Below are 144179 nucleotides of genomic sequence, written 5' to 3'. Positions count from 1 at the left end.
TCCCTTCAGGAACTTCAATGGGCAGAGAATGCCAGCACTGGTGGAACCATACTGTGCAGGGTGCCGAGTACACAGCCTAACCGGGGAGACAGCCTGCTGACAGCCAGAGGCAACAGTCGTCACAATAGTGGCAAGGACGGGGGATGTGGGACCCCCTGAAGAGGTGCATAACCCAGCATGAGAGGGGTCATGGAAGGCTACCCAGAAGGGACAACCAAACTGAGACCCGGAGGGTAGGTGAGAGTTAGCTAGAGTGGGGGAAGGGTGATCCAGGCAGAATGTGCAAAGGTCCAGAGGGAGTTGGAGTACCTCACACTGGTTCAGTGTGTGTGTGGTGGGGGGAGCATGGAGAGCTGGGGGATATGTGACAGGGGAGATAGGGGCCCGATCATGCAGAGCCTTGAATGCTGCACTTAGGAGTTTGGAATCTATTCCAAAAACAAAAGAGAGTCACTGAAGCAGGGGAGAAACATGAGCAAGATGTGTATTAGAAAGAAAACTCTGGTTTTGCTTTGGAAAGTGGATTGAAGAACAGTATATTGGAGCAAGGGATCAATTAAGAACATTCCAGTAATCCAGGCAAGAAATTTTGTGAGACAGGGGAGAGGAATCAGGGATCACACACATGCACATGTATCTGGCTTGAATGGCCACGTAGACGGTGTTGCCATTTATTTAGGTAGAGAATAATGAAAGGGTTTTCAAATCAAATTACTCTTCATATCCCTACACCATCACCCCCTTCTCCTCCTCTCCCCACTTCTAGACGATGGAGACAAGGATAGCAAAGGCTTCCTATCTTCATTCTGTAAGAGTCTAAACAAAAAGAATCTTCCACTGTCAACACTGATGACTTCTCAGTCCCCAGGTGACTGTATGAGGTAAGGAGGCATAGAGAGGAGGGTGGGGCAATGGGATATAGAGAAAAATCAATTGATGGGATAAGTAGCTATTTCGATGGCAGTGAGAAACAGTTACAGTCCCCCCCCTTTTATCTTGCTGACTCAGGTCGTGACATGCCCATTCTCCTGTAGCATCCAGCCTCTCCAGGCCAAAGCCTTCCTGGGATGGTAAACGGTGGCCATGGCTATTTCACCGTGCTCAGAGCTTAGAAGGCCTATTTCACTTCACAGGAGAGAGCCATACAAAGAGCCATTGAAGAAAGGAAACCTGATAGGTGAGACCTTGAGCCTGTTGGATTCCTTCTGAGCAGGTGACCCCTTTCTTTTTGGTTATAGGCCAAAGGGCTCCCAGCATTTAGGATTAAGAGATTACCTTTCGAAAAAGAAAGCAAAATAGATAGTGTTAATTAATTTTTATTTGCGGGCTCCACCTTTTCCTGCTCTCTATTCCCCTTTTGTCTAAGCCCAGGCAAAACCTGTGGGAGAAGCCCCGCCTGTAGGCAGAGTTGGCTCCCACGAGCCTCCAGCCACAGCTCTTCCCCCACCAGCTCTTACTCAACAGCCAGGCAGGTGGATCAAGAGTCCAGCTTGTGCTTTCCTTTCTGGGCTCCCAGGGCTTTTCAAAGGATCCCTTTGTCAATGTCAGCCTCTTCCCAGGGGCCTGCTGGTGGGAGACCAGGAGGCTGGGCCCAAATGAGTTGGGGGCTTCCGCGAGGGGAGCCAGATGGTGGGACTCATTGGTGGCCTCTGGGGTAACTGTGGCATCTGTTTTCCAGGGTGAGAATGGTCTAGCAATTCCAACGTCTTCTAGGAACTTCACCTCCTGAAGGAAACCCTCCAGATTGTTCCCTTTTCTGCTCTGGTTATATCTTCTCTGGGCATTCTCCAAGGCTGCCATGCATGTAATACTCCTCAGGAATCTCAGAGACCATTGAATGGACAAAAAGAGGCACAAGTTTGTGTCAGGGACAATTTCAGAGCCAGCACCCATTCAAAACCCTGTGCTCTTTCTACTGCACCAAGCTCTGGGGTCCTCACCATGTTCTGGAATCTGTTACTGTAGCTTCAAGGGCCCAGCAGAGAGACCAAGTCCAATCTCAGGCCTTGCGCCACCCCTGACCCTCCCAGTGCTCAGTGCTCACTCATGGCCTGCAGCTGCTCAAACACAAAGGGCTCTGTCTTTCTGGAAGCCTGGGACATCTCAGGAGACTTTAAACCATTGCTCCAGGTCACAGCACTCTCCTTTCCAAGCAGGCAATGTCGTGAACTTCTGTCAGGTGACATCCAGGCTAGTGTACAAAGCAACCAGCCCCAAGGAAGGAGCAGGTCATGGCACTTACACACAGCTTGCATTATGTTCTCCACCATGGTGAGTTCTCACCGCCAGGTGTAACAGCTGGTGCGGGAGAGGCAGCAGGAAGGAGAGTTCAGAGAGTGGAATTTGAAGTCAGACAGCTCAACTGGCTTCAAATCCTGGCATTGTCATTGATTCATGGCTAGTCTTGGAAAAGTTTGCTTGTTCCTCTAAACCATACTTTCTTCAAGTGTGAAATGGGCTCATAATACCTGCCTCAGAAGGTTGTCATGAAGATTAAATGAAGTGATGTACTTGTAAAATACTTAATCCATGGTGCGTCTTCTTCAGTAATTGGGAACTGGTAGAATTAAAGGGTTCTGTGCTAAAAGGACTCTTGCCCAGGGTCAAGTCTGCACTCTGCCTCTCCGTGGCTCTCCAAGTTGACCTTGGGCAAGTCACTTAACCTCTTTAGGACTCAGTTTGATCTTCAATACAAGGATTGCACTGATGTTGTCCAAGTTCCCTCCAAGCTCTAACATTCTTTATGTCTGTGTGTCTCTCTGTCTCATCTCCATGTCTGACTCCTCAACTCACTTGTAATTCTCTCAAGGGCCAGGGCCATTTCTCTTATTCTCTTATAATCCTGGAGCCCAGGACAAAATCAAGGCTTGATGGATACATGTGTGTCTGTTTTCCAGTAGCAAAAACTCTAGTGTTGGGAGCATGGGTCATCTTTCTTGGTGCCTTGGGGACCCACAGTGCAAGGGAGCTGCCTCTACTGCCCCAATCTTAGACTCATCAGAGATGCCCAGGTGAGGCCAAGTCAGCCTTTGGAGAAAGGCTGACTTGTTGCTGGCAGGCCCAATATCAACTGATAAGGCTCAAATCCAACCAGAATGAAAGAATACAGGTTCATGCTATGCCAGGGTGCAGGAAGCTCCAATCCCTTCTTTTGTTTTTTAGATATAGCTAAGCATGACTGGTCTTTGAACAGCTTTACTTTACCAGCTGGGGGAATCAAACAGCTAAATGCTCATTCCATGCTCTTTTCAATTCTTTTTCAAAGCAAACAAAAAGCAGGAAGTATTACAAATTCACATTCATTGGAAGTATAATTCCTTCTTCTTTGTAACTTTTCCAGCCCTTGGTGTTTTAGTTAGACTATTGTGTTGGCTTGAGTGGAAAGATTTATCTTAAGTCTAATTGCTACAACCACCTCTTCTTTGGAAGGACAGGTTTTGGAACAGAATCCAGTAGATTATAACAGGAACCAGCAGGGGGTTTGAGTCGGGGAATGAGGACAATCCAAGGCTCAAAAGGGTCACCAAACAGCATGAGACTGGAGCATGGACATCTCTGGGCACTAACTGCAGGACACTGTGTGTGGGTACACCACGGAGAGAGCTTGGATATTTTCCACCATTGCTGGATAACATGAACATCTGATCTGTCACTAAGCCTAGCTTGTTCCACCTCTAAAATACATCTAGACTCCATTCCTCACTCTTCATCCCTCCCATCCCTCACTGCCTTGGTGAACTATACATATTTTGTAAAATGATCTATAAAATGCTAAACATATATTCCATAATTTCAGTATTTTAAAATATTTAACACATGAAAAGTGCCAGGTAAGTAATGGCATACATTAACTATCAGTTCTTTGCACCATTCCTCACTTTCCTTTTTTCTCTCTTCAGTTTTCCCCAAGCATTCTCTATGTAGATCTCTATTACAGCAGGTACTTTCCTACCTTAAAATCATGTATTTATATATTTATCTTCCCATTTAGACTATAAACTCCATTTTTTAATTATTGTAAATTTCAAGGGTATGGACAAGTTGATAGTATAATGATCCTCCAAGCACTCATTTTGCTGGACTTCAACAATTATCAACACATGACCAACCTTGTTTCATCTGTAATCCCACCCACTCCCTTACACCTTCCCCTAGATTATTTTGAAGCAAATCTCAGGTATCATATCATTTCATCTACATTATCACACCTCAATAATCAAAATAATTTCTTAATACCATCAAATGTCCAGTGCCACATTATGTTACAATTTTTGTGTTTTTTTTGTTAGTTGTTTGTATTTTCAGTAAATTTGCCTGACTCAAGATCCAAATAACATTCATATGTCTTTTAAATCTCATTTAAGCTACAAGATTCCCTTTTTATTTTTACCTTGCAATATCTGTTGCTTTTGATGAAAATTTCACTCATATGGTATTATTTAACATGTTTCTCTTTTTCTGTATTACCTGTAAATATATAGTTAGTTCTTAGAGGCTTGAACAAGTTTAGGTTCGATTTTTTTTTTTTTTTTTTTTTTTTTTTTTTTTTTTTTTTTGCAAAACTGTTTCAAGGTATCATCTTCCTTTGTGAAGTATATCATTTCTGTTTTTCTTTCTGTGATATAAGCAGCCACTGGTGAGACATTCAATTGGGATGCCATTCTAATTCTATCATTCCTTCAACATTTATTAGTCCTAATAATTCTATGAAGAGAATCTTTCCCTTGTTGACTCTTAAGTTATTTTTAGGCACAATTCATATAAGAAAGGCTAGATAAACACTTGATGCTTTACTTTATTTGCCAGTTTTCCAAAGATTGATTTGGCTCATTATTCACAAATGCATCCATGAAGTTTTTGTGTTTATTTCATTATGAACTCACATATGTGATGTGTTTCAGTCTATTACAGCCAAATTGTCCCATCTGTGATTACTAGGAGCTTCTTCAAGGTGGCTCCTGGGTACTTGTGACAGAATTAGTACTTGACAGCATTCTGGCTTTCTGGTGTGATAAAATATCCCTGTGTCATCTTGTACATATATTTCCCCATTGCTGGGCAAGCCATTTCTCCAAGAAGACCTGGTTGCTTTTAGTTGGAAATAGTATATAGAGAGGACAATATGGACACTAGGGTGCCCATTAATAATGGGCTGGTCATTATTTGTAGGTGCTTTTGTGCATAGTTTTGGGAAATATTTTTTAAGATAAAATATATAGCAAATTCATACTCATAGTTTCAATCCAAATTTAGATTAGACTTTCTTGTTCATCTATGATTGATTATCTTGAATCAGAACAATTTGTTTCACTGAAAACAACTATAAAAATTGTGTTTAATAAGGAATAAGAAAGCTTTTTATGGCATTGGAGTCAACCATAACTCAAGGGACCAACGTTTCCAACCAAAGGGGCCACATTGGTGTGAATCAGACTTTCTCCAACAATGTTTTCCCTCAGGCACTTGCCAAGAAGAAAACAGATTTGGTTTTCATATAGGACACTGGACTTGTGTCAATGTTTCTCCATTCATTTGCTTATCTAAAACAACAAAGAAATAGAAGATATAAAGAACCAAATGGAAATTTTAGAAATAAAAACTACAATAACTGAAATTAAAAGCTCAATAGAGGGTTCAGCGGCAGAATGAAGGATAAAGAGAATAGAATAGTGAACTGGAAAACATAAAAATAGAAATTACCCAATTTGAACAATGAAGAGAAAATAGACTGAGCTTCAGGGATGATAACCAAATATCTAATATCCATGTCATCAGAGTCCAGGAAGGACAGGAAAAGGAGAGGGGGGGCTGAAAAAATGCTTGAAGAAATAATAACTGAAAACTTTCCAAATTTCACAAGAAACATACACTTGCACATTCAAGAAGCAAAGAAAACCAAAAACAGGATAAACCCAAAGATATTTATTCTAAGACATATTGTAATTAAACTTCTGAACACTAAAAACATATAAAAAAGTTGCAGGCAGTGAGAGAGATAGGACACTTTACCTATGGGGGAAAACAATTCAAATAACAGTGATTTATCATCAGAAACCATGGAAGCCAGAAGGAAGGGCACAATATTTTTCTAGCCTTGAAGGAAAATAACTATCAATCCAGACTCCTATATCCAAAGTGAATATCTTTCAGGAGTGAAGGTGAAATCAAGAAATTATCAGATGATGGAAAATTAAAAGAATTTGTTGCCAGCAGAACTACCCTAAAAGAATAACTAAAGAAAGTTCTCCAAAAAGAAAGGTAATGCTAAAAGCAAGAACCCTGAAACATCAGGAAGGAAGAAAGAACATGGTAAGCAAAAATAAGAGTAAATGCAATACCTTTTTTCATATTCTTTTGAATTTTTAAAAATGTTTTATGGTTAATACACAAATTATTGATACTTAAAACAACTTTGTTGAAGCTCAAAGGCATTTTATTGAGTGAAATAATCCTTGGTTGAAGCTCAAAGGCATTTTATTGAGTAAAATAAGCCAACTTCAAAATTTTGAAGACTGTATGATTTCAATTAGATGACATTTTTGAAAAGACAAAAGTATAGTGACAGAGAATTGACCGGTTGTTGCTTGGGGGTAGGGGTAGGAGAAGGATGTGACTATTCTGTATTCTGATTGTGGTGGTGGTTACATGAACCTATACATGTGTTACAATTCCTAGAACTGTGTGCACAAAAAAATCACGTTTACAATACATTAATTTTAAAATAAAATTTTAAAAGAGAAACAAAATGGGAAGACTTATACTACCTGACTTCAAGACTTACTATAAAGTTATAATAATTAAAACTTTTTTGTCATAAGGATAAACCAATAGATCAATAAAACATTATAGATAACCCTGGATATAAGCCCACATTTATACGGTCATTTTAATTTCAAAAAATTTGTGAAAGTAATTAAGTGGGGAAAGTGAAATCCTTTCAACAAATGATGCTGGGACAACTGGTTATAGGGGAAAAATGAATCTGTACTCCAACTACATATCATACACAATAATTAATTCCAAATAAATCATAGACATAAACATAAAAAGCTAAAACTATAAAGCTTATAGAAGAAAATGTAAGAGAATATCTTTGTGGCCAAAGGGTAGGTAAAGATTTCTTAAACAAAACTCAAAAAGTAATAACCACAAAAGAAATATTTGATAAATTGGACTTCACCAAAATGTAAAACCTCTACTCAACAAAAGACACCATTTTGAAAATAAATAAGCAAGCCACAGACTAGTTGAAAATATTTTCAAGGGATACATACCTGATGAAATAATTTAACCCAGAAACTCTGTGCCAGTTTGGATATATTATACCCCCCCAAAGCCATATTCTTTAATGCAATCTTGTGGGGGCAGATTTATTAATCTTTCTGATTAGTGTGTGACCTCTTCATTGAATGTTTCCATGGAAATTTGACACCACCCATTCAAGGTAGGTCTTGATTAGTTCACTGGAGTATTTAAAAGAGAAGCTAAGAGCTGACACAGCCACAGATGATGGCTGATGCTTAGAGTTGCTTGGAAGTGTGGACAAAAGGATGCTTGGAGATGCTAAGCTAAGAGAAACCCAGAAACATTTTGGAGAAATCCATTTTGAAACACAACCTGGGAGCAAAGGAACAGCAGACACCAGCCACATGCCTTCCAATCTAACAGAGTTGTTCCGGATGCCATCGGCCATCCTTTGGTAAAGGTATCCCCTTGTTGATGCCTCAGTTTGGACACTTTTATGGCCTTAGGACTGTAAATTTGTAACCAAATAAACTCTCTTTATAAAAGTCAATCCTTTTCTGGTATTTTGCATAATAGCAGTATAGCAAACTGGAACAGATTTTGGTACCAGAGAAGTGGGGTGCTATTGAGTTTGCAAATACCAAATATGTTGGAACAGCTTTTTAAGTGGATAAGGGGATGATTGTGGAAGAATTGTGAGGAGCTTGATAGAAAAGGCCTAGATGGCTTTGAAGAGACTGTGGAAATATGGACTAAAGATACCTCTGATAAGGCCTTAAACAGAAATGATGAATGTATTGTTACAAACTGGAAGAAAGGCAATCCTTGTTTTAAAGTAGCAGTGAATTTGGCAAAATTAAGTCCTGGTGTTGGATGGAAGGCAGAATTTGAAAGTGGTGAGCTGGGATACTTAGCTGAAGTGATTATGAAACTAAATGTCAAAAATGCAGCCTGGCTTCTCCTTGCAGCTTATAGTAAAATGCAAGAGGAAAGAGATAAGCTGAGACTTGAACTCTTGGGTACAAAGAAACCAAAAATTGATGGTCTGGAAAATTGTGGGCCTCCAGAAAGTGAGACCCCAGAGGATAGTGTGCCACATGAGGATTTAATGAACCTGGAATCAGCCAGCCATTTCAGTACAAGCCAGGATTGGAGATAGAGTTATCCAAAAAGGATTTGTGGCAGGTCCTATTTTCTGATGCTTTTAACCTTGTATGCTGCTGCATGCCAAGTCAACAAAGTTTTTGTCAGGTCTTTATAGACAGAACCACATCCAGTCTGGACTAAAAGGGACAGAAATGGGCAGATTGAAGGAAAAACTTCTTCAGGGAAGGCAGAACCATAGAATCCAAGGTCTGAAGCCAAGAAATCTCAGGCAAGGAGAGCAGAGCAACCAATGCATGTGGAAAGGGTGAGTTTGCCCCAGAGGCAGAGAGCAGGCCTTCCACCTTGATTCTCAGGAAGAGTGCTGCCACCCCAGGTCTCAGAGAGGGTGGAGCACATTTCCCAGGGACTGGGGAGAGACTGGCCACCACCTCAAAATTCAGAGAGGGGAGAGCCTTTGCCCCGGAGATGCAGAGTGTGGAAGGTGCCCTGATGTTTGAGGAGGGTGGGGCTGAGAAGAAGGTGTTCTCCCCAGTGTGTGGATATAGTAGAGCACTCACCCAGCATTTGGAGAGAAAGGGGCCACCATGTAAGCCTTTGGAAAGGGTTGGACTCTTGCTCTCTTAAGCTCCAGGGATAAAATATCATTAGATAAATGACTCTCAGACTTTGAAATCTAAGGAAGTTTGCCCTGAGGGTTTTTGGAACTGTTTCAGATGTTTGGACCTTGCTTTCCTTCCAAATTTCCCTATGGCAATGGGAATGTTTGTCCTATGACTGTCCCACCTTTGTATATTGGCAGCAGATAACTTGTTCCGAGTTTCACAGGTCCACAACCAGAGGGGAATTTTGCCTTAGGACAAACCATGTCTGTAACTGATTTTGACAAGATCTTGTACTTACCTATTGTTACTAAAATGATTTAAGTTTATGTGATATTGTGATGGGATGAATGCGTATTGTATTTGGAAAGAATATGTCTTTTTAGGGTCCAGGGGATGAATTGTGCCAGTTTGGATATATTGTGTCCCCCTGAAAAGCCTTATTCTTTAATGCAATCTTGTGGGGGCAGATTTATTAATATTTCTGATTAGTGTGTGACCTCTTGATTGAATGTTTCTATGGGGATTTGACCCCACCCATTCAGGGTAGGTCTTGGTTAGTTCATTGGAGTATTTAAAAGAGAAAGTAAGAGTGGACACAGCCCCAGATGATGGCTGATGTTTAGAGATGCTTGGAGATGCAGACAGAAGGATGCTTGGAAATACTAAACTAAGGGAAACCCAGAGACATTTTGGAGAAAGCCATTTTGAAACACAACCCAGGAGCAAAGGATCAGCAGACACCAGCCACGTGCCTTCCCAGCTAACAGAGGTGTTCCAGACACCATTGGCTGTCCTTCAGTGAAGGTGTCTTCTTGTTGATGCCCTAGTTTGGACACCTTTATGGCCTTAGGACTGTAAATTTGTAACCAAATAAACCTCTTTTATAAAAGCCAATCCATTTCGGTATTTTGCGTAATGGCAGCATTAGCAAAACCTCTTTGATGGCCTTAGGACTGTAAATTTGTAACCAAATAAACCTCTTTTATAAAAGCCAATCCATTTCTGGTATTTTGCATAATGGCAGCATTAGCAAAACCTCTTTGATGGTGGAGGATCTTACAGAGCTTCAGAAGCATTATTCTGAATGTTCTCTTCATAAGCTCAATTTCTGTAGTTGGCCTGAAAATTTGTGTTAAATGTCTCCTGAACCCAGACATACCTTGAAATCTCTTTATTGCCTAATCACGACTGTCCTTTTTTTTTTAATGATTGTCCTCTTTTTTTCATCACTGTGGCAGTCATAAAACTGTGATTCCACTGCAAAGTCTGCTTAAAATGCATTCATGAGAGTTTATTGTTGTACCAGTCAGTGTGCTGGTTTGAAACTGTTAGGTACCCCATAAAAGACTATGTTCTTTTAAACCATTCTTTTGTGGGCAGACCTATTGTGGGTGGGACACTTTGATTAGGTTGTTTCCATGGAGATGTGACCCAGCCCATTCAAAGTCAGTCTTAATCCCCTTGCTGGAGCCCTTTATGAGAGGATAAAAGAGAGATGATGCTCAGAGAGCTCAGAGAAGCTAAGAGAGAAGCCAAAAGATATCTGGAGAGAGCCACTGAAACCAGACGCTAAACCCAGGAGAGGAAGATCAGTAGAGCCAGCCATGTGCCTTCCCATGTGACAGAGGAGCACTGGATGCCATCAGCCTTTCTTCAGAGAAGGTATCCTGTTGGTGCCTTAACTGGGACATTTTCATGGGCTTAGAACTGTAAATTGGTGAACTAATAAATCCCCATTATAAGAGCCAATCCATTTCTGGTATATTGCATTTTGGCAGCTTTAGAAAACTGAAACAGTCAGGGTTCATGTGTGCAAGCAAAAAGATCACCCTAGCTAGTTTATACAAAAAAGGAATTATGCAATTTGTTAAATGATTTTAGGTAGCTCACAGAATTTCTGGGGAGTCAGAGAAGCAGATTTTGAGGCTGTAAAGAAACTACACTCAAGGACATGTCTAGAAAAAAACAGCTCTACCAGTGCTGCTTGGCACCTATAATGCCTGGAACCAGATGCCAGAAATTCTACCACTACAACCTTTAAAGAAACAGCTACTGTCACCATATTTGTAGAACCTAGATTGCAAGCTAAGCCTTAGTTGACTTTTACCATGGAAATTAGCAACATATATGAAAGTTGTTAAAAAATGCTGGCTGGCCATAAATGATCAAAGTACTCTACAGTCAATACCCAACATCAACATTAAACTTACAAATAGGAACATATCCCAGCCTAATATGATGCAACTAATACTTACAGAAATGAGAGCATGCTATCTCCCCAAAAGGGAATATCCCAAAATCTCATCATGTATTGCATCCATCTCCAAGTTTATCATCTCTCATTGATAATAATGCCTCTTGTGGTTCAGTTACAGTCCTGCCTTGATATTCTGTAGGGTTATCACCAATAATACGCCCTACATAAAATAGTAGGAAAAAAGTTAAAGTGGTAGGAAATATGCAATTGGATAAGATAATACAGTTGATTCAGGCCTCTTTTCTTGCAACTGTTCAAGGTCATAGTTTTTACAACACACATGTTCAAGTGTCCTGTATACTCATTGATTTTCTGTCTACTTGTTCCATCATTTATTGAGAGAGACAAGTTAAAATCTCCAGCTGTAAATGTGGATTTCTCTATTTCTCCTTGCAGTTCTATCAGCTTTTGCTTCATGTCTTTTAAAGCTGTAATATTAGGTGTATTAGTGTTTAAGATTGTTGTGTCCTCTGATGAATCAACTCCTTTATCATTAGCAAATACCCTCTTTGTTCCTGGTAATATTCTTTTCTCTGAAATCTACTTTGTCTGATGTTAAAATAGCCACTCCAGCTTTCTCTTAACTAGTCTTAGCATGATATCTTTTTTTAATCCATTTACTTTTTTTTAATTTTATTTTGAAATAAATTCAAACTTACAGGAACAATTGCAAAAACAATACAAACCCCATACACAGAACTCCATCATACCCCGACCCCCCACCCCCAATACCCTGATCCACCAACTTTAACATCCTGTCACACCGCCATTTCTTTCTTTCCCTCCTTCCCTCCCTTCTATCATCCATCATCTATTGCTCTGTCTTCTGAACATATGAGAGCAAGCTGCACACATCCTTGAACAAACACTATAATTCACATATACATTTCCCATGAACAAGAACATTCTTTTATGCAATCCCATTAAGCGCAGCTAAGAAGTTCAAGAAATTCAACATTGATACAAGGCTTACATTCTATATTTCCTTTTTTTTTTTTTTCTTATGTCGCAAGTGTGTCCCTTTGAGCCTCCTCTCCTCCATCCTCAGATCCCATCCAGGATCATCCTTGGCATTTAATTGTCATTATCTATTTAGACTGTCTTTTTTTTTTTCTTCAATTATGGAAACATATATACAGCCTAAATCTTCCCATTCCAACCCCTCCCTAGCATTCCATTAGTGGGATTAATCACATTTAGAATGTTGCAATGCTATCACCTTCCCACCATCCATTACTAGAAATTTCCCTTCACCCCAAACAGCAACCCTACACTAATTTCTTAACTCCCCATTGCCCCTTCCCCCACTTCTCAGAACCCATACTCTACTTTTCATCCCTATGATCATATTCTCTGATACTTTCTTTGTGTTTACCATGGGGCCTAAATTTAACATTTTAAATCTGTAACAATCTTGTTTTTCTTTGATACCAACTTAACTTCAATATGACACATAAACTATGTTCCTATACTCCTCCATTCCCCTACCTTTATGTAGTTCTTGTCAAAAATTACATATTTTACATTGAGTCCAAAACTGCTGATTTATCATTTTATTTTATGTATTTTAGATCCTGTAGGAAGTAAATAGTGGAGTTACAAATCAAAAATACAGTAGTATTGGTATTTATATTTACCATGTGATCTTTGCTGGAAATCTTTATTTCTTCATGTGGTTTCAGTCAATTGTTTAGTGTTCCTTCCTTTCACCTGCTCAATTCCCTTTAGCATTTCTCATAGGACTGATTACTGGTGATGAAGTCCCTCTGCTTTTGATTATCTGGGAATGTTTTCATCTCCCCCTCATTTTTAACCTCCAGTTGTTTGTAAATTTTCTAAGTCTCTGATAGTTATTGACTTCTCTTTGTATTCCATTATGGTCAGAGAATGTGCTTTGAATACATCCAATTTTTTTTAAAATTTATTGAGGCTTGTTTTACATCCCAGCATATGGTCTATTCTTGAGAAAGGTCCATCATCATTAGAGAAGAATGTGTGTACTGGTGATTTGGGATGTATGGTTCTATATAAGTCTGCTAAATTTCTCTAAATCTCTCGCTCCTTTCTTTGTTTCTCTGTTGGTAGGACTCCCTTTAGTATCTGAAGCAGGGCAGGTCTTTTATTAGCAAAATCTCTCAGCATTTGTTTGTCTATGAAAAATTTAAGCTTTCCCTCAAATTTGAAGGAGAGTTTTGCTGGATAAAATATTCTTGGTTGGAAATTTTTCTCTCTCAGAATGTTAAATATGTCATGCCACTGCCTTCTCACCTCCATGGTGGCTACTGAGTAGTCAGTACTTAGTCTTACGCTGTTTCCTTTGTATGTGGTGAATTGCTTTTCTCTTGTTGCTTTCAGAAGTTGCTCCTTCTCTTCAGTATTTGACAGTCTGATCAGAATATGTCTTGGAGTGTGTTTATTTGGATTTATTCTATTTGGAGCTCACTGGGCATTTATGTTTTGTGTATTTATATTGTGTAGAAGGTTTGGGAAGTTTTCCCCAACAATTTATTTGAGTACTCTTTCTAGACCTTTACCCTTCTCTTCCCCTTCTGGGACTCCAATCAGTCTTAAATTTGGACATTTTATTTTATCTATCATATCCCTGAGATCCATTTTGATTTTTTCAATTTTTTCCCCCATTCTTTCTTTTGTTCTTTCATTTTCTGTTCTGTGGTCCTCTAGGATGCTGAGTCATTGTTCAACTTCCTCTAATCTTGTATTATGAGTATCCAGAGTCTTTTTAATTTGGCCCACAGTTTCTTTTATTTCCATAAGATCTTCTATTTTCTTATTTACTCTTGAAATTTCTTCTTTATGCTCTTCTAGGATTTTCTTTATGTCCTTTATATCCTGTGCCATGCTCTTCTTCATGTCCTTTATATCCTGAGCCATGCTCTTGTTGCCTGTCTGTAATTCTTTGATTAATTGTGCCAAGTACTGTGTGTCTTCTGATCTTTTGATTTGGGTGTTTTGGTTTGGGCTCTCCATATCATCTGGTGTTATCATATGCTTTAAGATTTTCTGTTGTTTTTGGCCTCTTGGCATTTGCTTTACTTGATAGGGTTTTTTCAGGATATAAAAAGTACTGATCTCTAATTTGCCAGATCTACAGCTTGGTGGCATACACTTTAACTAACCAGCAGATGGCATCTGCAAGTCACCTATTCCCCTCAAGTCAGTTCTCCCCAACTTTGTCTTTGTGGTGTGTGGGGATCTGATTCTTGTGGGGTTCAACTGATGGACTAAGTTTGGGTGTGTTGTTGGTGCTGTCCGCCCTGAATTTGGGGCATGTGTCTGGGTGGTTAGGGAGGCAGGACAGCTCTAATAAACTTCCCAGGTGTTCCCATAGATTTAAGGCTGTTGCAAGAGTCTAAGCCTTCATTTCAGGCTTGCCACAGATTGTCTCTGCCGCTGACCCACAAGTCCTTGGTATTGGTGTAGGGTTCCTGGGATTTCCGAGCGGGTCCCCCTTCTCAGCCTTGCTTTTCCAGGACTTCTGCTGAGAGAAAGTTTTGCCATGTCACAAGTATGCGCTGGCCCTCCAGGGAAGCTCTGGGCCACCAGGCCATGTAGGGGCATTCCCAGCCTGATGTAAAGATGGTTGAATGGGACATGTTAATTTCCCCCTTTTCGTACAGCTCCACCTTCCCAGCTCTGCGACAATTAGCTGTGGGTGCACTAAAGGCCACTGTCCATGGCCAATACCGTGGCATGTGTGCAGTGCTGTGAGAAACACTCCCTGTCACACAGGGACCCTTGGCGTGGCTCTGGGCTATAGCTCTGGCCCTGGGCAGGAGCATCCCCAGCCCACCAGGGAGATGGCTGCAAGGGGTGCAGTTTCTTTCTCCTTTTGGCTTCCCTCTGCCCTCCTGGCCCCAAGACAATCAGCAGTGGGCTATCCTCCATGCCAGACACCGAGACTTTGGCACAGCACGCTCCTGCCATGCTTCACTGCGTGGTTCTCACTGACATAACTGCAGTTGCTCCCAGGTTTTTTTTTTTTTTTTTTAAAGAAATAGTCTATCTTCAAGTGCCAACCCATGGTTTCCCCACACCATAGCGTGGCTGCCAGACTTTCAGCTGGCTCATTCACTTGTTTCAGAATGCAGACTCCCAATTTCACCAAATGCATGGCCCCTGTGGATTTAGCAGACCTTGTCCGGCTGGGGCATCACTGGAACTGGTGTTCTGGGTCACTTTCTGGTTTTTAGCTAGTATTTTTCATGGAATTGTTTTTTTGCCCTGTCTCACCTAGCTGCCATCTTAGGTTCTCCCCTTATCCATTTACTTTTTTTTTTTTAATTCAGTTTTACTGAAATATAGTCACATACTATACAGTCATCCATGGTATACAATCAACTGTTCACCATATGATCATATAGTTATGCATTCATCACCACAATCTATTTCTGAACATTTTCCTTACATCAGAAAGAATCAGAATAAGAATAAAAAATAAAAGTAAAAAAAGAACACCCAAACCATCCCCCCATCCCACCCTATTTGTCATTTAGTTTTTGTCCCCACTTTTCTACCCATCCATCCACACACTAGACAAAGGGAGTGTGATCCACAAGGCCTTCGCAATCACACTGTCACCCCTTGAGAGCTACATTATTATACAATCATCTTCAAGAGTCAAGGCTACTGGGTTGGAGTTTGGTAGTTTCAGGTATTTACTTCTAGCTATTCCAATACATTAAAACCTAAGAGGTGTTATCTATATAGTGCATAAGAATGTCCACCAGAGTGACCCCTCAACTCCAGTTGAAATTTCTCAGCCACTGAAACTATTTCCTCTCATTTTGTATCCCCCTTTTGGTCAAGAAGATTCTCCCCTTATCCATTTCCTTTTAACCTAGTGTGTCTTAATATTTGAAGTGTGTTTCTTATAGGCAGCATATAGTTGAAACTTGCTTTTTTCATCCAATATGATCTTTTAATCTCTTACTTTTAATTGAAGTGCTGGGACCATTTAACTATATTTGATTATTAGACTTGAAGCCTTCATCTTGCTTTTTGTTTCCCATTTGTTCCACCTGTTCTTTATTTCATTTTTCTTCTTTTGATGCCTCTTTTAGATTGAGTACTTTTATGATTCCATATGAGGATCATCTTATAATGATAAAGGAGCCAATTCATCAAAAGGCATGATAATCCTAAATGTTCATACACCTAATAACATTATGTAAATGTATCTATGTATATGTATGTGTGTATATATACACACTCTGTATGTATATATATTCTGTTAGGCAAAATGATTAATGATTCCATTAAAGTAGTTATTAGCTATTTTAGGATTTGCTATAAGGTTTATAGTATATATCTTTAACTTATAACAGTCTACCTTCAAGCTATGGCATACTACTTCACATAGAGTATAAGAAACTTACTACAGTCTACTTCCATTTCTCACCTCTTGGCCTTTGTGCTATTGTCATACATTTTCCTCTACATATATTATAAATCCCATGATACATTGTTATTATTTTTACTTTAGTAGTTCTTAAAAGTTTCTTCAAAGAAGAAATTTGCAGCATTGCTATCTTTATTCCTTTGTACATATTTTTTTCTGGTTGCTTTTAAGATTTTCTCTTTATCACTATTTAAAGTAATTTAATTATAATGTGCCTTGGTGTTGTTTTCTTTGTTTCTCATGCTTGAGATTTGTTGAATTTACTGAATCTGCGAGTTTTAATTTTCATCAAATTGGGAATATTTTCAGCCATTTTTTCTTCAAATATTTTTCTTTCACCAATGTTTCTTTCCTTCAGAAGCTCTAATTCCACATATATTGTGCCACTAATGCTCTGTTTTTTCCAAGTCTTTTTTTCTCAGTGTTTCATTTTGCATAGTTTCTATTGCCACATCTATACATTTACTAATCTTTTTGCTGCAATACCTAATCTGCCATTAATCTAATCCAGTGAATTTTCCTCATTACTGAAGCAAAAAACTTCTGAATGCTCTATCTGTCACCCCATGAATTATGTAGTCTTCCACTCTGGCAGGTGAGTTACAGGAACTATTCTCAGTCTTGTGCGACCTCCAAAAATTGTTCACTACATTCCTTTGAGGTGGTTCTTTCTTTGGTCTTGGATTTTCCTCACATGCATTCACAAATTCTTACCCAGGTGAAGATTCAAGGAGAATCCAATGCAGATTTTCAGAGCCTGTTCTCTCTGTGCACCTCCTTCCTCTTGGCACTTTGCCTCACAAACTCTAATCATCTTCTTCTCCCCACACTCTTAGCTTGTCTCCTCAACTCAGGGAGATCACCAAATTCTGCCTGGGTTCTTCCTGCCTACACCATTGCCTGGAAACTCTCTCTAGGAAGAAAGTTGATGCAATCATGAGGGCTCATCTTATTTGTTTTTTATATCACAGGGGTTAATTTCTTTCATCACCTGATGTTCAACTTTTTGAAAATCATTTCTTATATTTTGTCTTGCTTTTTAGGTATTTCAAGTGAGAGGTAAATCTGGTTCCTGCTATTCCATCTTGGCCAGAAGTCAAAGTCTTCATTATTTGGCATTGAATCTTGATTGGTAGCATGCCAGACTTGTCTCTGTTTGGTTAAATTATGGTTGGCTCCTGCCACCATGGTACCCCCATCATGCTATCCATTAGAGAGATGATTTTGATGGTAACATCTTCCATGTGCACCCCTATCCTACAGAAAACAGCTGCTAACCCACAACACTAATTCAGTGGAATTACCTTCACTAATGTTATTTCTCAGGGCTTTGGAGAATGGAGTATCATCAAGGCTCTCTCAGGATGATAGTTAACCATGTATGAGTGGGTTACACATGGTATTCTATTCCAAAATTGCTTTTTTCCTTAAATCTTGAGATTTCCTTCCTCTCTACATTTTCCCTAGGAATGTCTAACCTATCAACTACTATTTGGTATAGATCCCTTCTGAGATAAAGTTTTAGTCAACCAAATTGTAAGCCATTAGAATTATCCCCAACTGTTAGAATTATACATTGCATCTAAAATCTCCACTAAGTGAACCCACAGTAGTTAATTAGACCCATTCTAAAATTATATTTCTACACCCAACCCTCATCCAGTCCCTTAGCATTCATTACCATACATATTTCCCAGTTTTTTTAACCATATAAATTAGCAAAATCTTATCATTCTTTTGCCACATAAGCCTTCACTTCCCCAGATTCACTTTGTTATTGCTCCCTTGGTGTATCCCGGGATCTGACTTCAGTTACAGGTCTGAAGGCAATAAAGGTGGATAGCATAAGTCATTGAGGTATTTAATAAAGGCAAGAAGAGCCCCAGTGAAGAAGCAAGAAAGGGTTTCTTTTGCTGAGCCTTTGGGAATCAGGATGCTCTCAAATGTCCCCACTCCTATTCTCCATGCTTCACTATTTCCAGTCAATGCTCTGTCTTCCACATAAGAATCCTCTTAAGGCTGTGAACCCTATTTGATGACTCAGCATCCCACTGAGAGTTCTATTTTTAGCTACATCAGTCCTATGTTTTCAAGAGTTATCATAGAAGCTAACTGATTGCATGATGGTCTCATGAGCAAAAAATTTTTAACTTTTGATTTATCATTTTCCACAGAGTTGAAAGCCACAAGCTCAGCCCACACTACTTGCATACCTCAGCCCTTCCATCATGGAGACCAGGAAAGTCTTGATATATGTAGGTCAGGTGATAATTTAAGTGATCATTTCATCATTGTCTGCCATGGCATACCAGAATCACATCCTTGAACCTAACTAAATAATCATTTCCTTGCCTTCAAACACAAACACTTCAGATAACCAAATCTCCATTTCCTTGAGGATCTGTTTCTGGTAACCATTCCAGTTAGCAATCAGTGTATCAGTCAGGTCTTTAAATGCAAACAGCAGAATCTGTTTCAGCTATTTAAGTAGAAAAAAAATGAGACCATTCGGTAGCCTTGATTTCTTGGAAATCAAGAAAGCCAGATCCTGAAGTTCTGCACTGAGATGTGGAGCCCTCTGCCACCACACTAGCTTAATCATGGATCCCTCATATGTGGCCATCTCCTCATATTGCTTACTTCCCAACCCAGTTCTCCTGAGGGTGTCTTCAATCACCAGCACCTAGATCACATGACTGGCACTCAGCCTGGGTTCAGCTAGGGTTCATCTGTCTGGTTATGTGGACTTCTGGGTTTGCAGCAGAAGCAATAGCACCTGGGATGAAAGTGTTCCTACCTCTTTAAATCTGATCTCTCTCAGAGTTATTAGTAGGCTATTGTTCAGCCCATTTTTCTACCAGTGCTCATTCAGGACTGAAATTTGATGTAAAGAAATAGATCTCTGGGTTCAGAAGAATCTTTTCAAACTGGAAGGGCTATGTGGGAAGACCATCATTAGCAACGCACATTTGTCAGATACCTTATTACCAACTGCACCACCACGACTATAGCGGTGCAATCCTGGCCAACACCAACATGGGGCTTAGATGGGTCTGTAAAGGACAGACATGAAACAGAGAAGGGTAGGGAGTATGTGACTCATGGCCCAACCATGAAATACAGGGCTCACATAAACCCCACCGCTGTTCCCCTCCATCCAGGGCCCCATTACTTCCTCCTGGAACTATTTCAACAGCCTCCTCAATGGCGCCTCCACCTTTAAAAGCTCCTTTCCTATGTCCGCCCTGAGCTTGCAGCCCTCTCCTGCTCAAAAACCTCCATGGAGCATTTATGAAGAAGTAGTGAAATTAGAACCCTCGTGCACTGCTGGTGGGAATGTAAAATGAGGTGGAAAATAGTGTGGCAATTCCTCAAAAAGTTAAATGTAGGACTACCATATGACCCAACCATTCTACTTCTAGGTATATATTCAAAGGAATTGAAAACAGAGCCTGAAACAGACACTTGTACACCAATGTTCATAGGCAGCGTTACTCACAATAGCCCGAAGGTGGAAACAACTCAAGTGTTCATCAACAGATGAATGGATAAACAAAATATGGTTAATAAGTGCAATCAAATATTATTCAGCCATAAAGAGGAATGAAGTTCTGATACATGCTACAACATGGTTGAACCTTGAAGACATTATGCTAAGTAAAATAAGCTAGACATAAAAGGACAAATATTGTATTATTCCACTTACATGAAATATCTAGAATAGGGAAATTCATAGACAGAGAAAGTAGTTAGAGGTTATCAGGAGCTGGTGGGGGAGAGGGGAATGGAGAGTTGTTGTTTAATGGGTGCAGAGTTTTTGTTTAGGGTGATAAAGAATTTGGAAATAGTGATGATGGTTGCACAACACTGTGAATGTAATTAATGCTACTTAAGTATATACTTAAAAATGGTAAAAATGGAAAATGTTTTGATGTTATATATATTTTACCACAATAAAAAATTATTTTAAAGGAAAAATTCTTGGGAACCACACTGCTTCCAGGAGGGATTCTCAACCCAGAAGCTACCCATAATTCAGGAGATCTTTTATATTACTTAATTTTATTAATCTAAACAATGTATATATCTATTTGAAATAATACATAATTGCTATGCCCAAAGATGATTGCTGCATATTAGATTTCAATAATTCTTCTTTTTCTTGCTCCAGCCTCCCTTGGACATCCTACTACTTTCTGTTTATGATTCAAATTAATCACAGTTTAGCCACCTTTCCAACCTGAACCCTCATGCCTCCCCTTTTTGCATCTTTTATTCTAACCAGATGAGTTGATTTGCCATTCCAAAAGCATGCTTCTTCTGCTGCCACATGCTCAGAGTATTTCCTTGCTCCAAAAGCCTTTCCCAGCCACCACCTCCACTCCTTCTTCTTCTGCCCAAATCCTCCCAATTATTCAAGGCATCAAAACCTTCTATAGATGTTTTTATTTTTATTTTTTTATTTTTTGGGGAGACTTACCTTCCTTTTATTTATTTATTTTTTATAAGAAATTTTATTTTGAGATAAATTCAAACTTACAGGAACAGTTGCAAAAACATTACAAACCCCATACATAGAACTCCAGCATACCCTTACCCCCTCCCCCGATACCCCGATCCACCACCTTTAACATCCTGTCACACAGCCATGTCTTTTTTTCTTCTTTCCCTCCCTCTCTCCCTCCCTATCATCCATCATCTATTGCTCTGTCTTCTGAACATATGAGAGCAAGCTGCACACCTCTTGAGAAAACAGTATAATTCACATATACAATTCCCATGAACAAGAACATTCTTTTCTGTAATCCCATTAAACGCAGCTAAGAAGTTCAAGAAATTCAACATTGATACAAAGCTTACATTCTATATTTCCTTTTTTTTTTTCTCCTTATGTCCCATCCATGTCCCTTTGAGCCTCCTCTCCTCCATCCTCAGATCCCATCCAGGATCATCCTTGGCATTTAATTGTCATCTATTTAGACTGTCTTTTTTTTTTTTTTCAATTGTGGAAATATATATAGCCTAAATCTTCCCATTCCAACCCCTCCCTAGCATTCCATTATGGGATTAATCACATTTAGAATGTTGCAATGCCATCACCTTCCCACCATCCCTTTCTAGAAGTTTCCCTTCACCCCAAACAGAAACCCTACACTCATTTCTTAACTCCCCATTGCCCCTTCCTCCACTTCTCAGAACCCCTACTCTACTTTTCATCCCTATAGTCATATTCTCTGATACTTTCTTTGTGTTTACTGTGGGGCTAAATTTAACGTCTTAAATCTATAACAATCTTGTTTTTCTTTGATACCAACTTAACTTCAATATGACGCATAAACTATGTTCCTATACTCCCTCATTCCCCCACTTTTATGTAGTTCTTGTCAAAAATTACCTATTTTACACTGAGTCCAAAACCACTGATTTATCATTACAGTTTATGTATTTTAGATCCTGTAGGAAGTAAGTAGTGGAGTTATAAATCAAAAATACAGCAGTATTGGTATTTATATTTACCATGTGATCTTTAGTGGTACCCTTTATTTCTTCATGTAGTTTCAGTCAATTGTTTAGTGTCCCTTCCTTTCAGCCTCCTCAACTCCCTTTAGCTTTTCTTATAGGACTGATCTACTGGTGGTGAAGTCCCTCAGCTTTTTCCTCTGTTGGTAGGGCTCCCTTTAGTATCTGAAGTAGGGCAGGTCTTTTATTAGCAAAATCTCTCAGCATTTGTTTGTCTGTGAAAAATTTAAGCTCTCCCTCAAATTTGAAGGAGAGTTTTGCTGGATAAAGTATTCTTGGTTGGAAATTTTTCTCTCTCAGAATTTTAAATATGTCATGCCACTGCCTTCTCGCCTCCATGGTGGCCGCTGAGTAGTCAGTACTTAGTCTTACGCTGTTTCCTTTGTATGTGGTGAATTGCTTTTCTCTTGCTGCTTTCAGAAGTTGCTCCTTCTCTTCAGTATTTGACAGTCTGATCAGAATATGTCTTGGAGTGGGTTTATTTGGATTTATTCTATTTGGAGTTCGCTGGGCATTTATGATTTGTGTATTTACAGTGTTTAGAAGATTTGGGAAGTTTTCCCCAGCAATTTCTTTGAATACTCTTCCCTACCCCAAACCCAGCCCCTGGTAACATATTTTATATTCTAACTCTATGAGTTTGCTTAATATAATCATTTCCTATCAGTGAGATCATAAAATATTTGCCCTTTTGTGTCAGGTTTATTTCACTTAACATGATATCTTCAAGTTTCATCAATGTTGTAGTATGCATCAGATTTAATACTCCACATTTTTTTACCCATTCATCACTTGAGGGACACTTAGATTGCTTCCATCTTTTGGCAATGGTGAATAATGCTGTTATGAACATCAGTGTGCAAATATCTGGTTCCCTGCTTTGAATTCTTCTGGGTATATATACCTAATAGAGGGATTGCTGCATTATATGATAATTCTATACTCAACTTTCTGAGGAACTGCCAAACTGTCTTCCATGGTAGGTGCACATTTTGCATTCCCACCAGCAGTGAATGAGTGTTCTTATTTCTCCACATGCTCTCCAACACTTTTACTTTTCTGTTTTTTAATAGAAGCCATTCTAGTGGGTGTGAAATAGCATCTCATTGTGGTTTTCTTTTGCATTTCCCTAATAGGTAATGATGTTGAACATATTTTCATGTGCTTTTTAGCCATTTATATATCCTGTTTTGAGAAATGTATATTCAAGACTTTTGCCTCTTTATTAATTGGATTTTGTTGTTGTTGAGTTGTAGGATTTCCTTTTATATACTGGATATTAAGTCCTCATTGGATACATGGTTTCCAAATATTTTCTCCCATTGATTAAGTTGCCTTTTTCATTTCTTGACAAAGTCAAGGAGCACAAAAGTTTTTAATTTTGAGGCAGCCCCATTTATCTATTTTTCCTTCTGTTGCTTGTGCTTTGTGTATAAAGTCTAAGAAACCATTACCTAACACTAGATCCTGAAGATGCTTCCTTACATTTTCTTCTAGGTGTTTTATAGTCCTGGTTATTTTATTTAAGTCTTTGGCCCATTTTAAGTTAAATTTTATATATGGTGTGAGAGAGGGGTTTTCTATTACCTTTTGGATATGGGTTTCCAGTTCTCCCAGCACCATTTGTTGAAGAGACTATTCTTTCCCAGTTCAGTGGACTTGGCAGCCTAGTCAAAAATCAATTGGCCATGGATCTGCGGATCTATTTCTGAACTCTCAATTCAATTCCACAGGTCTGTATAGCTATCCTTGCACCAGTACCATGCCATTTTGGCCACTGTGGATTTGTGATAAGGTTTAAACTCAGGAAGTGTGAGTCCTCCAACTTTGTTCTTCTTTTTCAAGATGTTTTTGGATATTCAGGGACACTTACACTTCCAAATAAATTTGATAATTGCCTTTTCTATTTCTGCCAAGAAGCCTGTTGGAATTTTGATTGTGATTGTGTTGAATCTGTAAATCATTTTGGGTAGAATAGACATCTTAACTATATTTAGTCTTCCAATCCATGAGCATGGAATGTCTTTTCATTTATTTAGATCCTCACTGTTTTATTTTAGCAAAGGTTTGTAGTTTTCTATGTACAAGTATTTTACATCCTTGGTTAAATTGATTCTGAGATATTTGATTCTTTCAGTTTCTATTGTAAGTGGAATTTTTTCTTGACTTCCTCCTCAGATTTCTCATAACTAGCATATTTAAACAGTACTGATTTTTGCATGTTGATCTTGCACTCTGTAACGTTCTAAATTTGTTTATTAGCTCTAGTAACTTTGATGTGGATTTTTCAGGACTTCCCATATATATAGGATCATCTAGGAAAGGTTTTTCTTTTTCTTTTCCAATTTGGATGCTTTTTATTTCTTTTCTTGCCTAACTTCTATGGCTAGAACTTCCAGTACAATGTTGAATAACAGTTTTATATGATAACACTGTTTATTAATTGATTGTTTAATGAATTGATTTTCTTGTGTTGAACCCCCCTTGCATACCTGGGATAAAAATCACTTGATCACGGTACATAATTCTTTTAATGTGCTGTTGTATTCAAGTTGAAAGTATTTTGTTGAGGATTTTCACTTCTACATTCATTAAAGAGATTGGTCTGTAATTTTCTTTTCCTGTAGTATCTATATCTGGCTTTGTTATTATGGTGATGTTAGCTTCATGGAATGAGTTAGGTAGTGTTCCCTCCTCTTCAGTTTTTTAAAGATTTAGAGCAGGATTGTTATTAATTCTTCTTGGAATGATTGACAGAATTCCCCTGTGAAGCCATCTGGTCATAGGACTTTCTTCGTCAGGAGGTTTTTGATGAATGATTCAATCTCTTTACTTGTGATTGGTTTGTTGGGGTCTTGTATTTCTTCTAGAGTCAGTATAGGTTATTGGTGTGTTTCTAGGAAATTTTCCATTTCATCTAAGTTGTCTAATTTGTTGGCATACAGCTTTTCATGGCAGTCTCTTATGATCCTTTTTATTTCTGTAGGGTCAGTAGTAATGTCCTCCCTCTCATTTCTGATTTTATTTATTTGTGTCTTCTGTTTTTTTTCTGTCTCCATCTAGCTAAAGGTTTGTCACTTTTATTGATCTTCTCAAAGAACCAACTTTTGATTTTGTTAATGCTCTCTATTTTTTTTCTCAATTTCATTTGTTTCTGCTATAATCTTTGTTATTTCTTTCTTTCTGCTTTCTCTGAGTTTAGTTTGCTGTTCTCTTTCTAGTTCCTCCAGATGTGCAGTTAAGTCTTTGATTTTAGCTCTTTCTTCTTTTTTTTAATGTAAGCATTTAGGACTATAAATTTCTCTCTTAGCCCTGCCTTTGCCGTATCCCATAAGTATTGATACTCTGTGTTCTCATTTCCATTTGTCTGAAGATATTTACTGTTTTCTCTTGCAGTTTCTTCTTTGATCTACTGATTGTTTAAAAGTGTGCTATTTAACATCTGTATATTTGTGGATTTTCCAGTTTTATGCCTTTTATTGATTTCTGCTTCATTCCAGTATGGTGAGAGACTATGCTTTGTATAATTTCAATATTTTTATATGAATTGAGACTTGTTTTGTGACCTAACATGTGGTCTATCCTGGAAAATGATCTATGTGCACTTGAGAACAAATATATATCCCACTATTTGGGGGTGCAATGTTCTGCATATGTCTGTTAGGTCTAGTTCATTTATCCTTTTATTCAAGTTCTCTATTTCCTTATTGATCTTCTGTCTAATATTCTATGAATAAGAGTAGTGTATTGAAATCTCCAGCTATTATTATAGAGGTGTCTATTTCTCCCTTCAGTTTTGCCAGTGTTTGCCTCATGTATTTTGGGGCACTATGGTTAGGTGTATAAATATTTTGATTATTTCTTCTTGTGGGTTTGCCCCTTTTATTAATATATAGTGTCCATTCTTGTCACTTACAACAGCTTTTGACTTAAAATCTATTTTGTCTGATATTAGTATAGCTATACCAGCTCTTTTTTGGTTGCTATTTGCATGGAATATCTTTTTCCATCCATTCACTTTCAACCTACTTGTGTCTTTGGGTCTAAGGTGAGTCTCTAGGAAACAACATATAGTTTGATCTTGCTTTTTGATCCATTCTGCCAATTTGTGTCTTTCAATTGGGGAATATAATTAATTTAGTCAGTGTAATTACTGTAAAGGTAGTATTTACTACAGCCATTTTTCCATTTTGTTTTTATATGTCATATTTTTTGTCTCTCTTTTCCTTTATTACAACCTCATTTTCTACATAGTTGATCCTTTGTGATGCATCTGACTCATCCCTTTCCCATTTCTGTTTCTGTGTATTTTTAAAAATACTTTCATTGTGGTTACCCTGGGGTTTGCATTACACAACCTACATCTATAAAATACTAATTTGAAAAGATACCAACTGAGTTTCAATGGCATATAATTTCTCTGCTCTCTTATCCCTCTGTTTTCCCTCTTTATGTTGTTTTACCCCATAATACCTGTTTATATTTTGCATGTTTCTTATCAGGAAATATGCCTTTTTCTCGTTCAGTTGTATTCTCAATATTAAAGGAATTAAAGAGGTGAATTATATTTGGAGGATATAGTACTATTGGGTTTTTCCTTTATCTTTTTACTTACCTTTACTGACAACCTTCATTTCTTCACACTTCTCCAAGCCACTGTCTTTTCCTTTTTAACTGTGAATATTTTAAACTTTCCCTCATTTTTTAATTAAATTCAGTTTTATTGAGATATATTCACATACCATAAAATCATCCATGGTGTACAATCAACTGTTCACCATAGCATCATATAGTTATGCATTCATCACCCCAATCTATTTTTGAACATTTTCCTTACACCAGAAAGAATCAGAATAAGAATACAAAATAAAAGTTTAAAAGAACACCCAAATCATAACCCCATCCCACTCTATTTTTCCTCTAGTTTTTGTCCCCATTTTTCTACTCATCCATCCATACACAGGATAAAGGGAGTGTGATCTACAAGGTTTTCACAATCACACTGTCACCTCTTGTAAGCTGCATTGTTACACAACAGTCTTCAAGAGTCAAGGCTACTGGGTTGGATTTTGATAGTTTCAGGTATTTACTTCTAGCTATTCTAATACATTAAAACCTAAAATGTGTTAACCATGTAGTTCACAAGAATGTCCACCAGAGTAACCTCTCAACTCCATTTGAAATCTCTCAGCCACTGAAACTTTATTTTATTTCATTTCACATCCCTCTTTTGGTCAAGAAGATGTTCTCAATCCCATGATGCTGGGTCCAGATTCATCCCCGGGAGTCATCTCCTGTGTTGCCAGGGAGATTTACAGCCCTGACTGTCAGGTCCCATGCAGTGGGGAGGGCAGTGAATTCACCTGCTGAGATGGCTTAGCTAGAGAGAGAGCCACATCTGAGCAACAAAGAAGAATTCAGGGGAGACTCTTAGATACAATTATAAATAGGTTTAGCCTCTCCTTTGCAGTTATACACTTCATAAGGGTAAGCCACAAGACAGAGGGCCCAGCATACCAAGCCATCAGTCCTCACTGTTTGTTAGAACATCAACAACAATCCAGGTGAGGAAGTCCAACACTTCTGCATTTTACCCCAGCTCCTCAGGGGGGCCCTGCATATATATTTTTATTCTCTGCCCAAGTTACTTTGGGATGTGTCACATAGTGGAAGATTTTAACACAGCTGATCTCAGATCAAGCAAAAAGAGAATTTACACAGGTAGGAAAGCTTAGAAGAACACAATTAACAAGTTAGATGTATAAGAAACAGCACTTAGTTATTCTATAAATACCTTCTTATTAATTACACATAGAACATTTATTAAAATGGACCACTCCTAAATAAGCCAGACACAAAAAGACAAAAATTGCATGAGCTCACTGACATGCACTAATTATAATAAGCAAGCTCATAGAATTAGAATCTAAAATATAAGTTACCAGGGGATAGAATGGAGGTACAGAATGTGGAGCTGATGTTTATTTTGTGAAGGATTTCTTTTTAGGTTGATTGCAAATATCTGGAAATGGACAGTGGTGATGGCAGCACATTATTGGGAGTGTAATAAACAGCACTGAATTATTTTTCTAGGAAATGTGGTTAAAAGGGGAAATTTTGGGTCATGTAATTTACTAGAAGGAAAGTTAGAAGATAAAACATGAGACTGTATAACACAGTGAACCCTGTTGTGGACAATGGACTGTGGTTAATAGTACAAATATAAGAATGTTCCATCATGAATTATAACAAATGTATGATGCTATTATAAGATGTTAACAATAGGGTAGTATATGGGGAAAAAAATGCCTAATACAAACCATGGACTAAATTTAACAGAAATATTTTAATATTCTTTCATCAATTGTAACAAAGGTACCACAACAATGCCAAATGTCAACAATAGGGGTATATAGGAATGTTGTATTTTTTACATTACTTTTCTGTAAACTTATAAGTTCTCTAATTAACAAAAAACAATACTTTTTTAAAAACGTTATGCTAAGTGAAAGAAATGAGACACAAAGTACTGCATATAATGTGATTCCATTTATATAAAATGTAAATATAAGCAAATCTATAGAGACAGAATTAGATTAGTGGTTATGTAGGGATGGGGAAGGATTGAGGGATTGAGAAGTGACTACTAAGGAATATGGGGTTTTTCTTTTTGGTGCAATGAAAATGTTCTAAAATTTATTGTGGTGTCGAATGCACAGCTCTGTGATTATACTAGAAGTCACTGATTGAACACTTAAAATGGATTGTTACGATATGTGATTATATCTCAATAAAACTGCTTTAAAAAAAATGGGCCACTCCTATACCACAGGGCATATCTCAACAAATAGACAAATAATTGATATCATAAAAACCATATTCTTTGACCGCAATATTTCATTAAATTAATAACCTAACTACAAAATATACTTTAATATTTTAAAACATTTCTGAAAATATTTCCTTGATTTCAAAGAAAAAATCAAAATTGAAATTATAAAATATTTAAAACTAAATGATAATGAAAACAGCATATTTCAAAACTTAAAGTTTTGAAAAGGAGTACTTAAAGGGAAATTAATAGCTGAACATGCATATATGCATAAGTGAAAGATATGCTAAATATTAATTAGCTAAATACACCAATATAAAGTTATAAGTAAAGCAGAGGAATAAACACACAAGCACATAAACACATGGAGGAAAAGAAAGAAGAAAAAAGAGGAAAGTTAAGAACAGAAATTGATGAAATAGAAATGAAAAGAAAAAATAAGCAGTATCAGGAATTTAAAAAGTGAAAATAGTTACAGACAAACATTTTTAAAAAACATTTTAGAAGGATGCTATAAGAACTTTAAACCAACAAATTAAAAACCTTAGCCAATACAATTTCTTAGAAAAATACAATTTTTAAAAACTGATTCATGAAAGACAGAACATGAATCAACCTAAACTCATTAATAAAATTGATTCAGTATGAAGCAGGTCTGGTTACGACCAGGGCAAGCCAGGCCAAAGGGTAAAGGCTGAAAATGATTGTGTTTTAAAACTTCAACTTCCATATGAGACCAAGGGAAGAGATATCTATTTGGTACAGGATCTAAATTTTCTAAACGGTACAAGTCTACAGTTGATTTGTTCAAACACCACAATTGCATGGAACTTTGAATAGGAAGTGAGATACGGTAGGTTAGTATAGGCTGGAGTGAAATAGTGACACATCCCAGAGTAATTTGGGCAAATAATAAAAAATATATTTACAGCCTCCCCCTCCCCAGCCCCGATGATCTGGGGGAAGGTGTGGATGTGTTGGACATCCTCACTTGGACTGGTGTTGATGTTGTCACAAACATTGGGACTGGCGGTTTGATGTGCTGAGCCCTCGATCATGGGACTTGCCCTTATGAAGCTCATTACTGCAAAGGAGAGTCTAAACTTGCATGTAATGGTACCTAAGAGTCTCCCCCTGAGTACCTCTTTGTTACTCAGATGTGGTCCTCTCTCTCTCTAACTGAGCCATCTCAACAGGTGAACTCACTGCCCTCCCCCCTACATGGAACCCGACTCCCAGGGTTGTAAATCTCCCTGGCAATGCAGAATATGACTCCTGGGGATGAATGTGGACCCGGCATCATGGGACTGAGAGTATCTTCTTGACCAAAAGGGGGATGCAAAATGAGACAAAACAGTTTCAGTGGCTGAGAGATTCCAAATGGAGTCGAGAGGTCACTCTGGTGGACATTCTTATGCACTATATAGATAACACCTCTTAGGTTTTAATGTATTGGAATAGCTGGAAGTAAATACTTGAAACTACCAAACTCCAGCCCAGCAGTCTGGACTCCTGAAGACAATTATATAATAATGTAGATTACAAGGGGTGACAGTGTGATTGTGAAGACCTTGTGGATCACACCCCCTTTATCTAGTGTATGGATGAGTAGAAAAATGGGGATAAAAACTAAAGGACAAATGGGGTGGGATGGGGAGATGATTTGGGTGTTCTTTCTTCACTTTTATTTTTTATTCTTGTTCTGGTTCTTTTTGATGTAAGGAAAATGTTCAGAGATAGATTGTAGTGATGAACACATAACTGTGTTATCATACTGTGGACAGTGGATTGTATACCATGGATGATTGTATGGTGTGCAAATGTATTTCAATAAAACTGAATTTAATAAAAAAAATTGATTCAGTAATTATGATTTTTATGTACAAAAAAATTCACCATGTTCAGAAGAGTTTTACAGTGAATTTCTTCCAAATATTCAAGAAATAACCTCTATCTTATATAAAAATTCTTAGAGAGGGGAAAAAGTGGAAAAGAGTCATAATATTTCTTGGGATGGATAAAAACTGGATTCAAAGAAACAATAATTCAAAAAGATACATAGACCCATGTCACTTATGCAAATAAGTATAAAACTCTAAATAAAATACTATCTAATTGAATCCCTCAATGTACACATAAAAGCACATCATTTTCAAATGTTATCTCTGAGATGTATGGTTTAATATTAGAAAATTTATTGATCTAATTTGCCACATTAACATATAAAAAGAAAAAATATATGATCATCTCCATAAAAGAAGCATTTGAGAAAATCCAGCATCAGTACATGATTACAAGAAAAATAAACTCTTAGTAAACAGGACTAGAACACAACATTTTTAATCTGCTAAAGCATATATGCCAAAAACCTACATAAAACATCATACTTACTGAAAAAATATTACAATTACTTCCTTTACAGTCAGGAATAAGAGAAGACTTCCTGCTATCCCTGCTTTAATACTATATTGCACTGAGATCCTACCCTGTTCAGTAATGTAGGAAAAAGAAATAAAGTATAGTGATTGGAAAGGATAAAACAAAACTGTCATTGTTCACAGAGGATATCTGAGAGTATCTACAATTCCAATACTACAACTAGCAAAAGAATTGAAGAAAGTTGTTGTCTAAAAAGTCAATACACAAAATTCATCAGCATTCTGGATTTGAATAGATGTGTTTCCAAAGAAGATATACAAAGGCAATAAGGATATGAAAAGATGTTCAACCTCATAAGCCATGAGGGAAATGCAAATCAAAAGCACAATGAGATACCACTTCACACCCACAAGAATAGCTATTATTTTAAAAACAAAACACAACAAAGCAAAACAGAAAATAACAAATGTTGGAGAGGATGCAAAGAAATTGGAACTCTCATACATTGCTAGTGGGGATGTAAAATGGTGCAGCCACTGTGAAAAGCAAAATAGACATTCCTGAACAAGTTATTTATAGAATTACCATATGAATCAGCAATTCCATCTCTAAGAATATACCAAAAGAAGGTGAAAACAGGGACGCGAACAGATATTTGCATGCCAATGTTCATAGCTGCATTATTCACAAAAGCCAAAAGGTGGAAACAACTCAAGTGTACATCAACAAATGAATGGATAGGCAACATGTGGTACATACACTGTTTAAGTTTGCTAAAATTACTGAAATGCAATTTCCAGAAATAGGTTGGCTTTTACAGTGGCATTTATTAATTTACAAGTTTACAGTTCTGAGGCCATGAAAATGTCCAAATCAAGGCATCAACAGGTGATGCTTTCTCCCTGGAGACCAACTACAAGCAATCCTCAAGGCACTTGGCGATGTCTGCTGGTCTCTCCCTTCTCTCGTGGGTTTTGTTGCTTCCAGCTTCTAGCTTCAGTGGCTTCCTATTTATTTTTGTGGTTTCTCTCTGTATTCTGTGTCTATCTCTCTCAGCTTCTCTGGCTTTTTCTCTCAGCTCCTGTGTGTGCTTCTCTGAATTTCATCTCTTATAAAGGACTCCAGTAAGAGGATTAAGACTCACCTGGGGCACACCTCAACAGAAATAATCTAAACAAAAGATCCCACCTACATTAGGTCTATACCCACAGGAATGGATTAACTTTAAGGAAATGATCTTTTCTGGGGCTCATAAAACCTCCAAACCATCACATACATGTAATGGAATATTACTCAGCTGTAAGAAAGAATGAATTCTGACACATGCTGAAACATGGATATACTTTGAAAACCTTACGCTCAGTGAAATAAGAAAGGCACAATAAGCACAAGTATTGTATGATATCACTTATAAGAGATGACTAGAAGTAGCTAATTTGAAGAGACAGAAAGTAGATTAGAGGTTACCAGGGGATTGGGGGAAGGGAACAGGAGGAGTGTTTGGTGGATATGGCATGTTTATAAATAAAATTAATTCCCCAAAAAATCAGTGTTCCAACATACCAACAACAAAAAATCGGAAATATAATTTTTTTAAATATTATTTACAATATCAACAACAAATGTAAGGTTAGAGTAATTCTAACAATGAGGAACAAAACTTTTTTGGAGAGAATTATTTAGAATTATTGAAAATAACTTAAAGAAATGAAATCAAATACCACAATGGGAAGGTTAATAACAAAAATAAGACTACATTTCTCAAATTAATGCACAAATTAAATGCAGCATCAATCAAAAAAACCAACAGCCTATAGTGCCCAGCCTCAGACATACATGTAAATGTTGGGTATAGGACAGAGATGTCTTAAAAATCAGCAAAAATTCGATAAGTATTTAATGAGTAATGCTCTCCATATGGTATAGAAACTGTATCTCACATGGAAGGAATAATTCAGAATAGAATTCAGAGACATTAATTTTTAAAGAAACATTTAAAACCTACAGAAGAATATTTAAAGAACTTTTAAAATAGAGTGAAAAAAAAGGAGCCACAAACTGAGAAAAGATTTTTGCAACACATATATCAAAGGATTAGTATCCATACTATATAGAGTGACTCAAATCAGCAAGAAAGATGGACAAAAGATATTTACAGACAACTGACAGAGAAAAAAGTCTGAACAAGAAATATGTGAAAATATGACACATCTCACTAACAAACACAGAAATGCAAATTAAGATGACAATTAAATACCATTTTACACCAATTTGATTGCAAAACATTAAGTCTGACAACACTCATTCATTTTAGTTGATTGGTACACTTTGGAGAGCAGTTTATGTTTACCTAGACAAGTTGAAGATCTGAACTCCAGCAGACACTAGCAGTTCTACTTCTAGATCTGTCCTGGAGATTCTTGCAAACATAAGCTCATGGAGACATACACAGGCATCTTTATTCTCAGTGTTCCACACATGCATGACAATTGCCTTTATGAGGACCTTTCTTCATTCATGTGGTAAGCACAGAATAAACCTTCTCCATCTGGAAGTTAATGTCCTTAAACTTTTGGAAATGTTTTCAAATTATTTCTTTGATACATTCCTTCACTCTAAACAACGTACAAATACAGATTCTCTAATAAAAAGGCAGGTCCATGGTTGAAAATCCTACAGTAAAGCCCTCCAGTTGATGAAAATCTTACCCACAGTTTCCAGTCTTCTACTTAGTGCATCACTTATCTAGATATCAAGGATTCCTGACATTGGAAGAAAGCCTCCACATGAGAGATACAGAAAGAGCAAACAGAAAATAAAAGAAGATAGAGGAAAAGAGACAATGCAGGGAGCAGGTAAGAACAAAACAAAACAAAAAAAACTCTTCTGCCAGCCAGTGAACAGGGAGCAGTGCATGGGTCTTGAGGTCTCCCTATTTGTCAGACCCTGTTCCAGTTTGCTGAAGCTGCTGGAATGCAATATATCAGAAATGAATTGGCTTTTATAAACAGGATTTATTAGGTTACAAATTTACAGTTCCAAGGCCATGAAAGTGTCCAAACAAGGTATCAACACGAGGATACCATCACTGGAGGAAGGCTGATGGTGTCCAGAACATCTCTGTCAACTGGGAAGGCACATGGCTGGCATCTGCTGGTCCTTTGCTCCTGGGTTGGTTTCAGAATGGCTTTCTCCAAAATGTCTGTGGGCTTCTGTCTCTCTTAGCCTCTCTCTCAGTGAATGTGCATGCTCGCTTGTTCCACGAGGGTGTTTCTTTTTAAGTATCTGGGAGTCCTCTTTGAGCTTCTCTGGGGCAAACTCTGGGCTTTATCTTTTAGCTTAGCATCTCCAAATGTCTTTCTGTCTGCATCTCCAGGCATCTGGGTCTGTGTCAGCTCTGGGCTCTCTCTCTCTCCCTGAGCTCTGTCTTGGACTCCAGTGAACTAATTAAGACCCACCTTGAATGGGAGGGGTCATATCTCCATGGAAATAATCTAATCAGAAGGTTCCCACCCACAGCAAGTCTGCACCCTCAAGAATGGATTAAAAGCACGTGGCTCCTCTGGGATACATAACAGCTCCAAAACAGCACATTCCACTCTCTGGACCCCAAAAAGACATGTTCTTTCCATATGCAAAATACATTTATTCCATCACAATATCACAAAAGCTTAAATTATTTCAGTAACAATAGGTAAGTACAAAGTCTTATCAAAATCAGTTACAAGAATGGTCTGTCCTAAGGCAAAACTCCCCTCCAGTTGCAGACCTGTGAAACTTAGAACAAGTTATCTGCTTTCATTACACAAAGGAGAGACAGTCATAGGATAGTCATTCCCATTGTCATAAGGAGAAATTTGAAGGAAAACAGGGGTCATGGGACCCAAACAGTTCCAGAAATCTGCAGAGCAAACTCCATTAGATTTCAAAGTCTGAGAGTCATCTACAGAAAGACATTTTATCCTCAGGGCTTGAGAGAGCGACAGTCCCACCCTTTCCAAGGGCTTTTGCAGTGGTCCTGTTCTCTCCAAATGCTGGGGTGATTGCTCCAACATATTCAAGAATTGGGGAGATCACCTTGTTCTTGGCCCCACCATCCTCAAGCTTTGGGCCACCAACTGGACTCGCTGCCATCTCTGAGGCAAAGGCTCTCCCCTATCCAAACAGTAGGGTGGTGGAGAGGCTTTTCTCAATCCCCAGGGAATGTGCTCCACCGTCTCTAGAGCCTGGGCCAGCAACACTGTTTTTGAACAATGGAGCAGCCAAGTCCCTCTCAATTCCCCAGTCACCTGAAAACCCTTAGGTGGTAGCACATTTAAACTCTAGGGTAAACTCACCCTATCTATGTGCATGGATGGGTCCACTACCCTGGCCCAAGATTTCCCAACTCCAGACCTCAGCTTTTATGGTTCTGTCTGAAGCAATTCTTCCTTCATTCTGCCCCTTTTAGTCTAGACTGGCAGTGGTTCCATCTCTACAGATCCCACAAAAACTTTGTCGGCTTGGCATGCAGCATACAGGGGTCAAAACTGTCAGACAATGTTGGAAGCAATGTAGCTATTTTAGGATATTTGTTTTTCTTATTCCTTTGTTTTGTTTTGTTTGAAATGTTTTGTTTGTTTGTTTGATAAATAACGTTTTTTAAAAAAACTGTCAGACAACAGACTTTCCACAAATCCTTCCTGGATAACTCCATCTCCAATCGTGGCTTATACTGAAATGGTTGGCTGGTTCCAGTTTTCATTAAATCCTCATGTGGAGCACTATTCTTTGGAGTTTCACTTTCTGGAAGACCAGAATTTTCCAGACCATCAATTTCTGGTTTCTTTGTACCCAAGAGTTCAGTACTCAGCTTATCTCTTTCCTCTTGCATTTTACTATAAGCTTCAAGGAAAAGCCAGGCTGCATTTTCCACATTTAGTTTGGAAAGCTCTTCAACTAAGTATCCCAGATCATCACTTTCAAATTCTGCCTTCCTTCCAACACCAGGACTCAACTTTGCCAAATTCTCCACCACTTTAAAACAAGAATCACCTTCCTTCCAGTTTGCAATAATGTATGCATCATTTCTGTTTAAGTCCTCATTGGAAGTATCTTTAGAGTCTATAATCTAACAACAGACTCTTCAAAGCAATCTAGGCCTTTTCTATCAAGCTCCTCACAATTCTTCCAGAGTCTTCCCTTATCCATTTAAAAATCCCTTCCAACATGTTTGGTATTTGCAAACTCAGCAGCACTCCACTTCTCTGGTACCAAAATCTGTTTCAGTTTGCTAAAGCTGCCAAAATGCAATATACCAGAAATGGATTGGCATTTTACAATGGGGGTTTATTGATTCACAAATGCACAGTTCTAAAGCTGTGGAAATGTCCAAATTAAAGCATCAGGAGGTAGATATCTTCTCTGAAGAAAGGGCGATGGCATCCAGGGTTCGTCTGTCACATGGGAAGGCACAAGACTGGCTCTGCTGAACCTTCTCTCCTGGGTTTAGCTTCTGCTTTCAGTGGATTTCTCCAAATGTCTCTGGGCTTCTGTCTTAGCGTCTCTCTTAGCTTCTCCCAGGGGCAAACTCCGTATTACAAATCTCAGCTTCTCTCCAAAATGCCTCTCTCAGCTTCTCTCTTAGCTTAGCATCTCCAAACATCTTTCTGTCTGTATTTCCAAGAGTCTGGGTCTGTGTTGGCTCTATGCTCTCTCTCGCTCTCTCCATAGCTCTCTTTTGGACTCCAGTAAGCTAATTAAGACCCACCTTGAATGGGCATGTTTACATCTCCATGGAAATAATCTAAGGAAAGTTCCCACCTACAGTTGGGTGGGTAACATTTCCATGGAAACACCTTTATCAAAAGATTCCACCCACAATAGGTCTGCCCCCACAAAAGTGAATTAAAAAAACATATTCTTTTATGGGGTACATAACAGATTCAAACCAGCACAGCGGTTGAGATGATTGTGGTTCTAGTCAACAGAAAGCAAAAAGAGAGTACAATTGGTCTCAGGTTTGAGATACCTGTGTTATATCCAGGTGAAGATATTTCATTGTCAGGTGGAGATAGAATCCTCAAGAAATTGACCTGGACTGAAGATATTGCTGATTTGCAATATAGATGATAATTGCAGCCTTGAAGGAGAATGGGATTATCCAGAAGCCAGAGGATGGTGTCTGAATCCTAGGGAATGCCAATATTTAATGCGCTGGTGGAAGAAACAGACTTAAAGAGAAGACTAAGAAGCTGCTACAGAGTTGAGAAAAACTAGGAGGATAAGAGTCATGGAGAACACAAAGGGAGAGTTTCAGGTAGGAGGATGTGGCCAAAGATGTCCTTTGCTGCAGAGCAGCCCAAATAAGATGAAGAATAGATTTACGCATTAGAATATCATTAGTAACCTCAGCAAGAACACTGACCCTGAAGTGTAGGGAGCAGAAGCCTAAATGCAGTGGATTGCAGTGTGGATGGGATGTGAAGATGTGGAGACAGTAAGTCCAGACAACTCAAGAAACAGCTGTGAAGGGGAGAAATACCGACAATAGCTAGAGAAGGGCACAGGCTGGGTTGAGTACTTCATGAAACAACCCCATGCTCAGTGTCCTGGAGCAATCGCTCTAAGGTTTGCATTCCCAAAAGTCACAGACTCATAACCAGTGACAAAAACAACTGCAGCCTCCCATTACCAAAAGTACTGGAACATCACAAGCCTCTCAAAGGCCACTAGTATCCCCTAAAAACTTCCCAACCAGTCAATGCTTGAAGTTCCCCTTTAAAATTTGATCTTTGTCTTCTTTTAAAAAGTAATTATCAAGGGAGTAGACAAAATGGTAGTGCTATTTTGTCATAAGTGGTTGAGGTAATGCTGATTTCCCAAATTCTCTGCTTACCTAAATATTGTTATATTCTTTCTAAACCATAGGAAAGTAAACACCTGTTCTAGTTTGCTGATGCTGCTAGGATGCAAAACACCAGAAATGGATTGGCTTTTAAAAAGGAGTTTATTTGGTTACACAGTTACAGTCTTAAGGCCATAAAGTGTCCAAGGTAACACATCAGCAATCGGGTACCTTCACTGGAGAATGGCCAATGGTGTCTGGAAAACCTCTGTCAGCTGGGAAGGCACGTGGCTGGCATCTGCTCCGGAATTCTGGTTTCAAAATGGCTTTCTCCTGGGACGTTCCTCTCTAGGCCGCAGCTCCTCTTCAAAATGTCAGCCTCAGTTGCTCTTGCAGTGTTTGTCCTATTTTAGCTTCTCTGGAGCAGAAGTCTGCTTTCAACAGCCATCTCCAAAATGTCTCTGTAAGCTGAAACTCCTCTCCCAGCTCCTGTGCATTCTTCAAAGTGTCCCTCTTGGCTGTAGCATGCTCACTCCTTCTGTCCGAGCTCACATAGTGCTCTAGTAAACCAATCAAGGCCCACACTGAATGGGTGGGGCCACACCTCTTTGGAAATTATCCAATCAGAGTCATCACCCCACAGTTGGGTGGGTCGTATCTCCATGGAAACACTCAAGGAATTACAATCTAATTAACACGGATACATCTGCCCACACAAGATTACATCAAAGATAATGGTGTTCTGGGGGACGTAACACATTCAAACTGGCACAACACCCTCTAGGAGAAATAACAAGCCTCTTTGGTTAATAGGCTTCAGTGCAAATTAATTTAGCTGACCATTCTTGGGGAATCAGGTCTGGTTTGGGATAAATCAGGGAGTCCTGGATGCTTCTGAAATAGAGGGGCTTGCCAGAGGTTACATTTTTTCATTTGTTTCCTCTTCTTTGGCCAGAAAAACTCCTAGGACCCTCTGATGTAGGCTTTTATTGAAGAGGTGTGTTCCAGTTTGCTAATGCTGCCCATTATATGAGATACCAGAAATGGATTGGCTTTTATAAAGGGGGGTTATTTGGTTACAGTCTTAAAGCCATAAAAGTGTCCAAGCTATGGCATCAACAAGTATACCTTCATCGAAGGAAGCCCAATGGCATCCGGAAAACCTCTGTTACCTGGGAAGGCACATGGCTGGCATCTGCTGATCCCAGGCTGTGTTCCAGCTCCCCTCAGCTCCTGTGCATTCTTCAAAGTGTCCCTCTTGGCTGTAGCTCCTCTTCAAAATGTCACTCTCAGTTGTTCTCCAAAATGTCACTCACAGCTGCTCTGTGTCTGGGCCTGTGTGCCTCTTTTTAAAGTACTCCAGTGATCCAATAAAGACCCACCCTGAATGGGTGGGGCAACACCTCCATGGAAATAATCTAGTGAAAGGTCTCATCCACAGTTGATTGAGTCACATCTCCATGGAAACACTGAACCAATAGGTTGCAAACTAATCAACACTAATAAGTCTGCCCCCCAAGATTGCATCAAAGATAATAGCATTTTGGGGGACATAATACATCCAAACTGGCACAAGGCGTAAATAACTGACCTTCCCTACAAAGAGAGTATTGAATAAAAAGTGAGTGGCCCCATTTTTCCTGGGGAAAAAGTGTGGTAGGACCTCCCTGCTTCCCTTACGAAGGAAAAAGTGTCATAGAATTGCTGAAGGGACCTTGATTGGATGGGTGGCTGAAGGAAGACTGGCCTCATTACCTAAGAAAAGGAGGAGAGACTTTGTATTTTGAAGGCTTAAGGAGAAAAGCTGTCTTGGTCCAGAGGGAAGACTGGGAAAGGGAAGAACAATGGGTTGAGTCTTTGAAGGGCCTGAATGACATTGGCTTAGTACTCCAGGATAGCTTTTCAGAACCCAAAGCAATAGCTGGAATAGAGGATGCAAACCCATTGCTGAGTTCTAGGACTGACTCCCATGTCACTACTTGGCCTCCCGTGTACTCCCCTCTGGTTACTCCTGGAGACCAGATGTCCCAATAGCTCCCTCTCCATGTAAGTCTGTGACCCACTTTCTGTGCAATGGGCATGACTTTCCTGGTTAGCTTCTGCTGCAGGCAACAACTTACTCTCAACTTACCCTAACCTCTGGCAATCCCTAGGGCACAGGTTCTTGGACATATTTTCTGGAGAAACCGGTTTTCTAAAATAATATTTCATCAACTTTACTGAGCTGTAATTCAGATACCATTTATAGAAATTTTTATTAACATGTAAATTAGATATCATTATAATAATTTTTCAGTTTTTTGGTTTTGATTTTGTGTTTGCATTCTGATGGTTGGCCGGGTATAACTTGTAAGTGGGTACAGCTACACAATTTCAGTGGTCACATTTGTGCTTGTGTTTATTTTGGAGAGCTCCATGGTGCCAAAGTAATCACCTTTCCTCTCCCTATCAGCTATAACCAATTTGGGAAATTAGACACAGGGACCAGGTTGGGTTTCAACTATAGTACCAGCTTTCCACAGAGTGCAGATAGAACTCAAGTCTCAGAAGCCCTGCCCTGGACCCAGAATGGAGAGGTGGGTGGGTCTGTACTTCCTGGTATTGCTGATAGATGGGCTAGGGGCCTGAGCAGCCACACTCTGGGAACAGACTTTAGTTGCTCTCTGAACTGCAGTTACATCTGGGGACTCCTTAGGGTTTTTAATAACTTGAGTATCTTTATGCATACCCTATTGCATTATTAATTCATTTATTCAACAAAATATTATGAGGAGTCTGCTATGTGTCAGGCACTGCTCCAGGTGCTGAGGATACAACGGTAAGCAAAACCATGGGGCACTTACAGTCTGATGGGAGGCTGAGGTTAAGTCAATAATCGCACAAATGAAAATATAATTGCAACCTGTGTTGAGTACTTTGAAGGCAAGATAAACAGCAGATAAGAAAGTGACTTAACACGGGTTAAGGACTCAGGGATGGCTTTTCTGAATCATGAGTAAGAGTTTAGCAGGGAAGGAGAAAGAGGGAAACAGTATTCCAGGCTCAAGAGCCCAGAGAGAGAAGGGAGCACAGTGCTTTCAAGGAACTGAGAGAAGGCCAGTGTGGTGGGAATGCAGAGAGTGGTAGAAGTGGGACCACTCCAGACTCTGGAGGACATATTAAGGATTTTATTCTCCTAAGAGCAACTACAAGTCACTGAAAGGTTTTAAGAAGGAAGTAAAAACTGAAGGGTTTAAGAAGGGTTTTAAGAATGACCCAGGGAGGCGGGGCAAGATGGAAGACTGGTGAGCTGTATGTTTTAGTTACTCCTCCAGGAAAGTAGGTAGAAAGCCAGGAACTGCGTGGACTGGACACCACAGAGCAATCTGTCTCTGGGCATACTTCATACAACACTCATGAAAATGTCGAACTGCTGAGATCAGCGAAATCTGTAAGTTTTTGCGGCCAGGGGACCCGCGCCCCTCCCTGCCAGGCTCAGTCCTGTGGGAGGAGGGGCTGTCAGCTCAGGGAAGGAGAAGGGAGAACTGCAGTGGCTGCTCTTATCGGAAACTCATTCTACTGATCCAGACTCCAACCATAGATAGACAGAGACCAGACACCAGAGAATCTGTGAGCAGCCAGCCCAGCAGAGAGGAGACAGGCATAGAAAAAAAAAAACAACACGAAAAACTCCAAAATAAAAGCAGAGGATTTTTAGAGTTCTGGTGAACACAGAAAGGGGAAGGGCGGAGCTCAGGCCCTAAGGCGCATATGCAAATCCCGAAGAAAAGCCGATCTCTCTGCCCTGTGGACCTTTCCTTAATGGCCCTGGTTGCTTTGTCTCTTAGCATTTCAATAACCCATTAGATCTCTGAGGAGGACCCTTTTTTTTTTTTTTTTTTTTTTTTTTTTTTAATCCTTTTTTCTTTTTCTAAAACAATTACTCTAAGAAGCCCAATACAGAAAGCTTCAAAGACTTTCAATTTGGGCACGTCAAGTCAAGAGCAGAACTAAGAGAGCTCTGAGACAAAAGGCAATAATTCAGTGGCTGAGAAAATTCACTAAACACCACAACTTCCCAAGAAAACAGGGGTGTCCGCTCACAGCCACCATCCTGGTGGACAGGAAACACTCCTGCCCATCGCCAGCCCCATAGCCCAGAGCTGCCCCAGACAACCCAGTGTGACGGAAGGGCTTCAAATAACAGGCACACACCACAAAACTGGGCGTGGACATTAGCCTTCCCTGCAACCTCAGCTGATTGTCCCAGAGTTGGGAAAGGTGGAGCAGTGTGAATTAACAAAGCCCCACTCAGCCATCATTTGAGCAGACTGGGAGCCTCCCTACACAGCCCAGCAGCCCAGAACTGCCCTGAGGGGACGGCACTCACCTGTGACATAGCATAGTCATCCCTCAACAGAGGACCCGGGGTGCACAGCCTGGAAGAGGGGCCCACTTGCAAGTCTCAGGAACCATACGCCAATACCAAGGACTTGTGGGTCAGTGGCAGAGACAAACTGTGGCAGGACTGAACTGAAGGATTAGACTGTTGCACCAGCTTTAAAACTCTAGGATCACCAGGGAGATTTGATTGTTAGGGCCACCCCCCCTCCCCGACTGCCCAGAAACACGCCCCACATACAGGGCAGGCAACACCAACTACACACGCAAGCTTGGTACACCAATTGGGCCCCACAAGACTCACTCCCCCACTCACCAAAAAAGGCTAAGCAGGGGAGAACTGGCTTGTGGAGAACAGGTGGCTCGTGGGCGCCACCTGCTGGTTAGTTAGAGAAAGTGTACTCCACGAAGCTGTAGATCTGACAAATTAGAGATAAGGACTTCAATTGGTCTACAAATCCTAAAAGAACCCTATCAAGTTCAGCAAATGCCACGAGGCCAAAAACAACAGAAAATTATAAAGCATATGAAAAAACCAGACGATATGGATAACCCAAGCCCAAGCACACAAATCAAAAGACCAGAAGAGACACAGCACCTAGAGCAGCTACTCAAGGAACTAAAGATGAACAATGAGACCATAATATGGAATACAAAGGAAATCAAGAAGACCCTAGAAGAGCATAAAGAAGACATTGCAAGACTAAATTAAAAAATGGATGATCTTATGGAAATTAAAGAAACTGTTGACCAAATTAAAAAGATTCTGGACACTCATAGTACAAGACTAGAGGAAGTTCAACAATGAATCAGTGACCTCGAAGATGACAGAATGGAAAATGAAAGCATAAAAGAAAGAATGGGGAAAAAAATTTAAAAAATCGAAATGGACCTCAGGGATATGATAGATAATATGAAACGTCCAAATATAAGACTCATTGGTGTCCCAGAAGGGGAAGAAAAGGGTAAAGGTCTAGGAAGAGTATTCAAAGAAATTGTTGGGGAAAACTTCCCAAATCTTCTAAACAACATAAATACACAAATCATAAATGCTCAGCGAATCCCAAATAGATTAAATCCAAATAAACCCACTCTGAGACATATACTGATCACACTGTCAAACACTGAAGACAAGGAGCACGTCCTGAAAGCAGCAAGAGAAAAGCAATTCACCACATACAAAGGAAACAGCATAAGACTAAGTAGTGACTACTCAGCAGCCACCATGGAGGCGAGAAGGCAGTGGCACGATATATTTAAAATTCTGAGTGAGAAAAATTTCCAGCCAAGAATACTTTATCCAGCAAAGCTCTCCTTCAAATTTGAGGGAGAGCTTAAATTTTTCACAGACAAACAAATGCTGAGAGAATTTGCTAACAAGAGACCTGCCCTACTGGAGATACTAAAGGGAGCCCTACAGACAGAGAAACAAAGACAGGACAGAGAGACTTGGAGAAAGGTTCAGTACTAAAGAGATTCGGTATGGGTACAATAAAGGATATTAATAGAGAGAGGGGAAAAATATGGCAAACATAAACGAAAGGATAAGATGGCTGATTCAAGAAATGCCGTCACGGTTATAACGTTGAATGTAAATGGATTAAACTCCCCAATTAAAAGATATAGATTTGCAGAATGGATCAAAAAAAATGAACCATCAATATGTTGCATACAAGAGACTCATCTTAGACATAGGGACACAAAGAAACTGAAAGTGAAAGGATGGAAAAAAATATTTCATGCAAGCTACAGCCAAAAGAAAGCAGGTGTAGCAATATTAATCTCAGATAAAATAGACTTCAAATGCAGGGATGTTTTGAGAGACAAAGAAGGCCACTACATACTAATAAAAGGGGCAATTCAGCAAGAAGAAATAACAATCGTAAATGTCTATGCACCCAATCAAGGTGCCACAAAATACATGAGAGAAACACTGGCAAAACTAAAGGAAGCAATTGATGTTTCCACAATAATTGTGGGAGACTTCAACACATCACTCTCTCCTATAGATAGATCAACCAGACAGAAGACCAATAAGGAAATTGAAAACCTAAACAATCTGATAAATGAATTAGATTTAACAGACATATACAGTACATTACATCCCAAATCACCAGGATACACATTCTTTTCTAGTGCTCACGGAACTTTCTCCAGAATAGATCATATGCTGGGACATAAAACAAGCCTCAATAAATTTAAAAAGATTGAAATTATTCAAAGCACATTCTCTGACCACAATGGAATACAATTAGAAGTCAATAACCATCAGAGACTTAGAAAATTCACAAATACCTGGAGGTTAAACAACACACTCCTAAACAATCAGTGGGTTAAAGAAGAAATAGCAAGAGAAATTGCTAAATATATAGAGACGAACGAAAATGAGAACACAACATACCAAAACCTATGGGATGCAGCAAAAGCAGTGCTAAGGGGGAAATTTATAGCACTAAACGCATATATTAAAAAGGAAGAAAGAGCCAAAATCAAAGAACTAATGGATCAACTGAAGAAGCTAGAAAATGAACAGCAAACCAATCCTAAACCAAGTACAAGAAAAGAAATAACAAGGATTAAAGCAGAAATAAATGACATAGAGAACAAAAAAACAATAGAGAGGATAAATATCACCAAAAGTTGGTTCTTTGAGAAGATCAACAAGATTGACAAGCCCCTAGCTAGACTGACAAAATCAAAAAGAGAGAAGACCCATATAAACAAAATAATGAATGAAAAAGGTGACATACCTGCAGATCCTGAAGAAATTAAAAAAATTATAAGAGGATATTATGAACAAGTGTATGGCAATAAACTGGACAATGTAGAAGAAATGGACAATTTCCTGGAAACATATGAACAACCTAGACTGACCAGAGAAGAAATAGAAGAACTCAACCAACCCATCACAAGCAAAGAGATCCAATCAGTCATCAAAAATCTTCCCACAAATAAATGCCCAGGGCCAGATGGCTTCACAGGGGAATTCTACCAAACTTTCCAGAAAGAACTGACACCAATCTTACTCAAACTCTTTCAAAACATTGAAAAAAATGGAACACTACCTAACTCATTTTATGAAGCTAACATCAATCTAATACCAAAACCAGGCAAAGATGCTACAAAAAGGAAAACTACCGGCCAATCTCCCTAATGAATATAGATGCAAAAATCCTCAACAAAATACTTGCAATTCGAATCCAAAGACACATTAAAAAAATCATACACCATGACCAAGTGGGGTTCATTCCAGGCATGCAAGGATGGTTCAACATAAGAAAAACAATCAATGTATTACAACACATTAAAAACTCGAAAGGGAAAAATCAATTGATCATCTCAATAGATGCTGAAAAAGCATTTGACAAAATCCAACATCCCTTTTTGATAAAAACACTTCAAAAGGTAGGAATTGAAGGAAACTTCCTCAACATGATAAAGAGCATAAATGAAAAACCCACAGCCAGCATAGTACTCAATGGTGAGAGACTGAAAGCCTTCCCTCTAAGATCAGGAACAAGACAAGGATGCCCGCTGTCACCACTGTTATTCAACATTGTGCTGGAAGTGCTAGCCAGGGCAATCCGGCAAGACAAAGAAATAAAAGGCATCCAAATTGGAAAAGAAGAAGTAAAACTGTCATTGTTTGCAGACGATATGATCTTATATCTAGAAAACCCTGAGAAATCGACGATACAGCTACTAGAGCTAATAAACAAATTTAGCAAACTAGCGGGATACAAGATTAATGCACATAAGTCAGTAATGTTTCTATATGCTAGAAATGAACAAACTGAAGAGACACTCAAGAAAAAGATACCATTTTCAATAGCAACTAAAAAAATCAAGTACCTAGGAATCAACTTAACCAAAGATGTAAAAGACCTATACAAAGAAAACTACATAACTCTACTAAAAGAAATAGAAGGGGACCTTAAAAGATGGAAAAATATTCCATGTTCATGGATAGGAAGGCTAAATGTCATTAAGATGTCAATTCTACCCAAACTCATCTACAGATTCAATGCAATCCCAATCAAAATTCCAACAACCTACTTTGCAGACTTGGAAAAGCTAGTTATCAAATTTATTTGGAAAGGGAAGATGCCTCAAATTGCTAAAGACACTCTAAAAAAGAAAAACGAAGTGGGAGGACTTACACTCCCTGACTTTGAAGCTTATTATAAAGCCACAGTTGCCAAAACAGCATGGTACTGGCACAAAGATAGACATATAGATCAATGGAATCGAATTGAGAATTCGGAGATAGACCCTCAGATCTATGGCCGACTGATCTTTGATAAGGCCCCCAAAGTCACTGAACTGAGTCATAATGGTCTTTTCAACAAATGGGGCTGGGAGAGTTGGATAGCCATATCCAAAAGAATGAAAGAGGACCCCTACCTCACCCCCTACACAAAAATTAACTCAAAATGGACCAAAGATCTCAATATAAAAGAAAGTACCATAAAACTCCTAGAAGATAATGTAGGAAAACATCTTCAAGACCTTGTATTAGGCGGCCACTTCCTAGACTTTACACCCAAAGCACAAGCAACAAAAGAGAAAATAGATAAATGGGAACTCCTCAAGCTTAGAAGTTTCTGCACCTCAAAGGAATTTCTCAAAAAGGTAAAGAGGCAGCCAACTCAATGGGAAAAAATTTTTGGAAACCATGTATCTGACAAAAGACTGATATCTTGCATATACAAAGAAATCCTACAACTCAATGACAATAGTACAGACAGCCCAATTATAAAATGGGCAAAAGATATGAAAAGACAGTTCTCTGAAGAGGAAATACAAATGGCCAAGAAACACATGAAAAAATGTTCAGCTTCACTAGCTATTAGAGAGATGCAAATTAAAACCACAATGAGATACCATCTAACACCGGTTAGAATGGCTGCCATTAAACAAACAGGAAACTACAAATGCTGGAGGGGATGTGGAGAAATTGGAACTCTTATTCACTGTTGGTGGGACTGTATAATGGTTCAGCCACTCTGGAAGTCAGTCTGGCAGTTCCTTAGAAAACTAGATATAGAGCTACCATTCGATCCGGCGATTGCACTTCTCGGTATATACCCGGAAGATCGGAAAGCAGTGACACGAACAGATATCTGCACGCCAATGTTCATAGCAGCATTATTCACAATTGCCAAGAGATGGAAACAACCCAAATGTCCTTCAACAGATGAGTGGATAAATAAAATGTGGTATATACACACGATGGAATACTACGCGGCAGTAAGAAGGAACGATCTCGTGAAACATATGACAACATGGATGAACCTTGAAGACATAATGCTGAGTGAAATAAGCCAGGCACAAAAAGAGAAATATTATATGCTACCACTAATGTGAACTTTCAAAAATGTAAAACAAATGGTTTATAATGTAGAATGTAGGGGAACTAGCGATAGAGAGTAATTAAGGAAGGGGGAGCAATAATCCAAGAAGAACAGATAAGCTTTTTAACGTTCTGGGGATGCCCAGAAATGACTATGGTCTGTTAATTTCTGATGGATATAGTAGGAACAAGTTCACAGAAAGGTTGCTATATTATGTAACTTTCTTGGGGTAAAGTAGGAACATGTTGGAAGTTAAGCAGTTATCTTAGGTTAGTTGTCTTTTTCTTACTCCCTTGTTATGGTCTCTTTGAAATGTTCTTTTATTGTATGTTTGTTTTCTTTTTAACTTTTTTTTTCATACAGTTGATTTAAAAAAGAAGGGAAAGTTAAAAAAAAAAAAAAGAAAGAAGGAAAAAAAAAGATGTAGTGCCCCCTTGAGGAGCCTGTGGAGAATGCAGGGGTATTCGCCTACCCCACCTCCATGGTTGCTAACATGACCACAGACATAGGGGACTGGTGGTTTGATGGGTTGACCCCTCTACCATAAGTTTTACACTTGGGAAGACGGTTGCTGCAAAGGAGAGGCTAGGCCTCCCTATATTTGTGCCTAAGAGTCTCCTCCTGAATGCCTCTTTGTTGCTCAGATGTGGCCCTCTCTCTCTGGCTAAGCCAACTTGAAAGGTGAAATCACTGCCCTCCCCACTACGTGGGATCAGACACCCAGGGGAGTGAATCTCCCTGGCAACGTGGAATATGACTCCCGGGGAGGAATGTAGACCCGGCATCGTGGGACGGAGAACATCTTCTTGACCAAAAGGGGGATGTGAAAGGAAATGAAATAAGCTTCAGTGGCAGAGAGATTCCAAAAGGAGCCGAGAGGTCACTCTGGTGGGCACTCTTACGCACACTTTAGACAACCCTTTTTAGGTTCTAAAGAATTGGGGTAGCTGGTGGTGGATACCTGAAACTATCAAACTACAACCCAGAACCCATGAATCTCGAAGACAGATGTATAAAAATGTAGCTTATGAGGGGTGACAATGGGATTGGGAAAGCCATAAGGACCACACTCCACTTTGTCTAGTTTATGGATGGATGAGTAGAAAAATAGGGGAAGGAAACAAACAGACAAAGGTACCCAGTGTTCTTTTTTAGTTCAATTGCTCTTTTTCACTCTAATTATTATTCTTGTTATTTTTGTGTGTGTGCTAATGAAGGTGTCAGGGATTGATTTAGGTGATGAATGTACAACTATGTAATGGTACTGTAAACAATCGAAAGTACGATTTGTTTTGTATGACTGCGTGGTATGTGAATATATCTCAATAAAATGATTAAAAAAAAAAAAAAATAAGAATGACCCAGGCTGCAGTTTCAAAGTAGATTGCATATCCTGAGGTGGCACTGAAATCCTGGTGACGTGCATACCCTGTGCTTCACCTATTCAACCCTCCTCCCCACCCCACAATCCCTTGACAACCAGAGATCACTCCACTGCCTCTAGTTTTTGCCTAGTCCATAAGGTCGTATAATTGAAATTTTCCTCATGTAGCATGTTTAGACTGTTTTCTTTTAATTAGCCACCATCATTTAATATTTAAAGTTGACCTTTGTGGCTGGATGGATTATTTCTTTTTATCACTGAATAATATTCCCTTGCATAGATATAACAGAGTGTGTTTACTTATTCAACTACTGAAGGACACCTTGGTTGCTTTTAGATTTTGGAGATTATAAATAAAGCTTCTATTAAAAAAAAGTAGATTGCAAAAGGAGAAAAAAAGTATATGTAGGGAAACCAGTTATACGGTTACACAGAAGTCCAGTGGAGACAAAATGGTAGTTGGGAATGAAGTGGTTGGATACAGATGATGGATTGGATAAGGAGGATGAGGGGTAGAAAGGATCAAGAATAGTGTCTGGGTTTCTGACCTACAGAACTAGATGGATGATAGCACCAATCACAGAAAGATAACATAATCTACCTTTAATATATATTTTTTTTTCAGAAAGGAAGGAAGACCTGGTTCAAGAGAAAATCTTGGGTTTAACTATAGATAAATGCTGAGATTATGAAGCATTTTTCAGCAATTAAATATAGATGTTGAGTAGCCAGTTGGATTATATTTGAAGTTGTGCATGTTTGTTTATGAGATGGCCCAGGGAGTAAATATAGATTAAAGAGAATATAGAGTGTCTAAGCAGAGCCCTTAGAAAGGCAAGAATTTAATGGCATTGATAAAGGAGGATGAGTCTGCAAAGAAACTCAAGAAAGAGATGCCAAAGAGGGGGAGTGGAAACCAGAAGAGTACAGTGTCATCAAATCCAAAAAGAGAGGACTCAAGAAGAGGGAGTGGACAAATATGCAGAAAGATCAAGTAAGATGAGGACTGAGAACTCTCCCCTGACTTTAGAGACATGAAAGTTAGTGCTCTCCTTAATAAAAGTTGCTTCCATGATATGATATGAAAGAGTAGAAGCCAGATTGGAGTCAACTGAGCAGTGAGTGGGAAGTAAGGATACTGAAACTGTGAGTACAGACAACTCTTCCAGGAAATGTGGCCAGGAAAGTGAGGAGTTGGAGGTAAAAGTATATTCAAGAGGGTGTTAGTTTCTTAAGAGTGGAGAACTGATGTTTAAATATTTATGAGATAGATTTCCACTTTCTCCAAGGTGGAGTAACAGAGACCACATTTACCCTCCTGCCGAAAACACCAACAGACAGATGAAATACATAGAATGACAATATCTGAGTCACTGAGAGTCAGGCAATAAAGGGCAGTGAGCTCTAAGAGACGGGAAATAAGTAAGGAGAGCCATATGATTGCCCCAGCTTACTGTCTGGAGAGAGTTTCCAGGGTACAACTCTGGGAGGGGTAATTCAAAGTCTGGTGGACTCCCTAAGTTAAGGAGACAAAGCCAAGAGTCTGGGAGACCAAGGCAGCTAGAGTGTGACAGAGTACCAAGAAAGAGCAATCTGCCCAAAGAGAACTCCAAAGAGCTGTAGATGGTTCCCCTCGTGTATTCAGCAGAGTACTAATCAGTGCATGCATGTGAAGAAATACCCGAAGCCAGGAGCAGAAGCTCATCCTCGAGTACCAGAGAACCATGCTTGGGACTGACGTAGGTCCCAAAATGGTGCCTTTTCCCACCAGCCAGATTGCAAAACCTCATCATTCATGGGCATTTGGTACAGTTCATAGAGCATAAAGAGTTGATGCCTTCCCTTTATTTACTAGTTTTCAAAATAATGAATTGGTTTCCTTACATCCTTCTAGTCGTAATGAATTAGTTTTCTTTTTTAAACTCTGAACACATGGATTTACACATATTTGATGTGTTTCAACTCATTGCAATTATTATTCTTACTGCCACTCAAGTTAGCTGTGCAAGTTAGCTCCCAAGTCCCCTGTGACCTTTGGACATTGCCTACTAATACATAATAGCTTCACTACTCTCTGGTATGACAAGACATTCCAGGCTAAGCTTATATAATTCCTTCCCAAGACCTAGAATAAACCCTATCTCCAAGGAGTACTGGTTCCTTTTAACGGGAAGTAGAACTTAAAGACCATAATCCAGGTGCTAGAAGTTTTCATTGCTACTGGGCTAAACATCGTTTCTAAGTCTTTTCAAAAAGCAGAGTTAGGAAACACTTTTTAAAAACATATAAAATACATTGGAAGTTTATACTGATCTCAGTGATTTTAGCATACAAGGAAATAATATATCCAATTTTCAAATAAATTGCAAGGATAAAAGAGATGGAGGCGGAATCTCTAGTTTAAAAAAAAAAAAAAAAGACAAGTGCTGCATCAGCTCAGGCCAAGAAACGACACTTTCTTTACCCAAATGAGATGGCTGTTTCAAGTCCAGAATAGCAACAAAGGAAAACGAGAATCAAAATGTCTTTACCAAATTACTAAATTTCACTCCTTAATATTGTTTGCACAAATATGACTCAGAAAATCCTGAGACTCTCAAATATGACTGGTTTAAAGAACATTTGAAGGGTTAAACTGGATGCTAAACTGGAAAATGGAATTTCTCATACATGAGAGATATAAATTTATTAAATATGGTTTAGGAAATACAGGCCTAAAACTCTAAATTGGAAATAAAAAGAATAGATTTCGCCTTGATCTAGAACAAAAGGATAGGGTATAGAATGGAGACTCAATTTTTACTTTGGATCACTAAATCTATATGGTTATAAAATTATTAGATAACATGAGAAGCTTCCATGTTTCTATTCACATGTACAGTGGAAGAAATCTCCAGGTGAACTCTCTGTGTACTGTTTCAGCAGCAGTTCTTTAGTGCTGATGTACTCTAGATAAAGTTTTCCATTTTTAAGCCCTCACTGTCCTCTTGGAAACTAAATTGTTTTCTCCAGGATTTTGCATTGGACTTGCTATAAGTAATTGATATGTGCAGGACAATGATGGTTTGGGAATTACCCAAAATCCAAGCATAATTATTGAATCTTGCTTATCTGCTTAAAAGGTCAAAGGCTATACATTTCCCTTCACACATTCTCATCCACCCAAAGTGTCAGATTCCTTTAGCTAAAATTCAAACTATTTTAAATTAGGGCTTTGATTTCAGCATATGTTACATAATTCATACAATTTAAAAATGATGCTTTTTTTCAATTTTATTGAGATATATTCACATACCATGCAGTCATACAAAGCATACAATCAATTGCTCACAGTACCACCATATAGTTGTGCATCCATCACCAAAATTAATTTTTGAACTTTTCATTACCACACACACAAAAGTAATAAGAATAAAAATTAAAGTGAAAAAGAACAACTAAAGTAAAAAGGAACACTGGGTGCTTCTTTGTTGTTTTTTTTGCCCCCGTTTTTCTACTCATCCATCCATACAGTGGACAAAGGGGAATGTGATCCACATGGCTTTCCCAATCACATTGAAAAATGACCTGTTTTGAGCACATATGTATAAATCTTGAAATTAATAGGCAAACATGAATAAAATAAATTGAACTCTGGAAATTCACCTGAGTTGAGCTCACAAAAACTCTCTTCTATTTCTATAGACACTTTTGTCACCTTCACCAATAATACTAGCTGCCTTTAGAGTACTCTGTATCAGTCAGTGTTTTAAATAGTGAGAATCTGATACTAAGTCTAAAACTGGCTTCATTCTGGAAGGAAAGTCTTTTCCAACTGCATACAAGGGCAGAAAGCTTTTATAAAAGTAAACTCTCATAGAAGTCTGATTGACTCAAACATAGGTCGATGCTCAGTCTTCACAAGGAAAGCAATGGTTTGCCCTTCTTACAAAGCAACAGGGGAACAACCAGACCCAATAGATTTCAAGCTATTGTGTGCGTGAAGGAACTCTCCTCTTTGCTTCATATTTGCAAGCTGAACATCTTATACAGGTAAATACGCTTTGGTTCATAGTAACTTTTTCATATTATGGAATGTATTCACACTGAACACAAACTGTAAATGAAAAGAATAAATGGCTGAGAAAGAAACCTGAAAGAAGAAGAGGAGGCAGCAGGGGTGGGGGGAGTGGAAATACAGTTTGGAGCCTCGAAGGGCAATAAGCAAGGGATTGTGTCCTCCTCATCCAGGGCCCCAGGCTGGCTCAACCTCAGATGCAACTGCATCCTCGCACCAAGAACTGCTTGGAAAGAGCCACGCCCCTTGCAGAGCCAGAACCGAGCCCATTGCTGGATTCCCACGGTGGCTCCTACCAAGAGCCTTGTGCCAAGGACAATGCTCACAAACCCTGCTCGCCACTCCACAGCAAGGACACTGTCCTGTGACTGCACTGGGGACCCAGTCCCTTCCTCCTTGCTTCTTCCAGACGCCTCCCCCCCTCTCCAGGGTCACTGTAAATGACAGCACACTTCAACACCTGGCTATCCCCAAGCCTCTGGATACATAACCGAAGTGGTGAGACGAGGTCCTGGACTCATTGCTAGGGCTGTTGGGTGGACGGAGGGCTATTGTTTGCCCCCCTAACAAGGGCATGTCTGCCCAGTTTCACCTCTGTGGGAGCAAGGAAAAGGGGTGCCAGCAGGGGCATTGCACACCCCACTGCTCAGCCAGCTCTGCCTTCTCCTTAGTGAGCACAGACCCAGTTCAAGGGCACAGGGACATCCTGCAGGCCAGTGTGTGTGGGGGCAAGCTACTAACCATTAAGTCCTAGTTCCCTCCTCTCTGCAATGCAGATAGTAACACCACCTACTTCTCGGGCTGCTGAGACGGTCACATGTGCTGATGTGATCAAGACCTTATGGCAGAGCTCGGCATGAAAGACACTTGTCTTTAGGCCTAGCTGTTTGTGTGCCGAAGGAGCTGGGCTCTGGGAAGAAATGACTCGTGAAGGAGGGAAGCCCTAGCAGAGGGTCTGGGAGGGTCCGACAGGGGAGGCGGACAGAGGATCCCAGAGGGGCCTGGAGCTGCCCGGAGAGGCCCCAACATGCTCCTGGCTTCTTGGCAACCAGGACGAGCAGGTGCACGGCCCAAGCGGCATGCTCGCGGGCAGCCAAGACAAAGGAGTGAACTCTGGACCCCAGAATCCTGCAGGGGAAGTGACACACGCTTTAACGAGCAGGGTAAATTGAAGGCCACTCTGGGGGGCCCTGTTACATTCTTCAGCTACAGGAGAGGCGCAGCGTGCGGGTTTCGGTTGTTCTTGGCTTCCTGGCTGACCTGGGGCGCTATTTCCTCCTCCTCTTCTCTCCCTTCCCTCCCTCCCCCATTTTCTTCTTAAAAAAATGTTTAAAGGGTTTTGTCAGTGAATGATCTTATTCATAAGGCAGGCACGATGACAGTTTGCGGAGCTAAATGGGCACTTAACTGTGTGTCTAATAAATCTGCAACAAAAATAAACACAAGAGAAGAGGGTTTGGGGAAGAAAAGAGGTCACGCTTGCAAGCATGAAAGGAGCCTGTCACGGTGATTTACCACAACCTCCCCCCATCCCCCCAGCAGGCAGCACCCTTCCCGTCTCCTCCTGGCCACCTGCAGACATGGGCTTGAGGTGGACAGCACAGAGCGACCTCTTGACTGCAGAGTCCAGAGCCCGGCAAGGCAGAGATCAAGAGGGTGGGCAAGGCTGTGCCAACTGCTGCCCATTGGTGAGGCAAGGAGAAAACTCGAGGCTGGTGCCAAGCCACCTCCCTTCAGGATCCGCACCCAGATTTCAGACAGCATAACTGGGATCTTTCTGCCCACCTCGAACCACCCTTCGCCCAGGATTTGGGTGACAATCCGGGATTAGAGGCACATTCAAGTGAATTTAGCAAACACCTGTTGTTCCAGTGTTAATCACCCTTCCAGGTGCACAGGAGCCAACCTAAGATGCTCGCCCTCTCTTAGCAGGTCTAGCCTGGGGAGGATGTGCTAAGCTAGGGATGTGTGTTTCATGAATCACCACCCTTGTCCAGAAAGGTTTGCCATCTTACAGGGAATTAGGGCAGGTGTGAATACCACAAACACTTAGCTGGAATCCCCTCTCCACCCCAAATTAACAAGATGTTAGAATTCTCCAACTAGATTTCAGCTTTTGTGAGAGCTAGGACTACTCCTCCTGTACCCCCGTGCTGGCACCCCCTATAGCACTAGCCCAGTGCTAGGTGCAAAGTCAACGTTCAGGAAATACTCGTAGACTTGGATTTTGGCTAACCACACTTGGGATGGCAGGGAACCCCAAGTACTCTGCTTTCCAAAGGCAGAGGACTGCACTGGGTTCTGGCCTTGGGGCCTTCCTTCTCTCAAATTTGCTGCTATCATCCCCAGTATCCCCTTCTGCAAAATGGAGGAATGTCTCTAGCAACTGCCCATTCCCTGAGTGTTTTAGAGTTGGCACTAATCCCCAAGGTTGAGCCTCCAGATTCAGCTCTAACTTCTCCACCATTGCCCTCCCAGCCAATCTACACCACTCTAGGATGAACTTCTCTCCCTTCAACCTTCCTAATATCACTGGTAAAGCCAGCTGCAGGAAACCACCACCAGCTGCCCAATATACCTTTGGTCTATATGAGGTTTTAATTTTTGTTAAAGAGACACCTAAGTAGGCACTCTCTTCCTCCCAAGCTGCCCGAGACAACACTGCCCAGGGTCCCTTTGAGGGAAGATCTTGTAAGAGCATCTTTTTAACAGTTCTGTTGATACCTTTCCCCAAAATGTGCAGCAAAATGGCTGGCAAATCGACCCTTAGCCATGAAGGCCTCCAAGAATGGGCTACCCAACTGCCCTCTGTCCTCTTTGCGGCATCCCCAGCGGGGATGGTCCCAGCACTGTTCTCCTTGGGTGTCAGGTCTATTTCAGCAAACAACAGAGATCTTTTGCTCTCCTTTCCTCTTGTGTCTGGAAGGCACTGACCACCCAAGTACTATGGGGTTGAGCGCTGTTCTGATAATAGTCACAGACTAGGAGTGTTGCTTTATGATTTGGGGGTCAAGGATTGATGACAGTGAGCTGTACCCACGACACTGCTGAGGACTTAAAATCTCTGGGCCTCTGAGAAAGGAGGAGGAGAACAGCAGCCTTCAGAGACCTCAGCACCGAAGGAGGAACTCGAAGCTTATAAATACTGAGAAACAGCCTCTGGGCATTTACCTTTCAATAGAAAAACAAAACCTATCCACATCCTCTTTGGAAATATGTCAGGACCACATGATAATTACAAAAGGTGCATTAAGAAAGGGTGAGAGAGAGGAATTAACAGGTTAGTGGGGGAAGAGGTCAGGTTAATTAAAGAATACTTGCAGAAAGAGGTGACTTCAAATTATTACCCCCGGAAGGGTAAGGAGGTGGTGAGTCAAAGCAGTCAAAGCAGAAAGGACGTTTTCTTCGGGGCACAGAACAGGGTCGAAAGGGATTGAAAGAGTCCAGAGGAGAAAGGGAATATGTCTGGAATAGACCCAGCACCAGCAAGGGCAACGAAAAGATAGCAGTGAGGGATGCCAAAGAAGGGATACTTACATAAACAGAGAGCAACTAGGGGTCCTCATGGGCTTCAAACACTGGCCACTAAGTGCACAGAAAGCCTGAGAAACAAGTTTTTGTGAAAAGCATGTTTCAGCTCTCAAGCCCCAACACCTCCCGCCACACAAGTTCCTTTCAAATAGGATGTGAGTATGATTTAGGAAGCACCTACAGAGAATGGCCAGAGGCGACTGGCCCAGGCTGGAGGGAGGCTGGAGAGAGCCCCTGTGAACAGTCTTACCCAGGTGACTGCTGGGCCGGCCTCCCTCCCTGCTGTGTAGACAGCCCCCACCAGGCTGACCCAGCACCCACCCTGCTGAGGAAGGAGACTTGTGCCCTCCAGCCCAGTTCCAACCGGGCCAGCCCAGGGGCCTGTGGGGTCAGCCTGGGTGGAAAGAAGTTGAAAGATCGTGAGGAGGGCAGGTAGGCTCTGAAGCCCATGTAATGGAGAGGCATCTTGGAGACCCTCCCTCGTTCTAGAGCTGACTAGGCTCTGAGAAAAACTTGACACTGGCCTTCGGAAGGCTGAGCCTGTCCATCTGTTCAGACTCGTTTTATGGCTTATGGCTCAGAGCATCAGGGCTGTGTGGTTACCGACTGAGTCTTGGCAAGCCCGTGTAGACCACGGAACACCAGAGCAGAGGACACCGTGATGCCTGAACACGGATGCATGGTTAGCCCACCAGACTCGGACACTTCCTGAGGGCCTAGGATCTACACAAGGAATCCCGAGCTTTCTAGCATAAAAGACACAAATGAGGGGAGCAGTGGCCCAAGGGAGCAGAGGCCTTGGAGGGGCGTGTCGGGACCATGCCTGGCTGTGTCACCAGGAGGGGCCTCCTCCAAATCCCAGCACTGGGTCAAAGTGGACGAGCAGATCACCCCAAGATCACCCAGCGCTTGTGTCCACAGGAGGAGGGGAGGCGGCTACCGGTAGACACGCTGGGCAGGGAACCTGCACCCTGGGCCGGGCTAGCAGCAACGCTCCTGGTCAACCACATGCCCCGGGGCGAGGCATGCATCTCTCTCTGCGTAAGGGGCTTTGTGTAAAACTAGAAGAGACATCCTCTCAAAAAACCCACAACCCTTGAGTAATCATGAGAAAAGCATCTGACAAATTCCAATAGAGGACTAGAATAAAAATATTAAAACAAACAAATATACAACACAAAACAGTGAACCTTAGTGTAAACAACGGACTACAGTTAATAGTACAGTTATTACAATGTCCTTTCATGAACTGTAACAAATGTACCGCATTAATCCAAGGTGTTAATAATAGGGGGGTATATGGGAATTCTGTATTTCATGCACAATTTTTCTATAAACTTACAGCTTCTCTAATAAAAAACAAATAAATGCATTTAAAGGTATTTCCAATAGAGGATTTTTCTATAAAACACCTGCCCAGTCCTTCTCTAAACTGCCAAAATCATCAAAAACCATTCTGGAAGGCAGAGAAGGGAGGGAGTGCTTTTGTTTTGCAAGACCTGTGAACAGGGAGCAAAGTTGAGAGCACTCCATGAGAGAAGCTGAGAACAAGAGGAAACAGCACTGCGTGAAGGGAAAACATGGGTTTCAGGAGTCACCGAGTCACCCCATTTAAGACCTGCACAGAATTACCTTCTAGAGGAAACTTGTGAAGTCGGTTTCTGGATGCCGGTCAGCCTTGAGAGCTGGAGAGAAAATGAAAAGATGGAGGTGGAGGAAAAGCTTGGCTAGTCATGAAAGCCCAAGAAAGCAGAATGCTCACTCGTGTTGGAAAGTCCTGGCCCTTTGCCAGTCTTTGCCTCCGAAGGCAGAGCTCTGCAGAGCTGAGGCTGGGACGAGCCAGGGATTGCTAAGTGGAGGTGACCTTGGCTCGGGACTTCCAAACCATGGGGAAAGATCATCTGGGTGAGATCCTCAAGTCTCCAGTGAAATGGTTTTGACATGCCTTCCACCCCGAGGGGCAAGGAGATGAAAGGCCTCCTTAGAAGACGAACAGCTGGTGGTCAAAGTGCCCGGGAGCCCAGCCCAGGGATGCCACACGTGTGCACAGGCATCTGGAGGCGTCCACCAGCAGGCACCGGGGAAGAGGGTGGCATGAGAGCCCAGGACAGGACACCAGAAACCATCGTGGGAAAACAGTGTCCAAAGCAAAGGTCTTCCTGGGGTGGGATAAAGAGAGCAGAACTCTTCCAAAGAGCACTGTTAAAGCTGGTACAAGCCCACCTGCCACTCAGGCCATTGTGTTCACCCGTGGGCTCACCGTGACACCACCTGGCAGGCAGGTTGTCAAGTTGTGCTGCAGGGTGGGCTAGAGGTGAAGGAGATGGTTCTTCCACATACACACAGTACAGGAAACCCTGAGCTGGATGTGGTCTGCACCAACTGGTTCTCTGAAGCCAACGTAACTCCTTTGTCTATTCACGAGAGTTAAGCAAAAGATTGCATTCTCTGCGTTGATCCCAATAGCAAAGGAAGCTGAGGTCCTGCCTTGACAAAGCCAAGAGTGTGGTCACTTTCTGATCATCCCTGTCGATGGAGAGAAGCAGGCTGCCAGACTACTGAAGACAAGCAACACAATTCTGTTTAACTTTGAAATGAATTACATGATTCATCCTGCAGAACTAGCAGCAGGTTTTACTTCCTAGTTGAGGCCACTAATGAAGTCAGGTCATGTTCTCCCAGCCTACAACTGGGCAAAGAGCCACTGTGTACTCAGTCAATCGATCATCTGCAAAATGGGCACTCTAGCCTTTGTCGGTCATGCCCGATGAGCCTGCCAGGGAAATGCTCACGAAGGGGCACCCCTGTGGGACCGGTCCAAGGGGTCAGCCTGCATCAGAATTATACCAAACCAGACTCAGAGTCCTCACCGTAGGAAATCTGGAGCCTACCCTTTGGCTGGTCCTACTCAAAGTGGGGCTCTATTTTAAATTTAAAATCACAGAGCATGTCAAACCTAGCAGTACTCAAATCTTCTTTGGTTAAATTTGCATATCCCATCAACTGCATGGATATGTAATAAAATAAACACTGAAAGAATAAACAATTAAACCAATGAAAATAGTGACCTATAATGAGATGGGGGGAAATGGAGTGGAGGAATTACAGGTGGAAGCAAAACTCCTTTTTAGATGGTTTTGACTTTGGAAGCACAAATATGTATTACCTCTTCCAAAAAAGTAAACAAATTTGAAAATTGGAAGCCCCAGATTTAAAGCAACAGACTTCAGGGATGAATGTAAAGAAGGCCAGTGGGAGGGGGTGGGCAAAGCCCAGCTCCTCAGCTCCTCTCACCCCCCACCAGGGACCCCACCTCTTTTTCCGCTGCTTTGCAGAGCAGTTTGGAGACCAATGGCCTGGCCCAATCTTTTCTTTTAGAGACAGGGAAAGGAAGGTGCAGGGAGCCGGGCTAATTCTCTGGGTCTCTCTTTCCACAGGACACACTCAAGACTCCCCAAAGAAACAAAAGACCCAAACTTTTTAAAAGGTTTATTTTTAATTAAAAAATAAAAGTCATCTTAACATATCTGCATTGCAGTGTCAGGGATGGCAACTCAATGAAGCAAGAAAAACAAGGCTTATCTCTTCTCGGGTCACCTGACCTCTTTATAACGGGTACAAAGGCACACGTGTCTTCAAACAAACACAAACTTTATCTGGAAGCAACTCTAACAACTCAGAATCCCCTTACCCCAACTCTTATTTGCCCACCCTCACTAACCACCCCCTTCAAAAAACAAAATGAAACAGAACAAACCAAAAACGTTAAATTCTCTTCTAAAAACTACAGAAATAAGTGCTGGGTCATCAAGAATCTTGGGCCCGCTGCCCAAGTTCTTCCATCTCCGTCTGCTTTCGTTGCTGGCTGCCCGGAGGATGGCGGAGGAAAGAGCTAGAGTGTTGCTCCACCGTGCGCCAGGATGGGGCTTGCAACACAGCCAGGCTTCTTGTACCCAGCCCCATGGCCGTCTCCCCAACCCGGGGGGCTGCCTCCCTGAGTCAAGGGCATCCCTTGGCACAAGCAGCCTTTCATAAGAGAAAGGCCCAACATGAGCAAGTGTTCAGCCAATGCTTGGGAGGAACACACCACTGAGAACCGTGGACGGAGGGAGCCGCACGGATTTCTCATCTCCAAGTTTTTCCTTAAAGTCTTTTGGAAGTGTTCCTCTCCCTGTTCTCCCTGCCTTCTCTCTCTTCCCTTCTTCCCAATCTCCCCCTCCCCACAACGAGCTTGATCTTAGCTTGATGGTGGGGGATCCGAAGAGGCTAGAGGCAACTCCTGGGGCTGGTCTGGGGGCTCGGCCACCTCTAAGGGGACCCCGCGTGCTTTCGGCTCCTGGGCATCGCAGAGGCCCCCCTGTCCCTGAGAGGGCTCCTGGCTCTCAGCCTGGCTGCTCATCTTCTCTTCAGCTTCGATCTCTTCCGACGTGGGGATGGAGTTCTTCTTGGGACGACCTTTGGGTTTTGTGGGTGCTTCCTGTCCTCCTTTAAGAACCTACGTGGGAGAAAAACAGTCGTTAAACAGAAGAAACAGCTCCTTCCCTCCACTTTCCAGCACCCCGATAAAACCTCACCAAGCATCTAGACAATTCCTTCCCAGCAGTGAAGTCACAGGGTTTGACTGAAAGTATTCTCAACCCAGCAACTCTAGCCTGCCAAGACCACTTCATCCTTTAAATACTCAAGGCACTTTAGGTCCATAGTGCATATTTTGGCATTTAACCATAAACACCTAAAAGTCCAACTTCAACAATACGCAAAGAAATGAAAACTAAACTATTAAACTATTAACTTGGCAAAGTTAAAGGAAAAAGATAGCATTTGTAGCAAGGGGAGAAATGAACAAACCCTAGGTAGAAGTGAAATTGGTGTAATCTCAAGAGGCAATCTGAGAATTCAATAGAAAGCCTTACAATGTGCATATCCTTTTTAACACAGAAATTCCACTTCTAAAAATTGAGCCCAAAGAAATCTCCAAGGATTTAGACAATCATTTGATCTGCGAAAATGTTCATCACAATATTAGTTTTCGACAGCACAAACGGGGGGAAGGAGAGAGCCCTCATGTAACTGGATAATTATAGTACATACAAAAGAAAGAATAACTTATAACCATTACAATTATCATATAGGAGAACAGTTAATGACTCAGTAAATAATATTAATATTTTTGGCACGAAAAACAAGTTATAACAAAATTTTGGAGGCCAGAAGACTAGATATTATCTTGTTTACAGTGCCAAGATCATGAATAATTAAGTTTGTATTATCTGAATTTCCAAAACTTATCAGTATTGCAGAAAAAAGTATTTCTGTAATCAGAGAAAAGGTGGTGTAAAACATAGAGTCTTGTACTGTTCAAAGAAATAGTATGTCATTGTAAAGTAAGTTCTAGCTCTGACGGTAGAAAAATTAGATTAAATTTCAGCTTTGTCACTTTATCAGCTTTGTCTTTGGGAAAGTCCTTTAAAGACTCCGAACCTCAGTTTCCCAATCTTTAAAATGGGGATATTAATACCTTGTCTCACAGGGTGAAGGTGAGGGTGACCAACAGAGATTACGCATATACAAGGGATGGAACTCTCTCTGAAACCTAGAGGACACTCAATAAAGGGTAGCTACTACTCGCTACCTATTTCATGAAAGTGCATCTTTTTCTCCCCTTTGCAGCTATAAACTCCTTGGACAAAAAGGCCAAGCCTTATAAATCTACGGCATTGCCCAGCTTGCCGAGCACCCTAAGAGGCGCATAGTAGGGATATTGTGTACACACGTGATTTCCTCTGCCCCGAATACGCTTTCCCAGCCTCCTGGCCTGGCTAACTCAGCTTAGACAGCACTTCTTCCAGGAAGTCTTCCCTCATTCCCCAGGTCTAAGTTAAATGCCCTCTGCCACATGCACCCCCCCACATTCTTAGACTGCTGTGGCTGCCTATTTCCCCCCACTCAGCCCTGCACACAGAAGGCCTTCAACCAGTGTGGCACATGAGCCCATCTTTTTCAATATAACCTTACCATAGAGTCGAAGAGAGCTAAACAACAGTAAACCCTCCCAAACGGCCTTTATAGATTTCAAAGTAGCTTCACGTTTATTATCCCAATTTGAGATCCACGTAAGAATCCCATGAGGTAGACGGGCATAATTTTAAAAATACTTTTATTTTAATTTGCAATGGCTCTGGTGTCATTGCTGATTTCCTGGGCAGCCAGGGAGAGAGCTGCAGGAGGACGCAGGGGTGGAATATATGTTTGCTCCTTACATACCTAGCGTAATCTTGTCGTCCCCATTTAAAAGATAAGCTCCTTGAATGCAAATCCTGCAGCTATCCTTTGTTCTGGGCTCCAAGCATCTAACTGCTCACTAACTTCCTATGCACTCGCTAAATGCCAGCTGTATCTCTTTCCTTTAAAAGCAGCAGAGGATCTCCAGGTGCTGAATTTTAAGAAAGAACGTAGTAATGCCTCAAACCATAAGTGTGAGCTTCACTGAGATACAATTTACAGGTCATACACCTCATTCATTTAAAGTGTACAATTCAATGGTGTTCAGCAGATTCACAGAGTTGTGCAACTATCACAAGGCAATTTTAGAACGTTTTCATCACCCAAAAGGAAGCTCCTTAGCAGTCACTCCTCCTTTCTCCTCAACGCCCAGTCCCAGCCCTAGCCCTAGGCAACCACAAATCTACTAGATTTGCCTATTCTGGACATTTCATATGAATGGAGTCATAAAATATGTGATCTTTTCTGGCTTCTTTCACTTGGCATAATGTTTTCAAGGTTCATCCATGTTGTAGCATGTATCAGTACTTCATTCCTTCTTCCTTTTTATTGTTGCATAATATTCCATTGCCTGGAAATATTACATTTTGTTTTTCCATTCATCTGTTTCATCAGTTGATAGATATTTGAGTTGTTTCTGGCTGTTATGAATAATGCTGCTATGAACTTTTGTATACAAGTTTTTGCATATATACAAGTTTTCAATTCTCTTGGGCATCCACTTAGAAATGGAAATGCTGGGTCATATGGTAAATCTATGTTTAACTTTTTGAGGAACTTCCAGACTGTTTTCCAAAGCAGCTGTACCATTTACATTCCAACCAATTCTCCACATCCTTGTCAACACAGTCTATCTTTCTGGTTATGGTCATCCTTGTGGGTGTGAAGTAGTACTTCATTATGGCTTTGATTTCTATTTCCATATTGTATAGTGATGTTTAGCATCTTATGTGCTTACTGTCCATTTGTACTACTTCCTTGAAAAAAATGTCTATTCAGATCCTTTAGTCATTTTTTAATTGGGTTGTTGTTTTATTATCAAGTTGGAAGAGTTTTTTAAATATATTCTGGATACAGGTTCCTGATCAGATATAAGATGTGCAAATATTTTCTCCCATTCTGTGGGTTGTCTTTTCACTTTCTTGATGGGGTACCCTGAAGCACAAAAGTTTTTCATTTTGATGAAGTCCCATTCATCTATTTTGCCTTTTGTCACTCGGGCTTTTGGTGTCAGTATTGATCCAAGTCATGAAGATTTACTTATATATTTTTTCTATGAGTGTTATAGCTTGAGTGCTTACATTTTGGTTGTTCATCCATTTTGAATTCATTTCTATGTATGTGTGAGGAAAACCATTAAGTTCTCCCCTCAGTGAACACCTCCTTTTAGCTGGGAATCTGTTTGGCCCCTGCATTCCCACCCAAACAACTAATGGATATGGATACCGTCAGAAGACACCCCTATGCTCCTTTCTACATAAGTCGGTATCTGATTTTGATTTCAGTCTACATGCTGGCTTTCGAAAGCACCCAAAGGTGCCAACACGGAATTTACGTGTTGAAAGCAGCTCCGCTCGCCACGAGAAAGGTTATACAAAATTAAGTTGCCCTTTGCAGTAATCAAATTATAAAACAGCAGGTTTAAGGAAGCCACCTAATTGGCAAAAGAAAGTCCAGGCTAGGCAATTACCGAGCACCACCCACACGGCTTGGACACACCCCACCTGGCTGTTTTCCTACAGCATGAACAGAATCAAAACAATCAAACCATTTTCTAAATGGAAGGAAACATTCCAGCACAAGCAATAATTAGAAGATAACTACCCCCTCGACTGCTTTAGCATTTGACCTCTGGCCCCTGGCCTCCCAGCACATCTGAGATGTGAAATTACCTCACAACCGCCCTGCACCGGGGACAGCTCAATCACACGCCCTCCTGCCTAGACCCTACCTCCCCAATTACTGCTAGAGCCAATTTAGTCCCCTTGGTCAAAAAGACCACACGACCCCTGCAACAAGGTCACATGCACCTGCTCACACCCAGGAGACCACCTACTTTTTTTTTTCTTTAATGCAATTTCATCGAGTTAATTCACACACCATACAAACCAGCTGAAGTATACAATCACTGGCTCACAGTATCCTCACCACCTACTTTTAAGAGCCATCTCTGCCTCTTGGTGGCAGGCCTTCTCAAAACTCATCCATTGCTGCCTGACCACCTGAGGACAAGGCCTTCTGCTCCCTTGCTGAGGGGCTGAGATGAAATTTGGGGGGTGGGCGGTGGGGCTGCAATTTAACTAGAGAGCCGAGTGTCAGCAGAGGGAAGGGCCTCTGACCTGCCTCCTGTTCAGACGAGCAAGCCACGGGCACCAAACTCCTGACCAAACCTAACCCTCTTCTCACCTGGTAAGAATTTCATTGTGCATAGTGTGTGAAGCACATGTAAAATGTGCCACTGCTATTTCTGCTGACAGCGTTTATTTGCAATTACCCAGGCCCCCAGCAGACCCGAGAGTGGACTCATTCACTGGGGCCCCCTTGCTCCTTTTTCTTGGTCTCTGTCCACAGGCCTGCAGAACGGCAGGGCCTTAACACTGTCGACTCTTTCTGCGGAGCAGAGAAACGAGTTCGGATTCTCTGGCATGTATCTCCTCCCAGCCTTCCTTGGCCTGAGCATCAATCAATCCACTCCGCCTTAAGCATGGCCCCAATGTCGGGCTCTGCGTGGGAGAAGGATGGGGGCTGGGTAAACAGGAACTCTAATAAACAAGAAAGGAGAAACATCCAGGAATGTTCTTAACCCAAAGGAAAGCTCAGAGTCCCAGAGATCTGTCGAATCCACATTCAGCTCATCTCTCCTGGCCTCCAAAAGTTTGGTTTCTCTAGAAATGTGAATTTTGTGGACCGGTAAAGAATAACAACAATAACAATGATAATAAAAAGAAGAGCAGCTAAAAGTTTCTTGGCTGCATACCAGGTGGCAGGCACTGCACTGTCTTACAGAGAATATTATGCATTTTACAGATGAGGAAACACATACACAGAGGTTACGTAACCTGCCCAAGATTACGCAGCGAGCAACTGGTGGCAATTTCATGGAATTGTTGACCATCTGAAGACTTTCAGTGCGAAAGATAATTATGGTGTCTGGTGTGAGGCCCACCGGGTCCTGGAACTGGGGATGATCGACGCTGTCCATTTGGACCCTCTAAGAGGAGAGAAATCCGTTTCAGAGCTGAAAGAGCCACTGGACAATCAAGCACTTGCAGCTTGTTGCCAAGCAACATGGATCCTACCAGAACTAAAGCCAACAGAAATGGATGGGAGGGTGAGTCCCGACTAACATGCAAGATTAAATTTACCCACCCCGCTATAGGTTACAAACACTGACCAGTAAAAACTAGCCCGAGATGGCATCTCGGTTTTGGCAGCGGTGCCCTTGCAAGCTGCGTGAGTAACTCTGAGAATCAAGTGTTAATCTTTTTCCAGCCAATTAGGTTACTAGCCTCAAGACATCTTTACTACCCAATTATCTTTTTGTTTTCCTCCCCAATACCCTGAGAGATAGCCTTGAAAGAATTTTACCAGCAACACTGCTGTTTGGAGGGAGCCGGAATTTAGAGCTATGACTGAATTACCTTGCTCACATTTTAGCTCCAGCGAATTCTGAAGTCCTCTAACTCCCCCCATGTACTTCCATATCAATCCTTCTGCCTGCAGTCCCTTCCCACCATCACTTGGCAAATTTCTAGGCATCCTCTAAAGCCAATTTAGGTGTCACCTCCTCCGTGAAGCCCTCCTTCTTCCTATACTGGTTCTGTATCTTGTAAATCCCCCAGCCATTGCCCTGGAAAGACTTGGCTTTCTCACATGTCACTGAGCGCCTTTTGGACAGGTTCATGTCTGATCTCTGTATCTCCACTGCCTGGTGAAAGTAAGTATTCAATGAATGGTTGCTAAAGTGCACTGAAGGCTGGGTACTCCTGTAGCCCAAAGGGACCCGAATTTGGATGGCCTGTGGAGTTCTCTCCGAGGTGCATCTGCTGAGTGACTTCCATTTTGTCCGACGTAGCCTTGATAACCATCGATAAGCGGCCCACAGTTGTGCTGGCAGCGCAGCAGCTGGTAAAAGCAAGTGACGCTGGAGGCGAAGGCACTGCGTCACTCCGCAGATACCCGGCAGAGCCAGCAGCGATGGCAGGCTGTTAATTCGTTAATCATCCGACTCATGAAGAGATCACTGATAACCGACTGAAACAATGCCCCTGCTACTCAGAAGACACTGATTTTGATGATGAGGATTGATGAGGAAGGAGGTGGGTGGTTAAACTCACGCAGAAAGCAATGAAAGGACTTGCCCAAAATCAGCCGGGGAGGTGCAGGCCAGGGAACACAAGTCGGTTCCTTTTAGAGATGGGTACCCCAAAAGGCTTCATGTACATCTTAGCATTCTATAGTTTCTCGAGTGGGCATATATTTAACTGCATCCCCTTCATTCTTCAACTTCGATTTCTCCTTGCCACCTTCCCCGTCATCTCGCCTCTGAATTCTTACAGGATTAATGAATGTATAATAAACAACCCAGCATTCAATTCCAACACACTCCCTAGCTATCTCCTTCCTGTGCCTTGTTTTTCCAACTAAATCATGAATTCCATGAAGGCAGGGATTATATGTTATTTCTTTCCTTCCTGTGACGTAGGGTAGGGCTTGGTTCATAAGAGGCACTCGATGTGTATTTGTTGATTCATGCAGTGTGTGTGTGTTAGCACACGCAATGGGCATCTCCGCTGCATGCCACGTGTGCTCTATGAGCCAAGTCACCTCCATTTGAACACGCTTCCATCTCAGGGAGCAGGTCCTCCCAGAGGAAATCACAAGATTTTTTCAGGGCTCCTTTCTGGCACATAAATAACAAATGCTGCTTGTTGACATTTTTCTCCAAATTTTTTTCTCCATTTATATTTAGTTGCAGTTTATTTCTTTTGTTTTCTTTCTCATCGTAGCAAGGAATAGTAAAACATGGCAAGAACTGAAAATTTTGGGAAAAAAAAACGATCGGACAAAAACACAAAGTTGAGAAAATATCCATTCATTAACTTTTTTTCCCCCTGAAAACTGTTATTTGATTATTATGAAAACATCCTACTCCAGCCCTTGAAACACCTCGTACTACAGCTCTTGACCAGATGGTTTAGCAAATGAGAATGTCATCCAGACATGGAACTCTGGTGGGTGGGAGAGGAGAAGGGGCCAGTCACATGGAGTGAGGTTGTTAGAAAGGCTCCCCGGAGAGAACAGGGCAGCATCTGGGTGCTAAAAAAAACAGCAGGTTTCCCACCCCCTTTCCTGCCCCTCATCTTTCCTCTGGGCTTTGGTCTTGTCCCTTGTGGGTGACAAAACTAAGAAATGAAATGTTCAATGATTTCAGAATAATTGCATTTAAAAGTGATTTAATTAAAAAAAGGGAGCGGGACAAACTTGCATGAAATTCTTACTCACAAAATGTAGAGATGTTTATGTAGAGATGTTTATTCTAATAAATACACTTAAAAGTCAAAGACGGAAAGGTTCATTAATTAGGCACGGGAGCAGTATCCCTTGAAACTGTAGTCTTGACACCATTTGCACCAGATTAATCTGAGGTACTTGCTGTCAACATGCATATTCCCAGCTCTATTTCAATCCTGGGATGGCACCTATAGTTCTGCATCTTAACCTGCCACTCGGGTGACTCTGATGCCCATTAAAGTTCAAGAATCTTGCATGAGAGGGTGCCCAGCTAAAAGAAGAGGTGTGCAGGATCTGTCCTTATAAACAAAGAGTGCTGAATTCTTTTTTTTTTTTACTTTCTCAAAAAATTAAAAAACAATGAAAAAACTATATTTCAAACAAAACCAAAACAAAGGAATAAGAAAAACAAATAACCTAAATTAACTACATTGCTTCCAACATGTTCCTACCATACCCCCCAAAAATTAACACACCATAGCCATTCCTGAGCATTCCCATAACATTAAAATTACTCTCCATAACTTATCTGTTCTTATTAGATTATCGTTCCCCCTTCAGAGTGCTGAATTCTATTCTTAGCTATATGGTGGGAGGGAGGAGGGAGCTCTCTGAAAAAGCGAGCAGGTGGGGTTCAAACTAGCAACTGAGAAGCTTTTTATTTCTAAGGAGGTCATGAAAAAGAATATTCTTCTGGTTTGGAAATCCAGGTCGGGAAGAACAGCTTCTCTTACAGTTGCAACAGCCTCCCTCCCAGCCAGCATCGTAAAAGGCCCTCGGATCTGTGCTTTCCCTCCAGCCCTGTGGTCAGAATTTTCCCCGTCATGCTAGAAACACAGTTAGACTCACTCTCTTCTTTCTTACCATTTTCTTCCATTTCATTCTGCGATTCTGATACCAAGTCTTCACCTGCAGTTGGGTGAGTCCCAGAGACTGAGCCAAATCCAATCTGGGAGGCAGGAGATACAAAGGAAGGAGGGAAAAGGCAGAGAAAGAGCAGTCAGAGATGGCGTCCTGTTGGCCAGCTCCAGTCACTGGCCATCAATGCTTGGACCTTCCTCAATAAACCAACCCTTCCCAAAATGGGCCGCCCTTTCCTTCCAAAATCCCCATGGATGAAACTCTGGGAAAGTGAGAAAGCCCCACGAACACTTGGGACAATCCTCATCCCATTCACGATCTAATCCTTTTTAGAAAGGACTTCTGAACCTTCATTACAAAGTTCTTCTTTCTGATCTGTACAGAATGAGGACTCCGACCTAAAGTGCAAGCTGAAAATAAAACGGAAAGCTATATTTTCCTTATCAAAACCTTCCTAATCCCTCCAGATCCAGTTCAAGTTCCACCTCCTGTGCGTAAGCATCCAGAACTCCCACAGCTCACCCAGATCTGTCTCCCAGACACCCCTCCCACAGGGCACACTCACCCAGACAGTGCCCAGTCCCAACTGTTCTCTAATCTGCCTCCCTCACTAAGCCACAGGGGCAGAGTACATCTTCCCCTTCTTTCACACCCACTAAAGGGACCATCACATAGCTAAATCCAGAACAAGAACTCAAAAACACATTTGGATTGATGGAGTCATTTACTGTCACTGCCCTAAATTGTTACAATACCAGGTTCCAAAAGAGACATTAAATCTGTAGCCCCTCCTGCTTTTCATTCCAATGCTAAGCTTGGTTCTGCATTTATCTGCAGTCTTCTGACAAGTCCTGAGAGCCAGGTATTCCTGGGAAGCGTGCGGTTGGAGATGATTCCAACAACACTGCAAGAGACAGGGTCTCAGGCCACATGGCAAGCCCCTGGTGTGTGCTACTACGTTCATTCCTTTCACAGTGTTGGCAAGGGGTATAATTATTCCATTGTACGGATAAGAAATCTGAGACACTGTGAGATTAGGATGTCTCAGCAAACCATGGACCAAATCCTGCCCACTGCCTGGTTTTGTAAATAAAGTTTTATTGAAACAAAGACAGACACACCATTTGTTTATGTCTTGGTCTATAGCTGCTTTCACACTACACCAGTGGAACTGAGCAGTTGCAGAAGAGATCATATGGCCTACAAACCCTAAAATAGTTATTCTCTGGCCCTTTCCAGAAAAAGTGTGCTGACTCGTGGTATCTGACCATAGACTAAGGGCTAAAGTGGGGTTCAAATCCACATTTGTCTGAGTTCTATGCTGCCTACTGTGTAGGGGCTCACTCCATCTACCATATTTTTGTACAAGTTAGATCTGTCCAAGGGAAACCTGGTGGAGAGAAGACAGGGATACAACTGACAGGGAGAAGCAAACCCCCAAGAGGAGCATATGGAGTGAGAAAGGGAAGTTATTAGCCACACATGCAACATCAGCCGTCAAGACTGGAGACCACTGCTCTATAAGAACCCCAGATCTACCTCAGCACCCACACTGGAAAGACACCTCCTTGACTCAGCATTAGCTGCCTCCCTGCAATTCCAGCCCTGGTCACTGAAGCAATGTGGCCTTCTTAAGCAGCAACTTGGAATGGCCACCCTTGACACAGCTTGGGCAGTGGTGACACCTTTCTGTAGGTTCCCAGCTTTCTGAGGATGACAATTTGTGGCTCTAAGGTCCATTATCTCACACAAGTCTGAGTCATGTGGACTCTGGGGTGTAAGTTCTTCACCTGCAACTTTCTCCATCTGAGGAGTGATGGACAACATCTATCTAACCATCAGGAACACCAATGGGTACCAGCAAAAAGATTCCAGAGGCTGACTCTTGGCACCCCAGGAACAGCTGCTCAATCCCTCTACTCAAACCAAAGAGCACAATTTAAAACTCCAGTAATAAAAGCAGTCTTCCTTTAAGGGGCTTCCAAACTTGTCTTAAATCTGCCTTCACAACCATCTAGCCATCCCTGTGGAAAGTCTATGGGAAGCTGGCAGGTTTTTTTGCAAGTGTTTAATAGACTGAAGCTAATAAATTCCCTATGCCAATAATACTTAGCTCTTCCCACTAATGGCAATACCACAGACTTCTGGTCTCCCGGGCCTCCTTGGACATAGGACTTCTCCCAGAGCCTGCCTGCTTTTCCCAACCCGAGTCGTCTGAGGTCATCAGGTGCATTAGTCAATGGAAGGTTCAGTTCACAGTGTTAGCAAATGGTGTTAGCTCACTTGGGAAAAATGCATCCTTGACTCACTCTGGCTACAGAAACAGACTTCACTGTCATCAGCTTTCTCTCATTACCTGCCACTGTTACCAATTCTCACTTCCCTGCATATTCGCTTAAATGGATCAACTAGGAAACCAGAGAAACAAACAAAGAAGGAGAGGGAGAGGGCTGAGGGAGGAGGGAAGAGGGAGTGCTCATGACCCTGGTCACGTACAGAGGTGAGAAACATGTGAGAGGGCGGGTTGAGGCGGCAGCTTCGATGCCAGCCAAGTGGTGTTCTCCTCCCCGGGCAGGTGAGTCAGTGTTGCAGAGGTGACCTGGGGGTGGGATTGGGGGTGCTGGTGGGGGTGCCTGGGCAGGTATTCAGGAGCTGTGGAAGGTTTCTTAGGAATAACATTTCTGTAAAAAATTTCTCTGACTTTTAAAAAAGTAAGCCTGAAATGTTACCCACTGTGTAGACGTGCATTATTTGTAGGACCAAGCAATTCATAAAGAAGAGTGCCCACTCCACCTGGTTGCAAAAGTACAGTAGGTTCTCAGTTACATGTTGGAGGCATAAAAGTGGCTACTTAGTTCCTGGGGAACCCCATTTATTTAATCCCATCTTCACAGTCCTATCTCCTTTGTCCCATTGAAGGTACCCCAAAGACAACACGTCCAAAACAGAACTCTCTGTCCACTCTGTCCTTTGCATTCCACCTTCGGTTAATGGTAGCTCTTAGGGAGCTGGTTGCCCAAACCAGGGACCACAGAATCCTCCACTCTCTTCTCTCTTCCTAACTCCTATGTCAACTCTGTCCATTCCATCTTCAAAACTGCTCCCCAAGCTATTCTCGCCTCTCTATTCCCACAGTCATTCCCATAATTCGGGCCAGTAACTACACTGGATTCTCTCCTAGCTCTTCTCCCTGCTCCATCTCCTCCCTCTATAATTAATCATTTATGGTACCACCAAAGTGACTATACTAATCGGTCATGTCACTTCCTGCTCCTAATGGCTGCTGATTTGCCTAAACAACAAAACCCATATTCTTTAGCCAAGCATACAAGGTCCCTCCCAAACTGGGACCATTCCATCTTCTCAGTTCATTTACCCACTTCCCCATCCAGGCCTCAAGCTAAAGATGGGCTGACAATGTGTAGTTCCCTGAACCTGCCCAGCTAGATGTGCTTCTGTACCTTTCCATGGGGAATGCCTGTTTCCTCTAGGAACTGAAGCTCTTTTTAAATGGGACCTTCTCTGAGAAGCCTTCCCTAACCCCTTTGGACACTCTTAGCTCTATCCTTGTGCTAGAGCTTCCCGGAACACACCACCACCAGCACCCAGCTCACTCTACTGCAGTTGGTGGTGGTCATTGGCTTCTCACACAATCTTCTTTAGAGCAGAACTCTAAACCACTACTTTCTGGTCCCTTAATCCCTGCCAAAGTGCCTGGCACACAGAAGACCCTCACTTGATAAATTAAATCTGTGGACAAATTCCCTTCCAGTCCGTGATGTTTAGACTCCTCTCACTAAAGTTTAATCAGAAACACTCATAAAAAGCTTAACAGGTACAAGTGAGTTTCATTTCCTTAATTTTTTTCCTGCTGACTCTTTGATAGCCCTGGGTCAAACCTGATAGGGACAAGGCAGTGTGAGAAAGAAGAAAGAGAAATGAGGACCCAATAAACAGGCCTATGCATTAGCTCATCATTCTCCAGAGTCAGCTTGAAGGAATAAGGTAAGACACACAAACAGACATATTGTGCGGTGAAGACACTAAATTAAAGAAAAGGGATGTGCTATCAAAGTCTCAGAGGTGAGCAGGAGTCAAACCTCCTCTGTCTACATCTCAGAAGGGACGCTCATCCCAGGTTTGAATCAGCCTCAGCCAATGGCTTCGACTTGCTCTCCATCACAGTCCTTATGGCACCTGACAAGTCCCAGATCAATCTAGCCGTTTCCAAACAAGAGCCAGGCTGGTGTGCACTGGGACAGCTGGGAGTTAGAGGGCGGGGATAATATTAAGATCATGGATCACAATTCCAGATTTAGTCCACTGCATCTGATCCTAAGTGCACATGGCATTAAAAACCAAACCTGCTTCCCAGCTGAGAGCCTGGGCAACCATTTGCTGAACTTCACCAGCACATGAGTCAAAATATGGGGACAGGGTGACCCTCACAGATTCAGTAACAGGCAGGAACTTGGGGGCTAAGTGTGATGAATTCACGTGGGGCTGGGACAACCGGAGCCAAGGAACAGCTTCCCACGGTGGTGTCCTGACTCTCTACTGCAGCTGTCAAGGCTCATTTTCCGCACCCTGGGAGCAAAGGGAGATCCCCCTCCTCGTGGGCCTTAACTGCGGCGAGCCTTCGCCCCGCTCCCGTTTCCTCACCTGTCTGGAGTGGACAGGTACTTCTGCTTCTGGAATTTCTTCTCCAGGCCCATGAGCTGCAGCTCGGTGAAGATGGTCCGACTGCGACGGGGTTTCTTCTGCCGCGGCGCCGGCTGCTCCGTCTCCGACTCGCTGCTGGCGAGGCCCTCGTTGCCCACGGCCTCCCCGGGAGCCGCCTCCGCCCCCGGGTGGCGGGACAGGGCCTGGGCGATCCCCGGGGAGGCAGGGACCAGGTGGGAGAGGACGGTGGGCTGCCGGGTGATCACCGAGAGGAGAGGATACGCCCGGAGGGAAGGGGGCCCTGGAAGACAAGCAGGGACGCGGGTCAGCGGAGGGCGTGGAACTCGTGGGAAAGCGGGGACCCCTGGTGGTGAGGGCAGATGGAGGGCGGGGAGAAAAAGCAACTCAGGGAGCACGCCAGTCTGCACAGCCTGGTCTGCGAGAACACCGTCCCCTTGGCCTGGAAGAGGTTCGTGTAATTCCTCTGGTTGTAAATGACTTTCCCCCACCACTCTCTTTCTTGGAACCCCTAAATTCTGGTTTCAAGGATGTGGGTCAATGGGACTGAGAAGATGGAAAAAAAGTGACCAGTGAAAACTAGACACAGATACTGAAGAAATCCAGAATGAAGTTTTAATATGAAAACTTCCTGAGCACCACTGATGGTTTTTATAAAAATTCCTGCCCATATCTCTGAATTCCTCCTGAGACTACCTATAACCCTAAATCACAACATTTTTCGGCACTGGATGGATGCCTAAGGATAATTAATTCAACCCCCTCATTTCAGAGACGAGGAAACAGTCCCAGAGGTTAAGTGACTTGCCTCAGATGACGGAGCTAGGACAGAGCAGATTCAGATTCAAGTTCTTCTGGTTTGAAGTCCAGGGCTTTTATCACCACATCATGAATCACACAGACACATCATTTAGAAGAGAAGGACAAACAAATTGTGTTTCACATGCAAATGCAGATAAATTATCACTGGCTGCCCGCAGCTCTGTGTCAAGGAGGATTCTGAGGCTGGGTCAGAGCTTGACTGAGGAATGAGCAACTATGAAGAATGAGGCTAACAATGTCTGCCATGGGCAAGGGGGTGGAGACTGAATCCACACCTGCCATCGCTGCTTTAGGAATTTCAAGGCGAGAGTACTTTTCTGTCCAAGAAAACTTTGTCTTTAAAGTTCAAGTAAAAGAACTCTTTCTTTTTGTTATTCAATGGAATCAGGTTTAAAATGTCATGACCATAATAGAGGAGAAAATGCCCAAAGGGACACTATTAGGATATATGAAAAAATTGGAATATAGACTGTAAGTTTCTATCAATGTTAAATTTCTTGAACATGCTAACTGCACTTGAGGTGGTTACATAAGGGAATATCCTTGTTCTTACAAAATATACATGGAAGTATTAAGTGTTCAAGGAACATGATATATACAAATTACTCTCAAATGTTTAGAAGATAGATAGATAGATAATAGATACATAGGTGACAGATAGAAGATAGATACATAAATAGATGATAGATACATAGATACATAGATGATAGATGATAGAGGGATAGAGAGAGCAAGAAAGAGATAGACAGACAGTAAATGATAGGTAGATGGATAGCTGAATGGATGGATGGATGTACAGACAGACAAATGGACTGATGGGCTAATGGATGGACAGACAGATGGACGGGTGGACAGATAGGTGGGCAGATAGAACGATTTGCAAATGTGGCAAAATGTAAAAAGTTGGTAGATCTGAGTATCTGAGCAGGGGGTATGCTGGAGTTCTCTGTCTGGGTTTTGTATTATTTTTGCAACTGGCCCATAAGTTTGAAATTATTTCAAATAAAAAGTTTTTAAAAGTCTTGATAATTACCCAAGTAAATCATTTTCTCTCTCTGAGCCTTAGTTTTGTCATCTGTACAGTAAGAGCAGACAATGTCAAAAAACTCTTCAAACTCTACCGTACTGGGGTCACACACATACCTCTCATCCCAACACCATCATTAGATTAGATATCTACTGAAAACAGAGAGGATTCTGGGACTCAGTCCAGCCCTGACACCTCACTCCAAGGGAAAAGGCAAGCACTGGAGCCAACCAACATCCACGCTGGGTCTGCTGAGGACCTACCTGGGCTCCTTCTCTCCTCTCTGGGTTGGCATTTCTCTCCTTATTCATTCCCTTGCCTCTGTGTTGGGCCCCAACCATAATTATTAAAACAGATAAGGACTCTTGTTCTGGGAATGTACTTCCAGCAAGACCCAGCGGAAACCACAGAGTTGTTAAATGACAATAAATCATCAAGTACTACTACTTCCATGGACCCTCCAGCCAACTCTAATACTTGAGGTTTTGTGTTGTAGATTCTTTTTAAAAAATCACCTGGGAATGAAATTTTATAGCAAGAAAATTAGGACACCTGGGCTTGTGGTTTTGGATCTCCCAGGAGACAACATAAAATACTTCCTGAAGAGAAGTCTCTCAAAGCTTTTCATACAGGGACAAGTTATTTCTCATCTCCAATCACTCTAATCCTGCTATTTCTTTATTTCACAATCTAGAGAATTCTAAATTTATAATCTAGAAACTGAAAAACTTAGTAACATAGGAATTGGCTAATTACCTACCAAAAAGTAAGGTTTGTAATCATTGGGGTTTCAGTATCCCCTTTTGTAAAAAAGTTAAACATTTTTCTGCCTAACATTGGGGAAAAAATTGAAAGTGTGGTAATATCTAGTATTGGCAAGGATATGGGAAAATATGCACTCATTGCCTGTAGGTGGGAGTGTAGAATAGTATAATCTTTTAGAAGGAAAAATTAAGCAGTACAGTCATTAAGAATTACTGACCAAGCAACAATTCCACAATTTGAGACCTATCTGCCTTGTGCACAAAGATTTAAGTACAAGCATATTCACTGCAACCTTGTTTATAAGCTGGAAAAAGGAAAATGATTAAATAAATTAGGGTATAGCCATAGTATGCACTACTATTTAATTATTGAAAAGAACCATCTATCCACCTACCTATAAACTGAGATATATGTTTGTGTGCATGTATATGTGTGTGTGTGTATATAAATGAATATGGGAAACACCCTAAAATATATCACTAAGAGAGTAAAGTAAGGTGTAGAACAATCTACATTATCATGAAAAAAATCTCTGTGTGTGTCTGTAAAATGCATTAAAAAAGTCTAGATAGATAGTCACCAAATTATTAACAGCGATAACTCTGGGGAAGGGCTGGAGGTGAAACGGGGTGAAAAGGCACCTCCACTTATTTCTCTAATCACGTATTCAAGCCTGCCACTAATACGCATTGAGCACCTGTTATGGGCCACAATGTTCTGGAAGCTGGGGGTATACGAGAGAATAAGACAAAGACGCGCCTTCCTGGGGCTTCCATTTCAGCAGGGGAGGCAGACAGCAAATGAATATATAGTAAATGACAGGTAGCGATAAATCCATGAAGAAAAACACAGCAGTGTGATGATGGAGGTGGTTGGGGGTTGTCAAGGAGGCCTTTAGGTAAGGGTGACGTTTCAGCAGATAACTGACCCCAGCAAAAGGAGAGCCTGGAGGAGATGCGGAGGGAAAGCACTCCAGGCTGAGCAATCAGCACCCGCAAAGAGCTAAGGTGGGAGCAAGCCTACGTTCAAAGAAGAGCAAAATGCCTGGGGTGTCCGGGCAGAATGAGCAAGCGGGGAGTCACGGGGGATAAAAATGGGGAGACATCTGCTGGGACCACATCCTGGAAGGTCACGTGTCATTTGGGCTTTATTCCGAATGTATCAGAAGGCCACTGAGGGTTTTGAACCGAGGAAGGGGATGATGTGGTTTATGTTTTTAAGACCTCTCTGGCTGCCATGTGGAGCTCTGACCTGAAAACCGAGTATGGAAGCCAAGAAACCAGTTGGGTGGCAGGCAATAATCTAGAGCAGAGAAGTAGCAGCCAGGATAACGAGAAGTGGTCAGATCAGGGTATATTTTGCAGTTGAGTTGAGAGAACTTGTGTCAGGACTGAATGCTGGGTCTGAGGGAAAGAGTATTGAATCTGATGACTGATGGTGCTACAAAGGTGGGAGGCCTGGGCGAGGAACAGGTGTAGGTGGGAAAACCAAGATTTCTGTTTTAGACAAGTTGCCATTAGACATCCAAGTGGGCAAGTGGAGGAGGCAGTTGGATGAGCCAATCTGGAGTTTAGGGAAGAGGTTGGGTTGAGACACAACTTTGACTCTTGGGAATATATGCTGAGTTATAGGGTTACATGGAATCAGGGAGTGAGGAGAATAAAGACAGAGAGACCCAAGGATGGAGCCCTGGGGCGTTCCAACATCTGAGTGCACAAAGAGGAGGAGAAGCCACCCAAGGAGACTGGGGATGGGGGAACCAGTATCCCACGGTATCCCAATGCCTAAATGATACGTCTGTGCTCTCACATTTTATCACAAGCATGTACCATTTTTGTAATTTAACAAAAAGAGAATTAGACTCAATGAGCATTAAGCTTCATTCTCATTCTAAAGTATTAATATACGTTCAATTTGTCAAAAAATAATTATTAATTTACTTCTGAATCTATGAATAGTTAAAACTTCTCCTAAAAAGCTGGGCAAGTCCCACTTCTAAATATATACCCCAAAGAATTGAAAGCAGGGACTCAAACAGATATTTATAAACTGGTATTCATGATGGCATTATTTACAATTGCCAAATGATGGAAGCAATCCAAGTGTCCATCAACTGATGAATGGATAAACAAAATGTGGTATATACATACAATGGAATATTACTCAGTCATAAAAAGGAATGAAGACTTGATACATGCAACAACAACCTGGATGAACCATGAAGACATCATGTTGAGTGAAATAAGCCAGACATAAAAGAACAAATATTGTATGATCTCACTGGTATGAAATGATTAGAAAAAGCAAACTCAAAGAGTCAGAATCTAGAATACAGGTTACCAGTGGACAGGAAGAGGAAGTTAATGCTTAAAATGTAAAGATGCTATTTGGGGTGATGGAAAAGTTTTGAAGTTCTGGTAATAGATGGTGGTGATGACAGCACAGCGAATGTAATTAACACCACTAAATTGTATATTTGAATATGGTTACAAAGGGAAATTTTAGGTCATGTATATGTTGCTAGAATAAATTTTTTTTAAAAATTCATGGAACTGTACAACACAAGTAGTGAACCGTGAGTTAAACCATGGGAGATACTTGGGAGTCCTGTATTTTATGCATGATTTTTCTGTAAACCCACAACTTCTCTAATTAAAAAAAGTTTGAGAAAGAAAAAAAGAAAAAAAAGCTGGTCAAGGAACTCCCATCTAGAAATCCCAGCGATGGAGCAGAAAAAATGTTTGGTTTCTATGGTGATTCAAGTACACCATGGGAGTCCCCTCCTGAGCAAACTGGAAGTTCTCGGTCACCTCTGAGCCCAAGGATATGAGGATCTGTCTCCCTTTGTGTTGGATGACGGATGAGTCTACAGCCAGGGAGAATCATATTCTTTCTTGTAAAAAACAAATTGTTTAATGGGGATAAATTAGTCTTTTCATCAAGTGGTGCTGGAACAATTAGACATCCAAATGCCCCTCCTCTCCCCCCAAAAACACCCTGACCAATACCTCACACCTTATACAAAAAATAACTCAACAGGGATTATAAACCCAAAGGTAAACACAAATCTATAAAAGTTTTAGAAGATAGGCGAAAATCTTTTCAACTCTGTGTTAGAGAATTCTTAGATATGACATCAAAAGCGTACTCCATGTAAGAAGTTGATAAAGTGAGCTTCATTAAAATGCAAAGCATTTGCTCTGTGAAAGTCACTATTAAGAGAATGAAAAGATGAGCTACAGACTGAGAGAAAATAGTTGCAAATCACTCATTTGACAAATGATTTGTACCCACAATATATAAAGTACTTTCCACGCTCAACAATATGATCCAATTAAAAATGAGCAAAAAGTTTTGAAAAGACACTTCACCAAAAAGGATATATGGATGACAAATAGCATATGAAAAAATACTCGATATTATTAGTCATTAGCAAAATGCAAATTAAAACCACAATAAGATCCCATTCATACCTACTAGAATGGCCTAAAATTTTAAAAAACTAACCATACCAAGGGCTGTTGAGGACAAAGGGCAACAGGGACACTCCTACTTTGCTGGTAGGAAGACAAAATGGTCCAGCCACTTTAGAAAACAGATGGGCAATTTCTTATAAAGCTAAGCATACAGTTACCATATGACTCAGCAATCTTCCTAATAGGTATTAACCCACGAATAAAGAAAACCTATATGAACACAAAATCCTATATGCAAATGTTTATAGCAGAGTTACTGGTAATACCAAAAGCTGGAAACAATCTAAATGTATCTCAGTGGGGGATAAACAGACTACGATAAGTCCAAAAAATGGTCCACTACTCAAGATACAAGGAGAACAAACTATCAATATTTAAAACACTGTGGATGAACTTCAAACGAATTATGCTAAAAGAAGCCAAACTCCAAAGACTGCATGATTCCATTTATATTACATCCTTGAAAAGGCCAAACTATAGGGTTGGAGAAGAAATCAGTGGTTTCCAGAGATTGAGGGTAGTGAAGAGTTTGACTACAAAGGAGTAAGATGAGGAAATTTTTTTTTTTGGAGTGAGGTGTGATGGGACTGTTTTGTTTCTTGATTATGCTGGCGGTTATATCACTATCCATTTATCGAAACTCACGAGTGAACACCAAAGTAGTGAATATAGTGTATATAAATTAAAAATAAAATTGAAAAAAAAATAGCTAATAAATATTTTAAATGCTATTGTTTTTTACTACCAAAGTAACACACATTTGTTATAAAAGAAAATTCAAACAATTCAGAAATATATAAAGAAGTCTCCCCTCACCCATTTTAATCCCAAATCTTAGAAACTTTCAGAATTATCCCTATGTACAAACATAAATACATGGCAAACCTAGTAATATGTATGTCAATCTACTGAAATACAGTAACAAAATTTTTTGTAAAATATAAATATGTCACTTTATTTTTTCTAAATGAATAACCAACCATCCCAACATTGACTTAAAATGACAGGTTTAAGACATATTAAATTCCAAAAAAATGAAGGTGGGAATTTTTACTCATCAGAATTCTGGGAGTCTGCTGGAGAATTTGAGTTACCAGAATTCTGAGAATCAACTGCTATCTAGAAAAACAGTCAAACTAGAAAAATAACTACCCTTCCCAAAAAGCTGCAATCTGCAGAAAGGTCACAAGCAGGAAAGTCAGCGTGTGAAGCTGCTACATGGAGGTGGTGGGTGAGAGGGTTGGAGGAAAGAGAGAAAAAGGTAAATTTTTAGAGGCTGCCAGGAGTCTGCAACTTTGGCGAGCAGGAATGCTGTCTAGAAAGGATTTTGGAAAACATTTAGGGGATATGTTGTATAATCCATAAATATACTCCTTTAAGAAAAGCTAGAGTAAAGATCTTCATATTCAAGGCTTCTGAACTCAGATTTCAGTTGTCTCTGAATATAATTCTGTACATACACTGAGCCACATGTGGCCCTGGAAATATTTGAATTACAGTTTGTATATGTGTGTGTGTTTCTGGACTCTCTTCTGTTCTACTGAACTAGTACATGATCCTATCGCAGTACCATTTCAGTTTAATCACTATATTTTCTTAGGGAGTTTAGTTTTCTGGTAAAACAAGCTCCCCCTCTTCATTCTTTTTCAAGATTTCCTTGGCTATTGCCATTCATTTATTTTCCTAGTTGAACTTTAGAATCGACGGACTTCTTGGGCACTACAAAAGCAAATTCCACTGGGAGGTAATTACAATTACACTACAGATTAATTTAGGGCAGAGAACTTAATTCTTTTGACAATCACATCCTCTGGTAGGTGAAAAGCAATTGTTGTTATTTAAAAACGGCTTTTGGAGATTTATGCAATTTGGTTCCCTTAGACTCAAACCTAATGAAAACCTTCAATGAAAAAAAAAAAACAACAAAACTGATTTAAGGCAACATCCTCATCACCCACGTCTATAGTTTCAGGAATCCTGACCCAGTAATGTTCCAATCCAAATGCAGGGACAAAAATGCACTCTCCTCACCTGGGCTGAGAGTAACCCCTGATGGAAGAGGCACACACACTAGGCACAAGGATGCTGAGAAACATTTGGGGATTTCGGGAGGACCACCGCTGTAAATATACACAATTGCCATGAGGCGCTATCTTGAGTTGCTGGTGCTTGACAGGGGCTCCAAGGTCAGAAGGACCAGCATGGCTGGGGCGGGAGGCACGGTGGGGATAGGGCATGTGTGGGCTGCTAAGCTTTGGATATCCTGGAAGGCAAACCAATGGGGAGCAGAAAAGTGAGACCAAATATGCTTTAGCCAGCTGTCTGCTGTCTTTTCTTGTTTTAATATATGACCTAATTTCCAACATTAATAGCACCGGCCCGGAGCTTTAATTTCACAGACTGCTTGTGCACTGCCATTTCATATTCTCACAAAAGTTCTCTGGGATAGCCCAACCACATATTTATAGCCGGCTGGGTATCAAATTAGGCCTTAAAGTCGGGGGGAAATATTATAAATTAATGCCTACATCAGGGGGCACTTTGGTTACTAAGAAGGCAGATAATGTGTAACACTAAATCAGTCTTCCTCTTTTCCGGAGAATTCTCACTATCTGAAAATGAAAACTCAAGACATCTGCCCAGCCACCCTGGCTCATTTACATACACTTGTGAAATTCAAGCACATTATCTGCTACTGAGAGGGAATAATGACTGCAATAAACCAAAGACAATGTTTAAACAAATATATTTTTGGTTGACAAAAGGAGTGCAAACATGACTGTAATGAATGCATCTTCTAATAGCTGTTTATCTTCAACCAACCCCCGGAACCAACCTCGCACTGTAAGCATGGATATCACATACCTGTGTGTATCGTATACCTTGAAATACCTCCCTGCCAAATGTTTGGTCTTTGTGAGAATCCAGTTTTGGATTAGAAAACCTGAGCATGTTCGTGGGAGGCGGGTGCCAAGGGACGTCCCAGGGAGTGTGGGCAGAATATTTGCAGTCTTGCTGATTCTGAAAACTGTACACTCCTGCACGTGAACGTGCTTGGGCTGGAGACATGAACAGTCCAGGGCTGCCGATCCCAGGGCCATGCTCTCAGCAGACGGCCTCCGGCCCGGCAGAAGTCACGGCTGTACTTGAACCCCACAGCAGAAACCTCAGAGAATGGTTTCTGCTCCTACACGCCTCCTATGGGTTTCTCACCCCTTCCTCCCACATGCCAGTCCCCAAACGTACTCTCCACACCCCCATTTCCTGTTGACTCAAGCAAGGGCCAGAGGTCTGAGTGGGTAAGAATCTCTAAGCTGCCTGCCTGACTGATTTACGTTCCAGGAATGTGTGACCTATATATCTGCAGAAAGCTTCCGAGGGACAGAAGCAGCACACAAAGACACAGGTACAGGTTTATTCTGCCAACTCAAAAGAGCAACCCAATGAAACAACTGTGCATCTGCAGCTGAGTTCCTAGGCACATCTAGAAAATCACACAAACACACACACACACATTAGCCTTCCAGGCTTGCATTTCTATAAGGTGGCTAGTAGTATTGGGTGGTGGAAAGAACAGGACAACTCCTATGGCCTCATGAAGTGACCCTGGGCAGGTTACCCAAACTTTCTTATGTTTCAATTTCCTCATCTATAAATCAGGGCTAATAATAGTTTCCCTCCTAGATTATTGGGAGGATATGCATATGTAATATATATTTGCATATGCAAAGCTCCCCATAGGCATTTAATTGGTTTAGTTCCCTTTGTTTTCTTCTTCACTTTAGTTGCTTGATGCTTTGTGAACTGAGTCAAATTAAAGTGGGTTGATTTTCTTATCAAGGAAACAGATCTACTTGTAGATGAGGTGACCATCTTTTATTATTGCTTAATGGGTGCAGAGCTTCTGTTTGGGGTGATAGAAAAAATGCGGTACTGGATGGCAGTGATGGTGGCACAACATTGTGAATGTAATTAATACCAGTGAATTATACAGTGAAAAATGGTTAAACAGCAAGTTTTATGTTATAAATAAAACAATAAATTTTTTTTTAAAAAAAAGAAAACAGACCTACCTGTGAACAATGCATGCAAAGGGAGATTCAGCAAAACAGAATCTGCCAGTTTCTCTCTGTCACACGGAGGTGATCAAATGCCACAGGGCTTGGGCTGGGACAACAAGAGAGCTGAGGGAAATCAGTGGCCATACAGCCTCTCAAAACAGTCAAGATTCCAGAGATAATGACTTTGGTTTTGCAGATCTGTATACAAGTTTGGGAGTCCCAAGGGAGGCACACGAAAGGGAAGATGGAGTTGGTGGAAAACAAGAATGAACCGAAGGTGAATTCTAAAACGTGTGGGAACCCTGATGCGGCGTGGCTAAAATGAATACGCTGAGAGTTAGCTGAGGAAGGGCTGAGGGGAAGCGGTAAGCAGGCATCCAAGTCTGATCACCAAGCATCTATGCAGAGAGTCTGTGTGTGTGAGGGGGGTGGGGGGTGCAGGTGAAGGTGGGGGTGGAGGGGAAAGAGGGAGGAAGGCAATTCAGAGGCTCCCGTTAGCTTTCCAACCTTGTGATAGATATACTTAAATTTCTAGCCCTGCAAGAGTTAATGAAATGGATGCATTCTTTACAGGTTATGGCTTTGTGTGACTCAATAAGAGAAAATGTTTTAAGAGGCCGACTTAAAGGCTGACAAAACGTCTTAGCCATTAAGTACCTCATAAGAAAAAAAGAAAGAACATTTTGATGAGTTAAGTGTCAACGAATTAGAAACATACGGAATAAATTTACTCCAAAATCCACATGAGGTTGCCATGATGTACACTCTGGAATAACCATCTAGTTACATAAAAACTTAAGAAAGCCCAGAGAGATTCAACAAAATGAAACGCAAAGCAGTGGCGTGAGGAGAGAACATTTTGGGGATTTGGAAAAATGATTTGGGAAATTAGCCCAGGACATCAGAGCAATCCCAGCAGGCTGTCTGTGTATCACCAGCTTTTCAGAGTATTTATTTTGCAAAGAAACAAGCTCAGTCTTATCATTTCAACCTGCAACGTCATCAAAGCTATAGAGATATCCATAAAAATGGTGGGCTGTGCAGGGAGCTAAGTAAGATGGCTTAAGCAAGCCCTGCAGATAGGCTTATGGACCTTAACATCCTGCCTAAAATTTCACACCACCCCAATGTGATCACCATCTACCCTCTAGCCTCCACCAGTCCTCATCACCCACAGCCAAACAACACACTGGAAAAGGTAAGGTCTTTCTCCTTCCAGCCATCGTGTCTTCTCTATGCACACCCACACCGACTTCATCCATACCTCACCACTCAGACTGATGCTTCTCAGGGCAGCTGTCATTTAGCACAGAAAGAATTCAGCCCTCCCACCTTTGTGCACCCACAGCACGTGGTTTCTGCCCCTATTTACCCTCATTTAATTCAAACCTTATATTTAAAGTTCATTTTTTTACCCTCATTTAATTCAAACCTTATATTTAAAGTTCATTTTTTTACCCTCATTTAATTCAAACCTTATATTTAAAGTTCATTTTTTTACCCATCAACCTTTCTCTCCAGACTGCAAACATCTCTAGGACAAAGGGTGCCTAAGTGCTTAACTCCAGCCCCTCACCGGACTGCCTTGACCTAGAATTCGAAGATTTGGGTTGGAGACTGGGTTCTGACACTTTCTGGTTCCATGGCCTTGTTCAAATCATTTAATTCTTCCAAGCTTCTGCTTTCTCTTCTATAAAAAGGCAATAATAATTCTTTCCCACAAGCTTGTTGGAGGGAAACATTGGAGAACGAGTATGGAAAAAACATATTTTTAAACATAACAATCTACACCAAAAAAGACACTTTTTTTTCTCAAATACCCAATTTAGCAAACCCTACTAAAAAAGCATTGATTCTCCCTATTTTACAGATACCTCCATTCACTAAGAACTCCAACACAGCTTTCTGGTGCTAACCTAATCCAGCCCCTTCCCCCTTACATCATGCTTGACAATTTCTCATTAGGGTGCTAACTTCAGAGGCACAGAATCTGCACACAATTTACTGAGAGGAATCCTTTGGTTTACTGTCAGGATCTTCAGTGAACTCTGAACAGCTATTAACTGTTAAGAGATGGAAGAGAAGTAATTCCTGACCTCTGCCTTCAAGAAGCTAATTATCTCATTGGGGAAATCAGACATCATAATAAAAAGTAAATAAGAATACAAATGGAATATGCAAATCCACAGAGATAGAGAGTAGATCACCTGGTTGGGGAGGGTGGCACAAAATGGGGAGTCAATGCTTAACGGGTGCAGAGTTTCTGTTTGGGGTGATGGATAAGATTTGGTAATGGATGGTAGTGATGGCAGCATAATATTGTGACTGTAATGAATGCCACTGATTGTATACTTGAAGGTGGTTAAAATGGGAAATTTCACATTGTATATATGTTGCCACCATTAAGAAAATAAAGAATACCAAGAAGCATGTGCCCAATGTCGATGGCACAGGGACTGCAGGGATATAGGAGAGACTGCTGTATTCCAGAGAGATCCATGCCTGGTGTTGCCACAGCTCCTATAAAAAGGAGAAGCTGGATTATAAAGGGGACAGAGAGGAATGGATTTCAGAGGCATTGTTTCAAGGAAGAACCAACAGTTCTGTTAAACCACTAGAATGGAGTAGGGAAAAGAGGGCTATGGGAAGACTCCAAGGCTTTAGTGTAACTGCTGGAATTGGGGAACCACAGACAGAAACAGCAAAGCTTGAGATGTGGGGGTGTTTTGCAAGAGATGACAATAAGACACACCCAAGCAATGATACCTAGCAGGCAGAGAGAGACACAAATCAGTGCTCCCCCAAGGGCTGAGCTGAATAAGCAGATTTTACACAGAGCCAGAATTGAAGGGTTGAGAATGGAATTCATCTCTCAAGTAGACAAACTTGAGAAGAAGAGAGAGTGAAGGACTGGACCTTAGGGGTACATTTGTATTAACAGAGCTGAAAAGGAAAACAGAACCAATTAAGGAGGCAGAAGTTGCAGTGTAAGAAGTGAAGAACAAGCAAGAGAGTGCTGGGTCAATGAAAATGGCAAAAAAATGGTAAAAGATAATTTCAAGAATGAAAAACTTTCAACAAGGTTTCACATTAGCGAATCTTTTGACATAGATTTTGAAACTTTCCTCCCTTCTCTCTCACTCCCAGGCCAATATAGTTATCTCCACCAGGCAGGCTGGGAAAATGTACCTGATGTCAGGGCACTGGGCAAAGTTTCCAGAAAAAGACACACACAGCCCAGTGGGTCCCCAGGCAAGGTCCAGATTACCCAGAACACATCCCTGCAACTCAGAATATCTTAAGCCAAAATGTAATTTGAAAAATTCAACCTAATTTCATTATTCCCCCTGCACACTCTAATCCTAACTTAAATTGTATTCTCCATGGCTTGCCTTCTGTTGCAAAGAATTAGAACTAACGAAGGGATAAAAGAGAATAAATTCAAATCAATGCAACCAGTTATGGAATCTCATGATACCAACTGAACAAATATTGGCTGAATTAAACAAACGTGCTAAGAACAGGAGTACTGGTGGATGCATGTAAACTCTAGCTCTACTAAATCTTTTCTGTTAACAAGGAATTGAAGTGACAAACTACTCCCTTCTCTGATGTCACCGTGGGTGATCTGGATTGTAGCTGCTAAAGGCAAAAGACTGTATTTGTGTAATTCTCACCAGGCACAATTAAGACTTTGAGGCTCTGTGATTTATAGCTAGGTACACAGTGAATAACAGAACACAGAGATTATTTTTTCTAGCCCAGCCTTTGATTAACAAAGCAGTGGACACTGCCCAAAGTCACATAGAAAGTCCACGTCTGAACTAGCACCAGAACTCAGACCCCCAGAGGTAAGGACAAACATTCTGTTCTCTTACCACATTGCCTTTCCGGGCAAGAGCCAGCAAAATGCTGAGTACTGTTTGGCTCAGACACTGATTTTCCTCCTTCATGTGGTTTATTTTTTTTTAAGAAGCTTGAGTGTGTCAGAGATTAACAGCTAATAACCTGATGTGTTACTAGCCAATCCAAAAGACTTCTGCTTGGAAATCTCCCCTAAATAGAACAAACACATGTTTAGGGAGAGAGGAAGAACATGGAGATAGGCCTTTTATTCCACCACAATTTGATGACCTACAACATTTGCACTGATTCATTCATTAAAAAAAAAAAAAAAAAAATTGTGCATGTATATATATATATACATATATATATATGTATATATATGTTGATATATATGTTGATATATATATATCATATATATATATGATATATATATATCATATATATGATATATCATATATCATATATATATATATATATGATATATATATGGTATATATATGTTGATATATATGTTGATATATGTATATATATGTTGATATATATATCAACAACAATAACTCACCCTTGGTAAGGGCCTCAGGAAGGGTCAATCTCTCTGAAAGGGAAGAGGCTCAACAAGCCACTAAATCAATCTCCTGTCTCTTTAATCTTTAATTTCACCCATAATCTCGAAGCAATGGACAGAAGGAAGGGCTAAAGGAAGGCATGCTTACTGGGGTAGACTTTGCATACATCATCTCTTTCATGCATCTGGAATTTGAACACAACTCTATTTGATTGATTCCCATGCTCTTTTCTTTATAACATGCTATCTTCCCAAAATTCTAAATTAGAACTTATCAGGCACTCCCCTTCCTTGTATCTTAGTGCTCCAGACAGTCAATGTACCTTCAGACAGAGTTAAAACCTTCTGCTTCTTCAAGGTCATGATAATGAGTTCAATAATGATGGTGTCTTAGATTACAGAAGAAGAGTTCCTATGTATCTTAAGGCCTCCATAAGTTTCATGACATGATGCCCAATTCCCCAAAGAGTCAGGCAAAGGATAATTTTTGTCTCTTCTTAGGTCACATTATTTTTCCCCAATAGAAAAGCAAAATGATTCCCTGTAGAAAAATTCAAACTACAGAAATATACACATCAAAAAAGAGTTAACTATATTCCCCCACACAGAAAAACCAGTGAAGTTCATAGATTTCTGAAAGATAAAGAAGGTCCCATTTGGAGAGTCTCTGCCCTGCCTGGGAGAAAGATAGCACCTTGGTTTTAGTCCAGTTAAGAGAAGAGGGCACAGAATTGTGTTGCCTGGAAATCGCTGGGGTTGAAATAACAGATGACATAGTGAAATCCATCACAGATATAAAGACCCCATCACCACATTCAAAACACCAAGCCAAGCCACATGAGCAAAGAACTCAGATTTGTAGCCAGATGTTCAGGTATTTTTTTCATTTCCCATTAGACATTCCCTCTTCTAACTGACCAGGTAAGAAACAGAGGGACATTTTTATAGAAGTTGCCATCATTATTCCCAAAGATATGTATTAATACCACTTTAGGTTTCCCTTAATTAGTCAAATTTGCTTCCCCAGCTGGTAACCAGTCACCAAGTACTTCAGAATAGCAAGCAAACAAAACCAAAAACAAACAAACAAACAAACAAACAAAAAAACAAATACCCCTCTCCTAACTAGATTCTAAGCTCAGGATTAGAGGCTCAAAAATTGTCATTCTTATTAATTGGAAAAAAAAATAAGCTCAGTAAATTGCTGTATAGAATTTTGCCAAGAATAGCTGAAAGCACAGTTTTTTAAAAATAATTATTTTTTTGCATTTAGAATCTGTGTTCTGGCTACTTAACGTAATGGCTATCAGAAAAGATTCTGAAATTTTGTGAGAAAATGGAAACTTATGGGAAGACTTTGCTGTAATGAACACTGATAGATGTTCATTACACACTAAGGGCAAACAAAGGTGGGCTTTTACTATGACTGGACAGGGGCCCCCGGGCCAGCTGCAGACAAGCACAACCCTTCCCAGAACCTCTCCCTTTTTGCTGTCCCACTCAGCAAAAGTAACATCCCCTGGAATAACTACCAGAATGGACTCCATCTGATTCCGCAACAGAATCAACAGCCCTCCAGCAACACAATGCATTGTCATCTCTGCTATTCAGATCAGCACAGAAAAAAGAGTTTTTGACAAACACTATTTTTTAGGTCCTAAAAGAGAAAAGCGCAGCATGCAGCTTGCCCTGGAGGCACACATCCTTCCGAGGCGGTGATGGCTCGCTGCTGGTGCCCAGCCCTGGGCTCTCCAGCCAGCTCTGCCCTTTGTGCTTTCATGCCAGCTCTTCTCTCTCTCTCTCGCAGTGCGTCTGAGAGCACGAGATTAGAGTTCTTTGAGGGGAGGTCTGCCCTGTCCTAGAGAATGAGACCAGGGGGAGTCAGGGCAGAGCAGCGTCCTTTTCTGATCTGACTGTGTCCTTCTTATCCCACAACTCAGCAATGGATTGGCAGAAGGCAGGTGTGATGCAATGTCTTTTGAAGCAAAATTAAAGACTTTGGATAGATACACTCCTAGGATATTAAAAAAAAGAAAAAAATCCTCCCCCAATAGTCTCAAGAACAGCCAAACTGTACCGTGCCAAAATCTCAATGGAAGCCATGCATTCACGAAGAAAGGACAAACAATAGTTGGTGTTACAGGGAGTTGACATTTTTAGGTCTATAATAAGGTTATCAGAGTCAGGTTCAAGTTGTCACATAATGAAATGTTGACTTACTGGGTTAGAGTAAGCTGGTTAGAATTCAAGAGGGAAATGATCAGTCCAAGCATGTCAACTCCAAATATGGTTGATGGAGTCCACAACTCATTATTCTTAACTAGCAAGGATCTATATACTCCTTAGTTTCAAAATTCTTTGAGCAACATAGCCAGAGATAATCAATTGGAAACACTGAGCCAACTCATCTCTCCTGAGTAATTTCTGAGAACTGACATTCCCCTCCTCTGCCCCTAACCACACCCTCCTCTCTCCACAGCAACCACTGAGCATCATCCATCTGTCAAGGCTGGGAAAACAACCCAGGACCCAAACTCGGGCATGACTCCCAACACTGCAAAAGGAACTGGCAGAACTTAAGAGGCACAGTGAGAAGCTTAAAAAAGAGACATCTAGCCCTCCTCTACACATAAGCTCTGGCCCCGACCTACCTGCTGACAAGATGCCAAGGCCATGCATTTCAAGTGCTTGTGTGGGGACCAGCTAGCTCATCTAGCCCAATCCCCCCTAAAAAGATGAAACAAGAGAAGAGGGATTTCTAAAAGCTCCACATCTCTGAAATTGCATGAGTCTTTCTGGGTATGGACTCAGAGAAGTATAAGATGGGGGATATAAGCCCAGGCTGTGTTGGACCTAATATTAAGAAGCCTCAAGAAACACTATCATGTGGAAGATACAGGGAAATTACGCAGATTCAAGCCACCGATTTACTTCAAAAGCATCTCAGGTCATTGAAGCTTCAGCAAAGACTTAAAATGGCAGGGCAGCATCTCTGCTTCAGGAGGAGTGATACAAAGGAAAGTTGGAGAGAAGGGAGGAGTTTCATAAACTTGATAAAGGTCTTGATAAATGTCTTGTCTAAACATACGCTGCACAATGACAGATACATTAGTGTCTCAGCCCTCTGAACAATTTTCATCCTAAGAAGAAGACAAAAGGTTATTCAATGCTCTGTGATCTGGGAAATGGTTTCCAAATATCTGGTCTTGCTTGGGGAGAAAGGAAAGATGTTTAAGATAAGGGGAGATCTATTTAATACACAAGTCCTAGCAAATGGGCTCAGCAGAGCAACCGTGCTTGTTCACTGAAATCTCTGGACAGCTGTAGGAAGGAAAGCTTGCTGCCAGGCATAGTTCTGTAAGAGGATTTCCCATGACATCCAGTAAGCTCTGCTGAAAAATAAAGCTTCTCCTGAAGCTTCTGGGTCTAAAAGGGGGAAAACACCATGAGCAAAACCATGGGCCAGCCTGGCCCCACACAATGAAGTCACTGAAAATATCAAAAAGTCTGTCTTATTAGGCAATACCTAATTAAAACTCACCATTATCACCATTCACACTACCAAGACATTATTAAGAGCCTAATTATGGGACCTGTCGTGGGGAGTGAATGGAGACAGTTACAATGAGCCAAAACCAGTCTTTCCTATGAGGTTTATGGTGGAAGGAGGGCTAATTATCTAACATTTTTATGAAAATCAAAGAGTTAATGTTAAATAAAAAATAAAATAAAAACCAATTAAAATTTAAAATAACAGTGCTAAATTAAGGTATAAATGAGCAATACTGTCTTACTCATCATTACTTAAAACCAGATGCTTAATGCCTAGAGCCAGAAAGAACAATGAGCCCATTCACTAATTGCTATCTCACTATTTTGGGGTTCTGTTGCCATCTCTATTGTTCACTCTAATTATTTTTGGCCTAAACTCTTTAGCCCTCATGAAAATCATTAGTAATTATGTAGTTGAATTTCTCATACCTGATTCAGTTAGCATTTTCCCATACCTAGGATACTAGTAATCGAGGCACAGGGTCTTTCTTAAGCTAACACATCACTACAGTCCCAGTAGAACTATAAACAGAATGCTGATTCACACCCTGCTTCTACCTCTTGCTGTCATTCGCAGGTAGGGCCAACAGAGGATGTGAAGGCACAGGTCAGGTATAATACAATGTCAGAGAAGTCTAGGGGAAGCAACCATGGGGGTTGATCTCGCTCAGTTGAGAAAAGTCTCGGGTTGCCAAACAAAGATCTGTGCCCAAACTAGTAGCTGCAACTAATATTAGAGAAAAGAAAGCTGGCAATTGAGAAATAAAGTTTACTGGCATGCTGGGAAATATTACCAGAGTCCATCTTAGAATAAAAGATTATAATTATGTAATTCCTTTATCTCAGGAGCTATAGACAAGCAGTTTAAACTAGCTTTGTCTCAGGGCCTAAATTACACTATATCCAGAGTTGAAAGGAGGCAAAAGTCACACACATGACCCAAAAACCATCATCTGGCTTCTTCTTAAAAATATCTGAAGAATATATATTCTCAATTCCAAATTCCCTCCTTACTGCAATGTAAGGAAGTTGAAACCAATATCCAGTCTAAGTAACCTCTGAGGTAATATCCAGACTCCTACATGCCCCATATCTCTGGACATAAAGACAAGCTGCCTTACACATTCCCCATCCTCTCTATTCCACTGTTGCTGACCTTGTTCTGGAGCTTTATCTTCCATGCCTTGACCAATGAATCATCTTTTAAACTGGTCCCTGTGTCTCCAGACTTTACAACCTTCTTAAAAATTCTTTTTCATTTCACTCTCTTGGCTTCAAAACTTTCAGGGACTCCCTAGGTATCCAGAAGATAAAGTTAAATTCCATGGACTGGCCAATGAAACCCTTGACAAACAGAACTGGGCCCCAACTCATCTTTCTAGTCAAATATCTACTCAACCCAGCCTGCTACCTCCTCAGTGGACACGAAACACCCTGAGCCCACTCTGGGCTCTTGCTTCTGCTCACACTGGCCCTACAGACAGATGGTAGATAAAAGCCCAGCCCTGGGTTTGTCACCATCTAATAACTGTGCGACCCTTGGCAAAATTCTTCCTTTTTCCACCTGCAAAACAGAGATAATAGTAACACAAAGGATATGAAATAATTAGAATAAGCAAACGCATAGAATCAGAATCTAGAATATAGGTTACCAGGGGACAGGGTAGAGGTAGAGAATAAGGAGTTAAGGCTTAAAATGTACAGAGTTCTTCCCATTTGGAACAATGGAAATGTTTTGGTAATGGGTGGTAGTGATGGTAGCACTACATTGTGAATGTAATTAACAGCACTGAAGTATATATCTGAATGTGGCTAAAAGGGGAAATGATAGGTTGTATAAATGGTAATAGAATAAAACTTTTAAAAAATCCATGGAACTGCACTACCCAAACAGTGAACACTAAGTTAAACCATGGACTGTATAGTTAATAGCACAATAATATCAATTGTTAACAAATGTCCCACACCAAGGCAAGGTGTTAATAATAGGGTGGTTTATGGGAATCCTGAATTTTAGTCATGGCTATTCTGTAAACCCACAATTTCTCTGATAATTTTTTTTAATAATAACATGTAGCTCATAGGATTCTGTTAAAATTAAATGAGAAAATCCATGTAGAGTGCTTAGCATGGTGACTGAGAAGGACTGTGTTCACTTTTTAAATTATTAAATTAAACTAACCAATAGCAATTTTTTAAGGCAAAACTCAAGTTACATCTGCAACTAGAAACTTTTTCCAAATATATTTAAGGATACCTTTTTCAAACTGCTACTGCACTTAAAATTTCCTTAATTTAGCAACACATAGCTCTCTCTTTTCAGGTTTGTTACTTTCCATTTCCTCTACCTAAATTAGAGGCTTCTGGAGAACCCAAACTGTGTGCTATTCTCCTTGGTATCCCCTTCAGAACTTATTTTAGTGCCAAGCACATAACTGGCACTAAATTAATAGTCCTTAAGTATCCTAAGCAGAATAGCCTCTCCCTGCTCCAAGCTCCTCCCCATATATTTTGTAAATTACTTGCTTGGCACTTATAAACACCTTAAACTATTACTTAAATTTTGAGCATTAAATTTCAAGCTACAACCAAACACCTTAAGGACAGGAATCCTGTTTTACATCTGATTATCTTCCACAGAGACTATTCCTATGAGTCTCACTCCTGGTTGCAAACTAAAATCACCTGGAGAGCTTTTAAAAAATACTGACTCCCAGCCCTAGCCCCTACTGCTCCACCCCAAGATTCTGATGTAATTGGCCGGTGGTTGGGCCAGTGGTTCTATTGTGTAGCCAGGGTTACCATCACCAAGCACAATCATGAGTCAACAAATTCTTACTGATTTCCTGATTGGTATGCTTGCAAACTGTAACTAAACCTCCCAGTCTTCCTGTCTCTGGGTTAATAAATCCATTTTCTCTAAACATTCCCTTACATGGACCTCGTCCCAATTCTTACTGATCCTACCTCACCCTTGAGTCCACAGTTCAGTTAGAGACTTCCCATCCAAGCACAGCTCACCTAAGATTTAACGAGCTGGATTCACTGATCCTCTTTTCATCATATCCAGATTCTTCTCTTTGACATCCACTCTCTGCTAGTCAGCTCACCATGGGGCGTCACCATAGCACAACCAGAAAGACCATGAACTCTGGTGTGTACAGAGCTAGCTCAGAAGCCCGCCCAAGAATTCACTTGGAAAGAATCTTGTTATAATTCAGGCTTGTCTACAATGTGACCACAGAGAACATACTCCGAAGAGGACACTATGAACACCATGATAGTGGTCCAGGACTTAGAGACCCTCTGGGCTAGGGGGAATGCAACACATCCAAGCACTGGGAAGTCAGTGGGAGCCCATGTGCAGGATGCTGAGCTCACCCCTGCTTCCCCTGAGCTCTCTCCAGCCCAGAGGCCAGACCCATACGTCCACCCCACTGGCCAGCAGAAAACTGGATGATTCTTCTCTGAAGGAACCAAATGGCCACAGCAAAAGACCGTCTGACAACAGATATTCAAGGGTGCCCCAACTAAACGGTCTGTTCCCTGCCTGAAAACCTGTCTTATTTTGCTAGGGCTGCTATAACAAATACCACAGACTGGCTGGTTTAAACAACAGGAATTTATTGTCTCACAGTTTGGGAGGCTAGAGGTCCAAAATCAAGGTGTCAGCAGGGCAATACCTTCTCTGAAGTCTGCAGGGTTTTGGTGGCAGCCCACTGGCCATCCATAACTCAATCTCTGCCTCCATCCCGTGGCCGTCTCCTCCCTGGGCCAGTCTCCTCCTACTGGGTCCAAACTTCCTCTGCTCATGAGGTCTCCGGTTATAACTGGCTTAAGGCCCACTCTGGCTCAGCCTGGCCTCATCTACCTAAAAGGATTTTCAAAGAAGCTGTTTACAAATGAGCTCAGGCCCCTGTGACTGGGGATTGGGACTGAACACGACTCAATCACAACACCCTACGTGAAACCTCCACATCCAGGGCTCTCCCCACAGTCGCTCAGGAACCTGCTTCCCCCACCTCACCACTCCCAAGCCACTTTTCTGGGTTCCATTCTTGAACGTGAAGAGACATCTGAGGAACCATTCTAACACGAACGAGAGAAGCCAACACATAGGGAAAAAAAAAAGGGAAACCGGAGTAATCAGAGATATGTCAGTAAGAAAACTTAAAAACAAAACTCATTAACATCCTCAGAGAGATGAGAAAAAAAATACCATATTCATGAAATGAGATGCTATTTTAAAAAGGAACAAGAAAGAATTTTGAAACTTAAAATATAATTGCTGAATTTTAAAAACAGAAGGTAAGACTCAGAAAACAAGGTTGAGAAAAAAACATAAAAAGTACATCAAAAGCACAAGGATACGGTAGAGCGAAAACACAAATGCAAGGAAAATAATAATATTAACAAAAGTGTCAGGTACTGTTATAAACATTTTACATGTATTACTTCATTTGATCCTCACAATAACACACTATCAAAGTATCCATTTTATAGATGAGGCTATGGAAGCCCAGATAACTGATTAACATGTCTAAAGTTCCAGAGATGTTACACAGCTGAGTCAGGATGCAAACACAGAATGTGAAGAGAAAGACTAAAAAAAAAAAAAAAAGACTGTATCAACCCATGACATGAAATATTCAATAAACAGAAGTTATAAAGACAAAAAGGGAAAATGGAGGAAATTTTAAAAAAAAGAAAAAAATAAAATGTTTCTAAATTGAAGATGGATTAGAAGAATCTACCGAATGTCCTAAATAATGAATGAAGAGTTAATGAAGCACATGATTATTCTAAAATTTCAGAACACTTGGGATAGAAATAAAGTCTGAGGAGGGCGGGGCAAGATGGCAGACTGGTGAGCTGTATGTTTTAGTTACTTCTCCAGGAAAGTAGGTAAAAAGCCAGGAACTGCGTGGACTGGACACCACAGAGCAATCTGTCTTTGGGCATACTTCATACAACACTCATGAAAACGTGGAACTGCTGAGATCAGCGAAATCTGTAAGTTTTTGCGGCCAGGGGACCCGCGCCCCTCCCTGCCAGGCTCAGTCCCGGGGGAGGAGGGGCTGTCAGCTCCAGGAAGGAGAAGGGAGAATTGCAGTGGCTGCTCTTATCGGAAACTCATTCTACTGATTCAAACTCCAACCATAGATAGACTGAGACCAGACACCAGAGACTCTGAGAGCAGCCAGCCCAGCAGACAGGAGACAGGCATAGAAAAAAAACAACACGAAAAACTCCAAAATAAAAACAGAGGATTTTTGGAGTTCTGGTGAACACAGAAAGGGGAAGGGCGGAGATCAGGCCTGGAGGCGCATATGCAAATCCCGAAGCAAGGCTGATCTCTCTGCCCTGTGCACCTTTCCTTAATGGCCCTGGTTGCTTTGTCTATTAGCATTTCAATAACCCATTAGATCTCTGAGGAGGGCCGTTTTTTTTTTTTGTTTTTGTTTTTGTTTTTTTTAAATCCTTTTTGCTTTTTCTAAAACAATTACTCTAAGAAGCTCAATACAGAAAGCTTCAAAGAATTGAAATTTGGGCACGTCAAGTCAAGAGCAGAACTAAGAGAGCTCTGAGACAAAAGGCAATAATCCAGTGGCTGAGAAAATTCACTAAACAACACAACTTCCCAAGAAAGGGGGGTGTCCGCTCACAGCCACCATCCTGGTGGACAGGAAACACTCCTGCCCATCGCCAGCCCCATAGCCCAGAGCTGCCCCAGACAACCCAGTGTGACGGAAGTGCTTCAAATAACAGGCACACACCACAAAACTGGGCGTGGACATTAGCCTTCCCTGCAACCTCAGCTGAATGTCCCAGAGCTGGGAAGGGGGAGCAGTGTGAATTAAAAGAGCCCCATTCAGCCATCATTTGAGCAGACTGGGAGCCTCCCAACACAGCCCAGCAGCCCAGAACTGCCCTGGGGGGACGGCACTCACCTGTGACATAGCACAGTCATCCCTCAACAGAGGACCCGGGGTGCACAGCCTGGAAGAGGGGCCCACTTGCAAGTCTCAGGAGCCATACGCCAATACCAAAGACTTGTGGGTCAGTGGCAGAGAAAAACTGTGGCAGGACTGAACTGAAGGATTAGACTATTGCAGTAGCTTTAAAACTCTAGGATCATCAGGGAGATTTGATTGTTAGGGCCACCCCCCCTCCCCGACTGCCCAGAAACACGCCCCACATACAGGGCAGGCAACACCAACTACACACGCAAGCTTGGGACACCAATTGGGCCCCACAAGACTCACTCCCCCACTCACCAAAAAGGCTAAGCAGGGGAGATCTGGCTTGTGGAGAACAGGTGGCTCGTGGACGCCACCTGCTGGTTAGTTAGAGAAAGTTTACTCCACGATGCTGTAGATCTGATAAATTAGAGATAAGGACTTCAACTGGTCTACAAACCCTAAAAGAACCCTATCAAGTTCAGCAAATGCCACGAGGCCATAAACAACAGAAAATTATAAAGCATATGAAAAAACCAGACGATATGGATAACCCAAGCCCAAGCACCCAAATCAAAAGACCAGAAGAGACACACCTAGAGCAGCTACTCAAAGAACTAAAGATGAACAATGAGACCATAGTACGGGATATGAAGGAAATCAAGAAGACCCTAGAAGAGCATAAAGAAGACATTGCAAGACTAAATAAAAAAATGGATGATCTTATGGAAATTAAAGAAACTGTTGACCAAATTAAAAAGATTCTGGACACTCATAGTACAAGACTAGAGGAAGTTGAACAACGAATCAGTGACCTGGAAGATGACAGAATGGAAAATGAAAGCATAAAAGAAAGAATGGGGAAAAAAATTGAAAAACTCGAAATGGACCTCAGGGATATGATAGATAATATGAAACGTCCAAATATAAGACTCATTGGTGTCCCAGAAGGGGAAGAAAAGGGTAAAGGTCTAGGAAGAGTATTCAAAGAAATTGTTGGGGAAAACTTCCCAAATCTTCTAAACAACATAAATACACAAATCATAAATGCTCAGCGAACTCCAAATAGAATAAATCCAAAAAAACCCACTCCGAGACATATACTGATCACACTGTCAAACACAGAAGAGAAGGAGCAAGTTCTGAAAGCAGCAAGAGAAAAGCAATTCACCACATACAAAGGAAACAGCATAAGACTAAGTAGTGACTACTCAGCAGCCACCATGGAGGCGAGAAGGCAGTGGCACGATATATTTAAAATTCTGAGTGAGAGGAATTTCCAGCCAAGAATACTTTATCCAGCAAAGCTCTCCTTCAAATTTGAGGGAGAGCTTAAATTTTTCACAGACAGAGAAATGCTGAGAGAATTTGCTAACAAGAGACCTGCCCTACTGGAGATACTAAAGGGAGCCCTACAGACAGAGAAACAAAGACAGGACAGAGAGACTTGGAGAAAGGTTTAGTACTAAAGAGATTCGGCATGGGTACAATAAAGGATATTAATAGAGAGAGGGAAAAATATGGCAAACATAATCCAAAGGATAAGATGGCCGATTCAAGAAATGCCTTCACGGTTTTAACGTTGAATGTAAATGGATTAAACTCCCCAATTAAAAGATATAGATTCGCAGAATGGATCAAAAAAAATGAACCATCAATATGTTGCATACAAGAGACTCATCTTAGACACAGGGACACAAAGAAACTGAAAGTGAAAGGATGGAAAAAAATATTTCATGCAAGCTACAGCCAAAAGAAAGCAGGTGTAGCAATATTAATCTCAGATAAAATAGACTTCAAATGCAGGGATGTTTTGAGAGACAAAGAAGGCCACTACATACTAATAAAAGGGGCAATTCAGCAAGAAGAAATAACAATCGTAAATGTCTATGCACCCAATCAAGGTGCCACAAAATACATGAGAGAAACATTGGCAAAACTAAAGGAAGCAACTGATGTTTCCACAATAATTGTGGGAGACTTCAACACATCACTCTCTCCTATAGATAGATCAACCAGACAGAAGACCAATAAGGAAACTGAAAACCTAAACAATCTGATAAATGAATTAGATTTAACAGACATCTACAGGACATTACATCCCAAATCACCAGGATACACATACTTTTCTAGTGCTCACGGAACTTTCTCCAGAATAGATCATATGCTGGGACATAAAACAAGCCTCAATAAATTTAAAAAGATTGAAATTATTCAAAGCACATTCTCTGACCACAATGGAATACAATTAGAAGTCAATAACCATCAGAGACTTAGAAAATTCACAAATACCTGGAGGTTAAACAACACACTCCTAAACAATCAGTGGGTTAAAGAAGAAATAGCAAGAGAAATTGCTAAATATATAGAGACGAATGAAAATGAGAACACAACATACCAAAACCTATGGGATGCAGCAAAAGCAGTGCTAAGGGGGAAATTTATAGCACTAAACGCATATATTAAAAAGGAAGAAAGAGCCAAAATCAAAGAACTAATGGATCAACTGAAGAAGCTAGAAAATGAACAGCAAACCAATCCTAAACCAAGTACAAGAAAAGAAATAACAAGGATTAAAGCAGAAATAAATGACATAGAGAACAAAAAAACAATAGAGAGGATAAATATCACCAAAAGTTGGTTCTTTGAGAAGATCAACAAGATTGACAAGCCCCTAGCTAGACTGACAAAATCAAAAGAGAGAAGACCCATATAAACAAAATAATGAATGAAAAAGGTGACATAACTGCAGATCCTGAAGAAATTAAAAAAATTATAAGAGGATATTATGAACAACTGTATGGCAACAAACTGGATAATGTAGAAGAAATGGACAATTTCCTGGAAACATATGAACAACCTAGACTGACCAGAGAAGAAATAGAAGACCTCAACCAACCCATCACAAGCAAAGAGATCCAATCAGTCATCAAAAATCTTCCCACAAATAAATGCCCAGGGCCAGATGGCTTCACAGGGGAATTCTACCAAACTTTCCAGAAAGAACTGACACCAATCTTACTCAAACTCTTTCAAAACATTGAAAAAAATGGAACACTACCTAACTCATTTTATGAAGCTAACATCAATCTAATACCAAAACCAGGCAAAGATGCTACAAAAAAGGAAAACTACCGGCCAATCTCCCTAATGAATATAGATGCAAAAATCCTCAACAAAATACTTGCAAATCGAATCCAAAGACACATTAAAAAATCATACACCATGACCTAGTGGGGTTCATTCCAGGCATGCAAGGATGGTTCAACATAAGAAAAACAATCAATGTATTACAACACATTAAAAACTTGAAAGGGAAAAATCAATTGATCATCTCAATAGATGCTGAAAAAGCATTTGACAAAATCCAACATCCCTTTTTGATAAAAACACTTCAAAAGGTAGGAATTGAAGGAAACTTCCTCAACATGATAAAGAGCATATATGAAAAACCCACAGCCAGCATAGTACTCAATGGTGAGAGACTGAAAGCCTTCCCTCTAAGATCAGGAACAAGACAAGGATGCCCGCTGTCACCACTGTTATTCAACATTGTGCTGGAAGTGCTAGCCAGGGCAATCCGGCAAGACAAAGAAATAAAAGGCATCCAAATTGGAAAAGAAGAAGTAAAACTGTCATTGTTTGCAGATGATATGATCTTATATCTAGAAAACCCTGAGAAATCAACGATACACCTACTAGAGCTAATAAACAAATTTAGCAAAGTAGCGGGATACAAGATTAATGCACATAAGTCAGTAATGTTTCTATATGCTAGAAATGAACAAACTGAAGAGACACTCAAGAGAAAGATACCATTTTCAATAGCAACTAAAAAAAATCAAGTACCTAGGAATAAACTTAACCAAAGATGTAAAAGACCTATACAAAGAAAACTACATAACTCTACTAAAAGAAATAGAAGGGGACCTTAAAAGATGGAAAAATATTCCATGTTCATGGATAGGAAGACTAAATGTCATTAAGATGTCAATTCTACCCAAACTCATCTACAGATTCAATGCAATCCCAATCAAAATTCCAACAACCTACTTTGCAGACTTGGAAAAGCTAGTTATCAAATTTATTTGGAAAGGGAAGATGCCTCGAATTGCCAAAGACACTCTAAAAAAGAAAAACGAAGTGGGAGGACTTACACTCCCTGACTTTGAAGCTTATTATAAAGCCACAGTTGCCAAAACAGCATGGTACTGGCACAAAGATAGACATATAGATCAATGGAATCGAATTGAGAATTCAGAGATAGACCCTCAGATCTATGGCCGACTGATCTTTGATAAGGCCCCTAAAGTCACCGAACTGAGCCATAATGGGTCTTTTCAACAAATGGGGCTGGGAGAGTTGGATATCCATATCCAAAAGAATGAAAGAGGACCCCTACCTCACCCCCTACACAAAAATTAACTCAAAATGGACCAAAGATCTCAATATAAAAGAAAGTACCATAAAACTCCTAGAAGATAATGTAGGGAAACATCTTCAAGACCTTGTATTAGGAGGCCACTTCCTAGACTTTACACCCAAAGCACAAGCAACAAAAGAGAAAATAGATAAATGGGAACTCCTCAAGCTTAGAAGTTTCTGCACCTCAAAGGAATTTCTCAAAAAGGTAAAGAGGCAGCCAACTCAATGGGAAAAAATTTTTGGAAACCATGTATCTGACAAAAGACTGATATCTTCCATATACAAAGAAATCCTACAACTCAATGACAATAGTACAGACAGCCCAATTATAAAATGGGCAAAAGATATGAAAAGACAGTTCTCTGAAGAGGAAATACAAATGGCCAAGAAACACATGAAAAAATGTTCAGCTTCACTAGCTATTAGAGAGATGCAAATTAAGACCACAATGAGATACCATCTAACACCGGTTAGAATGGCTGCCATTAAACAAACAGGAAACTACAAATGCTGGAGGGGATGTGGAGAAATTGGAACTCTTATTCATTGTTGGTGGGACTGTATAATGGTTCAGCCACTCTGGAAGTCAGTCTGGCAGTTCCTTAGAAAACTAGATATAGAGCTACCATTCGATCCAGCGATTGCACTTCTCGATATATACCCGGAAGATCGGAAAGCAGTGACACGAACAGATATCTGCACGCCAATGTTCATAGCAGCATTATTCACAATTGCCAAGAGATGGAAACAACCCAAATGTCCTTCAACAGATGAGTGGATAAATAAAATGTGGTATATACACACGATCGAATACTACGCGGCAGTAAGGAGGAACGATCTGGCGAAACATATGACAACATGGATGAACCTTGAAGACATAATGCTGAGCGAAATAAGCCAGGCACAAAAAGAGAAATATTATATGCTACCACTAATGTGAACTTTGAAAAATGTAAAACAAATGGTTTATAATGTAGAATGTAGGGGAACTAGCAGTAGAGAGCAATTAAGGAAGGGGGAACAATAATCCAAGAAGAACAGATAAGCTATTTAACGTTCTGGGGATGCCCAGAAATGACTATGGTCTGTTAATTTCTGATGGATGTAGTAGGAACAAGTTCACTGAAATGTTGCTATATTATGTAACTTTCTTGGGGTAAAGTAGGAACATGTTGGAAGTTAAGCAGTTATCTTAGGTTAGTTGTCTTTTTCTTACTCCCTTGCTATGGTCTCTTTGAAATGTTTTTTTATTGTATTTTTTTTTCTTTTTAACTTTTTTTTTCATACAGTTGATTTGAAAAAAGAAGGGAAAGTTAAAAAAAAAAAAAAAAAGAAAAAAGACAAACAAGGAAAAAAAAAAAAAAAGATGTAGTGCCCCCCTTGAGGAGCCTGTGGAGAATGCAGGGGTATTCGCCTACCCCACCTCCATGGTTGCTAACATGACCACAGACATAGGGGACTGGTGGTTTGATGGATTGAGCCCTCTACCATAAGTTTTACCCTTGGGAAGACGGTTGCTGCAAAGGAGAGGCTAGGCCTCCCTGTATTTGTGCCTAAGAGTCTCCTCCTGAATGCCTCTTTGTTGCTCAGATGTGGCCCTCTCTCTCTGGCTAAGCCAACTTGAAAGGTGAAATCACTGCCCTCCCCCCTACGTGGGATCAGACACCCAGGGAAGTGAATCTCCCTGGCAACGTGGAATATGACTCCCGGGGAGGAATGTAGACCCGGCATCGTGGGATGGAGAACATCTTCTTGACCAAAAGGGGGATGTGAAAGGAAATGAAATAAGCCTCAGTGGCAGAGAGATTCCAAAACGAGCCGAGAGATCACTCTGGTGGGCACTCTTACGCACACTTTAGACAACCTTTTTTAGGTTCTAAAGAATTGGGGTAGCTGGTGGTGGATACCTGAAACTATTAAACTACAACCCAGAACCCATGAATCTCGAAGACAGTTGTATAAAAATGTAGCTTATGAGGGGTGACAGTGGGATTGGGAATGCCATAAGGACCAAACTCCACTTTGTCTAGTTTATGGATGGATGTGTAGAAAAGTAGGGGAAGCAAACAAACAGACAAAGGTACCTAGTGTTCTTTTTTACTTCAATTGCTCTTTTTCACTCTAATTATTATTCTTGTTATTTTTGTGTGTGTGCTAATGAAGGTGTCAGGGATTGATTTAGGTGATGAATGTACAACTATGTAATGGTACTGTAAACAATCGAAAGTACAATTTGTTTTGTATGACTGCGTGGTATGTGAATATATCTCAATAAAATGATGATTAAAAAAAAAAAAAAAAAAAAAAAGAAATAAAGTCTGAAAAGTTTCCAAAGGGGGCGGAAAATCTGGCCACATGCAATTATTTTTTTCTTAAAAAATTTTTTTATTGTGGTAGCATATACATAACACAAAACTACCCATTTTAACCATTTTAAGTGTACAGTTCGGTGGTATTATATACATTTACAATGTTGTGCTAGTGTCACCACCATTCATTACCAAAACTTTTTATCACCCCACACAGGAACTCTGTACCCATTAAACATTAATTCCCCATCACTCCCTACCTCAGCCCCTGCTAAACTACGCTCTGCTTTCCGTCTCTATGAATTTGCTTTTTCTAGATATTTCATAAAAGTGGAATAATACGTTATTTGTTCTTTTGTGTCCGACATTTCACTCAGTGTAACAATTTCAAGGTTCATCCATGTTGTGGCATGTATCAGAAGTTCATTCCCTCACCTGCGTATACATTCATCCGTTGACGGACACTTGGGTTGTTTCCACCTTTTGGCAAATGTGAATAATGCCACTGTGAAAAATGATGTTCAAGTATCTGTTTGAGCCTCTGTTTACAATTCTTTGGGGTATATACCTAAAAGTGGAATTGCCAGGTCATATGGTAATTCTATATTTAACTTTTTGAGGAACCATCAAACTGTTTTCCTCAGCAGCTGCACTACTTTACATTCCCACAACAATGTGTGAGGGCTCCGGTTTCTCTGCATCCTGGTCAACACTTGTTATTTTCCGGTTTCTTAATAATAGCCACCCTAGTGGGTGTGCAGCGGTATCTCACTGTGGTTTTAATTTGCATTTCCCTAATGGCTAATGAGACGATATTGAGCATCTTTTCATGTGCTTACTGGCCATTTGTATATCTTCTTTGGAGAAATGTCTATTCAAGTCCTTTGCCCATTTTTTTTAATTTGGTAATCTATCTTTTTGTTGTTGGGTTGTAGGAGTTCTTTATGTATTCTGGATAGTAACCCTTATCAGATAAATGATTTGCAACTATTTTCTCCCATTGTGAAATAGGTTGTCTTTTCACCTTCTTGATAATTTCTTTTGATGCATAAAAGTTTTTTTAATGTTGATTAAGTCTAATTTATCTATTTTTTCTTTTGTTGATATCATAATAAAAATCATAATAAAAGAACAAGATTCTTAGTAAAAGTTCCCCTATGGCAGATCTAAACTTTACTAGCTCTTCCAAAGCTATAAATACTACAAAATGGTGAATGAGCACAAATTACCACATCAAATATATTCACTTTTCACTGCAGCAACTAAAAGATGTTCCTATTTTTGGAAAAGGAAAACAGAGGTTTATGGTTTAGTCAGCTTGACTATCAAGCCCCTGGAATGTCTGTGTGCTGGGGGAGGTGGGGGTTCTAGCACAGATAATTAAACAAACTGTACTTGAGCACTTAAAAAAAAAAAGATCTTTAGTTAACTGAAGTCTTCCCTAAAATCAAGTATACACCTATACTTTTAGTAGCATACCTAAACTAATAGGTAAGACAGAGCATCACTCAAGCCCTTAGGTACACGACAAAGAAGGGTGGGGTGGGATAGAAAAAGCTCGAATCCCTCCCTCTCAGGGGGATATTAAATTCCAGAGCATGCTGTCCTTTGAGAGGTAAAGGCGTCACCCCACTATACTTCAATTTAACAAGCTTCTTAAAAGGAGAGCTATCACAACTGCTGAGTTCTCTGAGGGCTACTGGATCACCGCACCAACGTCCCTCAGTCCCTGTCTCCGTCACTCCAGACTCGGGGTGGTGCACCTGACCCCCTGTGGTTAGTCCGAGGCCACAGAGGCCTTAGAGGGTACCTGCCCCGTCTCAGGATCCTGTGCAACCGCATCTCATGGCATTGACATGGAAACCATCTCCAACAAACAGACGAAAATAGTCATTGAGCACCTGTGGTGAACAAAGTACACACGTTCCCCCTTCTCAGGGAGCTTACAGTCTAGAGAGAGGCAAATAATAAACAAGTGGAGAAATAAATGTCATTTCAACTCGTAATCAGGGCTACGAAAGAAACACACTGGGCAGAGGGATGGCGAGCCTCTGAGTGAGGGGTGGAGGTGGGGATGCTAAGAGGGTAAAGACTCCGAAGAGAGGCATTTTACAAGGAATCTGGAGGCTGGACGAGTCAGTCACGGGAAGAGCTTTCCCGATACAGAAGCAGTGCATGCAAAGGACCAGATCAGAAAAGAGCTTAGTATGTTCCAGAAACAGCAAAGAGGATGTGGATGATGCACAGAGTGAATGTGGAGGGACAGGCAGGAGCCAGGTCACGCAAGTGAGACCCTCATTTGAGAGGGCATGTCAGGGACCTCCATTCTTGCTTCATCATTCCTTTTCCAACATTTGTATCTACATAAGAAAAGGTATTCTGATCAAATCTCATGTCACAAAAAAATATTATGTTGTAGGGTATAATGGGAATTTTCAAAGTTTGGGATGGGCTAAAATCAACAGATGTAAATATATCCTTCAGTGGTTTTCAGGATAAAAATCGATCTCTGTAGCCAGGCACGCAAAGCCCTGCCAACCTCTCCAGCCTCTTCCCTCTTCATTGAACCTATTATTCTAGTCATATAAATTACTTTCAATCATTGAAATACCCCACCCTTTTCCAAGCCACCATGTTTTTGAGCTCTCTAGCCTGGTTCTCCTTCCTTACCTGGCTAACTCATACTTGTGCTCCAAGCCTCAAGTCAGGTAGCAGAGCCTGCAGGACTTTTCTGACCCTCTCTCCATCCTCCTCTCTTCCCAGAGTTAATGTTCCTCCTTTGTGACTGGATAGCATCTTGTATGCATTTCTATCATAGCACTTACCAGGCTATATCTGCCATTTCTGTTTGTTTATCTGTCTTTCCTAGTAGACTGAGCTTGACCCCAGAAACAATCTTAGTCCAGACTGTATCTTAGGAACAACACCAAGAAGAATGCTGCATGTTTGGTAGATACTCAAAGTTTACTGAGTGAATGAATAATCAGGGAGATAAATATAACATGGAAAACAAGATTTAACAGCTGTTGGTGGGGTGGGGACGAGGTGAAAGGTAGGATGTGGATGGATCACAGTTCAAAAAGAGTCAAGCCATGTAAGGCTTCACTAATGGATGTGATAAAGTGTGGTGACTAATTGTTGTTGGTGGAACTCTCCAGAAGAAGGTGATGAGAAGAGGGTGAGGTTTAGAAACAATGTTGTCTCAGGAAATCTGACAGAACTGGGCTATGAGTTCCTGGGGTGGAGAAGATGCGTCTTATCTTTGTTTCTCTAGAAAACAGCATGATGCACAAAATTGGTGCCCACTTAGGTTTACTGAATGTGTTAAATGAAGATGTAGGGGGGTCAGTCTAACATGACTCAGGAGAGTGTAAGAAGCTGCTGAAAGGTCCTTCATCTGGAAAATGACACTTCCAGAGGGTGCAATGAGGATTTTGAGTAGGTGGCTTTACCATTACCAGCACCCAAGAGAGGAGAGGGTGCATTTTCTCCACTGAATGTGAAGCTAGGTGGTGACCAGCCACTGGGGATTTGGGGTAGAAAAGTCCTACAGCATGTGGAAGCCAAACCAAGAAACTTCTCGGGTCCTACCCAACAAGCTCAAGGACTTGGAGATTCTAAACTTGACTGTGAAAAAGGGCAGAGGGCTGTGCCCCACAAATTCTAGAATATCCTTTTGTAGACCACCTGTTTTCTCATTAGATACCCTCTCAGAACTTCCTGGATTTTTCTCCACAGCTTGGAGACTTGAGAACAGAAACTGAGAATTGCTTTTTTTTTTAAACTGATTTTGTGAATTCCTGTAGATACTGCTTCTTTAATCTCTCCAAAAGTGTTTCTGCCTCTCACATGCTCTCATCACCTATTTGATGCATGCTGTAGACTTACCATCACTTTAGAAGTCCTAAGAATCCCCAAACCAAGGGTCAATGTCACAGTTTGCCATGAATGGCAATCCATCACTCTCCAGGCTGGTTAGACCTGCTCAGAGAAAAACGGCGTGTGTCCATCCTCTTCACCACCAGCCACTTCTCAGACAATGCTCATGCATCCTTGAGCAGAACCCCTCCAGCACCCTCCCTTCTCTGCACCTCCCAGCACCTGTACGGCAGTCACCTCCCCAGTGGTACTCATCAGACTGCAATGCAGAAGGTGCCACACATCTGTCTCCCCGACTAGCCTGAAAGCTCCCTGAATGCAGGAACTGTGGTTTACTCATTCACCTTCTATCTGCAGAGTGGAACACCTAAGGGATGATACAGTTAGGAACAAGGACCTAGGTTCTGCCACTACAAGCTGGGTAGCCCTGGAGGAATTAAAATGGGGGCAAAAGTAATAACTGCACCATAGGGTTACCGGGAGGATTAAATGAGAGGTGTAATTTCTATTAGTGAAGAGCTCCATAAATATTTGTTTAAAATACCGGGGAGAGGGGTTATTAGATGAATGGTCACTATGATGTAGTACAACTCATTTTATTTTTACTGTGTTTACTTTAGGAATGACTACAGGCCAGGCACAATGTACCCTTTGGTACAGGAATTCATAATCTAGTAAGAAGAGAGATAAGTCATACACACAGGTGTCTATAAAGCAAGACAGCAAATTAAATGTGGAATAAAGAATAGAAGTGTTCCAGAAATTCAGCAGAGGGAGAGAAACATCTGCCAGGAGGGAACGTGGAAGGAGATGGCAAAGAAGTTGGAATCAATTCTCAGTTCTGATTCCGATCTGAAGAAGGAAGGAGTGTGCAAGCATTCCAGGCAGAGGAAACATCAAGACAGAGGCATAAAGACCTGCAAGACAGGTGAGGGAGGAAAAGTCATGGAAATAGAGAGAGATTTACATGAGAATGTAAAACAGAGTTTCTAAACTCTTTAACCTCTGTTGCCTTTTGAAAGTCATTGCTTCTTCTAAGTGCCTCTGAAAGCCTAAAGGATATAATTGAGCTTTCCATTTGATCATGTATATTACCAAAAAAATCCATTTTTATTGATCATTTTTCAATGTAAAATTTTATTATCAATTAGGAAAAAGTTACACTAGTATGGTAATAATAGCCCAAACCATGTTGTCAGTGAGGAATTGACAATGAGTATCAATGAGGAAAGAAACAAAGAGTCAATGAGAAGAAAGAAGAAACACAACATGGTTCATGGAGACTGGTCAGATGTGGGAAGTCAAGGAGACAAAGAAAACTCCAGAGCTTGAAGCCTGGGTAAACAGGCATACTGCGATCCCACTAAACAAATGACGGCCAGATGACGGGTGTTGGAAGGAGGGCCACAGAAACGAAAATGAGTTTGGTTTTAGACTTGCAGAAACTATCATCCATCTAGCATCTCAACTCATCACTTCTATCAGAAAATCTACTCAAATGATACCCTCCAGAATAGAGCAGCCTACTGTGTATCAATTAAGGAGGGCTATTTGAAGTGTGATAGAATGTTTCAGAATTGGTCCATGTCAAGGGGAAGAAATGCTTCTGGCTGAATGCTCTGAGGCCTTAAACCCCTTGAAGCATTAAGGGACTGGATTTCACTGCATCAGATAGAAATCTCTCTTGGATCAAGCGATGGTCACAAAGGATCAAGAGGATATGTGCATGAATGTATATATAACCCACATATTTTTTGCATACTTCCAAATTGCATTATTTATGCAGCTGTTCACAAACTCAGCCTCTCTGTTTATTTTTGTCCTTAGAGGAAACAGAGAGGAGAGTTCTGCCTATTAGGCAAAGCAAGATCAAAGAGTCCCCTTCCCTGCCTGAGAGAGGACTCCACTAAAGCCTCCCATATGAGCTAAGATCAAAACGGCACGGAGGCCCTCTCCAGGGCCTCCACTAGAAAGTTCACAATGGCACCTGTTGGAATCCTCCTTTCACTGCTGGCACCAAATGGAGAGGCTTTGTATTTTCCTGCGAATGAGACATGAAATACCAGCTCAGGTCTCAAAAGAGAAAGGCACTTCCTACCAGGATAATTAAGACATTACTCTCACAGAGCAGGTAGTGTCCTTGTTACTTTATCAACTAAGGAGAAAAAAAAAAAGCCCAGAAAGGTCAACTGACAAACTAAAGGTTATCCAGCAATTTCTAGGCAGACTTGGGAAGTAGGCAGATGGCAAACACTTTTCTTTCTTGGGCCAAGGGGAAAAAGTTGACACCCACTGTGTTTTCTTTCCCCATCTCTACTATGTGTCACCCTCTTAATTGGTTCTAATCACTTGAAGCAAGACTATAGAGTGACATTTATTCCCAGCACCATTTTGGTTGGCACAGGAGACAAGCACGTCCTTGTAACCTGTGAATGGTGCACTGTTCACCGCCTCGGCTAAATCCTCCCTCATTACCCTTTCCCCACTGGCTGGGATGACTTCAGGATGTGGCAACAGCAACCAGAACTGTAACCAAAATAGCTGTGTGACAGCAGGTGTGGCTATGTGCCTCAACAGTCCTCCTTTTCAGAAATTTCAGGGTAAAATGGAAACTAGATTCTCTCTCACGGAAACCAGGATCGACTCATCCTTGAGAGAGGGTTCTGGTTCAGCACCCTCTCCCTTGTTCTGGTGCTGTCCTCGTAACTACCGTACTTTCAGAAAAGTACAAGTTACCACTGGAATCAAAATCCAATTGCGGTGGAAGCAACCAAGGACCACGGCAGCAAGAAACAGGGTGAGGGTGAAGTTATTGCTTTCCCATGCCCAGGCACCTGCAATGCCACATCAGATCTATAGCAGGAAATGCCAGTCAGTTATACGGTGAACATTAGATGGACAATCATGTGTGGGCTGGCAGATACTCCTGCCAAGTAAGCACTGTGGCAAAAGGAACATTGGGAAAGGGGTGCGCAAGAATGAAAGTTGGGTATCCTGAAGGCTGAGAAATCAAGAGAGCCTCATGGATGAACTGGGAAGAGCCTACAAAGGACACAGCCATACTTCACCCAGGAGTTCAAATATGGCTCCTTCCAAGAAGACAACGCAGGGATCACTCAATTTCCATTACAAAAAATAAGCTTGCAACACTGTCCTACTATTTCCTCTATTTCTTCCCCTACCTATTTCATAGACAAGAAGCAGTGAGGAGGAAGAATTTCTAGGTAAACTGTCAGTGACGACTATTCCAGACAGCTAACTCCTGACTAAGAAGCCTGAAGAAGCTGAGAAAGTCATTGCACTCGGGGAACTGTATCAACTCTAACTGTAAAAGCCACAACGCCTCATTCCAAGGACAACCATTAGATTCCACCCATGGTTTTCTCCAAATGTCAGGCATTTGCATGAAAGGAGATGGCAAAAGCTACCATCCTCCTCTAAAGAACTTCTTTGTTGTGTACTGTTTGGACGCCTCACGTGGCCTGAACTCCTTCCTTCCCAGAGTGTCTCATCCTTTGGTAAACTTTAAAATCCTTGAGAACAAGGACTTATCACCTCGCTTTGTTGTTGTTGTTATTTTGTTTTGGATCTCCCTCAGAGCCTGGAATGGTATCTTACATATATTAGGTAACCAATTGTTGTTGACAGACTGTTGACTGATTTCTCCCTTAGAGAATCTACCAGGAACCTGAGACAAAAGGGGTTAAACAACCAATTAACCCTCTAGCCATTGAAGTCTCCTCATTATTTGCAGACATACTGAAGTAATTTCTTTAACTTCCAAAGCACTGAACTTCATAAAAGTGTTTTCCTCAATAGCTCATTTTTCTCTTATATAAAATCCTCTAAATGAGAGGGCACTATGGTTAGCCCTTTTTTACAGATGGGGAAATAGCGACATTCCAATATTAAATGACCTGCCCAGTCATGCACCGATTTTTACAATAACACACAATCACACAGTTGTTGAGGGTCTGTCATGTCTAGGTTAGAATGGTGCATACATCCTCATTTAACCACCACAACAATCCTGTGCAGTGGGCTTTATTCTATTTTAGAGATGAGGAATCAATCGCTCGGTGTCTAAGTAATTTGCCCAAATCCACACAACCAAGATACGAGAATTCAAAACTGTATCTGTGCCTCTAAAGGCATCAATACACAAGGATGAGCTCAAAGGAACCCTGAAACACAGAGCCAGGACTGAAAGCCAAGACTCACCACATCTGGGCTGCTTTGACTCCACTGCATACCACACTACAATAACTCACATAGCACATATACTTCTACACAAGGCTATTTCTGTCTTCTAAATATTATTTTTTCTTTAAAAAAATATAAGGAAACATTAACTAGTCAACCCAGTGTGTTGGAAATTGACTTTTATTTCTTTTATTTCTACATCTTCATAAGCCTTTGTCTTGCAGGTGCCCTGGATTATTCCGGTCACCTGGACCAACTTTGCATTCTATGTATAAACTGAAGGCAAGTGTTATTGCTCTTTCTTATCCTGTCTGTACAAATCTTGTATCAATCTATAATCAATACACTCCCTCTAACCATAAAACTGCACAAGCAGAGTATCAAAGCCTAAAATATTTTTAAAATTTGGGTTAAAAACTCCAGTCACTTTATCTCTTCCTCCCACCCCATCAGCCTCCTTCAGGCCTAGCATCATCTATTATCCACCTCCCATATCATAAGCCTCACTATCCATAACCCTATCTCTATCCTTATAACTTGCTTTCCTCTAAGCCCAACAACAGATGCTCCAGCCTCTACCATACTAAACATGTGCTTTCTTGACTTCCATTCATCTCCAGCAAGGATTTCTCTCTTTCCTATATTGCAAGACTGGATCATCTCCACTTTCTCATTTCCCATCAATTCCTAAATTTACTGCAATGTTGATTCTGCCCCAACCATTCCAATAAAAGTGATATGCCAAGATCATCAGTAACTGTTTCCATATCCAGACTATGCCTCTCAAACTTTGGTGAGCACAAGAATCACCTGAAGGGTTGGTTAAAACATCCGGGCCCCACCCTCAGAAATTCTGAATCACCAGGCCTGCAGCGAGGGTCATGAATTTGCATATCTAACAAGTTCCCAGATGTTGCAGACGCCGCTGGTCCATGGACCACACTTTGAGCAGCACTGCTCTGAAAACTTTTCAGTCTTTATCTAAATGGATCTCTCAGCTGCATTCAACGCTGATCACTCATCCCTCTTTGAAATTTTCTTCCTCTTGACCTGCTATTCTGCTTTCTCCTGCCCATTACATGCTGGCATTCCCTAACACTCCATCCTTGGCCACCTCCCACCACCACCCTAGTCCATGCGTCTTCATCTCTTGCCTAGATCATTGCCAGAGCCTCCTACCTGGTTCTCTTCCATCTTTTCCCTATCAAAGTCATCCTCCACAATGATTCTCCCCAAACCCAAATCTGATCATGTTATTCCCTGGTTTAAAACCGTGCAGTGATTCTCCAGAGCCTACAGAATAAAATCCCCCATGGCATGTACCCACCTTCCCTTATACCTCATCTCTCAGCACTTGCTCTTTCTACTTTACATTCTGTTCCTACTGACCTGCCTATAGTTCCTGGACCTAGATTATACTGTTTCAAGCTAATTTATCTTTGCTCGTATTCTTCTCTCTTCTCAGAATACCTGCAGCCTCATAGCAGGAGTCTCATTCCTCTGGCTAATTCTTACTCATCCTTTAAGATTCAGCTCAGGTTTCCTCACCCAGAAAACCTTCCCTAGCCTCCTTCTGCTGCCTCCTCCACCGCCTGGGCTAAATGTCCTCCTTTGTGCTCCCCCAGTGCCTCCATGCTCACCTCTTCCACAGAGTTCTCCAGAACTTACAGTCTGCTTATGACCTTCACTGCTCTGTTATCTCTTTGAGTGGAGGATTAATCTTCATAGCTGCTCCCTCAACTGGCAAAGAGTGAGCACTCAATGAATGGTTTCTGAACTGACCTGCGCCCCTATTCTTCTCCTCTGCCATGAGAAGGTGCTTAATAGATGAGCCACCATAGGTGTCCTTCAGCTCTATGGCTCCTACCAAAGAACCAACAATCTAGATTCAAGAGAAGCAGGTTAATGTCAAGCTTGCTCTCTTGACTCTCCAGAGAAACATCTGTCATCCCACTTTGCTCTTCTGGTCAACTTCAAAGTCTTCCAATGAAAACCATAATTCCAATAATATGCTGTTTAATCACACAATGCTATAGTGTTATGAATGTAATACCTACGGGGTAAACTATGGGGCGGAGGGGAGCTCATCACACAAGAAGTCTGCCATGAATCTCTTTGAACAGCTATTGACAAGGTGGCTATGCTTTTTCTGCTTCTGAAAACATCCTTAGAGTTGGACTGCAATCCCAAAATGGCAACTGAAGGACGTAAATTAGTCCAGCATGAATTTCTCTCAACCACTGTGATTCACAGTCATCCCAAGCCTTCAGCATGCAAAATGTGGAAAAACTTAGCTGACCAAATGATAAACGAACCAGAATCATAAGATACTCAAACATGAAGCCCTAAAATTCTAATGGAGACAGCAAAGATATATATTTTTTAATTCACCTATTTCAACCAGGATTCTAATGCTTTGCCATGAACTATGGCTGTTTAAACTCTCAATTAAATTTACTTCACAACATTTGTTGTGTATCTGCTTGGACCAGGCAAACATTCATACATAATCATATTTTGTGGTTCCCTAGGGTTCCCACTTTATATTTAAGACTCTTCAAGTGCTTCACCAATGAGCATATCTCTGTTCAAAAGGAGAAAAAAAAAAAAAAACAGTTCAAAAGAAGTGTATCACTTCTGAGGGCTCGTTACATAATTAGAAGTAAACTCAGTGTATCAAATGAGCCCACTACCTCTGTTCCTGGTAAGACACAAAGCCCTAATTTCATCAAGAAACTGGGATAATATCCTGATGCTCCAAGATAGCAATGGTGAACAGAAAAAAAGAAAACAGTGCAACTATGAAGCAACAATAGATCAGGATTCAAAACAATAAAAACACACAATTAAACAGAAAAGTTTGCACTGTGATTCTACTACACAAGGATTAAGTGGAATTTATGCAGGTTTACTTTTTTAGAAGATTTACTGAGATCTATTCACATACCATAACATCAATCCAACATGTACAATCAATGGCCCTCAGTATAATCACAGAAGTGTGCATTCCTCACCACAATCAATTTTAGAACACTTTAATTCTCCACAAAGAAAAGCCCGAGCCCTTAGAACCCCCTATTATTGGCATTTAGCATTGATGTGGAATCTTTGTTACAACTGATGAAAGAATATTAACATATAACTGTTAACTATAGACCACAGTTTGCATTAGGTATATTTTCCCATATACCACACTATTATTAACACCTTGTAATAGTGACAAACATTTGTTCTAGTTCATGACAGACTGTTCTTCTATTTGTACTATTAACCACAGACATCATGCACAACAGGGTTCACTGTGTTACACAGTCCCATGTTTTATTCTCTAGCTTTCCTTCTAGTAAACCCTAAACCTCACCTTGCAACCTAATTCAGTGCTGTTAATTACACTCATAATACTGTGCTACCATCACCTCTATCCTTTTCCAAACATTTACAATCAACTTAATTAAAAATTCTGCACAAATTAAGCATCAGGTCCCCATTCTCTACCCTCATTCTATCTCCTGGTAGCTTATATTCTAGATTCTAACTCTATAGTTTGCTTATTATAATTAGTTCATATTTGTAAGACTGTACAATAGTTATCCTTTTGTACCTGGCTTATACCACTCAACATAATGTCCTCAAGGTTCATACATATTGTCACATGCATCAGGACTTCATTATTTCATACAACTGAATAATATTCCATCATAAGTTATATACCATATTTTGCTTATCCATTCATCGGTTGCTGGACACTTAAGTGGCTGCCATCTTTTGGCAAATGTGAATAATGCCACTATGAACGTCAGTGTGCACGTGTCTGTTCATGGCCCTGCTTTCAGTTCTTCTGGGTAGATACCTAGCAGCATGATCGCTGGATCATGTGGCAATTCTATACTTAGCTTCCTGAGGAACCACCAAACTATCTTCCACAGCAGCTGCACCATTTTACATTCCCACCAGCAGCGAATGAGTGTTCCTGTATTTCCACATCCTCTCCAATACTCTGCATTTTCTAGTTTTTTAATTGTGGCCATTGTAATCAATGTGAAACGATATCTCCTTGTGGTTTTGATTTGCATTTCCTAATAGCTAGTAATGTTGAACATCTTTTCATGTACTTTTTAGCTATTTGTATTTCCTCATTGGAAAATGTCTACTCAAGTCTTTTGACTATTTTTTAATTGGGTTGTTTGTCTTTTTATTTTTGAGTTGTAGGATTTCTTCATATATTCTGGATATTATACCCTTATCAGTTACGTGGTTTCCAAATATTTTCTCCTATTGAGTAGGCTGTCTTTTCACTTTCCTGACAAACTCCTTTGAAACTCAAAAGGTTTCAATTAATATCTCATTTAACAATTTTGATTTGTTTGCTTGTGCTTTGGGTGTAAAGTCTAATAATCACTGCCTATGGAAGATGCTTCCCTATCTTTTCTTCAAGGAGTTTTATGGTCCTGGATCTTATATTTAAGTCGTCAATCCCTTTTGAGTTAATTTTTATATAAGGTGTGAGAAAGGAGTCATCTTTCCTTCTTTTGGATATGGATGTCCAGTTCTCCCAGAACCATCTGTTGAAGAGACTGTTCTGTCCCAGTTGAGTGGACTTAGTAGCCTTGTCAAAAATCAATCAACCAGAGATGTGAGGGTCTATTTCTGAACTCTTAATTCAATTCCATTGGTCAATATATCTGTCTTTATGCCAATACCATGTTGTTTTGACCACTGTAGCTTTGTAATATGCTTTAAAGTCGGGGGGTGTGAGTCCTCCAACTTTGTTCTTCTTTCTCAAGATATTTTTGGCTATTTGGGGACACTTACACTTCAAAATAAATTTGATGATTGGCTTTTCCATTTCTGCTGTTGGAATTTTGATTGGGATTTTGTTTAATCTGTAAATCAATTTGTGTAGAACTGACACAGGAATGATATTTGGTCTTCCACTCCATGAACATGTAAAGTCCTTCCATTTATTTAGGTCTTCTTTGGCTTCTTTCAGCAATGTTTTGTAATTAGGTCCTTTATATCCTTGGTTAAATATATACCTAGATATTTGATTCTTTTAGCTGCTATTGTAAATGGAATTTTCTTCTTGAGTTCCTCCTCAGATTGCACATTACTAGTGTACAGGAACACTACTGATTTTAGCATGTTGATCTTGCATCCCGCCACTTTGCTGAACTTGTTCATTAGCTCTAGTAGCTCTGTTGTAGATTTTTCAGAACTTTCTAGATATAGGATCAGGTCATCTGCAAATAATGAAAGTTTACATCTTCCTCTCCAATTTGGATGTCTTTTATTTCTTTCTCTTGCCTAACTGTCATAGCTAGAACTTCTAGCACCATGTTGAATAACAGGGGTGACAGTGGACATCCTTGTCTTGTTCCTGATCCCAGAGGGAAAGCTTTCAGTCTTTTACCATTGAGTATGATCTTAACTGTGGGTTTTTCATACATGGCCTTTATCATGTTGAGGAAATTTCCTTGTATTCCTATATTTTGAAGTCTTTTTACCAAGAAAGCATGCTAGATTCTGTCAAATACCTTTTCTGCCTCAATCAAAATGATCATGTGGCTTTTCCCCTTTGATATATTAATGTGGTGTATTACATTACTTGATTTTCTTGTGTTGAACCACCCTTGCATACCTGGGATAAAACCCACTTGATCATGGTGCATAAATCTTCTAATGTGCTATTGACTCAGTTTGCAAGTATTTTGTTGAGGATTTTTGCACTGATATTCATTAGAAAAATTGGAATGTAATTTTTTTTTTTCTTGTAGTATCTTTATCTGGGTTTGGTATGAGGGTGATGTTGGCTTCATAGAATGAGTTACATAGCATTCCTTCCTCTTCGGTTTGTTGGAAGAGTTTAGCAGCATTGGTATCAATTCTTCTTTGAATGACTGGTAGAATTCACCTGTGAAGCCTTCTGGTCCTGAGCTTTTCTTTTTTGGGAAGTTTTTGATGACTGATTCAATCTCTTTACTTGTAATTGGTCTGCTGAGGTTTTCTATTTCTTCTGGAGTCAGTGCAGTTTGTATATTTCATCTAGATTATCTAATTTGTTGGCATACAGTTGTGTTGTTCACTGTATCCTCTTAGGATCCTTGTTATTTTCTGTGGGGTCAGTAGTAATGTTCCCACCTCTCATTTCTGATTTCATTCATTTACATCTTCTCTTTTTTTTCCCCTTTGGTAGTTTAGATAAGGGTTTGTCAATTTTATTGATCTTCTCAGTGAACCAATTTTTAGTTTTGTTGTTTCTCTGTTTTTTTATTCTCAGTTTCATTTATTTCTGCTCTAATCTGTGTTATTTGTTTCCTTCTGCCTGCTTTAGGATTAGTTTGCTGTTATTTCTCTAGTTCCTCCGAGTGTGCAGTTAGGTCTTTGATTCTAGCTCTTTCTTCTTTTTTAATATAAGCATTTAGGGCTATAAATTTCCCTCTCAGCACTGTTTTTCCTGCATCCCATAAGTATTACTATGTTATGTTCTTGTTTTCATTCATCTTTAGATATTTACTGATTTCTCTGGTAATTTCTTATTTGACCCACTGACTGTTTTAAGAGTATGTTGTTTGACCTCCATATATTTGTGAATTTTCCAGTTCTCTGCCTGTTTTTGATTTCCAGCTTCATTCCATTATGATCAGAGAAAGGGCTTTGTATAATTTCAATATTTTTATATTTATTGAGACTTGTTTGTGACCATCATGCAGTCTATCCTGGAGAATGATAGGCAAGCAATTGAGAAGAATGTATACCCTGCTATTTTGGGGTGCAATATTCTGTTTATGTCTGTTAGGTCTAGTTCATGTATCGTATTATTCAAGATCTGTTTCCTTATTGATCCTCTGTCTACATATTCTATCTACTAATGAGAGTGGTGTATTAATGTCTCCAACTATTATTGTAGAAACAACTACTTCTCCTTTCAGTTTTGCTAGTGTTTGCCTCATGGATTCTGGGGCACCCTAGTTAGGGGCATAAAAATATTTATGATTGTTATTTCTTCTTGGTGGATTGCCCCTTTTATTAATATATAATGTCCTTCTTTGTCTCTTAAAACAGTTTTGCACTTAAGTATATCTGTCCAATATTAGTATAGCTACCGCAGCTTTTTCTGGTTACTGTTCACATGGACTATCTTTTTCCAACCTTTCACTTCCAACCTATTTGCATCCTTGAGTCTAAGGTAAGTCTTTTTGTACACAGCATTTAAATGGTTCATACTTTTTAATCCATTCTGCTAATTCAATGATATTACTGTAAAGGCAATACTTATTCACCATTTTATCCTTTAGTTTTTATGTCATATCTTATTTTTGTCTCTCTTTTTACCCTTTTTGTTACCCTTTCTGATAATCTTCATTTCCACCCTCTCTTCCAAATGTCTCTTTGCTGTCTTTACCTTTCAACCTACAGGACTCCTTTTAGTATTTCTTGTAAGGCAGGTCTCTCTCTGACAAACTCTGTGAATATTTTAAACTCTTTCTCATTTTTGAAGGACAGTTTTGCCAGATAAAGAATTCTTGGCTGGCAGTTTTTCTCTTTCAGTACCTTAAATATATCATACTATTGCCTTCTTGACTCCATGGTTTCTGATGAGAAATTGAAACCAAATCTTACTGCAGTTCCCTTGTATATGACTATCACTTTTCTCTTGCTGCTTTCAGGATTCTCTCTTCATCTTTGGCATATGACATTCTGAACAGTATGTGTCTAAGAGTAGGTCTATTTGGATTTATTCTGTGTGTAGCATCTCATGTATCTTGGACATGTTAATTTATGTCTTTCGTAAGAGTTGAGAAATTTTTGGCTATTATTTCCTCAAATATTCTTTCCTCCCCTTTTCCCTTTTTTTCTCTTTCTAGGACACCCATGACATGTATTTTGGTGCTTTGTGCTGTTATTCAATTCCCTGAGACCCTGCTCAATTTTTCCCACTCTTTTTTCTATGTGTTCTCTGTGAGTAAGATTGCAAATGTTCTATCTTCCAGTTCATTGATTCTTTCTTCTGCCTGCTCAAATTTGCTGTTGTAATCCTTTAGTGCATTTTTAATCTCTTCTTTTGTGACTTTCATTCCCATAAGTTGTTTCTTTTCATACTTTCAAATTCTCCTTTATGCTCACCCAGTGTCATCTTAAAATCCTTTACCTCTTTAACCATATTTTCCTTCATCTCCTTGATTGATTTAGGAGATCTGTTTGAACATCTTTGATTAGTTGTTCCAAATTCGGTGTTTCTTCTCACTTTTTAATTTATTCCTTTGACTGGGCCAGATCTTCCTGTTTCTTAGTATGGCTTGTAATTTTATATGTCTAAGCATCTGATGCTCTTGATGAGTTTACTCTGAAAGTCAATTTCTCTCTCTTCTTTAGGGTTTTTTTTTGTTGATTGGAATCATATTAAGGCTCTTCTTTGACACTTGGTTCAACTTACTTTAGACTCTACAGTTGCCTGTATTTAACTAATCAGATTTATTCAGCTCTTCTACATTTGATTCTTGCCCTGGGTATGCAGTACAATTTTTAAGATTTCTTTGTATGATTGTTTCACCCCCAGGAGAAAGCTTCCTTCCTCTGTTCCTTCTCCAGGAATCTTGGTCTGTCGTGTTTGTTTTGTTTTCCCCTACAGTTCTTTGTTTTGTTTTGTTTAACTCTCCATGCATTGCCTCTAGCTGCTTTTGCCTGGAAGGTAAATTTTGGGAGAAGGGTCACACCGAGAGGACTTTCCTAAGTCAGTGTTTCCCAGCCAAAGCAGGGCCAGGGACCCACCAAAGGGGGGTGCAGACCAGTTCCAAAAAGCCCTCAGGAGAGGGTCAGGAAAAACGCCAGAAGCCTTTTTGATGGCTCCCTAGGTCTGTGTTTTCCTGGCCTGCCCAGCAGATGGCACTCTCTGGCAAACAGTTCCCTGAGTCTTTAAGGAGACCCTGTGTCTTTAAACCTCCACTGCCTTCACCTCTATCTGGGACAGGGCTGAAACAATGGCTGTGGTGGTCCCTGTCTAGGGTAGGCTAAGTCAGCAGTTCACAGCCAGGACCCAGTGATCTAAATTTGCCAATCAAAAGCCATCATTGCTACTGGGCTGTGCCCCGTTCCCCCATTCTTGGGGAGGGGGCTTCCCCATCCCTTTCTATCTGCAGCAGCCAGCCAGGGACCCACCTCAATAGGTGGGGAAGATGCAGCAGCCACCACAGAGCAAGCTACTCACAGTTCTTTACTGCAGTGTCTCAGCCTCTTTGTCCTGCTCTTCCCTGGATGCTATACAGTGCTTCCCTGGTCTCCGGAGCCCTAGAACAGCCGTTTCAGACAATTCCTTCCTGTCCATTAGCTGTTTTTGGAGAAGGAGTGACCCTGGAACCCCCTACTCTGCCATCTGCCCCAGAACCATGTTCTATGCAGGTTTATTTTTAAAAAACAACTTCTGAAGATCCCTTTAAGATAACGCTATCACTAATATTCTGCTACATCTCATGCAACTACATCTACAATGCCAAATAAAGATTCATAATCAAAATCATTGCCCTGAAAGTCATGGGATCCTCAGCCCTCAAAAAACGTTCAGCTATGGTCACTGCAGCATACAGGAAAAGGAATCATTTTACAAATGCTCTACCATTGCCAGAGCATTCTTCTCAGCTGGCCCATTTGTCCTTCTGGGGCCTTCTGTAACTGCTACCCCCAGCCCCAGGCGGGGTTGGATGCCCCTCATCACACTGACATTCCCCGTCACAGTGTCTGCCCCGCGATACTGTTCTGGTGATGCACATTTACTCCTCTGCACCTCCCACGAGAATGGAACTGGGAACTTTAACACTCTTCTCCCATCTTATCTCCAGTCCCAGCACAGTGCCTGGAGGTAAGGCACTAATAATCATTTTTTTTTTTTAATAAAGGAACTCTAGTTGGAACAATAAAAGCTGTTGGCTTTTCTTTGTTTTAATCAGAAAGTTAAGTGTAGCCATCATTTCAGGGTTAAATTTAATTCACTGAGTTTTTTTAATGTGGACATTACAAGTTTTTGATCAATTCTTTTTAAAACTTGATTTTGTCTAAAATCCAAAGAATCGCAGCCAACTGGACAATTTCCTGTGCACAAAAAGAGGCAAGTGACCTCACGAACTGAGGTCAGCACTCTTAAATGATGCCATATACATTTCAGGGCATTTTCTAATATCTGCTAGCATTAGGCCAATTCTTTTGTGAAAAGATGTTTAGTGCCAGTTATGTGCAGCAGATGACTTGATTATTTTAGTTTCTTGGCACTTTTCATCTCTGAAAGTTTTAAACAGTTTTGCAATTATTCTCTTCATCAACTTTTTGGGATACCAGGGTGGCAAAAACTACTATGTCTCTATATTATGGAAGATTAATTTAAGAGAAGAGGAATGAATGCTGCGTCAAGGACAGGGTGTAAAGCCACTGAACCTGCTGGTAATTCCACCAGCCCTTCTTCTGGGGCATCACGGGGCTAAAGGTTCAGGCTCTGGGCCTGGGGAGGCGCAGGCATTGTCTACAACTGCAAGTTCAAATCAATCCCTGGGGCTTCTGGTGTCCTCATCAAATTCCAGCATATTGTATTACTCCAATTCCTTTTTCATGTTTAAGCTGTTGTGGAGTTGCTATGCACTGCCGAACAGCTGCCGTTTAACCCCTACCCCCCACCCAAATAGATTACACTTTAGCTTTGTAGATTAACTTGAAATGAACCATTATCCCTCACAATTAAGGCCAGTCGATATGAACTTAGAGAATTAAAGAAACAGTTGGACACTTTACTATATATAAAAAGGGCCTTGAATTTGAGAATTCTGAATTTGGAGTGGACCATTCCAAGTAACATGGCCTATGAGCCAAGTGCAAACAGGCTGTCTATTATAAATAGACAAAAGTAAGTAAGTGGGAAGGGGAGGAATGGCTGTAGTCTGGAAGCTGCAGGTAGAGAAGCGGGATCCCTGGACAGGAAGAGGTTCAATTATGTGAAGAAAGCAGGGTGGGTTAAGCAAGAGAAAAATGGAGTGTCAGCAGTAAAAGTACCATAAAGAAATCTCGGGCAGAGACAATTCTCAACAGTTCAGTAAGGTTCAAAAACCACACACTTTTTAGCACCTACCATACACTAAATATGTGTTAGATGCTGGAGGTTCACAGATCAAAAGCCTTAGCCCTTGCCTAAAGGGAGCTCTAGCCCCACAGGAGAGACAGTCCAATAAACAAAAGACAATCAATATATTCTATTAAATAAGCCAACTGCTACTACTGGAGTAAGAAGGGGACAGGACAGCTGGTGTTTGAAATGTCAGGGTATGCTATGAATCTAGCAATTACTATTATCTCTAGCTTCCTACAGGTTGTGTTCACTGGCTTTCTGATGTAGAAACATAAAAAAAAAAGTAGTATCTATAGAAATATATGTACATGTACTACATTTATACATATATGCAAATTAAAAATACAAAGTACATAAAGATTTCAGCCATGGGTATATTTCATATACCCAACTACACCCATGTAATATCTATTGCTACATATTTCAGAGGTAAGATCTCTGTGCATTTTGTTCTTATCAAGATTCAGGGGACTAGCTCTTTCAGTCCCCACAGCAAATCCAGAAGCAGAGATCTTCTTAGACCTGTTTTACAGGGAGGCCTAGAAAAGCCCAGAGGCCGGCCCAAAGTCACAAAGTAAGTGGCAGGGCTGGAAATCAAATCTGGGCCACCCGACGCCACGTCCTGTTGGGTTCCTATTATGTCCTTAATCTTGAAACAGATTTTTCTTTCTCCCCCGTAAGCTTTTGGAAATTCCCCTTAAGAAGAAGACAGTCAGAACCCACTCCCCTGGCAAATGCAGAGCTCCCCAGCTCTCGAGGGATTAGAGAATGAATTTCTTCCATGCTGAACCACAGCTATTTCAGGACAGGGACAGTGGTGAGGGGTGAATGTGGCCCTCGAGTGTGACAGGGAGAGTCAGGGGGGATTCCAAGAACATTAAAAGCCTCATATCCAACCCTAAGTGCACGGAACTCACTGCCCACTAACCCGGCCCAATCCAAATGACCTCATGACAATCTCTCTTGCAAAGCTGCCGGTTTCTTAAGAGGAAAAGCCTCTGCGGTTTGTGGACAAGCTATTGAAGGCATGCCCGTGCCATTATTTGTTGACGCTACAGCAAGATCCTTCAAGCTTGGTGCTTGCTTTCCAGCACCAGTGGCGGCAGCTGAGTTGTAAAACAATGGAAAGATTGTCAACCCAGACACCAGGCTATGGGAACAAAGTGAAATCTCTCCCCTCAGTGCAGTCCACAGGGCCGAGAGGGAGCAAATTTAGAAATCAGACCTCAAACTCCCATTATAGAGTTTATTAATTATTTTATTTTTAAAATAATTTTAATTAAGAAGCACTGATGCAAAAATAATACTATAAAAAGAAGCTTCCTGACTTCTGATCTAGAAATGAAACTATACTCACCAAACCATTTTAGAGAAGTTGTATTTAAAAAGGCATAGCAGGTCTCCGTGTGATCGTGCTTAAGTAATTAATTGGTCTGAGTTTTAGTTTTCTTTCCAGTCCAAAAAAGCAGACGGGACTGTATGGATTCTTACCATCTCTAAATCTCTGTGGCTTTACACAATCATATAGATTACTTCAAAAGGTTTTTAATGGCTGTCTTTTTAAGTTGAAAATGTTTAAAAATACATATATTTCTTTTCCAGTGTACAAAGAAACAAGAGTGGGGCAAATAATATTGTTTTTTTTTTAATTTGTTGTTCTGGATTAAAAAGTTTATTTACTGTTTAATTTAGAGAAGGAAGTACTCCACATTCTAACTAAAATTATTTAGTATTTTAAAATTTTGTTCGTTTTTGTTAAATTCCTATGCATCTTTTGCTATTGGGAAGATCTACTTTCCAGTGATTTTGACAATAACCACTTCCATTCCATTCACTTGAACAAATCATTGTTGAATTCTGGAAAAAAATATTTAACCAAAAATAAACCCCAGTTTAGATGTAGTACGTGTCCCAAAATAAAAACTACATTTGATCTATGCAAGGAATAAAATTTTAGTTAAACTGTGAGACTATCATTTTCAGAGAAAAACTATTTGGATGAGTCCTCCTGGTCACTGATTTAATTAAAAAAAAAAAAAAAAGAATTTAACAGGAATGTCCAAAGCAGCCATAGCTGTAACAATACCAATTGCAAACAACCTAAATGTCCACTAACAGACTCGATCAGTGACTTGATGGGCATTTACACGCTGGGACACTACAGCAATGGAAATGAGTGAGTTGCAGCTACACCTAACTGCACAGACAGACCATGGGAACACAACGTTATATGAAAAGGCAAGTCACAAAGGATACTTACCATGTCACAACATTTCTATAAAGTTCAAGAATGAGCAGAGCTAAGGATCCCTGACTCATATGGTAAAACTACAGAGAAAAGTAGGGTATGAGCAGAGAACCGAGATACTGGCCAGGGAACAAAGGACTCAGGGACAGGGACACACACTGGCCACCTCAGCAGAAACGTCCCTTTTCTCAACCTGGGTGGTGGGTACACAGGTGTGCACTGTATTGCTCTTCTTTTTATCCCACATACATTTTAGAAACAATTAACTTTCAATTAACTTTACAATTAACTTAACAATTAATTAACTTTTAATTAACAATTAATTAACTTAACAATTAATTAACAATTAATTTTAAACATGTTAACAGTAAAATAAAATTTATTCAAATCACATCCATCCCAGAACAGTACATAAGGCTTTAGTGAAGGATAATGGATTAAATTTTGAACTGTGTCCCTGCCGTTAAGTCACTTTGCAATTTGGCCACTAAAACATTCACTAAGACTTAAGTGACATATGAACTTTACTGCTTCTGAGGTGGGGAGAAAGATGTCCTGATCATTCTAGATGTAGTTTTATAGCCTGGAAATAAAGAACCAGGTAAGGGAAATCAAATAAGCAATTAAAAATCAGGAATTTTTAAGGAAAATATTGCCAAGGATACGCTCTGTTCCCGGCACCATGCTTTCTAAAACTAAGAAATTCAGGAGTCCAGGCACCAAATTAGGCGACAGAATTCCCTGGGATTTCTCTTCTGTACGTCCACATATTTTTTGAGTAGGGCCTTTCTTTTTTATAGCAGCATTGCACAAATCAGATTATCCCTTTACATAGGTAACCCAAAATGTTACCTCCATACCCGCTTCCCTCCCACTTCCATGCTATCCCCCCACTTCCATCCTATCCTCCCCGACTTCCATCCTATTCCCCCCACTTCCATGCTATCCCCCCTCTTCCATCCTATCCTCCCACTTCCATCCTATCCTCCCCGACTTCCATCCTATCCCCCCACTTGCATCCTATCCCCCCACTTCCATCCTATCCCCCCACTTCCAGGCTATCCCCCCACTTCCATCCTATCCCCCCTCACTTCCATGCTACCCCCCCCACTTTCATGCTATGCCCCACTTCCATGCTATCCCCCCACTTCCAAGCTATCCCCCCACTTCAAAGCTATTCCCCCCACTTCCATCCTATCCCCCCACTTCCATCCTATCCCCCTACTTCCAGGTTATCCCCCCACTTCCAAGGTATCCCCCGACTTCCATCCTATCCCCCCCACTTCCATCCTATCTCCCCACTTCCAGGCTATCCCCCCACTTCCATCCTATCCTCCCCAACTTCCATCCTATCCCCTCCACTTCCATGCTACCCCCCCACTTCCATGCTATGCCCCACTTCCATACTATTTCCCCCCCCCAATTCCATGCCACCCCCCTACTTTCAGGCTATTCCTCCCAAGAAGAGCTTGCTCTCTAGCTCTCTCTATATATCTGTTTCCTCATCTCACAAGCTAGAAGATCAAATCAGTTTCTTCATGTAACACACTCAAAATAGCGTCTGACACATGGTAAGTATTTTACAAGGGTTTGCTATTGTATATGTTCATTGTTGTTATTGTTATCATTACATGAACTTCATCTGTGATTCAGAGTAAGACAACAGGTGTGGCATGCACCACACGTCTCTTTGAGGCAGAATTTTACCTGCCAACATCGATCATTTCTTCCTCTGAAACTGTAATTTCCTCCTTCTACTTGTGCAACTCCATTTCAGTGACACAGGCTAAATCTAAAGGATTCCCAGCTAGTGGCTGGACAAACCCAACAATGGATAGGAACTTGAAGCCAAAGCAGATTAATTTCCCATTTCCCACTTCTCAGTGGGCTTCCTTAACCTTGGAGACTCACAGCCTCACCCCAACCCAAGTGCCCAAATATAAACCAGAGAGTGACTGAGGCACTTAGAGAATCACATTCCATCCTTCCTGAAAGGTCAGGGAGTTCCACAACCTTGGGGGGGCTGGAAATTTCAAAAGAGCCACACCGATGTTCATTTCCACAGCAGAATGTACGACCAACAATTAAGTTCTTTGTCCAGCTATGCAAACCCTTCTGGGTGGGGCTGGGGTTAAGTTATGTAATAACATATTGTTATTATTACCATTATTTCTAGGGATGGGCAATGAATTAAAGTCAAATTAGAAGCATATAAATTGTCACTCAAACCTCAAACTGAAAAACGTCAGTAATCCTGATATTTCCAACCTCTCTTCAGTTGTCCTCAGATTTCCTCTGGGACAAAGAGTGAGGGCTGGAACAGCAAAGAGAAAGTCCCCGAAATTCAGCTGAATCCCAACCACCTTAGTAATTATTTTTTTACCTCTCTCTCAAGGCAGAAAAATCTTGTGCTATTTCTAGAAAGGTCTGGAAATTTATCCTTAGAGCCAAGAGCTGATCTCAACTTAAGAGAGTCCTTGCAGAATTCCCCATTAAACTGTCTCTTTGATGCCTTTTACTCATGTCACAGGACTACAGAACCTGACCTGTGATGCCTCAAAGCAGGTCTTTTTGTGACCCAGAAGACATCATATGCTGTGATTCAGTAACAGCCTCATTTCACAGTTGAGGCACCTTGCTTCCAGTAGTTCAAAGGCCAACAAACTTTTCCTATCAAGGACCAGACAGTAAATATTTTAGGCTTTGCAGCCATATGGTCTCTGTCACAAATACTGAGCTCTGCTGTTGTAGCGTGAAAACAACCAGAGCCAATACACAAATGCACGGGCATGGCTGTGTGCCAACAAAACTATTCATGGGTGCAGATACCTGAATTTCATATCATTGTCACGGGTCACAACATATTCTTCTTCTTGTGATTTCTTTCAACCATTTAAAAACATAAAGCCCATTCCTAACCCATGGGCCATGGTTAGAGACCTCTGGTCTAGCTGTCTACAAAACACAGTAATATGTACCTCTCCCGAAACTGCAGAGTTGTGTTCACATGACGTCTTGAAACATGTTCACCATGCTTTTATCTCTCCAAAGCATTCTATTAATACCCCTTAATCCATCCCTCCTGCCCAACACGCTGGGGACGTAGGTCTGTTTTATTGGTAGCAGGACTGAGACACTGAGACGTCACAGAGTGAATGAGTCAGCAGAAGGCACTAGAAATGTTTCCTGGTGCCCACTCCGCTTTCAACTCCACTCCCATTGTGTCTCCTGCATCCAGGGCACACGATTTTCTGCATGGCACTTAATGAATACTATCGCTGTATCATCACACAAAAATAATGATCTTCTGTGACACAGGATGATGAAATTCCTCAATGCATCATTTATATATATATGATAATTAGGCTGCATGTGTGGCTGGGCGGGCCATTGCCCAACAAGGTCATCAGCGGCTGTCAGCTAGGGGGAACGCCCCTGTTAATAAGCACGTACTCGCGGGGCAATTTCCAAAATGAAATAGTCCATTCTCGTTTTCGAATGTGTTTTTCTCCTCGGGACAACAGGTGCTGAGCAAGCATTTAGGGATCCATACACTTCCGTAGAATGACTCGTTTTTGGGGTTTTTTTTTTTTATCCCTGACTCTTCATTTCCCACTGGTCAACATTCCTCTTCCAACCCCCACCCCGTACCGCCTACTCCCCTGCTACCGGAAAACAAATACAAGCACTTTGTTTTTATGAATCCATGGGTTTCACAGAATAATTCTTAAAATCCAGACTCGATGATTCTGAAGTCATCAGGTGACCAAGTGGATTTCAAATTATTAGCGTTTCACTCTGCGCTAATAAATAATACCACCCGCTGTCTCCATATCCACATGCCTCCACCGTGGGAGACTTCAGTAAAGTATCTAATCGGCAGATCTGTCACTTCACAGGACACTGGGGAATAGCTGAGAGCCACCCTGCCAAGAAAAATCCATGTTCTAGCAGCACTTACTACCCAAACGGTCATCCCTGGCTTCCAATGCAGTCAGAAGCAAAACCCACCAGTGTCAAAGCTGCAAAGTAGGGGCCTCTTGGGGATTCCCTTCAAAAAGATAGGATAAGGCACTAGGAAAATCAGCAGCCCCCAATGGCTAACTTCTCCCATACCCCCTTATTTGACAAGAAAGTTCCCCAATGAATAATTTTTCTCTCTCAGAGCTCTGAAATAAGACAGCAAGAAAACTTTCATTCTCCTCTACGAGTAAAGGCTATGACTAACTCAACTCTGCAAAGAGGAAAAGAAATCAGACTTCTGGTTGGGAAATTCTGCCTCTTTGCTAACACAGTTCGCAAAGATACTTTCAACGGCATGACGAAACATTTCCTAGGGGTAAATAACCTGAACAACTCTTGTAAAAAAATGAAGTCACAAAGCACATATTGTGATTCTGTTGTGTTAACCTGTGTGCGCCACTCATTTATGAATTTACAAAATTCTGAATTCACATTACAGAACAGAAAGGTGGGGGAGGATGAAGCAGATCTATTCATGAAGACTGGAACTCAAACTCACAGACCACCCAGGTTGAAAGAGGCCATAAAAGGCAGCTAAGTGCAATGACATAAACCAGAAAAATATCCTAGAGCAAAGTGGCTTTTGAAGGATATTTAATTTTTGTTGAGTTTAATTCACCAGTAACTGTGATTTCTCCCTAAAGGGCTGTGCTTCAGTCAACCAAAATGAAGCTATTATTATAAGATAATTATTGTTCATAGAAGCTATCAATTACTGAGCACTTTTGTGCCAGGAACCAGACTAAGGGCTTTGGGTACATTATCTCCTTTAACCTGCACGACTTAACCCTATAACCTGGTTGTAACTATCTTCACTTTACAGGTGAGGAAATCGAGAGTCAGAGAGGCTAAGTGACTTTCCTAAGGTGACACAGACAATAAAATGCAGGCAAACCCAGGATCATTTCTGATCCCAAATCCACACGCTAGGATCACTCCACACCTTTGAGTCATGAACTACAAATTATAGCGATCTCATTTTAAAGCTGTTGTTCTTATAATGAACTTAATGTTTCATTATACTCACGGAGAAAGCTTTTTAAAAAATAATGATCTTTTAAGAACCCACCCCAACCCAACAAGGTGAAGATACTTGTTTCTCATTCTTATGTTAAGGGATGTGAAAAAATTGGCCGGACATTTTTTTGCACTGAACTTAATAATCAGTATCTCATGAAAAATACTTAAAGTCTTAACTCTCAAGGCATCTGGCCAGCATTTAGTTGTTAAGTATTTCCTCTTTCGTTAAACAATAAAAAATAAGTTAAAAAACATTTAAAGCATGGGAATTCCCTATCCGACTCCCCTGCAAAACCTTTTTTCAAAGAATCACAGCCCATGGAAGCCAAGTGCCAAAAGAAACATCAGCAAATATTGGGCATATGAGGGGACTGATATTGAGAGGCAGGAAGATGCCAATGCGTACACACAGCAGCAGAGCTGGGTCTCCAATCCCCCACCTCACTCACTTCCTCCAAACCGTGCACAGCCTCCTGGAAGCCTTCCGGAATCATGCACAAGCCCAAATCTTCACAGGCTTTCAGTGAAAAGCTGCCTGTGACAGCACACATTAGGTGCTTATAAATATGTGTGATGAGTTAACAGGTTCAAAATAAATTCCTACAGAGCTGACACATTGACTGGACCTCACTTTACATACAGCATGGAACAAGACCAGTTCTAAATTAGATAATTTCATATAATTATAGATAATATAGACCTTCATATTTAAAGAGACAAACCTGAGTTTCCAGCCTGAACTCTGACACTTACTCTGTACGTGACCTTGTTGCCATTTTCTTAACCTCCCTGAGTTGCACTTTCCTCTCCTGGAAAACAAGGGTAATAACTTCTTCATAAAGATTCCATTCAGTTTAAATGCGCTAATGTACACAAGCACCTAGCGCAGAGCCTAGCAGGTGGTTACCATTTATTATCACTGCTGTTTCTATTTTGCAGCTCCCTAAAATAACAAAATACATTCTGCTTACACAGCTCATTGTTCTAACTGCCAAAGGCTCAAGGTGCCAGTAGACAAACAGAAAAACCAGCACGCCAATAGGGTGTTCCTTTATGCTGTGCTCTAAACTAATGATTGAAGACAGGCTTGCAAGATACACAACTGTCTAATATGCCAAGAGCATAAGAGGTTGCCATGGCATCCACGCATAATAACATTATTCACAACAGCCTCCAAAAAAAAAAAAAATCTCCTGTGGATTGATTTACCAATCACTCCAGTAAAATCTGTAGCCATAAAAATGGAAAGGACCTACATCAAAACCTTACTAGATTATCTTTGAATCTTGCTCCTTCAGTGAAATTTGCCAAAAATCACCTTAAATAATTTAAGTCCTGACTTGTCTTTTCCCAAGTGGTTCCAAAGACAGCCACATCTTTCTTCATTGCATTTCTCCCATTCGCAGCCCAAGCCTAGCTCGTCCGTTTTATAAGGAATAAGATTTCACTGAAGACGGCACTGGAGGTCGACAGAGGGCATACAAATGAAAGTTTAAGTCCATTTAATTTACCCCAGCCATGGTGGACAACTCTAAAGGCAAGACAAAATGCAGACGTACTTGCTCGTGCAACCCATGAAAGTCTGTTCCCCACAACAAGCTGGACAGACCCACCGTCCTCTCATTCACCCCCACTTCGGCCACACCACTGGAGATGTGGTCATCAGCTCCACTGACATTGGTGGCACAGGCAAGCACCAAAGAAGATACCGTGATGTCAGCTATCTATCGTCTTGGTAGGGCGAGGGCCCTCATGTGCTTTTATTCATTTCTTTGCTTATGTATTTATTTAGACAGAAAGGGGTGGTCTAAGGAGTGGAAATGCTTCTGCAAACTCTTGACTGTACAAGATGCTTCCTCCATACTAAGCAGTATTTCCAACCCCCGAAGAGATGCAAGGAGATCGAGTTCCCAAAATGTCATTTTGTTTTTTGTTTTTTGTTTGGCCAAAAGGTTTTAGAGCAATACGTCTAAATGGAACAATTTTGCAGGGAAAAGAAAAACATCTTAGCTGTTAATACAGGCTGAATAAACTGTCTGCCCCTTCGGGTGTACTGTGAAGTGATGTGGTCTGCATTAACTTCCCGAACAAGGATGACCATTTATGACAGGTAACAGCAACTGTTTGTGGAATTACAACATAGTTCTCACCCCTTCCTAACAATTCCTGAGACTATACAAAGTTGAACAAATTTTTTACATCAAATCATGATTTACAGAATCTAAAGAGGACTCAGCCAGCTTATATGGCAATATCAACATTCTTCTTCCCTGCTAAGAAGCTAAATTTGAACATTTTTCAGGTTCACCAGTATTCAAACAGCTTTCCCAAACAATTCCTTAAAGCTCAATTGTCAAAACCAATAGACTATCTGGTCAATCAAAAGTCAAGGGTAGTAGATTGCCACATCAGCAAATACTTACAAAAACAAGATGCAATCAGAGGCAGTTTATTGTGATTTTGAACGTCATTAAGAAGTGGGGAAAAAACAAACAACAACTCTTGCTTACATGATTACTGATGTATATTTGGGGGAAACAAGAGAAAACACTTCACCAGTAATTCCTTACAGTCCTAGAGCCCAGCTCAGAGACTGACCACTCACACACCAAAGAATTAGTCGGGGAACAGCGGTTACCTTAGCGATAAATAAAGATCAAACCCCTAACCAGCCAAGGGAGGGACGTAAGCTTCAAAAGGCAAATTCAGAAGCCCCAGGGGGTGATGAGTGTGAACTGTACACATGTCCAATTATAAAGTGTTCTTATTCCCCACTGTGAGAGCATGTACAATGAGCTCTGTATTTTAAAAGGGTCTGTGTCAGGAGAGAGAAGCTATTAAGAAAGCCATCAAAAGTTCCACCAGATGAAGAGTTTCATGGTTCTGGGAGGTCTCTTGCACTATCATTTTTCAATGTTTATGTCATGAAAAATTTCAAGCATACAGAAAAGGACAAAAACAATGGAATGGACATCTGTATACCCATGACAAAGCTTTGTCAACTCTTAATGTTCAGCTATATTTGCATTGGGCCTCTTTTTAAAATAAATAATTACAGTGGAAGATCAAATCCTGTGGGTAAGCCCTTCCCCATCCCATGCCCCTGCCTCCCCTAAAAGTAACCACTATCCTGAACTTGGCATTTACCTTTTCCATGCATGATTTTTTGTTTTTACTACATATTTATGAATCCATAAACAACATGTACTATTAGTTGGCATGTTTTCAACTATTATTTAAACGGTATCAGACTGTAGGTATCAATGTACAGCCTGTCCTTTTCTCAACATTGTGTTTCTGAAATTTATTCATATTAAAAGAAGCAGATCTAGTTCATTCGTTCTCATCACTGCACAGAATGTTATCACATGAATCTAGCACGTAGTAATTTATCCTTTTGCCATTTGAAGGGCAGTTAGATGATATTCAATTTTCCACTATCATAAACACATATGTCCTTTTGAACACATACAATGATTTCTCAAGGCACTCACAAAGAAGTAGAAGTGCTGGGTGGCAGGGTATAAGTGCATCTGCAAATTCACCAGCTATTGCCACACTGCTGTCCAAAGTACTTGGACCAAATAATACTCCCACCATCAGCTTGTGAGAATGTCTGTTGCTCCATATCCTTGTCATTAATTGGTAACATCAGATTCTTTAATTACCATCTATCTGATGGGCATGAAATGGTATATCATTTTAATTGCATTTCCCTGATTAGCAGGAAAAACTGGAGTTTTCATTCTATGAATTGCCTATTCGTAGTCTTTATGCATTTTTCTACTCATCTTTTTCTTATTGCTTTGTAAGACATCTTTATATATTCCGTGACTTTTGGAAAGCTACCGAACGTCTCAGTTTCCCCACTTGTAAAGTGGAGATAATAATAGATATCTCTTAGGATCTTTAGGGGCTGATCACAAAGTCATTAATCCCATGTCTATTGCAGGACGGGCATCCAAAGACACTATCACTAATATTGATATGAATCCAAATAAAAAGGTTCAGGAATAAAGTAAGGAGGATTCTTAGCCATTCTTCTGGCCCAGGACACTTCCCCAAAATGAGAAGACCTGACATCAGCACTCCATTGTTCTCACATTACCGTCAGGGAAATGTGCGAAGTTGATTCCCCTAGACATTGCTTAAACTAAACATCTACATTATACTTTCTTCAATCCACAGGTGATTGTGAAATGAGTCTCAATAAGAGCAAAGGCACAGAGTGAAAAGAATTCGGGGAAAGGGGAGACAAGCAGTGCAGTTTGGCAGGTGTTTCCTGGGGTAGAAATAGAACCATGGCTTCATGAAATCCCACCAGGCGCAAACCTACTCCATTTCCCCACGTCATGAAGTGATCCTTGAATTTTAAAAAACATAGGTACAATCATATCATGAATCAAACACATAAGTTTGTGGTTCATTTGCTTTTTTTTAATAATGACCAAAAGTACACCAGCATCACATACGAGGCGGCCAATCCAACTCAGTAAACACTGTGAAAATATTTATTCCTCCCCAATATCCAGAAGAACCTGCCCCTAAGGACATGCTGGTAAGCTGGCAGAACAACAGAAAAGAAGTACCACGTAAGCTTCTTTGCTGGGACTCCTCGTATATTGCAATCTGGTGATACTCCCAGATTGGCTTCCATTCAGTCACGTCTCCACCATTCCTTAAGCTGGGCTGTGTTCATCAATACGAGCCTGGCCTGTGGAGCCAGAAAATACACATAGCTGTCCGCCAGGCCTATCAAGCAGTCCTGACATCAGCCTCGCTCGGTGACTGGCGGGGTCCCTTTGCAGATGTACTTGCATGTCACCTAATGTTCAGAAGCATCTCCCACCCAGGATTCAGTTTCAACTGGCACTAATGAAACCAGAGCCTTTCCTTAGAGATTACAGAAAGAGGCCTTCTCGTCTATCTTCTTCAGAGCAATCACATGTAAGATTCATCTCTAGCCCAAATATAATTAGACAATTTTCTGATAGTTATCTAGGTGCATGGCTCTCTTCCTTAAATATGTGCCAAGTTTCCACTTTCAAGAAGTTAAATTGCCATATTAAAAGGCCTTGGTGCTGGTGAGTAATTAGGCACTGTAATGGAAAATTAACTGTGTTTTTATTTAGAGCATTTATTTTAACAAGACACTTCTTTTTCTGTTACTAGGCAGCTATAAAAATAAATTAAATCCTGAGGGTTTGCAAAAGTTTTCTGATTTATTTAAGGAAAAAATAAAATACCTCTCCTCCTAGAAGCAGAGTATTTATTTTATGAATATAGAACACCATCCAATGGGTACCCTTAAGACTAAAAAAGATCCTGATCTGAACCCCATTAACAAAAATTCCAGCTTATCATGGTTAGGAGTTTGTCTGCAGGCTGAGACACAGAACCTGAAAACTGTCCCCTGGGTGTGACCATTAACTTCAAGGCACCCACAGAAGTTCACAGACTTAATCCAAGGGGCAAAGCCTCAGACCGTTCAAACCCCCCAGCCTTTCCTCTCTGTTCTTTCTGCTCCCTGACCTCAAAACAAAGTGCAAATAACACCTAAAGATGCTTCTGATTTCACGTTTGCTCAGTCCTCCACAGTGAAGGCAAACACTGGCAGGGGCTTAAAAGTTTGGGTCTCTCTCCACTTAAGGGGCCTGTGGAGCTTCTGAGTGAAACCAGTTTTGGCCATTTACTACCCAGGCGCTGAAAGAAGAATTTCAGAAGCCACTGTGAGGGACACAGTGCCCCAAGGCTCAATGGGAGTGGCCTCAAGGATTGCAAAGAAACCCACGCTCTTCCTTTTTCCCTTCTCTTTTTCTCTTTTTAATCTTCCTTTATAGTTCGAACAACCTTTTGCAACCCTTGAGGCTTTTCATACAGATTCCTAGGATTAGGTTAAACCTAACCATCTTTTCACTGAGACTCCTGGGATACATTAGAACTAACTCTACACTGTCCACGCTTGTATCACAAATACAGTCTTCAATCCAGAAATGCTAGAACAGCAGCGTTCCTGGAGGAAATTGGCCTTGTGAAATAATAAATGTACAATTTTCTTTGAGTTGTACTGAATGAGATGAATATGGCAAGTTTGCTGGTGGTAACACCCTTCAGGTAGATTTCAAAGAGAAAATTCCACATGGTAACCAGAAGTTTTAAAATGTCATAATGTTCCCCTATGACAATTCCAAACTGTCCGTCATATACTCCAGAGAAAAGAGAGAAGGGCATGGCACTGGTTCTGCAAGTAGTTTAGAGATATTTTTCAAACACCCCAACTGCTAGTTGAGATTTACGATAAACTGAAAATAGTGGGCTCTAGGCCAGCGTCATCGCCAAGCAAATATTTTAAATAAACTGTTGAATGAAATGATACTAACGATTATAAGACATCTGGAGAGGCATTTCAACTTGTGAGCTGAATCCCTAGTCATTTTCCCAGATGCTACTGGAAAAAGCAGAGCCTGAAAAGAAACTGCCAACAAACTCTTCACTAGTCAAAACCGACTGCTAAGGAACCCCTCAGCGTCTCCAGTTAACAAAGGGGTTCCAGAATTTAAGGAGTAAAGAGGCTTCATTCATTAGCTGAGCATCCTTCCAGAGCTGAGCTCCAGCTATTCTGACCCAGGAGGAGACCTAGATTCTGCGCACTCCTCAGTTTATTCACCCTTGGAATGGGAACAGGACAAGCAGTTGTGAATAATTGCTAATAAAAGCCTATTTGCCTTTGACAAAAATAAAACTGTTTGTTAATAAGGATCATCTTCCCCTGTCTACATTTCTCCATTAACATTCCAGTGCCCAGCTCTCAGGTTCACAACACGTTACGGGTTTTGGTCTCGGACTAAAAGACCGAGAGTCACTGGAGCCAACTCCACGAAGCAGCAGCCGGTTCCCTGCCATCCAGAAGCTATCGTACACTTCTGCACCTCCTTGCCTTTTCCACTGGGATGACACCCAATTTTTGAGTTAAAACTGCATCCAAGGACACCACCCCAAAGAACTGGTTTCTCCTGGACCCACCAGAGGATAAACTGTTCTCAATGCCACCTCCTAAGATAAACCCTTCCCAAATCCCCCCTTTAATTGGCTGGTTGACTGTCCCCTGGGTGTGACCGCACGGATTTATTCCGGGTGTGTAACTAAGTTGGAAGTGTCCTCCTGATTTCTGAGTACCCTAACAAGTGGGCGGCACAGAGAGGGGTGAAACTATGTTTAAACACCGATGTGTCCCTGGCACTTGTAAAAAAGAATCTTCTACTTGATCCCATCCTACTCTGTAACTCAACAGTCTGCTCTGCATACTGACGGAACTGCTGAAGGAACTACTGAAGGTCACCAAGAGATCCAACAAAACCTTTGCTAGGGAAGGGCATAGGAATGAGCCACAGACTGTAGGTTTAATTGGAATAATCGCAGCTTGTAAAAATGCTCAAATACATCTACACCCAGACTCCCCCTCCTCCTGTCATTCCCCAAATGTGCATGTGCAGACCTCGGGTAATTTTGGTTATACATGTAAATGCAATTAGCATTGTGGGTTTGTTGTTCTCTTCAATGTATGAGACCTCTTAGGGTGAGTTGTCAAATCCCCGTTCTTGTGAAGCAAATTGCCCATTTTTTCCAAACACTCCTCCAATTTAGAAATTCTGCAGGTTTCTAAAGATCAAATTGAAAAGGAGGTCTCTCCAAAATTAGCAAGCCAATATATCTGCAATTTCATCTGTCCAGAAAAAGACAGGATTCCTTGAGGGCATCTTCCACCAAGAAATATTAATCACAGTGAGAAACATAAAACGATGCACTCTAAACTTAAGATAGTATTTATATCATAAATTTTACCTTTTTGTCTTCAATAACTGTCAACTTTCTAATGTTCGTGAGTAGACATTGTATGTCAGTGTATTTCCATTCTGAATGAGGATTACTGTTTCACATTTTTAAAAAAAGAACGTGTTATACACTAACTTAATTCTAAACATATTTCACACCCCACCCATGGACGGAATAACAAGTCTTTTTTTTTCAAATGGAGGCTTTCATCAAGTTTAGATTTTTTTTTAATTCTATTTTAAATTTAATGTTAAGCTTTCATTTTGTTTGGCTTAGAAGGAAAGGATTCCCTTTCCCCATGTGTGTTAAGTGAGTTAGGAGATCTACTGGGAAACTTAAACTTAGGGACAGTTTTCTAGGACTAAAAATACTACATTTTTAGTAAGCAAGAGCCTGTTAAACAGTTTTTTAAAGGTTAGTGTGTGTGATAATAAATTACAGCCAGGTGATTATCTGCCTAAAGAAAAAAATGTTTCCATATCTCAGTGTATTCAAATAAATACTCTTCTACCTGAGGAGATTCAATATCATAAATTGGCATTTAGATTACTAACTCTAAACAACATGGACTATTTACTTATGTAGAGGTTGTTGTTTTTGTTGTTCTGTTGTTATTGCTATAGCTTTCTCTCCAGTCTTGTGTGTACTTTCTGTATACAGTGGTGACATTTTTAATTTTGAGGAAACATTTGTATCTTAGTTTTCTTTATTTTACCTGACAAAGTTCTTAAATAATGTAAGAGAAGTACATTATTCAGACTTTAAGTCAGCAAACCAAAGAGTGAGAAAGTTCAGTGACTTTAATTCCAATTTATGCCTTTCACTTGGTTTGAACTTTTTATGTATTCATAGCACCAAAAATACTAAATATTCATCACTATCCAGCAAAATGTGTATACTTTCATTACAGATGCCAGCAACTTGTTGCTTTTTTAGTTAATAAAAAATATTGAATCCTTCCAACTGAAGATTTTTTTATTCCAGACATAACTTAAAATTTAAAAAAAAAATGCTCTGAAAGTATTGTATTTGTAAAACTCTTGAGAAAAGCTAATGAGATCTCCAAGATCTAATACATATAAGGTTTTAACTGCAACTATAAACCCATGGAAGGCTTATGATCTGAAAATATGGACTATTGTAGCCAGTTTTTATGGACTTAATTCCACTGGGAAATCCCAGTCTGTATTTTAAATCCCAAATAGAGCAAAATAAGACACATTTTTCAAAAGAACAATCTAAAGAAACAATGCACTAGAAAGACAGGGCCAAAAAAACACAACCTTGCCAACAACCACCCCTTCCCACAAACCATCAATGAACTATGGAAAGCACAAGATTGAGCAAAACTTTAGCCCACAATCCCTGTGCAATTCATTTTTAGCCCTCACAAAACTACATATGAATCATTTTATTTTCCTCTGATTTATTCCCCACACAAGGTCAATAAAACACTGGGTTTACTCAACCTCGACTGATGACTAGCTCACTCTTTTCTGGGGCTATTTATTATTATTTTTCTGGCATATTTTCTTCGATGATCCAATTCTGTGACTGCAATAAGCCAGAAAAAGCTGCCTTCCAGTCAATGCATGGTACAAATTCACTGAAAATTTTGCCAGCACTAGGCTAGATCTAAGATGCTTAGGACGAGTTGTTCTGCTTTGTCTCGCTGTATGCAAGGTCTTAGCAGGGTGTGCTGAGATTTGTGATGGAAAAGGACCCTCTCTTTTCCTTCAAAGGCATTTGAGTTAGCGTAGCAAATGCTTGTTTGTACTTAAAACAAGATCCGGCACACCTCCCCAAACAATAAATACAGACTATTCATCCAAGGACCAACAGGCTGCAGATGCACAAAGGTAAAAATAGCAGTACCAAAGATATCTACCTTGTTTCATGTATTTTTAAATTTAATATTACAAGGCTTGTCACAGGATATCAGGCCTAGTTCCACCTTACAGGCAAAATTTATTTTTAAAAGGTGTAACTGATTATAGTATTCATTTTATATCCAAATATGTGTTGGGACAACTTTTTTTTTGAAAAAAAAAAACTTCACTGTATAGATAGATGTATTACATATTTACTGATTGCCTTATAGTGACCATCAATTAAACCAACAAAAAATAGAGGATTCCAAGCAAGATGCTGGCAGCTTTAGGCCTGAATATTCCAAAAGTGTCTTTCAAGTACACTGCTGGATCTTCACTTTACTTCTTCAATATAAGCATAGTTGAATTAATTTCTATCATACCACCCATGCCACGATCCTAACCACATGGGTTCTTCTGGTTTGGAAGTACTCAATTTTTACCTTTAGTTGAAAGCACAGTAAATAAAGTTATTGATATAAATAACTTCAACATTTTTTCCCTATACCTACGTTTCTAGACCCTAAATCGTTATAAGGCCAAAGCACTTGGAAACCCAGAGCTTCTCTTAATTCACTAAACGTTTTAAAAATATCTTTGGATTTATTTTCTACATAAACCTAACACTTTTTCAATATATTTATTAAGTTCTCATCTCTCCTTTCGGGCTTAGCTCTTGTGGAGAGAGGAAACCAGATCTGAGGAAAGTTTTTCTATCGCTATCGTTGTTTTTAATCACTTAAAACAAATAGGGATGCGTCGAACGCCACGCACTCCTCAGAACTACTTCCCCAAAGGGCGATCATTTAAAGCCAGGTTCGGTTAATTCGGAATTTTGTGAGACCCTCAGGTTACTGAGTTACTTGTAACCTGAGGACAAGTAGTCGGACAAGTTAACTCAAGGTGAGAAGCAAGGCCACCAAGCTCAAGTCGAAACCAACCATACCACTTCCTCAAACAGTGATTTCGGCGCTGAACCAATTCCAGCGTTTAACTTTCTTACTGAAAAACCACGGCGGTGCAGGGCGGAAGGGAATGTTCCCCTCGAAGCAGGACACACAAGCCTCGCATGAGCGGCCAGCTCCCGCGCGCGTGCTGCGCTCACTCCGTTTCCAGCCGGTGCGATAGCTTCCCTGGCCCTCCTCGGCCGGGTTCCTGGCAATTTTGCAGTGCCCACCGCTGACGAGTCCGGTCCCTTTACAAGGGCGCAGGACAAGAAACCCCCCTGGCCGCTTCCTCTGGCCCGCGTTCAGGGGTACGCACAGGTACGCAAACCACCGTGTCTCCATGGTTCCACGAGGGAGGCTTACCGTTGCAGGAATGCAGGGGTTTGGGTCGCACGACCAGAGATGGGCACACGGAGTAGAGGGAAAGTTTCTCGAAGTAGTCGCAGGTCTCCTTGGAGAGGATCTCGTCGATCATGAAAGTCTTGTAGCGCCGCCTGGCTGCTTTGAGCTGGCCGGGCGAGCTCAGCCTCAGCTCGGCGTGGCAGTGCATGGTGACCCGGCGAGCGCCTGAGGCCGAGCGCGCGGCGAGGGCCCGGCCAGGGGTCGCGGAGGCGGGCGCACCCGCGCGGGGTTCAGCCCGCTCCTCGCAGCGCGAGAGGAGGCGCGGGCTCCGGAGACGCGCGAGGAAAGAGCCGTGCGCCGGACGCGCCCGCCGCGTCTACACCCACCCGCAGGGAAACATCTTCGCCGTAGCCTTTTGGGGACGGCGCAGCTGTCAATCAGCGCACGCTTCCTGCGGGGCCGGGCGCGGCCGCTCGCGACCGGGTGTGGAACGCTGGGAAGGCCAGCGGCCTAGGGGCGTGCGCCCTACCCAGCCCCGCCGTACGGCCAGCCTGCGCGCGTCTACCCTGCCGGTGCCGCTCTCCCCTCCGCCTTGCGGAGTCCCGCGCGTCTTGGCCTCTCTATTTTAAGACATTCGCCTTGGCACTCCTCCCCTCCCCCTCCCGGGACCGGCTCCAGGTGTGCGTTCGGGGGTGCGCGCGCGTGGGGGGTGCGCGCGAGGAGAGGGGTGCGCGCCGCCTACTCCGGGCGGCTCCCGGAGGAGCGCGCTACTTCGCGCTCTCCTGCTCCCCCCAGGCTCGCGCCGCAGCCCATAGTCCCCTTGGCCCGTCGTGTCCCGGGCTTTATTACAAAGAAGGCGAGGCCTCGCGAGGGCTCCCCAGGCTGCGGACATCAGACCCGGTGCCTGCAGGGGACCGCGTGCACCTTTCTCCCTCCGGTCTGGGCACCCGCACCCGCTGTGAGCTGCCAGAGGACCCGCGTCGCCCTCGGCTCACCCCGCAGCACCCGAAATCTGCTTCAAGCGAGTGGGCGTTTGCGCCGAGGCTGCAAACTGGGCCGCCCCGCTCCGAGCCCACCCTCCCCCAAAACTGGAAGTAGTCTTTTCCCCGTCCGTTACCCCAATAATAAACTGTTACTTAAAAAAAAAAAAAAAAGGCAAAATAAACTACTGAAAGCGTGTATTCTTGTTTCTATTTTAAGCTCTATGTATAAAACTTTTCTCCTCGCTGGAAGGTACCAGGCGCACTCCCGGAGCAGCCAGTCAGCGTTCGCGGCCCGGCCGGTGCCTCGCACCCCTAGCCGGGAGCCTTTCGATTCCCCGGGCCCTCTCGCCGGCGCCAGAGATCGAGAACCGAAAGACACGTGCTTATTGAGTACTTTGCTTCTTTCCCCCGGGCTCTTTTATACCGAGGTTGTCCCAATCAATAGCTGCACGAAGTTCTGTTTTTTAACAGGAAAGTTTTGGGTGAGGGGGATAGGAACGATTCGGGGCTGGTGGTGCCCTCCCAGGTAGGTCCCTGGGATGACGCCCACTGCCTCCGTCCCGTCGCGGGCCTGGCTGTCTCGGGGACGACGGGACCCCGGTACGCTCCCTTTCCCAGCCGTTTTCTGGCTCCGAATTAGTGTGTGCAGGGCCTGGAGGAAAAGACCCCTGATGAAAAGGCTGAGCAA

The 144179-nt window shown here is 41.1% G+C and overlaps 1 protein-coding gene across 1 annotated transcript; it reads right to left on the bottom strand.

The window, feature by feature from the left end:
- Positions 1–60390: 60390 nt before the first annotated feature.
- Positions 60391–143146, bottom strand: BARX2 (BARX homeobox 2). The gene is made up of 4 exons (XM_037839679.1): positions 142530–143146; positions 74213–74513; positions 69554–69638; positions 60391–61388 (listed from the first exon to the last, which is right to left on the bottom strand). The coding sequence occupies exons 1-4, from the start codon at positions 142714–142716 to the stop codon at positions 61131–61133; spliced, it is 831 nt and encodes a 276-aa protein (XP_037695607.1). The 5' UTR covers positions 142717–143146; the 3' UTR covers positions 60391–61130.
- Positions 143147–144179: the final 1033 nt, after the last annotated feature.

The sequence above is a fragment of the Choloepus didactylus genome, chromosome 6 (assembly GCF_015220235.1).
Source record: "Choloepus didactylus isolate mChoDid1 chromosome 6, mChoDid1.pri, whole genome shotgun sequence".
Taxonomy (NCBI): domain Eukaryota; kingdom Metazoa; phylum Chordata; class Mammalia; order Pilosa; family Megalonychidae; genus Choloepus; species Choloepus didactylus.
This window is presented reverse-complemented; position numbering and strand designations above follow the sequence as displayed.

Excerpts from the sequence above, each read along its gene's own strand:
- BARX2 (XM_037839679.1), bottom strand. The coding sequence starts at position 142,716 with ATGCACTGCCACGCCGAGCTGAGGCTGAGCTCGCCCGGCCAGCTCAAA. Across the intron at positions 74,514-142,529 it reads ACCCCTGCATTCCTGCAACG|GGCCCCCTTCCCTCCGGGCG; the intron begins GTAAGCCTCCCT and ends CTTGTCTTCCAG. Across the intron at positions 69,639-74,212 it reads TACCTGTCCACTCCAGACAG|ATTGGATTTGGCTCAGTCTC; the intron begins GTGAGGAAACGG and ends CCTGCCTCCCAG.